At 38.6% G+C, this 144179-nt stretch overlaps 1 protein-coding gene across 1 annotated transcript; it reads left to right on the forward strand.

The window, feature by feature from the left end:
• The first annotated feature begins 35579 nt into the window (after positions 1 to 35579).
• Positions 35580 to 114757, forward strand: LOC145993746 (nose resistant to fluoxetine protein 6-like). The gene is made up of 13 exons (XM_083129498.1): positions 35580 to 35887; positions 42319 to 42587; positions 43547 to 43761; positions 46122 to 46219; positions 49603 to 49796; positions 51817 to 51977; positions 69456 to 69624; positions 88484 to 88677; positions 89949 to 90090; positions 92192 to 92381; positions 93377 to 93519; positions 96094 to 96202; positions 114545 to 114757. Exons 1-13 carry the CDS (start codon positions 35593 to 35595, stop codon positions 114685 to 114687), a joined length of 2322 nt encoding a protein of 773 aa, XP_082985624.1. The 5' UTR covers positions 35580 to 35592; the 3' UTR covers positions 114688 to 114757.
• The last annotated feature ends 29422 nt before the right edge of the window (positions 114758 to 144179 follow it).

The following is a 144179-nucleotide window of genomic DNA, read 5'->3' on the forward strand; positions in this document are numbered from 1 at the left end:
AGGATTAGATACCCGGTGGAGGCACATTGCACAGTGGTTGGGATCCCAATTTAAACTGTAGGTCCAGTCCTGATTAGCCTTACTGTGAAAAGACAACAGCATGGCAAGAATTTGGAAGAAAAAGCCATTATTATAATTTGACATTTCATTCCACTAAATTTTACCAAGTTTTAATTAACGTCGCAAGTTTGTACCATGAAGATAACCGCCAAAGGAAGATAACGAAAAGTGTTTGGTAGCGGGAGGATGATTCTGTGGCCTTCGATAAAGTTATCATATCAGATTTCACCAAGCTTTCGATGTTCCTCTATAGTAGACATAATAATAGAAAATATTGTACTTTACTATCTTCAAATGTAATTTCTTAGCGTTTTGAAACAATATGCACATTTGCTTCTACCTAGTTGTGCCATAAGTTCTGATGCACATGTCACGGAGTAGAAATAAAACACAGTATACGTAGGTTGACAACTTAAAGGTCAAAGAGCTTTATTGTGCTTCTCAGATGTACAGTAGTACAACATTCACTAGAAATGGCCACATTTTGCCTTGACACAAGCCCGAAGTCTGTCTCCATGGGAATTTCAGCGGCTGCTTTCGTCAAGGTCCGTTCCAGACTTTCCAAACCAGGGTGATGCTTTTGACAGACCTTGCCTTCCAACAGATCATAGTTTTTAGTCCAGGGGGTTCAAATCAGGACTGCTCGAGGGCCAATCATCAGCTGCTATGATGTGGGGTACATTGTTCCTGAGCCACCGCTGGGTGGTCTTCGCTTTGTGTGCTGGGGCCGAGTCTTGTTGAAACGTACACTCCTCTCCAGGAAACATGGTTTCGTTGAGGAGCTTCACCACAGGCTCTAAGATGGTATCTTGATACACTTTTGCAGCGGTTTGAACCCCATTCTCGCAAAAGTGCAGCTCTGTGACGCCTTCAAAGCTAACGCCCAACCACACCATGATGGATGCAGGATGATGGAAACGCTGCACACATTTCTTCTTCTGCTTAGCTTCTTGAGCACTCCGAGCGTACACACGATCATTCTGGCGGTTATAGGATTCCTCTACGTCAAAAATTTTCTCGTCCGTAAAAAGAATTCTTCTGTGACTGTTTCGACCATGCCTGCACAAGAGTGCCTTTGCATTCCGCTGTCGCTTACGCTGTAGGTCTGCTGTGAGGAAATGCCCAGTTGTCCGTCGATATCCTTTGAGTCTAAGGACTTCGTTAATGATGCGGCACATTGTTCTTGTCGACACATTCATCTGCCTTGCAAGGGGAGACTTCTTGTGACAGGGATTCCATCGAATTCGCTCCCTGACGGCTTTGACGAGAGCTGGTGTGCGGACTGACCACGGACGACCACTTCTAACACTTCTAGCAAACCTTTTGATCGTGAGATAAACAAATAATCTGTTAATGCCCAGATCTTTTAGGTCCTTGAAAATCTCAGCGGGCGTCGTCTTTGCCTTGTACACATGGGCGTCCGGAAGGAAGGGCAAGGGGGGCCGTGGTCCCCCCCATGGAAAACGAAAGTCAACCAAAAATTATGTATTTCACATACATAATTTCATTTTAGCCACAATAATATTTGTTAATTATTGCATGAACACCATAAATTCAAATTTAAGCATTGTTTTTTAGGGAACAACACTATTTTTAGGGAAAATGTGCCTTGTTTGGTCCCCCCTGGGAAAAAATACCTTCCTTGCCCCTCCCTGGAAAAAATCCTGCGGACGTCCATGCTTGTACAAGGCAACCACTGCTGCACGCTTCTGTTCGATGTCCATTTTTCACACTTTCGTAGCTCTTACTGACTACACCAAGCTTGAACAGGCAACACCTATGTTACTACCATCTTGCGACTAGATCGTGCTGGTTTTGCAGTGCCGGCAGACAGGCGATCACTTTGAAGATTTTCAGCGAAAATGCAGGATCGACCAGGACTCAAACCCGGGTCTGTGGCAATCCGTACCACTGCTCTACCACTGAGCTACCGAGCCGGCCAGGCTTCACTTTTGATCAAAACGTATGGCACGACTGGGTATTATAATGCAATAAAATGTCTACTCTAAGTTGACCTAGAGATGTATGTAGTTGGGCCTCCCCGATGGCGTAGTGGTAACGTCGTCCCCTTGTAAACAAGTGGTTCCGGGTTTGATACTCTTGGAGGAACATGGTGAATAGGATCCAACTTTAAACTGTGGGTCCAGTCCCCGTAACCCTATCTGTGTATAAAGTGGACTTAAAACTCAAACAAACAAAGATAAATGTGTAGGTATTGTATTCTCAGAAGTTTGTTATTGTATTCTAAGTAAAGTGCATTTGAAGTTAAAAACTAATTACTTATCTTTGTTGTGAAACAAAAACTCTCTCCACTCCGTGTCACGTGCCAGTTCAGACGACACAATGAAAAATGCAAAGAATAAATGTTTCCCGAAAGCGACGATAGATGGTAGCACGCCATATAAAGAAGAGCAGAGTTCAATGTAGAAACTAGGAGCGGAGAAGAGCGATTACATATATTATAGTAAATGCCAAATACATAAAGGAAGAGTATAAAAATTATAGAAGGAGTAAATAAAATGTTGTAAATAGCCAATTAAGATAATTAAGAATATGCTCGTATATGAAACAATTAGAAAAGTTAATAAGTGAGCAAATAAATTCAGAAATGTATCTCCTTTTTGATCCTAGTGATCAAATTTTGATTTAATACCTTTGACGAGGAAAACATCGTCAACTTTTGTATTTGTCCGTCCCTCGGTGGCGCTGTGTTCAAATTAGACGCCCCGAAGCACTTACGGTTGCGCTCCTTATTAGACGCACTGGGCCATAGGCAGCGCTTGCTGTTAGCGATCTTGGGCTATCCCCCTTTTGGTCGTTACATAGGAGGTGGAGCTACTGTCAGTTTAGTCGACCCTAATCTTTCTATAAGTATAGCTTGTGTCGTTTGTATAATGCCAAAGAAGCGAGGAAAACGAGCGCATGCATGAGACAATAAATTAGAAGAAAGAAAAGAAGAATAAGCCTTTTCCAAAAATAGAAAGAAAAGAAGAAGAAGCTTTTTCCCTAATCAAAGATAGAAAAGAAGAAGAAGCCTTTTACCAAAATAGAAGGAAGAAAAGAAGAAGAAGTCCTTTCACTAATCAACGATAGAAAAGAAGAAGAAGCATTTTCCCAAATCAAAGATAGGAAGGAAGAAGAAGCCTTTTCCCCAAAATTGTGAGAAGAGAAGAAGATTTCCTTTCAATTATACATATATTTATAAGAAGAATATAACCGACGTAAGTTTGGAATCAGGATATATATATATATATATATATATATATATATATATATATATATATTTCAATGTATATACAAACTTCGCTATATATTTTCTCTGTATTGTGTACAGTTTTCAGAATATAGATCCACATTTAACTATATCCTCTTGGCTATAAAACGCTTTTTTATTTGGAATTCTCCCCTGAGATTAAGATATTTCTATATCCGTCGTAAATAACATTTAAGTACGTCCCCAAGGGTAATAGCATAGTGGCGCCCATAACGTGGAGTCTTACCTTAACTTACCCCCGAATGAGATGTAGCATCCGGAAGTTTTTGGTAGGTGATTTTTTATGATAAGATTGTTGGTGGGTGTGAAATGCCCTCTGTGCCTCACCTCTTGGATTTCTCACCTTGGATTAGCCTATCTGAGCATAAAATGGAGATAAAAGAAATAGTTTTTGCAACAATGATCAGAGACGAAGAAGTGGTAGTTAACTTTTCTGACCTTGAATGCAACCTATGAACACACAAACGAGAGAAAATAAAAGGAAATAAGAAAATAAAATATATGCTCCGCTGGCAAAGCTTCTGCAAGAGAATATTGCCCAACTCTGTCAAGTGTTCGACAAGAATGTTGAAGAAAAAGTGCCCTGGTGACTGCAAAACGTTTACCAGTGCAAGCAATATTTTGCATGTTAAACAAATGCTTCGGGATATGACATTTTCAGTCGAGATTATTGTAGTCCTTGAATATTATGAATATAATTTTTGTTCTAATTGATACTTAATAACATGCCAGAAAGCGGTGCAGAGAACAGAGTTTGCATATTTTGTGAATTAACAGGTTATTATCTTTTTCTTGGGTTTCTTTCTTGTAGTGCAAGGTTAATCGTAACCGCAAAAAAGTTGTTGACTTGCCACAGGGACTGAACCTTGAATCTCATCATTAAGATGCAACAGTCAATATCGATGCAGGAAACCGTACAGCACAAATGTAGAAGGATATGCAAAGTTTCTTTCTTCCAAACTTTATTTCCATTCGTTTTGTGTACTGGCGCTCATTTCAAACTTACAGGCATGTACGGACAACGAAGTTAGTAACAAGATGTGTTTTATACAGCGTATTTGATACACTTGTAGGTTGAATTGTATCTTCTGCAAATGTGCTGTATAAAGAAATAAACTGCCGGAGAACTAAGTGAGGTGAGTGTACGGCAGAGCACACATTTTAAATTTTATGGACGACAACGCTCGATAGAATTGATCTAATCTGATCGACGCTGCCTGCAAAGTACTGGCCACAACGTTCCCCGGACCTCAATCCGAGTGAAGATACCTTTAATGACTTAGGACTATGGCTCGCCATGGCGAGAGCTGTAAAGTCAAGAGGCGTTGCTATTGAAACATCAAAACACATAAAATTATTGTAATTCATGTCTTTTTGGTTATGGTAATGCATGATGCGAGGTTGTTTTTAAGAATATGGTGTAAGATGTTCATCATCTATAATTTCAATAAACGTGTTTGATATGTACTTCCATGAGCCAGTTGTGAAGTGAAAAAATTGAATCCAACTTGCCTTTTCTTAAACTCTTAATAAAAATAATTAATTTCTCTCGCCACTGTATTTCTCGTGAATGATTAGTAATTATTACAAGGCAGATATGAAATTAGGGGCATATTGCACAGGATGTTCTCGTCGATTTGAAATACAGACCTTTCGCATGGTCGACCGCCGTACCACCAGGAGTCCACGGTTCGAATCCCGGCCTGGGTATTGATGTTTTTTGGGAGTGTCCCTTTATCAATTTCATCATATCATCTTCATCTTCGCGATTAGCTAAAAATGGCAGAATAACGAAGTAAAATATACCAAATCAATGAATCGAAGCGACACGAGAAGCTGGACATGTCGCTTGTCGCGTCTGTCAATAGCGTGCACCGCGTGACCTCGCTCTGTTGCTTGCACATGCGCATTGGATGCTCTTGTTTTACCGACTTCCGTGTCGTGTCACTTGTAATATGCTACAATCAAATTTTGTTTTAAGTCCACTTTATGCTAATCAGGGCTGGACCTACAGTTTGAAGGGGCGCGATGTGCCGTCGAGTATCGAATCCGGCATCCCTTCATTACAAGGCAACAGTTTCATCACTACACCATCGGTATTCCTCCAGTAAGCTCCCTAGGAGAAGCATCATATGCTTTTTTGTGTAATCTCGAAGACCATGCTGTCGGTTGCTGTTGGTGAATGCCTTCCCAGTGGCGGCGATTAGGGGGGGCGGTTGCCCACCCACCATTTTTTTGCCATTTTTGCCCCGGCACTATGCTAACCCTTATCTACCAAGTGAAAGTAAACTGTCCTTGCCCCTCACCGCCACTCTGCCCACTCGTACTCAAACATCTGCAACGCACCTGCTATCCACGCATAGTTAAGAATTATATGCTTCAAAAATACAAACTAATTGTGTTATAATTGGAAGATGTTATTACAATAATTACAACGTTGTGTAAAGGGGAAAAACTATTTTTTGCTCGTTAGTGTGCCTTATTGTGATGTAATCATTCTCAAGTAGATCTTACACTATGGCAAGCAACGGGTTAGCAGTATGGGAATGCCCGGCGACATTTGAAGAATATGTATGCGAGCTCCATTTTGCATGTTTTAAAACTTTTGTTTCCTATGTCCTTGGCACGTTCGCAAGGAATCTTTTTTCTTTAGCAAAAATTGTTCATTAGCTTACGACTTGTGTAAAAAGGGTGGAAATCCAGTAGTGATTGCTGTAAATAAAGGCCAAATCACACGGAACTGGATTTCCAGTAGGAATGTCCTAGTTGGTGCTGGACTGGCTACCTGGCTGGAAATTATGGCCGCCCAGGTGGCTTCTTGACTGGTCTTAACGACTAGATCGTGTTCTATTTGCCAGATTCTGTGGAACAGCCAATCAGGGCGAAAGTTTGGCCATGTGAAGATAATCTGTGAGTTTGGTAAAGGAAATTTTTTGTCTGTGGTTTCCGAGTGGTGTTTTTTTTTATTCGCTTCTCGATAAGAGAAAAAGTAACACAGATAATCTGCATTCGTGTTCAGTTCGTTAATATTTAGGAATTTATCCAAGGCGATGAGATTTGTACACATCAAATGTGATCATCTGATAATGAAAATCCTTATTACTAAAAGTGTTGACACATTTAGTTGAACAAAATATTTTTTTATGAATGAAACCTGCGAATGCATACCCGAGTTCATTAAAAACCTTGTCCAGTACGCATTGATTATCATTTTTTCTTCCGAGCCAATTTCTAGTCCATACTTTTATTTCAGTTATTTTAATTTTTAATAACAACAGTGGTTATTCTTCTGCGATGTTCTTCAAATCGCTCGTCCATTGTTTTATCTTGTCTGCTCTGCGCAATGCCTTGTGGGAACAAAAGTATACCGACAAGTACGATAACAAGTACCGCGTGAGGTGAAAACTAGCAGCTGAGCCAGTACCACAGAACTACAGTCCAAATCCAACTGGAAAATCTAGTCTCGTGTGATTCAGGGATTAGCCTCTCTTCATCGCATTGGTATCCGGAGAGTTGCGACCACGAACAATTTCGATCACGGATAATTGCCACCATGAACAATTATCCGCTGACAATTGCGATCAAATCAGTTGAAAGTAGAAGGTCGCACGAACAATTGCGATGAAATTGGTTGAAAGTAAAAGGTCGCACGAACAATTGCGATCAAATTTGTTGAAAGTGGAAGCTTGCATGGACAATTGAGATGGCATTGTGGAAGAGCCGAAGGGGATAAACCGGATAGGGTGTCGTCCTAATTGCGAACAGTCATAGTTGCGAACAGTCCTAGTTGCGAACACTTGCTGCCTGAACAGGAATATCCTCGAAGGGCTGTGTCCTAATTGCGAGCCTGATTCGAGCCTGAACACCATTAATGTTTCTTGTCCTCCCATGTTTGCAGCTCCTATAAAAGCTGAAACCCACCAAATTGTTCAGATTCAGGCCTAAGCAATCGCAAGTGTTCAAAATTGATTCACAGCTTTGCAGTCTTGTCATACACGTATATCAGCACGAAACAAAGGAAGTCTTCTCGAATACAGTTGGATCGTGAAACAATTAATGAACAGTGAAAACCCTTCCGTTCCCAACACATCTAATGTTTTGTCTCCCAATATGATCAAATGCTTACTCATTTATTTCTAGTGACGTGCCCAAGGGAGGATTGGTGGGGTCATAACCCCATTTGATCCAGTATTCCTTAAAAAAGGAACGCAAAGTCAGGAAAAGATGGCAAAATGATGACTGACTACCAAAAATACGTAGTATTCGTAACCCGTCCCCCACCCGATAATCCTGGGTACGCCACTCTTTATCTCGGATACATTTTTTAAAATCAACTCACCAGAAGTTTCTATCATTTCGTATGTATTGAAGACATAAGTAAGATGCATTCTTCCTGCAGGTTTGGATATTATTCTTTAGGGTGCTGTCGCCTGTCTTCGGACCTAACCTTATTAAAGTTCTAATTGTCCATCCTTGTGACTTGCATCTTCAAGACTTAGGAAGATTTCAGACCGAAGGAACACGCGATACATGTCGTATGGAACGAGCCAATCAACAGCAACGTTTCACACCGTAGCTACACAAAAGGCCGCACAAATCAACGTTCGACTTGTGAAATCCTCAGGCGACACGGTGTGAAATCTTCCTTAGTAGGCCACTGTCATCGTCACCTCGAAGCGGCAGCTCGTGTTGACTACAGAAGTAAAATGTCTCCTCAACCGGTGGGAATGCCCCTCAGTTTTCTTCTATCTTCTATATTTTTTGCGCTTGTTAATTAAACCGGTAACATCTTACGATTTGACATACACAGAACATGTACTATGTATACATTTTAGCGCAAAATCAGTCGAAGTCAAGGGTGGCTCTGTGGCTCAGTTGGTTGAGCAATAGCATGGTATGCCAGAGTCCTGATTCGGGTCCTGGTAGAACCTGCAATTTCCGCTAAAGTAACTATATGCAACATCTTCTTGCTTTCTCTTCTCGACATTCATAAAATTTTCGGATGTCCCTTGATGGTAGTTAAGTATTTGTGTGAGTGCGAACCCAGTAGGCTTAAACAAAAGTATTTTTTTATGCCATGAAATTCTCGGACTGCATACATGAAATTTTGTTCGGGCACAACTAAACCATCACTCAAAACTTTGATTTTCAGTTGATCTGTGAAGCTTATTAATTTTTAATAAAGCGCTGAAATATTCACCTTCGATCTCTTCGGCCTTCGACCTGAACTAGCACTACACTGAGGCTTCGGAAGTTCCGCTGTCGTCAATGTCTTCAGCTTTGGACCCGAACTAGTAGACATTGTTACTTTACGGTATTTAGTCCTTTTCATTTTCGAATCACTAGATCTTATAAACCAACCAATGGACACTGACTGATCACTAATCGACTGTATGAATTGTCATACTCTGAAGCCTCATTAACCGACTTTGTTGGACAGATCAACCGGTAAATTGAAGCCGCATATTTATATCCTTATTATATTCTAGAACGTTCCGCAGATAAAACGATTCGTTAATATTGCCAGTAGTTCAACTCCTTCTCGTATTCAAGAACGTTCCCTCTCGCGCTTTCCAGAGATTATATATTACAACGAATCGTCCTACTTGTGGCGCTACCTTTGTTGTGCAGCTTCCAAAAACATTTGCTGCGACAACACCGAAAGCGCAAGGAAAGTTTCTGTGCAATATTATCAACAAAAGGGTTATAGAACATTCTCCGTCTTGTCTTTATAATTATGTATCTCCTAAAATTATCGTCACATTATTCAAGAAGACAAAGACATAATTTTATGTAGTGTAAACTGAAAATTTCCTGTTTGTGTGTGTGGGGGGGAGATCAAGTCCCCTGATCCCCACCTTGGATACATGCTATTAACAATATCAAGGTTATAGAATATTCTCCGTCTTACCTCTATAATTATTGCTCTCAAATTATCATCATATTATTCAAGTACATTTAACCTAATTTTATCTAACGTAAACGGGAAAAAATCCTGAAGGAGGGGCCCGAGCTCCTTGATCCGCACCTTGCATACGTGCTATTAACAATAACAAGGTTATATAACATTCTACGTCTTGCCTCGATAATTATTTATCTCCTTAAAGTATCGTCACATTATTCAATAAGCCAATAGCCTAATTTTATCTAGTGTAAACTGAAACATTTCCTGGGAGGGGCTCGAGAACCTGATTCCCACCTTGGATACGCGCTCTTAACAATAACAGGGTTATAAAACATTCCCCGTCCTGCCTCGATAATTATTTCTCTCCTTAAATAATTGTCACATTATTCAAGAAGCCAAAAACCTAATTTTATCTAGTGTAAACTGACAAATTTCCTGAGAGAGGGGGCTCGAGCACCCTGATCCCCATCTTGGATATGTGCTATTATAATAACAGGGTTAGAGAACATTCTCCATCTTTCCTCGATAATTATTTCTCTCCTTAAATTATCCTCTCATTATTTTATTTCACACCACAAGAAATCAAAAACCTCATTTTATCTAGTGCAAACCGAAAACTTTCGGGGGGGCTCGAGCCCCCTAAGCCTCCTTGGATACGTGCCTGTGACGACAGGCCTATGATGATTCGAATGTGGACTATGGTGTTGATGTGTGCCGTGTCACCCGTGGTGCACACATTGAACATTTGTAGGTGTAAAAAAAACTGTTGGCGTTCCTATACTTTATTTGCAATAAAGTTTTGTAACCCCTCAAATATTTTTGAAACACCTGGTAGAATAACATTCCAAAACTAGCTAACAGATTGTACTGAAACCCAGCTAGTGATAGTAGTAATTTGGATTTGACTGTGCGATTAAGTTCGTGCAGTATTGTAACAAAACTGCTATTTTTCTGAAGACATGATTGTCATGAGAATATTAATTCTATTATGACCAGTGGCAATGTCCAGCAGGGTGTCCGATATAGGTGCATATTCTGCTTGTTCTGACCAGGTATTGAATGCCGAATTCCATATTGCGGAGACGTATTTTAAAAGTGAACGGTCCGTTATTCTATGGATGTAAAGGCAAAATACTTGGAATTCATAACTATTCATTATATATCTCTCTCGTATGTGTGTGCTTCAATCATAACTCCCCCCCCCCCGCAAAAATATAGAAATATTACATTAAGCCAGCACCGTTGTTTGTATTGGAGTCAATATATATACAGGGTGTCCGAATTGAAACGCCCTAATGTCATCTGTCTGTAACTCCAAATTAATTATGCATCAATGAATATACAGTACATAAAAGTTTGTGTGAGCAAAGTAGTAACAAGTACATTTATCGCATGTCTATATGCCCCCCCCCCCACGACTCTCACAGAGGATATAGTGTATTCAACCAAAGTGACAACTATGAAACAGCTTCGTGAAAAGGATTGATATTGAGACAGTCGCACCACCTGGCGGGGAAATCGAGTATCAGTTGGACATCCTCCGCTGCAGGACTGGAACTTTTTTTTCAGCACAATCCAAATTCGGTTCATGTTGCAAGGATCCAGAAATCCATAGATTCTAATGAGTTCTATTAGGATCCGTAAAAGGACGGAAACCTTTCTTTTCGCACAATTTAAATTCGATCCAAGTTGCGTTTTGTTCCATTGACAAATGGTTCCTGATCGTATTTAAATTGAGCCTGAAAAAATGTTCCTGGACCGAATTTAAATTCAGTCTGAAAAAGGTTCCTGGAACGTATTTAAATTCAGCCGGAAAAAAGGCTCCTGGACCGAATTTAAATTGATCTGGAAAAAAGGTTCGTGGACCGAATGAAATACTTTACAGTTAAAAAGGTTCTTTACGGTCCAGAACCCATTTACGCTTGGTGATTTACTCTCCTGGACCGGAATAGAATTTATTTAAAATTCTTGGACCTATAACAACTCTGGGCGCATGCAGAAATATACTAAATGTACTAAAATTGTACTAAATGTATTAATTATTACTTTACTCACAGAAACCTTATGACTACGTATATTCATTGATGTACAGGGTGTCCATAAAGTCTCTTTACAACTTCAAGCTTTTATTCCAAAGACATATGAAGAGATAATTAAATGAAATTTGTCACATAGTAGCAGTATATATTGAACTTTTTTTCATAACTTAATAAACCTCAATATGGGCACCATAGCTTGCACGGAGGACGTCAAGGTTAAAATCGATTTCGCGCCATGTCCTCTCTAGCATAGCCTCATCAATGGTGGCAATGGCATCAGTGATCCTTTGTTTGAGGTCAGTAATGTTCCGTACAAAATCCCCAATGTGGTGGTGCACCATCCTGTTGGTAAAGGACGGTTGGTTGAAAGTCAGAAAGTTGTGGTGTCACATATTCAGTCAAAAGGTCAAGGTAAACATTTGCAGTAATTGTTTGCTCCGCAAAGGAAAATGGACCAATGATTCGATTGAACATCAGTCCACACCACACATTCACCTGTAGACTGTCTCATTTGAGGTTCATTGTCGCGTGGGGGTTTTCTGAGTCCCATATTCTCGCATTGTACTTGTTCAGTTTACCGGAAACATGAAATGTTGCCTCACCAGTAAAACACACTCGGTTGAGGAACATTGCATCCTCCGATATTCGATGAAGAATGTCTACTGCAAATGGTTTGCGTTTCGGTTTATCATCGGGCTCGATGGCATGCAACAGTTGCACTTTATATGTAATCAATCGCAGGTTGTGGTGTAGGACCTTGTGCACTGTTGATCGTGGTAGCTGTAACTGTCTGGTAGCAGTGCGAATGGATTTCTTTGGAGAATTAACAAAGGCTTGTCTTACACGTTCGATGTCTTCCTCTGATACTCGTTTTCTTCCACTTCTTGCTTTATCCAAAATTGTACCGGTCTCCATGAATTTCCTGTGCCATTCACGAATTGATGGACATATGCTGGTGGTTGTTTCCCATACCTAGTCCTGAAGTTTCGCTGAGTCTGAGTGTCAGATTTGTTTCAATTAGCCACGCCACACATTGTGCCTTTTCTAGCGGAGTAGCCATTTTTCTTTCGAGGACCTCTCTTTCTTCATAATGTTACCGAAAATACACAAATTGACTATTAGTACAAAATTTAATAGTAAACGAGTACAATAAAAAAAAATTCACTCAAATATCTCATCATTTGCATTTGTAGTGAATTTTTGAAGTTGTATAGGGATTTTATGGACACCCGGTATAATTCATTCGGATACATCAAATACATGTGGAGTTAGAGACAGTTGCCATTAGAGCGTCTCAATTCGGACACTGGGCCTCCTCGATGGCGCAGTGGTAGCCTCGTCGCCTTGTAATCAAGGGGTCCCGGGTTCGATACACGATGGAGGCACGTAGTAGTTCGGATCGCACTTTAGGTCCAGTCCAGATTAGCCTTACTGTGCATAAAGTTGACTTAAAACAACAATTCAATCAATTTTGACACCCTGTATTTTGAGCGCTGTCCGTTACTGAAATTCTTCGACAAAAGTGTTTGTTTCTTCCGGCTGCACCTTAATATGTAAGGAACGCTCGTAAGCTATGGCTGGAATAAAAGCTTTTCTAAGTGGCAGAATAATGAAGGTTAGCAGTATACGAGGCGCAGTGTTCCACTCCTGCCACATGTGATTATACAGTTCGGTAGGAGGAAGTTGTCTGGCTCGTGGGAAGTGAATATTTCCCGTCATACTTTCCTCATGAGAACAAAAGGAAACAATCCACAAGTAAATCCTTCTCAAGGTCACGCACTGGATTATCCTCCCTTCCTTTTGACGAATTGTATGCTGGGAAAGATTATGATCGAGCATAAAATGGAAGCAATATATGCCACTTTTTTCATAATAGATTTTACCCAAATATCTTGTAAATAATCACTCTGTCAACAGATGTCACTGATTGTCCTAGCAGACTTGATGGAAGAAATGAATGCATGAACGAGTTTCGGTAAGACGAAACGGTGGAAAAACTCGAAATAATAAATTAACTCAAATGGTCAAATCCGGGTATAACTTAGAGCCACCTTCAACCGCAGCAAAGGGTCTCCCAGATGGCGCAGTGGTAGCGTCGTCGCCTTGTAATTAAGGGGTATCGGATGGAGGTACGTAGTGGTTTGGATCCCACTTTAAACTGTAGGTCCAGTCCCGATTAGCCTTACTGTGCACAAAGTTGACTTAAAACAACAAATCAATCAATCAATCCTAAACCATCCGTGGGAAATATCTGAGCATATTGCTTGGGGTAGTTTCGGTCACTGTTATCTCGAGAAGCACTCGGCAGAAAATGTTCAAATTTTACCTGCACACTGAAAAAGCATGTTTCTAGCGAACTACTGTTAGATAGTTTCATTCACTGAATCAATGTCTCTAAAATAAATGCATTAATTTTAGTCTTCAATATCGCTTTTTTTTTCTTCAGCAGGGAGAGAGCTCAGTAGGCTTCTAACGGAACTCGTTCACGACTAATGAGTAAGGAGGAGTGAAATTAATGAATTAATTCTCGTGACATTGATGCAGTAAATAAAAATATCTGAAAGTGGTTCTCTAGGAACGTCCTTTTCCAGTGCTCTGTTAAAATTTGAAAATTTTCTGTCGATTGATTCTCGAGATAATTGTGACCAAAGTTATCCCATAAGCCTACACAGGCTTGACAAGGAAAATACGTAACTTTTCGCCGGGGTTGGAGATGTCCTTAAACAAGATATATTTTCCTGGAGAAAATCTGAACTTGATTTTCCAACAACTGTAAACATAGATCGGGGCTAGATTTACACCGTCACTACATTTTTGTGCTTCAGCTGTCTCCTTGAACTCTTCTAAACCCACGTGACTGAAAATGGCACTTCTAATTCAATACAGCGCCGACCTCCGTGGCGTAGTGTTTATCGCAGCGAGCTACGACGTCAGGGTCCCGGCTTCGAATCCCGACCTTTGGGTGTGTGTTCTTTGCAAGTGCCCTTTCATCAATTTCATCACTCATCCTCATCTTCGCTATCAGTGAAAAGTGGCAGAAATGCGAAGTAAAATAAACCAAATCATAAATTCAGTAAAGCGTTTTAAACTTATTTTTAACGTAGTTTCCATCGTTTGCTGTGTAAACTACACTGTAATCTACACACAGATTACATATAGACAACGCATGTAAAGTGTAAATCACCAACCCTGAGACCTTCTGTAAACAAACCGTCTCACCGATTCTATCACTGAACACGGAGACCTTCCCGCCGGCGTAGAACTCGCCATGTTGAAAGTGGCACTACTTCCTTGCTGTTCACATAATTATTTTTAGAAAATAACCAATGTCATAAAATATCATTATGTACACAGATCTCTAATCTCATTGAAACTTACAATGCATATTCCTACAAAATGTTCACACTTATCTTGCCTTGCCATGTCACCAAGTTATTTTACGAAGTGCACTATATTTGGCGGAACAAAAATCGTTATTAGGATGCTTGTCAAAGTTTCCATCCGCAATAAATTTACGAACTTTCATTCTCTTATTTTGATCATCATCATCAATATATTTATTGGACTTACAGCATTGCATATGGTTGTTTATGCCTATTATATATTTTATTTACATAAGATACCATTTACATAAAATCTACAAACAAATTTCAAATACACTCCTATTTATATCAAACCTTAGAAATATACATTACCATGTTATATCATTTTGTCTAATAAAATGCAAGTAAAATATATTCAAGTCGCATGCAAGAAAGAAGCCAAATTTAGGGGAAATGATTACTGGTGCAAAGAATTAACCATAAAGGTGAAGCAATAAGTACAAAAGAAAGAGCATTGGGTTTAAAGTGAGATCTGATTTGAGGCAGCATATCCCATACTACAAATTGGCCGTTGTTTTACCTTACTTAATGAATCTTGTAACAACGCTGGATTTTCGTGTGGATTATTTTACTTCTATGAGTTTGCAATGCTTTCTGCATGCACGTGGTTTTGTTTACAAAAGGTCTCAGGGTTGGTGATTTGAACTTTAGATGTAGATTTATAGCACGGCACAGCACTGCCTCCTATCAATACCACCTTGAACTAGGAAGATAGTCGTGCTTTTTTTTCAACAATACTTCTTGTTTGTGGGGCTGTGGTAAAGGCAAGACATTGTTGAAAAACATCCACTTATCCATTTCACAAGAGAAAGTAAACTATGTTTTTCTTCTTTTCTCTTCTTTAAATTACTTCCCCATCTGAGTTATTAGCTGTTTCACGATATCTCAGTGTTTCTTTACGTAACTTTTATGTGAAAAATTTACTCCATTTTTCTTCTCCCTTTAAAGCAGTCAGAAGCGGTATTGCAATTCAAGTCGTTCGGTCACGAATGTGCAATTAAGTCTTAAATGTATACGTTTATACTTATACTGCAATTTTCAGTCGTCCCAGAAGCAATTATCGGATCTTTATTTTTTTTTTCATTAGCGGTGCTGGATTGCATCACTAAACTTGGATATTGTATTTTTGAAGTGTGTTCAAGGATAGTGTCAAAACATGATTTCATTGGCAGAATGACAACACCATTTCCTTTGTCTTTCGTAGAATCTCTATTGTCTGTCTGTCCACGCCCTTTGTTTTTTTGTGTTAGGAAAGCACCTGTTGTAGGCAGAGGAATGATAGGCATCAAAGCATAGAGGCGACTTGTTCCCGGAAATAAATTAGACTTGTTTTTATTCTAGTGTGTGTCGGGGAGTGATCCAATACTTGACGTGGAAGTTTGTTGGGCATGAAGCCTACAGGCAAGGGGGGATTGCCACTAGGCTATCATAAGCTATATCCTAGGGGCCGCACAAAAATGGACGCTGAAGGGGCAGAAGAGACAAAGATCATCTACTATAAAATTCCTTAATATTGTGATAATTGCAAACTGAAACAACTTTCTTATTTCCATGGTTGTTGAAGGACCGGAACCTTTTTTCTCGCACAATTTAAATTCGGTCCAAGTTACGTATTGTTTAACTACAAAACGGAACTTGGACCGGATTGAAATTGATCTGGAAAAAATGTTCCTGGAACGAATTTAAATTGATCCGGAAAAAGGTTCCTGGACCGAATGTAAATACATTAAACATAAAAAGGTTCTTTACGGTGCAGAATCTATTTACGCTTTTTCATTTTCTATACTGGATCGGAATTGAAGTTATCTAAAATTCCTGTTCATTTAACAACCCTGGTAATTTCTTGAAGGAAAGTAGAAGAATGGAGTTTATATCGTTTAAATAACTGCTTACGTCATAAATTTTCACAAGTCGCGTAACAGTGCTGGAATATAAATAATTGTTCCTGGAAGAAACGAATGTCAACAATTAAAAGTCAAGTGGAGGGATATTGACGGTTGAAATCAACATCCTTGTTTCTACCGTAATGTAGTGTTGGTTTCCTTTCCCTTGTGTCGTATTAGTGTTGTGTGGCAAAATGCATAGTGAAAGTGGCGCTTATTCATTGATTTGCTTTATTTTACTTCGCTGTTTGTGCCACTTTTAGCAAATTTGCGAAGCTTGAGGATGAGTGATGACATGATGAAATTGATGAATGGGCCCTCACAAACATCCATGCCCAGGCCGGGATTCGAACCCAGGCCCCCTGGCGTCGTAGCGCCATGTGCTAACCACTCCACCACGGGAGCTGGTAAGTGACGCTTATGAACGAAAACGAAGTTTAATGAATAATTTTCAATCAGATGTGTGTATATTTTAAAGTTTACAAGTGTTATTAACACAGAACATGCAATTAGTGAATGTGAAGTAATATGATAACAAAACTGTTAGTAATAATAATAATAATTAGGGAACGGATTTTAAGGTGCAGCACCTTTACAAAAAATTAGCTGTTTTCACACCGATCGTTTGTAATCTGTATTTTAGAACCTGAAATCAAGTAAAATAAACAAACTATTTTGCACATTTTCGTGAATTAGCACGTTTATCCCCTTTTTAATCCCTCCTTGATATTTTCAGAACTCTTTTCTTTCCTTTTCTTTCATGTTTTGTAAAAAAAAATTGACGTTAAATCCTATAGTCTTATTTTGTGTATATAAATCGAACTTGGGACTTAACTTTCGGGGGCAGAATCAAACTTGGGACTTAACTTTCAGGGACAGAATCAAACTTGGGACTTAATTTTCAGGGGCAGAATCAAACTTGGGACTTAACTTTCAGGGGCAGAATCAAACTTGGGACTTAAGTTTCAGAGACAGAAACAAACTTGGGACTTAACTTTCGGGGGCAAAATCAAACTTCGACTTAACTTTCAGGGACAGAATCAAACTTGGGACTTAACTTTCAGGGCAGAATCAAACTTGGGACTTAACTTTCAGGGACAGAATTAAACTTGGGACTTAACTTTCAGGGACAGAATCAAACTTGGGACTTAACTTTCAGAGACAGAATTAAACTTGGGACTTAACTTTCAGGGACAGAATTAAACTTGGGACTTAACTTTCAGGGACAGAATCAAACTTGGGACTTAACTTTCAGGGGCAGAATCAAATTTGAGGCTTAACTTTCAGGATCAGAATCAAACTTGGGACTTAATTTTCAGAGGCAGAATCAAACTTGGGACTTAACTATCGGGGGCAGAATTAAACTTGAGACTTTGGGAGACAGTATCGTAAAAAGTCCAGAACTTTTTTTCTAAATAATTTACATTTGCTTAATCATAAAATATACTCTTCAATACTTTTATACTCAGGTCCCAGGAGGTTAAGAAAAGTATCCTTAATTTTGAAATTTTGTAACCTGAAAATTTGGGGGGAAGGGGCACGCCTATGATACTAATTATACTATTTGCTACAATGTAATAAAGAATGTTAATGTAGCTGGTTTAGACCTGAATATAGACATTTTATCAGCACCTATTTTTGCACCTTTTTGAAAACATTTTCAGAACCTTTCTTTCGCTTTCCAGACCATAATTTTGCACCTTAAAATCCGTTCTCTAGCCTAATGATAATAATAGTAATATCGACAGGGCCAGAACAATGGATATACTGGAGGCTCAAATTTTATATATCTCTCCCTGTTTATAGGTTGCTCGAACTCACATGTGTTTGCATACAGGAGATTTCAAACCGAAGCGACAACTGCCACTTCATATTTCTTTCATAGCAAAAAAATAATTATGTTTACAAAGAGAAAAATATTGTATTCTCTTTCATGGTTCGACTGCTGGGAAAATATAACGATGTAAAGAAAAACGTGCAACAATCATGAGACCGAAGCTGCACCATCCATATGCTTCCGTCACGGGAATACGAGGGCTGCTGGAAAAGTTTCTGCAATAAATATTACAAAAGACATGTGAAATTCTGGGAACGGCTTTATTGTTTTTCAAAGTATTCACCCTTAAGATCAATACACTTTTGCATACGCACAAACCAATTTTGAAACCATTTTTCCACTCTGAAGCTGATACGTCAGAAACCATTGTTCGGAATGCGTCAACAGCTGCTTCAGGCGACACAATTGCTCACCACGCATCTTATGTTTCATGTGTGGGAACAAAAAGAAGTCATTAGGTGATAAATCAGGTGAGTACGGACAATGAGTCATTAATTCGACATTTTTACTGGACAAAAAATCAACATTTTGGTGTGTTGAGTGGGAACTGGCGTTGTCGTGGTGAAGATTAATGCGTCGATTTGGGTTTGTTTAACGCAATTTGTTGATGACCTCTGGCAAACAAGTTGTTGTATACCACCCAGCATTTACAGTCCTTCGAGCTTCTAAAGCTATTGTTGCCACATGTAAGGTATAATCGAAGAAGCAAACAATCATTTGCTTGGCAGCACTCCTCGAACGAACAACTTTTGTTGGTTTCGGCTCACTTTGAAACACCCAAACAGTGGATTGCTGTTTAGTTTCGGGTTCGTATGAATAGATCCAAGTTTCGTCCCCTGTAAAGATGTAGTACACCAAATTTGACTTGTCTCGGTTGAATTTTTTGAGCATTTCTTTACACCAATTTACACGAGCCCGTTTCTGAGCTTCGGTCAAGTTGTGTGGGATCCAACGACTTGAAAGTTTCCGTACGTCCAGATGACCATGCAAAATCGTATGTATTGCTTTCATGTCAATGTTCAAGGATGCCTGAATCTTACGGTATGTCACATGCCGATCTCTCTCAATCACTTCACGCACAGCATCAACATTACTGGCAACAACAGACGAGGATGGAAGACCTTCACGAAATTCATCACTGAGAAATGTTGGAACGCTGGAATTCGGAAAATCAATTGTACACAGTCCTATTGGGTGGTGCTTTATCCTCAAAAGCCAAATGAAGTCGCTCGATGCATTGTTTCGGTGTTGAACTACATTTGAAATCATAAAAAATCATTGCCCGAAAGTGTTCAAGAGAAATTTCCATTTCTTACACGAAAATACTTCTTCAAACGGCTGTGAAAAATAAATGAATAGGCTTAAACAATCAAAGATAATTTAAACATAAAAAAGGTCAATTCTTCCGATTTTTATAATAGCGGAACACTAACGCCACTATTGGTGGTAGTTTGCAGAAACTTTTCCAGCAGACCTTGTATATTGTTGTATTGTGATTGCTACTTGAATTTAATTGTTTGTAATTGTGTACAAGAATACAGGGTTTTCCTCGCAACTGCACATACTAGGTAATTCCAAGGTGCAAAGTAAAGGGGAGATACCAGGGGTCAACCCCCCTTCCGCCAACACACGCACGCACTAGAATTAAGTATCTTTAGAGTCAAAGGTAAGTTTTCAGGTCTGCCAACTATATTTTACCGTCCACAATGATCGCGTTTGTAACAGATAATTTTCAAATGAAAACTTCTTCACTTAACACGCACGTTTTCTTTTTTTAGACAACGTAACAAACCTAAAATATAGCTATTCCTTTTCCCTTCAATCGGGTTTGTGGAATTTCGAGTTTAGGGTTTCGGTTTTCTAGGGGTTTCCTGTTTTCTGAGTTTCAGGTTTCTTGTGGTTATGAGGTTTCGGGTTTCTGGGGTTTTCGTGTTTCGTGTTTTTCGAGTTTTGGGTTTCTCGTGGTTATGGGGTTTCGAGTTTCTGGGGTTTTCGTGTTTCTCGAGTTTCGGATTTCTTGTGGTTATGAGGTTTCGGGTTTCTGGGGTTTTTGTGTTTCGTGTTTTTCGAGTTTTGGATTTCTCGTGGTTATGGGGTTTCGAGTTTCTGGGGTTTTCGTGTTTCTCGAGTTTCCGGTTTCTCGTGGTTATGGGGTTTCGAGTTTCTGGGGTTTTCGTGTTTTTCGAGTTTTGGGTTTCTCGTGGTTATGGGGTTTCGAGTTTCTGGGGTTTTCGTGTTTTTCGAGTTTCGGATTTCTCGTGGTTATGGGGTTCCGGGTTTCTGGGGTTTTCGTGTTTCGGGTTTCTTGTGGTTATGAATTTTCGGGTTTCTGGGGTTTTCGTGTTTCGTGTTTTTCGAGTTTTGGGTTTCTCGTGGTTATGGGGTTTCGAGTTTCTGGGGTTTTCGTGTTTTTCGAGTTTCGGGTTTATCGGTTATGGGGTTCCGGGTTTCTGGGGATTTTGTGTTTTTCGAGTTTCGGGTTTCTTGTGGTTATGGGGTTTCGAGTTTCTGGGGTTTTCGTGTTTTTCGAGTTTTGGGTTTCTTGTGGTTATGGGGTTCCGGGTTTCTGGGGTTTCTGTGTTTCGTGTTTTTCGAATTTCGGGTTTCTTGTGGTTATGGGATTTCGAGTTTATGGGGTTTTCGTGTTTTTCGGGTTTCGGGTTTCTCGTGGTTATGGGGTTTCGGGTTTCTGGGGTTTTCGTGTTTCGTGTTTTTCGAGTTTCGGGTTTCTTGTGGTTATGGGGTTTCGGGTTTTGGATTTCTGGGTTTTTCGTGTTTCTGTGGTCTGCGGTTTCCAGCTTCTGAGGCTTCGTCTTCTTGGAGTTCCTGATTTATGGGGTTTCCTGGGGTTTTGTGTTTTCTAGGGTTCCAGGTTTATGGAGTTCGTATTTTATAAATTTCGAGTTCCTGTCCTTCTCCTTTCCCTCTTGCGAAATCTCAGAAACCTGAAACACCAGATAATAAGATTTTGAGTTTTATGGAGAACCCCATACACTAGAAAACACGAAATTCCATAAAACCGGAAACCCGAAACGCCAGGAAACGTTAATCCCACTTTTTTTAACTGGTGTAACCTGAAACCCTGTGGGGGTATATAGTGGTTCGGATCACACTTAAAAAGAGAGAGATGGATAAAGAAGGAAAGGAAATCGGAAACCCCAGTATATAGTTATATATTTAATAATATTAATAGAAATAGTAACCGAAATTCTACTGCTGCTGCTACTGTTATTGCTACAATCACCACTAATAATAACAATAATAATAATAATGTATTGTAACGTCCTCCATATTGACCACATTATATGTGTTTTATCTGCTACAAATGAGTGTGTCGATTCGATGGTGGAACATGTTGTGAGCTTTCAGACCGACACGACACGTGTCATTTGGAAACAAACCTTCAAAAATAAGCACAACCATTTCGTACTCAAGTACACTACACATGTCGCTCGGACGGGGAAGTTTTCTCAATACCGTGCATCGCGTCGCTACGGTCTGCTTGTTGCGGGTGGGCGGTGAATGCTTTTTTGCAGATTGGAGGTGCACGTGTCGATTGTCACCTGTCGCCTTGGTTTGAAAGCTTCCGAAGGGAGAATTCACACCGAAGCGAAAGGCGACATGTGTCGTTTTTGACGATTTCACCATTCGAACACAGGCTTGTGGAGCCTGTCATGCCGCTACGGTGTGAAACGTTGCTGCTGGTTTACTCGTTGCCAATTGGAATGTGTCGGAAAGCCTTAATGTCTGGACTCAAGACCTTGTCTGCGACAGTCCCAAACTCAAAGCATGACAGATCCTTTGTGTTCCTTCATCATTCATCCTCATCGTCCTAAAGCGTCAGGAAAGTGATGTAAATAATAAAATTACAAATAAAGTAAAACTTCTCCTAACGGACACCTCTGAATAGCGGACACCTCTAAATTACGGACATTTTTATATGGCAATATTGCTTCTCAATAACGGACGCGACACTGAAAACTACTTCCCCAATGCAAATAAAACTTCTTAATAACGGACAGCTTGAATGAAACGGACGCCAATTCCTGGAATTCGACACAACAATGGCCAGTATTTCGAACTAGCTCGCATTGTTTCATGTTACACCGAACGTATTTCTTTTTAAAAGTGCAGACAGTAGACAGTATTCTTTGTGGTTATCTTGAGAAGTGTGTAACTTCTGCTACGATGTCCCAGGAACGCAAACGACTGACTTTAAAGGAAAGAGTTGAAGAATATATAGAGTGTCTCAACCTTAAAAGTCAGTATGGAAGTAAATGGAGTACTTCCCTCTCTCTCTAATACATAAGTTTTGTCAATAGCTCTGTCCTTCTCTACCACCACTGCGCTGCGAGATGTTACAAAATTTACAAAATGTAAAAGTCAAAATTTTCAAAGTGAAATCATTATCCTGTAGAGTTTTTTATGCTCTATTTACTGACAGCATTATATAACCTGTCATAAATTCATGTGATCTGAACTTTTCATAATTATGCAATTTTGCAGAACGCTTAATTTTTTTCTAGTAAATACTTCAAAAGCCATAAATATCAAACGGCTTGAACAACTTCGCCAGTTTTTTTTTCTACGGGATCTATGATGTTTGTAGATATAATATTCTTCGCCTGAGTGAATTAATTTGCTTACGAGGAGAGTTATATATATATACATACATTGGATATTTTGTATAAATCATCAGACCGTAACACGAAAAAGTTGGTTAGCGAGAAACTTTTCGGTTTGTCGCGATACACGTGCACACCAAGCGAGAAAAGTGTTGGCCATTGTTTGAAGTTATTTTTAGAATGCATTGTTACTCCACAGCACCGTTATTTATTCCGCAATCGTAGTTTGTTTATGCGGGCTGTCTCGCGTATCAAATTCATTGCGCGCCACCAAGGTTACAATTCAGTTGCAGGCAGGTGCCCCGGTTCGTAGGAAGTGCAGTGTGCTTTATTTTCCGTAAAAATGTATCTTAATGTTTGTTTTTGCATTTATTTAATTCTGTTTCTGTAAAGGATACAACATTCGACGAAAGAAGTAACAATAGTTGCGTCGTGTATTACACATATAATGCAAATGTAAAATGGTAAATAGTTACGTCGAAATATACACATTTACATGCAAATCTTGAGGAAACTATCGTTTCTTTTTCCAAAATGCATCAAATACATAGTTTTTGATGATTTCGTATACGATATTAAGGAAGCAAATTTGTCGCGATCATTAGCGATTAACAGCGACTCGATGCGACTCTGTTTGTTGATCTGGCAACGCCGCGCTCCATTTAACCCATACTGACTTTTAAGGTTGAGACGCTCTTATTTTAGACAATCTGGGTCTCGCCAGAAATAGAGGTTAGAGCCTATTGAAAATGAAAGACATTTTGAATGCAGTAATTTAACAAAGGATTACACTACGTGTACCTGGATTTTCTTTTTTGAAATTTGTAATGTATGTAGGGATACTTTAGTAAGTTTAAATTCACTGTATGTAGAACAGTATTTTTTTGTTCCTTGAATGTAGGAAAGAAAACATTATGTTCGTAAAGTACGTACTGTAATATGCTTATCCTATTGTGTAACATCCTACACTTTTTTTCTGAATATCGGACACTTCTTAATAACGGAAATTTATTCCCCCCCACCCCCAGACCTGTACGTTATTGAGAAGTTTTATTGTATCATTTTTTATGGGTCCCCAGGCCACCCATGCGGTAGTCGCTTCTACACTGACGTCAGTCCAAGACCTTGATTTGGGTAAACAGAGCTGGCTGAACCTGTTTTTCCAGCCGGGTCCAAGAAAAATTGGACAACTGCAGGATCATCAGTAGAAAATGAAAGTCGAAAGTACATGCTTCACGTTATTACATGCTCTGCATTAGTTGCCTGCCCTGGCGTTAATAATACAGTATATGTCCTTCACTTCCTGTTCTTTTGTGCGCACTTAAGTGTGGTACTTACGTAGAGGTTGAGATGGAATAGGAGCGAAGGTGAACGTTAAATAGCGTGAGAAAAAGTTCTCAAACGTCTCGTTACAGATACAGTGATCTGTTCCATAACTATAATGGATTATTAATTAAATATGATCGAGATTTGACGGGTGTCACGAGATACAAGAATAAACCACTTACAAAAATTCCAATAGATGGCAGCACCGATTAAGTGTCGAATCTGAGATGTGTTACGTACCCAATAGGACCAAGTAATGTAAATAGTTTGCCAAAGAGGAATAGAGATGGCAGCACCAGGCGGGCAAGATTAAGAATTAACATAATATATGTGAATAACTTTATAAATAAGAACAAATCGGATTGGAAAGATGAAAAACAATAGAATCTACTATAAGAAGATAAAGAATAAATATAAAAGAAATAAATTAATGTATATACGCGATAAATCAAACCAGTGATCATATGTAAATTGATCAGAAAACTAAAGAAGTCAAAGTACTGGTACAAATTTTTATCTTTGAACAGATATTGCATCTGTCTGGTGCAATTAATTTACCATTCCCATAGCGGAAATTTTGTTTACATCAGCGGCGGCGCGTTCCAGTCGACGACCCACAGCACTTTTGGTTGCGCGTTTTAGCCGTAGCACCTACTTGGATGCGCGTGTCAGTCGTTTGGCACCAATTATACACTTTGTTGTACGCAGTTAGTGTTGGCGCGTTCCAATCGCAGCCGCAAGGGAGGAGATTAGTATATTTCCCTAAGCTTAAGGGGAAAAGCTGATAAAGGAATTTATATTACATCGTCAAAAACGTAAATAAATGGAAATCCAGACGGAAGTTCACAAAGAAGACAAGAAGGAAGTCCAGATCCAGAACAGCCATTAAGAAGGAAGTCCAGATCCAGAACGTCCATTGAGAAGGAAGTCCAGATCCAGAACGTCCATTGAGAAGGAAGTACAGATCCAGACCGTCCATTACAAAGGAAGTCCAGATAGAAGAATATACAAATTGAAGAAAAGAAATAATAAAAACATATTGAGATAAAACTTGACTGTAGATGAAAATTATAGAGAAAAGTAGCTCATCATGTATATATTCTATTTCCATGTATCCTTGTTTATATAATATATTCGTTAAAACGTCTCCATTGGAAGGCATCCTGTCTGATTTCGTTGTCTACAAAGAACCCTACCCTGTAGATATTCTAGCTAAGGTTTAAGATTAAGATTCATGTACCTTGCCCCAAATAGAGGTAGCAGATGATTGTGTTAATTAGTACACAGATTGAAATCAGCAACAAATTAAATATTTAATGCATTGTAATGCAAGACCAAGACACTTGAAAAAATATATAACAGAAACAATCAGAAGAGTATGAGGGAAATAATAGCAATGCAACTGGTAAGTTAACATATACGAAGGTGTACGATTAAGTAAGTTATCGTATTTGCGACGTGAAGCCGGAATGCTATTTGAATGAAGTTCCTCCTCTTTCTGTCCCTTTGTACACATTTAAGTGTGATTCTAAAGTAAACGTTACGACCAATAAGAATAGCAATTCAAGGGGACAATCAGGAAAACAATACAGTCTTCGGACTGGTTTATAAAGTCCAAAGATTGTATTGTTTTCCTGATTGTCCACATGAGTTAGTATTTCTATTCATCTTAACTTTTACTTTAGAGTCACATTTAAATATGTGCAAAGGAACAGAAAGAGGAGGATCTCCATTAAAACGGGATTCCGGCTTCACGTTATTTCTGCGTTTGTATTTTGCCTGATCTGCCCTTGTATGGACCACAGAATCGTAGAATATATCGTCTTCTGCAAGTAAAACATCAGCCAATACCGGTTGAAATCAGGGAAACATCAGGGCCTGATCCGAAAATGTGTAAAAAAGAGATGATCCGTTATACTGTAGGATTGACTAAATTAGGTTATTTTACCTCGCTTTTCTGCCACTTTCGGATAATCGCGGCGATGAAGATAAGTTATGATATACACCGCGTACAGCTTGGTACTTATTGTTCACATTCAATTCTCAGAAGTATTCGAATATTACTGTGTTCTTCAAGTTAATAATGTTATCAAATATCCTTTAAATCTCTTGTACAGTCAACGGCAAAGATAATGGTAGGCAAATTGTCCACCGCTATTTTAATTACTTTTTTATTCTACATCCTTTGGTGTTTTAAGGAATAAAACTTTGTCGATTCGAAGCAGGCATTGTTCTCTGCTTATTGACGTCATTATTTCAATTCATTGTCATCACAATGTGTAATACAGACCGAATTAAAATGATGGTGGACAATTTGCCCACTGTACCAGGACCATTAATCAGCCATGATAATTCTATGTTTGGATGATCGAATCAAACATGTTTAAATGTGAGTTAACCAAAAAAGTTTTCGCATCACGACTGTGGTTAGAAGAAAAATGGATTGAAATGAATGCATGACCCGACTAAATCTGGTTGTTATAAAAATAAAATTACTGAATAGCAAACTGCAGACTTTTGGGGCCTGCCTGTCTCCACAATAAACCCATTTATTTATGCAAGGACGAAATAGAAATTCTTGCAAAATATTATTATGATTATTATTGTAGGTTTTATAGGTTCACATAATATATTTCATGGTTCGAAGGGGGTAAGGCATGGTCCCCATGGGATTTAAGGACCAAGTAAGTAAGTACAGCGCAGGAAGCTACGCATATTGGAAGCAATCTTTTGGGATAAGATAATTCATAAGAAGAGAGCAGCAAGGACAGTGAATAAGTTGCTCTTATCTATCATATTATGCATGGGTGCAGATATACATATTAAGGCAGAATGACAATGCAAGCAAAAAAGGAAACGTTTTAAAAATTTATTTATATTTAGAAAGGCGCCATGGAGAGTCGACCATGTAACTCTAAAATGACAAGCAGGAGAATGACGGAGAAGCGGGTGGTATTTAATGTACCTTCCCTGCATTTGCCTGGCTTTGCTTTGGGAAGTGACCGAAAACTTTCTGTCATAATGATTTACTTTCGTAAAATGTTGAAAATGCCCATTCGCAAAGGGGCCTCCACAGTGGAAAATTACTTTGAAAAGGGTGCGAGGTATTTGAATGTCTTGGAAGAATTTATAAAAATTGTAACTATTTGACGTAATTTGACCTAAAAGCTATAACCGAACTTGTCAAAGTTTATTTTATGTCCACTTTGTGCAGGTAGGCTAACCGAGACCGGAGTGGGATCAGAACCACAATGTTTCTCGAGGTCGGGTTTCGAACCAGTGGACCCCTTGATAACAAAGGAACAGCGTTACCATTACACCATCTATAAGGGCCAACTAGAATTGTATATCCGGGCCTTAGCATGTTCTTAGCTTCGGCCCTGTTCACCACAAGCTTCCTTAAACTTTACAAGATGAAAGGCAACACTCACTACTAAGGAATCGAGTCTGATATCTGTCCAATGTCAATACTATGAATGTAACATTGACTAATGTTACAGAAGTTTTACAGTTTGGTACATAGGTGTCACTAGAGTGGGCGTTGGTGTTCGAAGAAATCTGACTTCATTTTGAGTTTACCGGTCTTGAAATTTCTCCACTAACATTTGTTTATATAAATGAACTGTATATAGGAACTAATCTACTTGTGTAGACAATCCTATATGGAAATGAACATAATTATAACTACACGCTGTCCCGGTAAACTGTGGAGCAAGGCCGTACATAACGGTAGAGAAGGGGAGAAAGCGAGTGGGTTGAGCGAAGCCGTGGTCGAGAAGTCACTACTTTCGCAGAGGACTTGTTTTCGCTCGCTTCCTCCAGAGGTTCCCGGAACAGAGTAACACTTAGGTATACAGTTTGGATGGTTGATCATTAACTTAAGTCTTTCTATTTTCTGCAATGTCCAAAGAGAAAATGGCCTGTTGTACATGCGTTTTCAAATCTCATATTTGATTGGTTTGGTTTATTTTACTTCTCTTCTATGTCACTTTTGGTTAATCGTGAAGATGAGGATAAATGATGATATGACGAAATAGATCATGGGACACTCACAAATAACACCCATGCACAGGCCGGGATTCGAACCCGGGATCGCTGGCGTTCTGTCTCCCTGTGCAATTCTCATATTTGTGAAAGTTTTTTATGCACAGATATGCCAATCGAGACTGAATCTACAGATTAAAGTGGAATCAGAAGCAATATGTGCTTCCACCGGAGATCGAAGCCGGCACTTCTTGATTACAATGCGATAGCAATACCACTACCCTGAGCGAGGGCCGTTGACTTTTTCTTTTCAATGTCTGTTATTGTGACCTTTTCTTTTAGTACATTTTTGTCTTATTGCTTTTAGGTCTGTTAATCCAGGTTCTGATCAAAACACATTTTCTTCTCCTCAATGTCATTTCAAAAACAATTACTTCTTATACATAATTTGCAGTAAAAAGAAAACATAATTTAGAAACAGCATTAGGATGCATGACTGAAAAAATTTCAACAACGGGTATGCAGTAGACATATTAGGGTACAAGTAAATTATATAATTATACAATACGTCTAAAACGGATGTCATTTTTGTTGCATTGTTTTACGATTGCTTTCGATAACACCTTACCTTTTCCGCGTACCCTTACTTATGACGTAAATACCGTGACCTTGAAGGCAAATGTGTAGCATGTTGCAGGTTGGGAACGGGTTTTAGCCAGCGGTGAGAATAAGTTGCAATCTCACCTAACCCATTGACCTTATAATTTTAGTATCCATGGGACGAAAACAAGACAGAAGAAAAATGATAATTGGTTAGGCTATTGTTGAAGGTCAAAACACACTTTTTTTTTCAAGTAGTTACTGTCTAGTTCGCACCGACAACCATCTGCCACAAAATTGTTACATCCCTTTTTGTACTTATTTGCTAATTGTTACTTCTTTTTATGGGATAACTGTCGATCTTACTTCCACTTAGAACGCCCAAGACTGCAATCTTGTATATTAACAAGGAAGATGAAGAAGAAAGAGAAGTACAAGACGAAAGAAAATAACAAAGAAAGAAAGTTATTGAAAGAGAAAAAGATAGAAAGATCGAGAAGCAACAAAGAAAGACAGATATAATAAGAAACAGGATATGAAAAAAGACAAGTAAGAAAGTGATAGATCGAGAAACAGAGAGAGAGGAGAAGTAGAAGATAAAACAGAATAAGAAAGAAAGAAAGTGCATGATCGGAAAACAGATATTACAAGGTGGAAGAAAATGACAAAGAAATAAAGTGATAGATCGAGAAACAGAGAACGAAAAAAGAAGAAGAGAAAAGAAGTAGGAGATGAAAGAAAATGACAAAGGAATTTATAGATCGAGAAACATATAATAGAAGGAAATAGAAGAGAGAGAGAGAGAGAGAGATGAAACAGGAGATGAAAGAAAATGGCCAAGAAAGAAAGTGAGAGATCGAGATACAGAGAAAGAAAAAGAAGAAGAGAGGGAAGAAACAGGAAATGAAAGAAAATGAGAAAGAGGGAAAATGATAGATCTAGAATCAAAAAGAAAAAGAAGAAGAGAGGTAGAAGGAACAGAAGGTGGAAGAAGATGACAAAGAAAGAAAGTGATAGATTTAGAAAGAGAAGAAGAAAATAGAACGAACGCCCACAGCCCAGAGCCGCCAAGATGAGCATAAGATCGGCATAAACAATACTTTACATATGTAAATATACATAAAATGTGTCCTTCTACGTGAATTTGGGGGGCATAAAGTGTCTTGCCCTCCCAAAGTCGGCGTCTATGCCACAGCCAGTAAAATCCTCTGCGGTGCACGTACGCGGTGTGTTCACAACACGCTTCTGATTTTCCGTTCATCACTTTCACCAATCACTTCATCGTTACGATGAGCCAAAAAAGACAGAAAAGCGACGTAAAATAACCAAATCAACCAATCATCCCTAGAGGCTACATCGTAAAAGAAATGTGTTTTTCATGTCTTACTTTACAGATTGTAGGATTATTATTGACTTGTCCTTGTACGTTTCTCAGGAGATTTTTCCTCCACTGTGTACGAGGGAGTTTTGTTAAGGGCAGCATGGGAATTTCTACTTTACCTTGTAATCTGATTTAAGCAGCTTTTTATATAAATAATATAGAGTTTCGTCAGTCTTCATCTGGTCCCAACACGCAATGCCCATCCACCTCCAATGTAACTAATGTAGATACGAGATCGAGAATGAGGCAACTGTTTAAAAAACGAGACTTACTGTCCAGGTGACAACTTGGACCAATGTAATCCTGTCCATTCTGATTGTACTCTGACACACGGTGATGTATACGCACACAGATTGAGAAATAGAAGGAATGGTGAGAGACGAATAGTGAAAGAAAGTGATAAAGAAGCAGAGGAGGAAATAGAGAGAGAAGAAACAAGAGCTGAAAGAAAATGACAAAGAAGGATAGTAACAGATCGAGAAATAGGAAGAGAAGAGAGAGGAGAAACATTTAAAAAATGACCAAAAAGAAACAGGGGAAGAGGGACAAAGAAAAAGAGTGAAAGAGAGAGAGAGAGGTGTTAATGTCAAAGATACAAAGTAATTGTTCGAGAAACAACAAGACAAAGAGTAGAAACAGAAGATTAAGAAATGACAAAAATAAATATAGAAACAGGGACGGAGAAGGGGGAGAAATAATATGAAGAAATGAAAAAGGAAATACAGAAACAAAGAAGAGAGAGGAGAAGAGAATTAACTAACTAACTCTCTAGCCTTCTTAAACCCGAAGGTTCATGGCTGCAGCAACACAGGCCTTCCATCTGTCCCTATCCTGAGCATGATCTCTATAATCTTTTCCATCCCTACCGATTTCCATCTTAACGTTATCCCTCCATCTTCGTCTTGGCCTTCCTACAGGTCTCTTACCATCAGGTATCCCAACAAGAATCCTGTAAACTCCTCTTTCCTCTCCCATTCGTGCCACATGGCCTGCCCACCTAAGTCTTCTTGATTTAATCATTCTAATAATATCTGGACATGAATACAAATTATGTAGTTCTAAATTATGTAACCTTCTCCACTCACCTGTCTCCTCATCCCTTTTAGGTCCAAATATTTTCTTAAGGATCTTATTTTCAAATACTCTCAATTTATGTTCCTGTTTCAATGTAAGGGACCAAGTTTCACATCCATATAATACTACAGGCAAAATTTCTGTTTTGAATATTTTAACTTTTAGTTTCTTAGATATTAAACGAGAAGACAAAAGTTTATGAATAGAAAAGTAGCATGCATTTCCTGAATTAAGCCTGCTTTTTATTTCCTCTTTAATATAATTTTCATTTGTTAGTATTATTCCTAAGGACTTGAATTTGGAAACTGCTTCAAACGAGTTGTTATCAATAATTAAATTTTGATTATTACCTAACACTTGGTTTCGGCCTGTAAGCATATATTTAGTTTTATCTTTGCTAACTTCCAAACCTATCTCTTTAGCTGCTTTGAAAAATACTTTAGCATTATTCTCAATTGTATTTATATCATCCCCTAATAAGTCTACATCATCTGCATATGCTAACAACTGAGTCACGCCGTTTAAGAGAATACGAAAGAAAACGAAAGGAAGATATATAGAAACAGGGAAGAGAATTGAAATCGGAAGACAAAGAAAAAGAATAGATCGAAAACAGGGGATGAAAAAGTCTGAGGAAAAACAGAATTTAAAAGAAAATTTGGCAAGGAAAGAAGTGTTTGATCTAGAAACAGAGTCAAAAAGAGAGTAAAGGAAGACAGAAAAGAAAACGAAAGAGAGTGGGAGATGGAAGAGATATAATAATCTTTGTACGAATAGAGAAGCAGAGCCCACGTTGAGCCTACCTGAACCTAAACTTCTGGAACCACCTTTGACGCCCACCGAGACGCGGAGAAACACAAGAGACTCATTTCCGGCGTCTAAGTGGGCGATAACCTTCAAGATAACGTCCAGACTACTGGCACGGACATTTTCGCTTCGGTTCCGAGCGTTTCTCTGCAGTGAGCTTTAGTGAGAATTCACACCGAAGAAACACGCGACACGATACACGTGTCGCTTGGAAGCCAACACTCAGTAATCAATGCAACCTTTCGAACCGAAGAGACACGGCAAGATGCACGTGTCGCGTGTCGCTTACCTGCCTCTCGGACTGTGCCGTTTTCTCAATACCGTGCATCGTGTTGCTTCAGTTTGTTGTTCGCGCATGCGCAGCGAATGCTTCATTCCAACGAGCTGTATTTAGACTCTAGAAGAGAGCCCAACCTACATTATGTTTGAACCTCTAATTTGTTGATATAATAAAGTATCTATATGAACAATGTTTTAACAATGTTTTAAGATTTAAACACAACGTTCATTTCGCTTTATCAAGGTTTTTGATGGAGTTATCTATCGGCTGTAATTTGCCTTCAACATCGTGAAAAGAGGCCGTGTTTTGGCCATTTACCTGACTGCTTTTATTTGAAAAAGTCAGCTTATGGAGGCACTTTAGTCCAAACTATATTAGTCAACATTGCAAAGTAGTACTCTAGTGCATTGTTTTTCAACCACCAGGCCGCGACCCGATACCGTGCCCTCGTATCAACTATACTGAGCACCGAAATGATCTGCTAAAACTGGTTGACAACTATCATAATCCCAATATCATATTTGAGTCGTGAGTTTTCGTTTTTAAGTCCATTTTATGCACAAATAGACTTACCAAAACTGGATCTGCCCGGTGCCTCCCCTGTTATCGAACCCGGGATCACTTAATTACAAGGAGACGACGTTACCATTCTGTCTTCCATATGCTTATATTTGTCAACAATCCTACACATGTAATCAAACTATTGTTACTCTTATGATTATGCTAGAATTTATTTATCAATATTTAATTTCATAGGTACATGTTAATCCATGCATACAATCTTGAATACTGTAAAGATTTACGAGGAAAATTCTTCGGCTAAGGGCATTGTCTTAAAAAAATACGGTGATATTGTTTTACGAAGGTTGAGAACCATTTCTCTAGTGTGTAGGTATTTGCTTTATTCAGGGTGAAAAGTCTAGCGTATACAGTTTGAGGTCAGTGCATATTATTATTTCTGTTTTCTCGTGCACAACATGCCTCTCCCAAGTTTCAATAACTCGCACAAATTTTAGAACGCAATTTACAAGTAACAATGTCTCTTGTTACGTTATTTTCGGGTGACTAATAAACTGATTAATGCAATTATATCGGTACCATCATGCAAAGTGAGCAAGGAAACCAGTGTCGCTTGCTGCGTGTCGCATGTTGCATGTTGCGTGTTTCTTAGGTGTAAATTCTCCCTTATACCATTTGATTTCAATAGAAGCAGACAACAGAAGTTCTGTTGCCGCGCCCCAGTGGTCGTTAAGCCTATTACATTGTTGACAATATCTAGACATCAGCGAAATCAAACCACACGAAGATTCACATGAATGTTCTTGAATGAATTCTAATTAGATGTAATTGTATAGAAATTGCGTTTTCTCGGAAAAGAAAAGAAAACTGTTTCGCTGACGTAGGCCAAATACCCAACCGAACCGAGCCGCCAAATAGTATAGAACGCTTTGAATAATTCATGCATGAGGAATTTTTGGCAAAGGTCAACCGGTTTCTAACACTTTTCCCACTCGAGGAAGCGTCAGAAAGCAAAAGTCGTTCGCATTGAACAGTACTGCTCTACACGTGTAGCTGGAATTGCGTGGTGCGGTGTTGTAATGCCGATGGTTTCATAACTCCCTCACTTCCTGGAGTTAATCTTGCTACATTTTGCAATATCGTGATGGTTTTGCTTATTTTTTGTTACTTAACGCTGCTTTCTGCTACATTTGGATAATCGCGGTGATATTTTTAGTCATCCACCTCTTTCTATGTGTTATTATATGGGCCTCACCTAGTGCCTTGTAATCAAAGGAGTTCGGATTCCACTTCAAACTGTAGGACCAGTTCCGATTATCCTATATGTGCATAGAGTGGACTTTTAAAGTTTCGCTCTTTTTTTCGATCTCTTTCGTATTTCATTTTTAGCTATCGTTTTCCCTTTCCAATTTTTATTTTCCATCTATCAATTTATTTTTTATATTTATCTCTCTAATATTTTGTTTTCTCACATTCCGTCCCCATTTATTCTCCTGTTTCTCTCTTTTCATTATCTGTCATTCTTTTCATATTTTCTATTTTCCTCTTTAGCCGGCTCCCTTGACGGAGTGGTTAGCACATCGCGCTACGACGCCAGGGGTCCCGGGTTCGAAACCTGGCCTGGGCATGCATATGTTTGAGTGTCCGTTCATCAATTTCATCATATCATCACCATCTTCGCAAATTAGTCAAAAGTGGCACAAAAACCGAAGTAAAATGAAGCAAATCAATCAATCTATTTTTCTCTTCGTTCTTTTCTCTATTTTCTCATTTCTATTGATCTCCCTATCCAATTTCCCTTTCTCCCATTCTGAGGGAAAGCGACTGTAGTTTCCAGCCTTCTCTGCAGCGTGAACTGCTTTGATCCGCCAACTCACTCTCTCAGCTTTTCTGCTGCTTTGCGCAGCCTTGCTCCAGAGATAAGAGGGAAAGAGTATAACCAAGGGGTGTCGGGTTTGATACCAGGTGGAAGCAAGTATTGGTTCAGACCAGGGTTGTTAAAGCTCGAGGAATTTTAAATAAATTCAATTCCGATCCAGGGGACAAAATCAGCAAGCATAAATGGGTTCTGGACCGTAAAGAACCTTTTTATCTATAAAGTATTTCAATTCGGTCCAGGAACCTTTTTTCCGGATCACTTAAAATTTGGTCCAGGAACTTTTTCAATGAGACTACGCAACTTGGACTGAATTTAAATTGTGCGAGAAAAAATATTCTGCTCCTGCAGCGGAACCCAATAGAATATATTAGAATTTATGGATTCCTGGACCTTTAACAACCCTGGTTCATGCCCCAACTTAAACTGTAGGTCCAGTCCACATTAGCATACGTGAGCATAAACAAATCGTAAACGTGCTACTCCTATAGCAAAACACGGAAGAAAAATTAATGATCGTTCGGTGAAGCAGGTTCCATAGCCCGAGCCGGTGTGGTCCCGTGCATTGTGTAACAACACATAAGTCTACGAAGGACAAGCGAGGAACGGCAAAGAAAGTGGAGGCAGATTGTACAGGTCGACCTTGCACCACTGACCTTCGACTGAAAATGCGAACATGCAACCCGAAAATCGCAAAAGACGAAATCAGATCGATCCCGGGAGTGGAGAAGTGAGTACGATGGCTGTCTCGATGCTGATGGGTCATCCGGTGTGGACGTTGGTCGCCGCCGCTGTGGTCTTCGGAGGACGAGGAGTGGAGTCTTCGGGTAACGGTTCGTCGTTCGATGCCGATGTCTACTGGACGCACAGCCACGCTGCCGTTGGACTGCTACGGGAGTTCGAAGACCTCTCCGTCTCTTTGCCCGTAGCGTCGTACGTTCCGTCATCTGCAAGCGTGGAGAATGAGCTGTGCAGGAACCACAGTCGAATAATGCTTCGGGAACTCAGGAATTTCACGTTGTGGGCTGTTCAGAGTAAGTTCATTGGCAAAGTTCGTTTGTGAACCAACCTTATGCTCAGATATGATTAATTTGATTTACTTTACTTCGCTCTTCTGCTACATTTGACTAATCACGAAGATGAGGATAATACGTAAAGGGACAATCTCAAACATATATGACATTTTGCAGACTAACGTGGCTCTGGCGGCTGGCCCTATGGCCAGTATAATTCTGTGTGTTGTCCTGTTTTTGTCCTTATGTGTGCTGAGTGCCCCTTTACAGCCTCAGCTGTTAACCGAAATCAGAATATTTTAATATTTTAGTTATACAGCATTACAGTTGTTATTTTAGTTACGTTAAGGGTCAAAAATAGCCTAAGTTCTGACGTACCCAAATTCAAATTCAAACATATTTGTAGTCACATTCGTGGTCAGTGCGCTAGACACCAGGAGCCCGGGGTTCGAATTCAGGCTTGGGCATGGGTGTTCTCTGCGAGTGTCCATTCATCAACTTCATCACTTATCTCCAAAGTTGGCAGAAAAGCGAAGTAGAACAAACCAAATCAGAAACACATACATATGTGGACGACTCATTGCCACACGGAAGATTGTACTGGCTGAAAGTCCAGACGCCACAATCTCGCTAGTCAGCAAAATGCAGTCAAGGGTGTACTATACCCTGTCCCAGCTAACTGTAGAGCAGGGCCGCGCATATCGGCAGAGGAGGAGGAGGAAAATCGAGTGGTGAATGCGCAGTGTTGCCAACCGTACGGTCCAGACCTTAGTCCGTACGCTAAATGCATCGCTTGTCAAAAGTTTGCTCTTGCAGTTTTATCCCTAATATTTCCCTAAGAAATTCTTAAACCAATCGTACGGACCTGGAGACAAAAATACGGTCCGTTTGCCATTTGCGTTCGGTATTATCCTTTTCAAAAGTTTGCAACGCTTACAGAGCGAAGGAAGAAATCGGGTAACTCCCGTCGCCCATTACGCAATCCCGTTTCTCTCACTGTTCATTGGTGGAGCCGTCTCGCGTCGCTACTTGCGCAGAAACTTGTTCTCGTTCGCCTGGTCTACAGTTAGCTGGTACGGAGTTTACGTGACATATGTGTGTCCTTAGGAAGGTTGATTAATTGCTTGATTTGGTTTTCTGCCACTTTTGGCTAATCGCGAAAGATAAGGATAAGTAAGTGGTGATATGATGAGATTGCTGGAGGGACATTCACAAATAACACCCATGCCCCGGCCGGGATTCGAACGTGGGATCTCTGGCGTCGTTCTCAGAAAGGGTCTCCCTCATTCTCAGATAGGCTAATAGTGACTGTGTCTATAGTTCCAGTTTGATTAGGTTCGTTTTTAAGTCCACTTTATACACAGAAAGACGTAGTGGACTTAAAGTGGACGGTTTAAAGTGAGATCCGAACCACCATGTGCCTCAACCGGGGATCGAACTTGGAACTCCTTGATTACAAGGCGATGACGTTACCACTACGTCATCAGGAAACCTAAAGTGTGATCTAAAGTAATGTACTTCCACCGAGGATCGAACCCGTGACTCCTTGGTCATAAGGCGACTGCAATACCGCCACGTGCACATAGTTTAGGATATAGTCCAAACGTTTTTAGAAATTCCACATGCAGGCCTCTGTGGCAGAATTGTCAGTGTAACGTTGCTATGAAACCAGAGGACCCAAGTTGGAATCCTGGTTAAGGCATGGATGCATAGTTCATCCTCATATTTGTGATTAACCCAAATGGTACAAAAGCGACGTAAAATAACCATAATAGAAACAAAGCTAAAAATAATTCCGTACCGCTTTTTTACATCTTGTGGTCAATCGTGGAAAGACGCTAAATTAATGAAATAGCATAGATTAAATGGCAACGAGGCAGTGGTCAATGTTGCCACCTTGTATGAGTGTTCGATTCCCAGTGAGGGCACATATCACACAAACAATCCATGTACAGGCTGTCTATCAGTCAAGAAAAAGTCAAGAAATTATTCTTGTGGTCAAGAACGTTTGCTATTTTTTTTTTTACAGTATAGTGAATTTACATTGTTATATACCTGTACTGAGATTTGATAAAATTGAATATTTGGAAATCTAAAATTGTATCTCTTTGTTTGTTAAGAATTACATTCTTATATGCATGAAGTTTTGTAAAAAAAAATTAAAGCAGTATGGCCATTCCCCATCCAGGATGAAGTCAGAAGCATTAATTTTTACATGCATCAATATTTAAAGCAAGGCTAATTCTCTTGTTAAAGTACAGCTTCAGTTTTCATATTAACCAGCCTTGTGGTACGAGTTTTTCACTGAATAGAAATATATATTTTCTTACTTTCTAACTGTATCTAATTAGGGGGCTATTAAATAAATGTTAAGAAAAAGGGGGAAAAATGTTAAGTAATAGTCATGAAATAGTCAAGAATTTTGGATTTGTTAAATTGATAAACACCCTGTTATAGAAAAGTAAAAGAAGCATGAGACATGGCGGGAAAATATCCCCAACTGCTTGTGTGGGGGTGTTTTTAGGTCCGTTGCCACAAAGTGCAGGGTAACTTGCTTTACCCTCAACAGAACGCGAATCTTTACAATTTTTGGGCCAGGTTAGCGGGTGGGTGGGTGACTATTTTTTTCAGGGTGAGAAATTGTGTCAGGTGTACACTTGTGTGCAAAATTTTTTAATTGGAAGCTTGGCAAGCTTTTGAGTGGTGCCGCTCAGCACCAATATGTAGAGCAGACCTCACTAATATTGTGGGTCAAGGCACCAGGTCCTCGTTAGTCTGTAATTGTATTATTTTGTACTCTTTTTCTTCTTTTACCTCGCCTTTGTGTTTATGCTAATGGTGACGGTGAGACTAAATGACACGTAGCTTGATTGATTTGTTATATCTTTACTTTGATTTCCTGCCCCTTTTTGCCAAACGCAAAGATGAGTACGAATTAATAATTGGATCAAATGGATGAAGTGACACAAACACACACATGGGCAGCTTTCAGCACAAATCCTACTAGGGATTATGCTGGCTGTGAAGGCTCAGTGTGTAGTCAAATTCAAAGATAAGTGTACTCATATAGTCCAGTTGACAGCCTTGGACACAGTTATATTTTTACAGTGAAGCTTTTCGTTATTACATCATTGCCGATTGCAGTGAGATGCTGGCATCGAGAATTCAAAAAATTCAGAACTCATGTGTAAGATGCATATTTAACCTTAAGAGGTATGGTTATTATTTAACGGAATATTATAATAGAAGAACATAAATTAAGAGTATTTGAAAATAAAATTCCTAGGAAAATATTCGGACCTAAGAGGGATTAGAAGGCGGGTGAGTGGAGACGGTTACATAATTCAGAACTGCACAATTCGTATTCAGGTCCAGATATTATTAGAATGATTAAATGAAGAAGATCTAGGTGGACAGCAGGGCCGGCGGAAGGGGGGGGGGGGCGAACCGTGCCACCGCCCAGAGTGGCAAATTTTCAGGGCGGCAAAATTTGAAGAGAAGAAGAAAATAAGCCTATTGAAAACTTGAATGTTATAACTAACTAACTCTCTAGCCTTCTTAAACCCGAAGGTTCATGGCTGCAGCAACACAGGCTTTCCATCTGTCCCTATCTTGAGCAAGATCTATATACTCGTTTCCATCCCTACCGATTTCCTTTAGGTCCATCTCAACGTTGTCCCTTCATCTTCGTCTTGGCCTTCCTACAGGTCTCTTACCATCAGGTTTCCCAACAAGAATCCTGTAAACTCCTTTTTCCTCTCCCATTCGTGCCACATGGCCTGCCCACCTAAGTCTTCTTGATTTAATTATTCTAATAATGTAGTTCTAAATTATGTAACCTTCTCCACTCACCTGTCTCCTCATCCCTTTTAGGTCCAAATATTTTCCTAAGGATCTTATTTTCAAATACTCTCAATTTATGTTCCTCTTTCAATGTAAGGGATCAAGTTTCTCATCCATATAATAATACAGGCAAAATTACTGTTTTGTATATTTTAACTTTTAGTTTCTTATAACTTGAAAGTTATAAATATTATATTATATAACTTCGAAGTTAATATATGCCAACCCACTCTTTTGAAGGAGCATATCAGTAGTCTCTCACTTGACAACCACTGAGTGCCAGAAGGTGGGAAAGCAGATTCGATGCCTTAACTCCGTTGAGATATCAAGTGGGAGAGGTCTATGATGCGATCCTTCAAATAAGTGTCGACAATAAAACTGTCCAAATGGTTGCACACGAGGTTCAGTGTATTGCAAACCAGTTGTGTGGCTTTACATTCCTTTGCTCACTAGTTATCTGGTATGACTTTTTACTCCACGTAATGTAATAGCAAATGTCTTCAAAACATTAATCTACTATGTGTTAGATGCTGTTAGATGATTTCTTGCAAACAAATCAGCACTCTGGAAAAAGGAGGATTGATGAAAAATGTCAAAATATCTTAGACGCCACTTGGCAGCCTGGCAGGGCCTGCCTCCCTCCACTCGTGGAGGCGTCGGGGGGCGGCGATCTGTGAGTCCCGGTTGATGAGAAAGAATTGGCATCGAATTTAGATATAGACGATCCAAAGATAGGCAACACTGTACAGGGTCGAAATCGAAAGAAGAAGCAGTTTCAGTATGATGAAACTGTTGTAGATCCACTAAAGCGGTACAAAGTTGATTTTCATTACCAGGCCGTAGACGATTATTTTAGCTCTAAGAGAAAGATTTGAGCAGCTTAAACATCATAGTGAATCTTCAATTTATTTTATGTTACAGTATTAGTAAGCATAAAGACATGCCCTAATCTTTTGTTTGAAAAGTGTAGAAAACTCCCGGAATATTAACACATGAAGGCTACTGAATTAAATGATGAACTAAAAGTGCTTTCTGCTATAATAAAACAATTACACGAAAGAAGACCTTAAACTGATAAAGGTTAAGTGTAGATCTTCGAATTTATTAACTTTTTTTTAAAAAAAAATAATAAGACTAACAAAAATACTATCTTCGGTCAATCATGTCTGAGACACGCTTGTTTCCATTTTATGCAAGATAGCATTATACGAAGAATAATATAACATGCAAAGGTAAAGGTGAAGTTCCCTGTGCATATAGCATCATGTCATGAAGACACATTTAGGGGATGTGGGGGTAGGGCCACACACATTCTCGATCTCGGCAATTTTGGAGGTGCCCAAGGTGCCCAATAATTTGAGGCTGGATGAACCCCAGAGCCGCTTTATGCGAGGACAACGGAGGAAAGAATTCAGACCTTAAATCACGCACACGGGAGATCCTGGAATATTACATGTAATTCTTGTAAAAATCCAATCATATATCACAGACTTACAACGGTAAACATATGAAGTCAATCCTTCATTTCTTTCCGAATTCTTGTTACATTAAAAAGAGAGAGAGAGAGTTCTCATAAAATATAATAATAATATAAAATCAGTGTAACATTTCTTAAAGTTTAACTGTGGTCAAGCGAGATATCCTTTTGTGCTTAATAGTATTGAAATAGCGTAACAAGTCTCATTATTTATTTTATAGTTTCATGTGTTACTTAGAAAAATATTGATTTTCAATTTCCCGTTACTGCGTAAGGACGGGGAAGGGAGGGGCTCGAAATGGAGCGCGGCATATGCCGACAACGTCCAGGGCAGCAAAAGGACTAGCGCCGACCCTGGTGGACAGGCCATGTGGCACGAATGGGAGAGGAAAGAAGAGTTTACAGTATTTTTCTTGAGAAACCTGATGGTAAGAGACCTGTAGGAAGGCCAAGACGAAGATGGAGGGACAACGTTGAGATGGACCTAAAGGATATCGGTAGGGATGGAAAAGAGTATATAGATCTTGCTCAAGATAGGGACAGATGGAAGGCTTGTGTTGCTGCAGCCATAAACTTTCGGGTTTAAGAAGGCTAGAGAGTTAGTTAGTTAGGATTAAAACGAACAATAGACGTAAGTATAGAAAACTAGTGTTACTACGTATGTTACTTCATACAGGAAGTCCTGTGTAACTCACCGACAGATTGCTTCCATTAGGAAACCCAGAGTTATCGTACACAAGACGCCAAACTTTTAATCTTTTAACAATTAAAGCTGATAAAACTGAAATATTCAGTAACTCTTTTACTGTCCGTGGTAAGAGACTAGAATGTACTCTCGCACGAAATTTAAAGAATTAGGTTCAGTAAGTATCTTGAAGAGAAGATTAAGAAGTTTTATGAAATGATCTTCACACTTTTATTCGGTTTGCTGTCGAATAATTAATACATGTTTAACAAGAAATATATATTTGTTTTGTGTATGTCTATGGATTGCTTAATGTGGTTTGTCTGTTATGAAAGGTAAATGTGTGATCATTGCTTTCTGTAAGACATGGCCAGAGCCTCAATATCTGCAATATTAAATAAGAGATAAATAAATAAAATTATTCCATTTTTTGCATTTTATTTTCAGTGTTGGACGCCTCAGCCAAGTTCCCGGATGGCATGCTGTACGGAAATACATACCATTTGGGAAATTTCGACGAATGTTTCGAACTGGACGTTCGGTTGGACGAGACGAGGTATGGATGGGTGTCGGACAGGCGTATACAGGGCCAGTACTGCATGGCTCAGGTCAAGTTCTCGCCCCTGCCCGAGACATACTCAGATTTCTTCAAGAATGAAAGCAAGATTCTCCAAATGGAGTACGATCCCCAAGAATCTGCGTGGAATAAGATTAAGGTAGGTGTGCATTCAACAGCTTTTACCCTTGGTTTGAAAACCCAAGTAATCGTGTTTTCAGCGACATACCTTCAACATTATAAGGAAATTCGACATGATTGTTTTCGTAAACTCACTTTGGAAATGGCTGAGTAACAAATATTCATAAGTATATAGAACTGACGGTTCAGACCTTGTGCCGTGTGATATAACAATATTGAACATTAATACGGCATCTCTTACGTTTATTGTGAAAGAAAATCACACATTTCTACCAATTTCAAAAAAATATATAAAATGTGAAGTTCTTTGAACACAAAATATTTCTTGAAACAATCGAATGGAAAATTTCCCAAAGCAAAGAGAAAAGTTTCGGCCTGCACAAGAACGATAGCGATTGAAAGGTTGACCGTGAATTTCACATCGCTGGTGTATGTGTGTTTGGTTTTAAGGTTGATATGGGTGTAGCTTGGGGGGAAGGGGGGTCAAAATTGAACTTGGAACTTAACTTTGGGCCCAGAATCAAACTTCGGACTTAAATTCAGGGCGGAATCGACAAGTTTTCCATCCAATAGAAGTAGCATTTTTATAAGTAACTGTTACATTGGAAAATCAATAAAAGATACTCTTCTTAATTTGCTCCTCAGGCTCCACAAGGTTAACAAAAGTATTCTTAACTTCTAAATTTAATAACCTGAAAATTTAGAGGTGGGGCAAGTGCCTCCTTGCCTCCGCTGAGTTACTCCTATATCGATAACAGTACCTTCAATACGCCACACTCTGTCTGTAACATCTATCTATATGGTAGTGCATACATACGTATAAAATATTGGCATTAATTTTATCTCTCTCTCTCTCTCTTAGTATGTGTGTGTGTATCCTTACAACATGAAATGTAATGTGTACAGTTAATTACGGACACCCTATATATCCCAGATCACTTAAAACATGAAAGTCATCTTTCATGTCTTCTATTCCAGTACAGAGGCGAGAGGACGCGGTTGAGACGAAACATCCTGCACTGGGCTCTGTGTATCCCTTCCTCCTGCACAGCCAGAGACCTTGAGGTGTCCCTCACAGAGGGGCTGGAGTCAGTGAGCAAAGTCTACGGGTTGAAGACAGAGGTCCAAGTGGAGGACAGCATGTGTCAGACAAATACCTCCACCCCATTTTCCGCTGGGGAAATTATATTCCTGTAAGTATGACTCTCACTTATATTCCAACTTGAGATAAAGTGGGAATATAATCATAATGTCCATCAGCTATTCATTTATTTTAATATGGCATATGATTCGTTTAAAAGAGATAAATTATATAATTTATTACTCCGTCTGTCCCATAATTATTGTCCAGTACACTTTTGTTTGTTGTTTCATAATAATTGCCCGATATTCAAACTGTGACATTGGTGTATACAGAAGATGAACATGTAACAAGGGAATGAGTCATACAACTTTACTACTCAAGGATCAATACAAATTGTGCTTTCCATCTGCCTCTTCGTCTGTCATTTCTGTACTACCATTTTGGCATACCAGACTATAATTATGGGACAGAGGGAGTAGTTGAGTTTGGAATATCTAAGAAGCTTGTTAATATGATAACAGTATGCAACAGTGAAACACAAAGTAAGATTCGTGTAAGTATTAATGTGTCTAACAAATTTACAATTCATGATGGGTTAAAACAAGGAGATGCATTATCTCCATTGCTCTTTAATTTTGCTTTAGAATATGCTGTTAGGAAGGTAAAAGAAACTAACGAAGGACTAAAATTAAACGGTGTGACTCAGTTGTTAGCATATGCAGATGATGTAGACTTATTAGGGGATGATATAGTTAAATACAATTAAGAATAATGCTAAAATATTTTTAAAAGCAGCTAGAGAGATAGGTTTGGAAGTTAGCAAAGAGAAAACTAAATATATGCTTACAGGCCGAAACCAAGTGTTAGGTAATAATCAAAATTTAATTATTGATAGCAACTCATTTGAACCAGTTTCCAAATTCAAGTACCTAGGAGTAATACTAACAAATGAAAATTATATTAAGGAAATAAAAGCATGCTTAATTAAGGGAATGCGTGTTATTTTTCTCTTCATAAACTTTTATCTTCTCGTTTAATATCTAAGAAACTAAAAGATAAAATATTCAAAACAGAAATTTTGCCTGTAGTATTATATGGATGCGAAACTTGGTCCCTTGCATTGAAAGTGGAACATAAATTGAGAGTATTTGAAAATAAGATCCTTAGAAAAATCTTTGGACCTAAAAGGGATGGGGAGACAGGTGAGTGGAGAAGGTTACTTAGCTGGACAGCCATGTGGCACGAATGGAAAAGAAGAGTTTACAAGATTCTTGTTGGGAAACCTGATGGTAAGAGACCAGTAGGAAGGCCAAGACGAAGATGGACCTAAAGGAAGTCCGTAAGGATGGAAAAGAGTGGATTAATTTTAGGATAGGGACAGGTGGAAGGGCTGTGTTGCTGTTGCCATAAACCTTTGGTTTCAGAAGGCTAGAGAGTTAGTTACTTAGTTAGTAAGTATGACTCTTTTTCTTTTATGACATTTGTTAATGTATTAGCCCTGTGCAGTTCAGTGAGATATCTGATTATGGATACAGATTTGAGATTTTATTACTACATATTTGTATGTTCAGTACAGTTCCTTCATTACAAGACAAACAATATAATTAATTTTAAAAATATATAATATACGATCTAAGTATTCGTTTACACTCTAATATTCATAACTTATTATTCCATAGTTTATAAATTTATTTTTGATTTGAGTTGGTGTTGTAAGTCCACTTTATGGACAGTAAGGCTAAACGGGACTGGACCTACAGTGTAAAGTGGGATCCGAACCACCATGTGCCTCCACCGGGTATCGAACCCGGGACCCCTTGATTACAAGGCGACGACGCAACCACTGCGACATCGGGGAGGCCCTAATTTTATTTTTGAACCTTCCTATGCACTTTTCTGCTTGTATATCATTTGGTAGATGGTTCAATACTTTAGCTGCCATCTGTTGGTGAAGTATGGTTTTAGAGGTTATTTTCGATGGTTATGTGTCTGTGTTCTAATAAGCTTCTTATGTTCATCTACTTTTCTCATATAATGCCGTTACGTGTATGTATAATGAAGGCAAAGTTAATGTTGTGTGTTTTCTAAACAAAGGTTGCACGCACGCTGAACTACTTTTACACCTGCTAAAATCCTAATTACTTACTTTTGTTTCCTAAATTCTTCCAGACGAGTTCCCCGAAAATAAGTCCATAATTCATTAGCGGATCATTAGAACGTTGCATAATGTGTACTTGAGTTAGTGAATTATATCAAATTCAAGAATTTGATTTTCATATGCAGTATTAGACAATTTGGATTCAGGACTTCAGGCTCGTAAATCGGATATCGAATCCAGGGTTGGAATTCCGATTCGAATACCCAATCCTAGTATAGTGTTACTGTATACGGAATGAGCGTGTGTGTTTCTGTATAAAATATATGTTAAATTATTAGCTGTTGCTACTAGTGCAAATATTCTCATTATAGCGTGGTACTGGCAATCTTCGCGACGCTAGTAATAGTCGGAAGTATCTATGATCTAGCCACGCTCAAGAAAGACACTGATGTGGACCACATCCGTAGGGGTAAGTATAATTTACTACACCTGTAGGTTTAAGGCAATTTATACAGGGTGTATCATTATAGAGTGAACAACTTTAAGCATTTATTTCGACTAAACTATATGGATTTGATTGATTGATTTGCTTTATTTTACTTCGCTTTTTGTGCCACTTTTGGCTAATTTGCGAAGCTGGGGATGAGTCATGATATGATGAAATTGATGAATGGACACTCACAAACATCCATGTCCAGGCCAGGATTCGAAGCCGGAACCCCTGGCGTCGTAGCGCGATGTGCTAACCACTCCGCCACGGGGGGCGGCTAAACTATATTGAATACAACAATGGTAATTGCTATGTATCAGTCAGTAACACTTTCAAGTTACTATGAATTGCTACAAATTTTCAAATTTTCATCACTTATGTGAGACATCCCATGGAAATTCGATTTCTTGCCACACTTTTCTCAAGAACTCCTCGTCCACCAAAGCAACGGCGTTTCTTATTCTCTAGCTGTTGCACATTCTGTTTCATAGGTGCCACATAGACTTTTTCTTTCACAAAGCCCCAAATGCAGAAATCTAGGGGTGTACAAGGTTGCCATTTTCTTTAGCACTACACCAGCGTAACATTGACTGTGTTTACAAAAAAGTATTGCGAATGAAAACGAAATTTTAAGATTTTCTCATTGTTATACAACAAAACTTATTGTTGTATTTCTTATCTAGAAATTCGTTACCTACTGTAATATTGAAGCGACTATTGCGAATATTGCTTAAAAACCAAGAACGAAAATAAAAATTGAAGCACGAATCTGCTAAACTGTCCAATATGCCCTATATTGAAACATTTATTACTTACATTTTGTCCGAGTGTACCCGTGTAATCATATTCATAACTTACCCTTTCCCCTTGCTTCCTTGTCAAAATTAAACACTAAGTATCTTGCATGTTCGGGAAAAGACACATAAGTTACAAACTGCTATTATCTGTTGCTTTAAGACACACTGAATCAATTAAAGAAAATATAGGGTAATTCAAAATGAATGTTGCAACTTTACACAGCTATTATGACGTAACTATTTGCGATAGAAAATCAAACAAGGCCTCAATATAAAGAAAAGCTCTGGACGTTTTGTTCTCACTAAGTGGGCTTATGCAGCTTTGCCGCTGTTCCACCAGGATCGCCAGTGTTGCAAAATGGCTAGTGACCAGTAGAAGGTGTATTCCGTGTTAGAGCTATCAAGAACTGATTCGCTCACTCACAATGGTGGAAAGACATTTCCACATGCGTTTTGGTAGTAATGCACATGTTTCACCCTTCCGAAAGATTTGCCAAAGTTACAACTGTGAATTGTTAGGGTCTTAGAAACCATAGACAATGACTTGCTGTCTCGTGCATAGCATGTACTTGATTATCGTTTGGACGTTTACCACAATACACGTGGTTCCCATGTTGTGGAAAGTTGTGCCATTCATTTCTAATTACCCTGTATTATGAGAAAAAAATTGTATTGGGCATGTGTAAAGAATCTGCACAGTAATGATACTACATGTACTCGTATATCATGCCTGTAATGCTTGCTCTCAAAAGAATTAATATTAAAATATGTCTGCTGAAAAATTGCATTTTTTTACTTAAGTACTTTTTTCGCGAACAGAGTAGATATTACGTCTAATTTCACTGTGTGCACTTTTCCCTCTTCACTATGATAAAAACATTTGGCATTGAATAAATCTCACAATTTGTTGGGGAACGTTGCACTTTTTGGCAACGCAGAGGCAGGATTATATGGCAAGCAGCTGATTGCATCGACCACTCTATCTCTCTTTACTTAGGGTTAAAAATTCGACGATAGCTACAGAGGTTTTTTCTCTTATTGGCCGAGCTGTATACTAGTAACATGTCTATGTCGACTGTCCCTATTTTACCAACTGTTCTGGCTGCTAAGAATGAAACATCTTTGGCAGGACGAGTTAATAAATATTAGTTTATGCAGTGTCTTCATTTAATTATTATTGTGCCACAAGAGCGTGTGCTCGTGTAGCGGATGGAAACACGCAGCTTGCCGGCTAAATCTGATGTGCATATCCCCTCGACCCAAGAGCACTTGGTAGCTTTCCAAGCCGTGCTTTCGTCAAGCTTTCTCTTCGGCAAGCACACTGAGGAACACTGCAATTAAGCAAACTCTGATCGACAACGTGTTATACAGAACAGATACATGTTGGAACGTTGAAACTCTCTGTCTACCGTGAATGTTAGTATTTGCTTTCATACGGACGGACGTGTCGTGTTGAAGAAAAAGTTACATATATTCGCTTCTCTTTAGTTTGCTAAGGTCGTAAGTAGTGCTTGGAAATTGATGGCCTAAAAAATGTCAAAAAATGATCTAAAAATAATTTTTGATCTTAAAATGAAAGTGTTTTTTTTTCATAAAGTACAGTCACGAACACTTCTGAGTTGTAGCCATCTCATTGAAAATATTTGGAGTTGTTCATTCACCTCCTTTCGTTGCACGATACAGTAGTCTCTCAGCATCTGAAAATACAGTTGTGTGCAACTTATTACTTTTTAATGTTGTGAATAATTTTACTTTAAAACCACAGATTAAACCTCAAAGTATTTTAATTTTGCTGGAAAGGAAGTAAATTTACCACAATTAATTAATTATTTAATTAATTGCCAAATTACCAAAGATCAGTTACATTGACCATATTTTTTTATTAATGCCTTACTTGCTAAAAAGACCAAGCTAGGAAATTTAAATAAGCAAATTATGTGGTACACATATATTTAAAATTCACGAAACAACACGAAAGGAGGAAAAACTAAAAAACAATTAAAATGCGACAAAAACGATAAAAAAAATACTGAAAAATTACTTAAAATCCAAAATAGTGCACAAAATACAAAATTAAAACAATGTTTTCTGAAGGGAAATTTCATAAATGCTATTAGTGTTGTTATAATGTCTCAACATAAGTACACATTAGAACAAATAATTGTACGGTTCTTATGTGAAAACAATTACGTGCAGAAGTGTGAGAAAAATATTTATAGGAGAACTTCCTCAAAAGATGTGGGAAAGAAAATATGTAGCAGTACCCTACAAGGAAAACATTTCCAACATCTTCTGTAACAAAAGCACGTCCTTACTGTACTTAGTTAAAACATATCTATGCCCTTGAGTTGAGGGTTACGCGCATCCGATTTCGCCGGCAAGCAAAGTGGAACCAGCCGCTACAGGGGTACACGTTCTAACGGCACACGAACTAAATAAAGTCAGTGTATTACACTACATATTGTCCTGTTTCTTATAAGTGGAATAAAATTCATAATAAAAAATATAAAATGTAGAAATATCAGTTAAACGAGAATTGTGAATAATGTTGCTTTTCTTCTGCAGGGACGCTACAGAAAGTCCTGCTATCGTACTCAGCTTACACAAACCTTAAAAAGCTAGGAACTAGGGACTCTCCATCTAGTCCGTTAGATATAATATATGGAGCAAGAGTCATATCCATGTTCCTCATCATTCTTGGCCATAGAGTAATGTTTCTTTGCGGAGGTCCCTTGGTAAATTCCCAAACTGCTGAATGGGTGAGTACATTGATACTTTAATTAAATTAGGTGTCTTAGTTTCATTGTGAATTCATTTATTGTATAATTCACTTGTAAAAACTGCTTACGTATTATGCATAGATAACGTATGATTTGTTCATTAAAGGGCAATTTAGTAATGCTACATTGATGTTACGATAATTTAATCGAACTTTAACAATTGCTGGAGATTACGTCTGGGAAGTAAGAACGAAAGTGCTGAAAGAGTATAACAATGTAAATTATTGTTGCTTTGTCGTATGTAATTAATCGATAAATGTTCAGTGCAGATCTGGTTAAATTTAAAATTAAAATTAGTACAAATCGTAATAATCCACTAATAATGGATATACATTAATACCAAAGAACTTCGAAATCCCAGAGCTGTCATTTTCCAGACAGGAACTCGACAGTCAGGAATGCAGAGTCATACAATACCTAAGCTCGTCCTGGTCACCAACGGCGTAAACATGTAAACAGGTGAAATCCAGGAAGAGGCGACAAGTGAATGACTCTGCATTGCTTAGTAAAATCCATGACAATAAACATCTGGGAGATTGGAGGTCATTGATCAGTTTTAAGCTATCAGTCAGAGGGTGCAGAAGTACGAGCGAAAAGTCTAGAAGCAGAGTGAAGGCTGAGCGCTCAGACTTGCACTACAAACGGACACCTCGTTTATTAACCAGTCCGTGGTTCGACACCTCGAGGGAGCACTTCCATTCACCATGCTGATCCGGTCTTTGACGATGTAAAACTCAAGTGTTATGTTTTGCCATTCATATGTGTGTAGTTATCACCTCTCGCACGTTACCAGCAAGCTATCCATGAGCAGCGAGTTGGCCATTAGTTGAGGATGAATGAGCTACTCTACCCAGATTCGATCCCACATACCGTAGGGTATGTTACGAAATATCCACGAATCGCTTTTATTTCAACAACGATAATTGATTAACAGTGAATTAGAAAATAATTTAATTAGTTGTGTAGTGTCAGAATAATAACAGTACATTTATTTCAGCAAACCTATGTACAATATGTATTTTGCAATGGACTATTCGAGTTATCTAGAAATTCTTCTACTAGAAGTTCCATCTTGTGAGAGTTTTAGAAACTGCTTGACATATACATGAACAGAATTAGTTCTTCAACCATGCAAGATGTATTTAGTTGCATTGTTTCCAGTGTAGCACTTAAAACTGCATATAATGGATGCTATTACTATTACTATTAGTTTCACACTAGACATTACTAGTTTCTCTTCACTTGTAGGCCAGGAAGATTGAATCTAAAAAAGATTGGCGAGGCAAACACAATAAGTTATTTCGTATATTCAGAACTTTCACTCTCTAAAATTACAATCGGTGGTCATTTTAAGCTTTAAGGAGGGGAAATTACATTTACACTCTGGTTTTACCTGATCTCTTCACTGCTTTTATTTGAAAATGTCTATTTTCTAAAAATTTTGAAGGGGTATGTAGCCCCATCAGCCCCCCTTTACGTATGCCAGTGCCATAAACGTGTGGCGTCTTGTTCTGTGGTGACAGACCAGTGATCTAAAGGCTCTGGGGTTCATCCAACCCAAGGTTTTTATCCCGATGTTTTCTTCTGTAGGAGTGTAAGTTCGTATTTATAGGGGTGTATGTGTAAAAACTATAGGGGCGTGTTGAGGAGGTTTGCTAGGGGTGGTGTGGATGAATCAGTGACTCAACCCCTAATAAATGGGAGAGTTTGATGTTGATCACATCACCTCCACATCATGGTACGGTGCAGTGAGCATGAGGTTACTACTCTACCTTTATATTTACACCTTGTATATGTTCATATACCTAAACGACCTCCGTTGTGCAGTAGATCGAAAACAAAGTGCTACAAAACTAGTGGTTCTGGGTTCGAATCGCATGCAAGGATGTGCTATCATCATTTTCGACATCATTCAAGGTTAATCCAGTCGCATGGAAAAGCAACGTAACACAATTGAAGTACAGATGTAGACATATTTCTAATACCTGTTTCTTTTCAGGGATATCTGAACATTGTCAACCAGACTCTATTGAACGGGCCCGTGGTCGTTGACACTTTCTTCCATATCAGTGGATTCCTCGTTGCGTACTTTGCTCTCAAAGAACTGGAGAAAACTAAGAAGATAAACCTCCTATTGTTTATCCTTCATCGACTTGTGAGGTAGATATTTTATTATTTAATACTCTCTATTTACGGATGGTACAGTGGGATCCATGAGTGTTATCGTGCAAATTGTCCATGACTATTTTCATTATTTTTTCTCTTACATCTTGTGTGTTTTTAAGCGATGGATTTTTATGTACGCTGGTGCAGAAGTTGGCAACAGCTTGTTTTGAGTTTTCTTTTAATTCTTGAAGCTCTTATTGGGTCAAATAAAGTGCACGAACATGGTGATGGACAATTTGCACGGTAATACTCATGGATCCCACTGTACACAAGATCGAAACGGTATTTTAAAAAATCAAGACTAGAACGAAACCAGATTCTTGGAGATTGGCGCGACTAAGGATGGCCAAATCAGGATATTTTATTTTCCTGATTTCAAATATCTGGATATCGGATATTTTGATATCAGGATTATCTGGATATCCGAAATACACGAATGGCTGCATTATCCGAACAGTATTATCGTTTATCCGTTTTACTGGCTCTCCGTATATGGTTATGTTCGTCATGTGGCTACAAGCCACATTTCACGTTTACCACATTATAAAGCATGGCACATTTCACAGTTTAACGTGGAAAACGATGTTTGAATTATTTTGGCACTTACAGCGTTTACCAATTTTAGTCTTCAATTATTTACTTTCTTTCAGGCACCATTCTTGCCAGGATAACTTCCTGAAATTGGAAATATAAATAGCGTTCTGAATACACAGATTATCTGAATACTCGGATATTACTAATAACCGTATGTCTGATATCCGTATTATCCGTACTGGGCGGATATTTGAATTATCCGTTGCATCTGAAACTAATATCGGATAATTTGAAATTCGGATATTCGTTATCCCTAGTCTGGACAAGACCGAGCTTCGATTTCAATAACCAAAAGTTTCACATACTAGATAAAACAACGCTGGATCAGAATAGACAAAATGTTATTGGACTTACAGCTTTACATGTGGCTCTTTACGTCCAGCATACATTTCAAATACATAAGATACATTATACACACCAAGTTCAAATATGCTCTTAATTTTTTTATATAGCTACATTCACCCATTCATTAACAAAAATAAATAATTTTATATCAGCTTGTCTCAAAAAAGCAAGTATAACATATCTCATTCGAATATCTGGAGCATACAACATTGAAGTCAACTCAACTCAACAAGGTTTATTGGACTTACAAACAAATTGAAGTCAAATGAATAGACACATATCTTCTACTAACCTTAAATCTACAGGTTAGTCAATAACCACTTCGTGAAATTACAAAACTGCGTCATCTTCCAGAACTGACGTCATAACTCAGTACTACTCAATTGTGCGAAGGAGTAACAAGGTATTGAATAATTCCTTTACTACAGTATTCTACATTCAATGACATTAGAGAAAGAAATTACCTAACACGATATCCACTTTTATATATCTGATAATCTTACGTTTTCCTGTATGCCTAGGTACACAGGGCATTACGAAATCAGTGTTAATTGTTCTGTGTGAACTGTTTGTTGTTATCTGACTTCCTTGGTATTCCCAAGTTATTATAACTCTTACGTTTAACGAGAAATTTCCTCCTAATATGACGCTCCTTTGTTTTAAATTCGAGCCTTGTGGGAACTCCTCACACTCAAGTAAGAAAGGACAAACAATAGATTTTTGAAAACAACGTCCGTGTAACACCAATGTACTCTTGGTCAAGTTTCTTCTGGACAATTAGCCTGACCAATATTGCCAGATTCTGACATGAGTAGTTGTATTTGTGGTGGGGACAGTGCCCGAAAGGAAGAGCACCTCTCCAGCAGTTTTGGCTATACTTAAAACAGGCTCAACATGGCCATATGAGCTTTTTGCTCTAGTGTGGAAACCCCGTCTAATCCAAGATTTTTGTAAAAATGCCCTCGGGAATTTTTCAGAAAGGAAGAGCTCTTCTCAGATTGATTTGTTTATACTTAAAACTTGCTCAACATGGCCATATGAGCTTTTTGTTCAAGTGTAGCACCTGCCTAACCCAAGAGTTTTGTAAAAATGCTCTTCGGAAAGTATCAACCCCCCTCAAGCAGATTTTTGTCTATAAACTTGTATCCATACATACATACACATATTTACTTCTGGTTTAAGTTTAATTGGATACCATTCAATTTGTTTATCTAATATTAAAACAATGCAATATGCAGAGCTCCTCTAGAATTGCTCCGTGTTTGCATGTTTCCCCTCTGTGTTAGTGTGTGTAATTCCCGAGACGGTAGTATTGATTTTTGCTTTGCACGTTTCTCCCCAGCGCCAATACTTACAGAAATTCCCGAGTATTGCATCAGCCAGTATTGTGAGCGTGGCTGAGGAGAGCAGATGTGTTTTTACAGTACTTCTCATACTTACTGGTTTAAATATTCATATTGAACAATATAAAATCTGATATTTGTTGTAATCCACTCATATTTAGAGTCAAGCTTATATTTGTTCTGTGTGAATGAATATTTATTCTTTTTTTCCACTTGTGGGCTATTGGCTTTACAACCTGTTATAAGATAGGCATAGATATTAGATTTGAATCCCAGGAAATTTTATATAAATACCAAAGCCAAAAATATTAAGTGTATACACACATACACACATACACACACATACAAATCACACAGCTGAACCCAACTGATATTTTTTATTCAGTATAAAGTTTTGAATTGAAACCCAGGAAATTGTATATAATAAACAACAGCAAAAATGCCAAATCAAAAATATTGTAATCAATGCAATAAAAATATATTTAGCTCTAATTGGGCCAGACACCAAAAAATTTGTAACCCGGACAAATACAGAACTCCCACAAAAATTTGCCCCAAATGCATAGAAAATACAGCATGCAATACTTCACATATACACATAAAGATACTTGCTCTGCACAATCATCAACACAACCATCTACATTTGGTCTGAAAAGAAAGCACGAAGCACCTGTTAATGCCAGAGCAGCAAAACAGCCACGCTATGAACCCATCCGTAGCAGTTTTAACGGCCAATTAAGGGATCACCGTTTTGTATCAGAGCCAAGATGTGACATTAAGAATTTCTTGAACAGTATAAATTCTGATCTCCAGGCAATTCTTAATGCACAAAATGGCTCTTATAAGCTCTCCCTCAAATTGTTTGTACAATATAAGAAGCCAAACGGCACAAAATTTACACAGCCCCACATAACAGAAACTGTACCGGTATATTCAAATACAAATTCGGACAGAATAATAAGCAGGTTGATAGATCAATTGAATAATAAACACTCTGAATTTGCTGCAAAAGAGTCCGGATGGAGCCTATGCGGCTCTCCGCACAAGCTCTATGTTAATATTTCTGAATTCAGCCCATTACAAGGTTCCACTTATGTGCCATTACCTGCTAATATCAAAAACAAAAGAGCCGTGGTCAATATAAAAAATAATGACGCGAAATGCTTTTTGTGGTGTATATTAGCTGCTTTGTTTCCAGTTTCAAGGAATCCTGAGAGAATAACTTATTATAAACAACATGAACATGATTTTGACGAGGCAATGGAGGGTTTGGAATATCCAATGTCTGTACAGAATATTGATAAATTTGAAAAAAGGGCCAGGCATATCAATGGCAAACAATTATCTATTAATGTATTTATTTGTTCTACTGGCAATTGCCCGATAGCACCTCTCAGAATCAGTACACTTGATGATGAATCTGCTATTCCGATTGATCTGCTCTTAATTGAAGGGGATGTCACATATCATTACACTCTGATACATAATCTTGAAGCTTTAGTGAGAACACAACTAGACAAATATAAAAAATATTTAAGTTGTGCAGAAGATGCTTAACTGTATTTGATGGTAGAAAAATGGTGAATGGTGTTTGTGAAGAGAATGCAGAAATTGCAAAAAATAAGTTAATTGAGCATCTGAAATACTGTGGGAACCATAAACCTGTTCATATGGTGATGCCTAATCCAAGTGAAAATTGCAAATTCAAAAAGTTTGAAGCCTTGTTGGAACACCCAGTATATATTGCCTGTGATTTTGAATCGAACCTCAAACCTCTTGCATTCTGTAGCCCAGATCCAGAAGAATCTTCAATTACACCATACCAGCAACATGAACCTTCCAGCTTTTGTTTTATGGTTATACGGGATGGTGTTGTTATTAAAGAATATTCATACATGGGAGAAGATGCCATCAAAATATTTGCACATAGAATAGAAAATGTGTGCCGTGACATAGCATCTAACATCTTATTAATATCAAAGCCTATGTTGCCTTTAACAGAGGATCAGATTGAAGATTTCAACAAAGCAGAAAAATGCCCGGTATGTGATTGTGAATTTTCAGATACAAATATCAAGGTTCATCACCATTCACATACAGATGGTAAATTCTTAATGGCCCTGTGTAATAGCTGCAATATTCAGATCAAGAGACCAAGATTTATCCCCATATTTTGCCATGGAGCATCTAATTATGATTTCCATCATATGATCAGATACGAGGGGTTTGAGAAACAGAATTTAAATATTTTAGCTGAAAATGATGAGAAATATATATCTATTAGCAAGATAATTAAAGTTAATGGTGTTCCTATTCATATTAGATTTCTTGATTCTTACAGATTTTTATCAGCTAGCCTGCCTACACTGGCCACTCAATTACCTGATGATCAATTCAAAATCACACGTGCTTCGTTTCCAAATCTGGACCTGAAATTAATTAGGCGGAAGGGGGTATATCCATATGACTATGTTACAGATTTTTCTAAATTTGATGAGTGTTCTCTGCCACCACAAGAAGAGTTTTACAGCAGAATCAGAGGATCTGGAATCACTGATGAAGATTATCACCATGCCCACTTGGTGTGGAACAATTTAAAATGCAAGACATTTGGTGATTATCACATGGCATATTTGAAACTTGATGTCACCCTCTCAGCTGATATAATGCAGGCATTCAGAAAATCTTCTATGCAAAATTATAAACTGGATCCAATATATTTTTTCAGTGCCCCGGGCCTAGCATGGTCTGCAATGTTTTTAAACACTAAAATGCAATTGGATCTGATCCAGGATCAAGACATGTACTTGTTTATGGAACAATGTATAAGAGGAGGCATGGTGCAATGTTCCCAGAGATATGCCAGAGCAAATAACAAATATATGCCTGATTATGATCCAGCACGGCCATCAAATTATATATTGTATGTAGATGCCAACAGCCTCTATGGTTATGCCATGATGGATAAACTGCCATATGCAGAGCTTGAATGGGTTGAAGATTTCAATATTGAGGATCTTCAGGACTTTGATGACAGTGATTATGGCCTCTTCCTAGAGGTTGATCTGACAATTCCTGATCATTTACACAATAAATTTTCTGATCTGCCCCCAATTTCCGAGGTTCAGTGTTCACCTGGCTCTAAACAGAAGAAGCTCATGATGACTCTAGAGCCGAAACAAGGCTATGTCATATATTACAAAAACCTCCAGTTCCTGATGAAACATGGTGTTCAAGTGACCAAAATTGGAAAAGTTTTGAGGTTCAGGCACTGAGAATGGTTGAAACCATACATTGATACAAACACGGAGCTTCGAACATCTGCAAAGAGCCAATTTGATAAGGCCTTGTTTAAATTGATGGTCAATTCTGTGTATGGCAAAACAATTGAAAATGTCAGAAAACATACCGATGTTAAAATAATTACTGACCCCAGCCTGAGCAAAAAATTGGTTGCAAAGCCTAATTTCAATTACAGAAGAATTTATGATGAGCACATGGCACTTTTCAACATGAAGAAAACAAAGATTAAGTTTGATAAACCTATTTATGAAGGGGCTGCAATATTGGAATTGTCCAAATTACATATGTTAACATTGTATTATGATGTGTTGAAACCTTTTTATGGTGATCGTGTAAAATTGATGTACATGGATACGGATAGTTTTATTCTTGATATTCAAACAGAAGATGTTTATCAAGATATGTCACAGCCTGAATTGTTTCAATACTTTGATACCAGTGAACATACAATAATTAAACACCACAACAAAAAGGTGCCTGGCAAGTTAAAAGATGAGACACTTGGTGATGTTATTGTGAAATTTGCTGGGTTAAGTGCCAAGATGTACACTTTTGAAACATGTAGTGGCGCTGCTGCCAAAAAGGCCAAGGGTATTGGCAAAGTGACTGTTGAAAAAGATCTCCAATTTGAAGATTATGAAAATTGCCTCAAATCCCAGAATTCAATCAAAACATCAGAATCCAGAATTCAGAGTGTGGATCACTTGCTGACTTCAAATATTGTAAGAAAAGTGGCTCTGGACCCAAATGATGATAAGAGATGCATTTTATCATGTGGCATACATACTTTACCTTGGGGGCATTGTGATTTGAAAAGTGGCAAACAATGCCCAATTACAGAGCATGATTTGAAATAAACAAACATGCCTATGAACTTATTTGGGTTCAAAAAACAGGCTATTATGGATCTGCCAACACCACAACCCTCTCCTGATATGCTGTCTAAACTGAGTGGCTTGTTAATTATTCATCTGAACAGCATACTTACAGATGTTGATGATGAAACAGGCAAAACATTGTACATATTTAACAATAATTTAAATCATTACCAATTACCTGTAGGTGGTCAATTGCAATTTATTACAACCCCTGAGGGTGATGTCAAGATTTCAGTAGGGAGAAATATTTATAGAATCAAGCACACAAACATGATTTCTGGTACTGTATATACTGTTTCTGCTGGTGACTGCTTATATATTGAGGTCCCTGGATCTTATGACAAGCTTATACCCTTTTTTATAGAATTAAGAATCATATACTCTATAATAAATAACCATTAAAACAAAAATGCCTAATGATATATTTGGCCATACAAGGCACGAAGATCACAGTGATGAGATTCTGATGCTTGATGTCAGAGTCAAGAAATTAAGAAGTGATTTACAAGCTTTACAAACTACACTCAATGCCAGTCTTCAATTAGAAATTACAAATTTACAATCACAATGCATGGACCCTCTTCTTAAAATTGATTCTGAACTCAAAGTGCTGCTTCAGAAATATACTGATCTGGCAACATTGGATAATTTTCAAAGTTTAGAAGAAGCTGTAGCAGCTCTTCAAGCCAAATTTAAGACCCAGGCTACCAACTCCGAGCAATTGAAACAACAATTGGAAGAGCAAATAAATAATGTCCAGGCACAGCTCCAAACAATTGTCAAAAGCATAAAATCACAAGAAGATTTTGATCTAGTGATTTCCACTCTAAAAGAACAGATTCAGTCACTCCAGATACCTAATCTGGATCCCCTGAACAATGCCATATCCGAGGTTAAAGAAAAAATTGAGACACTTGAAAATTTTATGAACAATTTGCCATCTTCTGATGCTTTGAATGCAATAACTCGGAGTGTTGCAAATATTAAGCTGCAACTTGAAACATATGAAGATTTTGGAAAAATTCAAAGTTCCATAACCCATCTTGAAGGTACAATAGCAGCAGTGCAAAGTGATTTGGCAAATGTACTAGAATCCCGCTTGCCTGGTATTGTAGACACCCTTGCCAGTGTCCAGCAACAGATCACAAAGCTTGAAAACCTCAACACTGAATCTGAGCTATCTCATTTTCATCACTTGATCGATGATATCCAAACAAAGCTTGAAATTTTACAACAATCCACACCCTCTCAGGCAGATATAGCCCTGCTCCAAAATGCTATGCAAAATGTGGCTGATGCTTCTGAATTAAACAATGTAAAATTGGCACTTGAATTTTTGCAAAATACAGTATCAAATCTGCCCACATCACAGGAACTTAAAAATATTAAGAGAGCAGTGAATAGGATATTGAAATCAGAAGATATCAAGAATATCCAGGCAGAGATCAAACATCTCACTCAGACAGTGGCCACTCTACCAACCAATCAACATATTAATGAACTGCATGCTCTGTTTGAGGATATCAGAAGACAGGTCCATGATCTTACTGCTCAAAATTCAAAATTGGCAGTTATTGAAAATTTGCAACAAATTGTAGCTAATATCAAGCAACAGCTAGGGACCATGGAATCCAATCAAGCAAATGCTCTGTCTGTTTTTGCCACCCAGCTTCAAGAGATTGTGCAACAATACAAGAAACTTGTTGTGGACATAAAGATCAAGCCAGGCCATGATGATGTTGTTAGGACCATCAATGAGCACCTTGAATCTGTAACAAGCAGATTGCTCACAGCAGAAAAAGAAATAACAGGCATAATCGAGAATCCAAAACATACAGTAATTCTCGAATTGTACAGCATCCCCAACAAAGAATATGATTCACCATTTACACCAGGTGGCAAAATATATATGCTGTCCCCTGCACAATTTTATTACCAGTTTTTTGTTGGGGGCACATTGAGACCAATCAAGATCAAATATTGGCATCAACCACAGGCACACCACTACCCTACCTTATCAATAACAAATGCTTGTAACAAACCAAAAATCACCAGTGTGGAGTTAGAGGATTTTACAGATCCCAATACATTAGAAACAGCCTATACTGAAGATGATGGCTCTTTGGAATTTAAAATACATATTGGAGACAAATTATATTTAGAAAATCCTGTAGTATCAGCTGCTGAACACCCCATAGTTGCAATATTCTTGTTTTCATATTATGTCTAGACAAATTATTGTTGATGAATTACACAGACAAGCCCGACATAATTATAAGAGACTCCCAGTAGTCACAAAGGGCATAGATGATTTATGGCAGAGCGACTTGATTGAGTTGTCAAGTGGACAGTTGAAAAACTTAGACAAAATCAACAAGGGCTACAAGTATCTACTCACTGTGATAGACACATTTTCAAAATTTGCCTGGGCTGTGCCACTCAAATCCAAGACTGGAAAATGTGTTACAGAAGCCATCAGGACAATCATCAATCAGAGTGGAAGATCACCGCGCTATTTGCAAACAGATAATGGCAAAGAATTTTATAATTCAGTGTTCCAACAATTTATTAAAAGCCAGGCAATAAAACATTACTCGAGTTACAGTGACCTCAAAGCCTCAATTGTAGAGAGATTCAACAGAACCTTAAAAAATCTTATGTATAAACAATTTACCCTCCAAGGTAATTATAAATGGATTAATATTCTTCCAGAACTTCTACATAAATATAACAACTCGGTCCATTCCACAATCAACATGAAACCCTCTGAAGTAACTTCATCTGATGAGCAAAAATTGATCAGGACTGTTTATTATCCTAGATACCAGCCAACAACAAGAAGGGCCAAATACAGGGTGGGCGATCAAGTAAGAATCAGCAAATATAAGCACTTATTCAAAAGAGGCTTTACGAGAAACTGGAGCACTGAATTATTTACAGTGGTTCAAGTTAAACCTGGGACCCTTAACACATATATAATAAAAGACCACCGAGGAGAAATTCTCAAAGGCAGATTCTATGAACAAGAGCTCAGCAAAACTAAACAGCCTGACACATATCTCATAGAAAAAATAATCCGCAGAAAAGGCAACAAGTTACTTGTCAAATGGCTGGGTCATCCGGAAAACAGCTGGATCGATGCAGACAAAGTGATAATATGAACACCTGGGATGTTATAAAAAGGCTGCCAGAACCCGAACAGCAGATTAAGAGAAATGGCAACTTGCTGCCTGATAATATTAGATGTCTTATTGTTGGGCCATCTGCTTGTGGTAAAACTACACTAATGGTTGATAATTTTTTATTGGCACCCAACTGGTTAGACTGGAAAAACAGGCACTTGTATGTCTTCTCTAAGAGCTTGGAACAATTAAAATATCAGCAGCTGATGAAGCTATATGATGGATTGTATATTTCCACTTTTGAACCAGATGTTAAGCCACTCCATGAATGTCTCGATAACTCTGTTGTTGTGTTTGATGACATTATACTGGATAATCAAAACAAGGTTAGAAATTTCTTTACACAGGGCCGACACAAAAACATAGATTGCTTCTACCTTGCACAGACTTTTTCTAAAATTCCGAAGCAGCTGATCCGAGACAATAGCAATTTTATATGTGTGTTTCATCAAGACCATACCAACCTCAAACACATACATGATGAATATGTAGGTGGGGACTTGAGCTACAATGATTTTTCTAAATTTTGCAGCAAGTGCTGGAGCCAGGACAGTTATGGGTTTGTCACAATTGATATGACAAGAACACCCAATAGTGGCAAATACAGAAATAAAATAAACGATTTTCTAGACGTTGAGACATAAATAAATAACCATGAAAAGGCCAATCATTGATGATCTTAAATTAAGAGATTATCTTGTAAAAAGATTTAAGGGATGGAAATCAGAGAACCGTGGAATTTATGAAAAACACAAACAAACAGAACAGCCTGTCATTGATGCTATTAATAATTTAGGTAAGAATATCAAAACTGTTACAGAGCAGAATCAAAATTTGATCACAGAGCTTGTACCTGTAGCTGCAAGGAACATATTAGATTATCCATTCACCCCACTTTCCAGCATTCATACACCTAGTCCTGTTGCTCCTAGAAGAATTGAAGCTACACAGGATCCTATTGAATTGGGTCTTCTTGCACAAAAATATTTAACCACACCTAAAGACAACAAAGATGAGGTGTTTGGCTTATATGCTGACACAGAGCTTGACGGCAGCATCATACATAGAATTGGCAATTTCAGAGTAACTTTTATGGGGGATGATCTGATTGTTTATTCAGAATCTCGTCTCGGAGAAAAAGGTGCTTTTGTTAAGTACCCCGGAACACCTGGATTGTGGGAACTGATGACTCGGAAAAGGCCTGGCAGCTATACAGATCAAGATTATGATTATTACAAAGAAATATTAATAAAATCAGATGCTCTGTACCAGAACAATGATCCCACACAAAAAAGAGTCAAGTCTAGCAGTGGAGCAAAATACAATAATTTAATCAAGCCCATATGGTCACAGATCAAGACTGGCAGTGGAATCAAACAATACAACACACTGCCCAAAGAATTTGTGTGGGTTGATGATGTCAGGAAACTTGTAGATAGGTTATTGGTGATAGCTGGGGAGGAAAATGCTGGGAACCACAATTTTTACAATGAAAAGGTTGGAATTATGGACATGATAAGCACAAAATTATCTAATTTTATAGTGAATGACCCTAAGGGGATTGGATATCTTATAAAAATTATTAATACTCTACCACCTAAATTTTGGAATATTTCTGAGGGTCGGGGGCTGGTTAATGACATTATAAACAAGCTGCCATTTGAACTACATATTCCAGGCTATCAGTATTGTGGTCCAGGCACAAAACTGGACCATAGATTAAACAGAGGGGACCCTGGTGTTAATCCCCTAGATGCTGCTTGTAGAGACCATGACATAGCATACAACACACATACTGATCTTGACAAGAGACATGTTGCAGACAAAAAATTAGAAGAGGCTGCATTTGGTAGATTTGTAAGCAAAGATGCTTCTTTAAGTGAAAAAATAGCAGCATTGGGAACCACCATAGCTATGAGCACCAAACAAAAACTGGGGTGGGGGTTGTGAATATGTATATAATAAACCTACAATGAAGGCCAAGGGTGTTATGTATCAAATACCTTATGCAGGTCTCAAATCTCTTAAAACTATTGACAGTCTTTTAACCAAAAAGCAGCGCAAGAAAAAAAGCTCTTGTCTTGCAAAAGGCCATGGTATGAAATTGTTGCTTAGTACCCCCCAATTAAAAAAATTACAGCAATCTAGAAAAAAATCACATGTGGGGGATTCATATTTACCATCCCGGCCATCTTAGCTGCTCTCGGGGCTGTTGGGAGCTTGGCTGGGGGATCAGCCGCCATAGCAAAAACAGTAATAGATGCCAAGAAAAATAGGGCAGAATTAGATGAGCAGAAGCGACATAACCTGGCCATGGAGAAACAAGGCAAAGGTGTTAAGAGAGCCATGAATAAGTTTAAAAAAAACCAGAACCGCTTACAAACCAAGATATTGAAGCTTTAATCAAGCCACTGGGCATCAAACATTTTAGAGGTGTGTACATGTCTGATTCTTTGCCGGAACAACCACTCAACAAAGAGTGTGGCATTGTTAATTTGGATGAGTACAAAAATCAGGGCACTCACTGGATTTGTTATCTTAAATATTTAAACAATAAGGCATTTGTGTTTGATTCATTTGGAGGTGTTCCACCTGAAAATTTAGTAAAATATCTAAAATCAGCTAATCTTTATTACAATAATGCCCGTGTTCAAAACTTCAAAGATGTTAATTGTGGACATTTGTGTTTATCTGTTCTCAGATATCTGTCTCAAATAAATAAACCATCAATTGAAAATTTTCAAAAAGCCTTGTGCTATCTGAAACATCATGGGGGTATTCCATCTCACCAGCCAAAATTCAATATTGAAACTCAAATTGCATGATGATATAGTGTATCCCAAAACAATAGCTCTCAGAGCATTTTATGGCATGTACCTGATACCTAATATTACACACCACAACAACAAAATTGCAGTAGGGGATCAAAAAATTGTCATCACTCCAGGGCAGTATAATCTGTCCACTCTAAATGCTCAATTACCCAGAGGTATAGTGTTAACTCAAAATTCTGTCACTCACAGAGTAGAGATTGTATCTGCTACAGAAACAGTGGATCTGGGTACTATAGGAGAGCTGCTAGGATTTGAGAACAACACAAAACTTGAAGCAGGCATCAAACACACTGCTATGAATATACCCAGATTCTTAGCCATAGAGACTCTGAATATTCACTGTAATGTGGCCGAGGGTATGATCACCAAATCAAATGGCATAGGCACTCACAAACAAACCGGCATCATTGCGACATTCAAACCTAATTCCGAATTCATGGAGCCCATCATCTACAATCCATCCCCAACATTATATTTTCCTGTGTGCCATAATAGAATAGATTATATTGAATTGATGGTCACTAATGAAAAAGAAGAATTAGTTGATTTTTCTGGAGCCACAACAACTGCTATCATAGAGATTAACATTTAAATAAAAATACATACAATGGAAAATATTGAGAGTTATGAGCTACAATCATTCCCCCCAAACAGGAGGACATTTGCAAATTTAAATCAACCCAACACAGAAATCGAGGTTGATCTTGATGTAGGGGACGGCTTTATACACCCCCACAGAGCAGATCTATACATCAAATTTGATGTTGTAAAGCTCGATGGAACAGATTATCCGGCAAATTCAAATATAATATTGGTAGACAATTTTGTGCCGCATCTATTCTCTGAAATTGAGATCAGAAAGCATGGCGTTGTTATAAACAGAGTGGATTATCCCGGCATTACCTCCACAGCTTTGGCCACACTAAAATTATCCAAAACCGAGGCTTCTTACTACAGAATCGGTGGATTTGAAGCTGGTGATAAGATATTAACCAAGAACCACACAGTGCTGTTCCCTATGCGTCTGTTGCCAGGATTCTTCTCGGATTACAAAGAAATTATGTGGAAGGGTGGGTTAAGAATTACATTTAGAAGAGCTGCCAATGATAATAATGCTTTGATGAGGTACAGTGCAATAAACCCTACAGGGGAAGCTCTGCCTAATACCCTACCTGATGAGGGCAAGTGCATTATTCAGACTATGGAGCTAAGAATCCCGGTTGTTGAATATGAGGCCAGCTATGCTCTTAAATACAAAGCTGATATAATAAAAAATCCACAGGTTCCTCTTCAATTTTATACATATCAATCTGTACAGAAGCCTGCATCTGGTACCTATTATGAGTTTGATGCTACAAATTCATTCTCCAGCATACAATATGACATGCCTGATTTTGTGGTAGTATTGTTTCAGACTGGAAGACACAATAATCAGGAAAAAAATTCAAGTAAATTTGATAACTGCAACATCAAGAACATATATCTTAAAAATGGCAGAAATGAGGTCTTTCCTAGAGAAAATTACAATTTAGACATGTCCAAGGGTGATTTTCTCAAATTATATGAGGCATTTTCGGCTTTCAAAAGAGTCACTACAGGCAATACTGACATGTATTACACACCAGATGAATTCAAAACACGGAGACCCATGTTTGTCATCAATGCCTCAAAAAGGAAACAAGTTGTGGTGAATGACAGGACAAACATTAAAATTATCTGTGAATTCCATGAGGCTTTACCTGATGACACCATTTGTAGTGTTATTCTCATAGGGGAAAAATCATATGTTTATGATGTAAGAAATGAGAGAGTCACGGAGCAATTCTAAAAACCCGATTCAAATACAGAGGCCCTTTAGATATAAAACAATACTTTACCGTCAGAAAATATATTACCTACCCATTTTATAGCACCTCTGCTCATAGCAGAAAAGCTTTTATACCTACCCAAATAACACTGCACATCTGCCAAAAAGCCTAAAGCAATTATTCTGTTGCGACAAGACCAAACAATATCCGAGAAGGCAATTCCTCAATATGATAGATGGTAAGTAATTTTCCTGAAAAGAGCATAGTGTAGATAAGAATTTCTCTTTGAGTTCCATGACAAATGACATGTAATTTCCCTCGGAAAAGGCACAGTGTAGGTAATGTCAACAGATATAATCTCCCAGGCATTTACTAATGACGATGAATAATATGTTATTTCTCTCTGAAAAGACACAATATAGATTATATCTGTTGACATACAACTCCCAGGCATTTACTAATGGGACTGATCAAAAGATTATAAAAACATGGAAGCATGTTTGTTCGCTCTTTCCCATTTATGCACAACTCGGGAAGCAAAAATCAATACATAACAAGGTTATGGCTAGACTAGAGGGGCGCTCTGCATATTGCATTGTTTTAATATTAGATAAACAAATTGAATGGTATCCAATTAAACTTAAACCAGAAGTAAATATGTGTATGTATGTATGGATACAAGTTTATAGACAAAAATCTGCTTGAGGGGGGTTGATACTTTCCGAAGAGCATTTTTACAAAACTCTTGGGTTAGGCAGGTGCTACACTTGAACAAAAAGCTCATATGGCCATGTTGAGCAAGTTTTAAGTATAAACAAATCAATCTGAGAAGAGCTCTTCCTTTCTGAAAAATTCCCGAGGGCATTTTTACAAAAATCTTGGATTAGACGGGGTTTCCACACTAGAGCAAAAAGCTCATATGGCCATGTTGAGCCTGTTTTAAGTATAGCCAAAACTGCTGGAGAGGTGCTCTTCCTTTCGGGCACTGTCCCCACCACAAATACAACTACTGACATGAAGAAAGTAAACAGCTATCTCAGACAAAAAAAGGAAGGATATTGTTCCGTCAATCGCTAAACGAATGTGTAAAAACCCAACCAGTGCCATCTCTTGGCGTTGAGTATTACTAAAAGCAATAGAACAACGTCGAGCGTACAACAGAGACAGACAGATCCGCGTTGCATAAGTTCGTTGTTCATAACGCTCTGTATTGTCATATGTAGTTTACAGTTCACTAATGTTTTTATATAATAAATTCTTGTGTAATCATTACGTGAGTGTCTTTTTCGTATCATAATCTCAGCGGTACGGATGCACAACAGTCCGGAGACGCAACAGATATTGTTCTAGTAGCATCACGATATTATAAGAAGGAACATAAGATATTAGGAAGGAAAGATTAATAATAATAACCCGTGCCGCAACAGCCCCTGAGGGCCAAGGTCTACTACCGACTGCTTGCTGAGTTGTGGTCAGCACGACGAACCCCTAGTCGTTTTTTTAGGTTGTTATGACCGGGTTACGCTACTCACTCGTAGCTACTCAATTCCCTTACGGCGTGAGTGGCCACCGGTCCCATACACAGGCCGAAATCTTAAAATAAAAGATGTTACGCTTTCCCTAGGAGACTCGAACCTGCGCACCTCCCATAGCCGGAGACAAAAGCATGTGCCTTGGAGCGTACGGCTAGGGTGCGGAACCCACCATATATTACCAATAATAATAGCCTTAAGCTGAGGACACCGATTTTGGTAAATTTTCCGTATCCGGAAAACGCCTGAAACTCGCTATTTATGTCACTTTCCATATTCCTACTTACGTATTCTGCATTGAGAAACATTACTGAAGGTGGCATTTCGCTTTTTTCGCGGAAATAATCTATATTTTCGACGTATGAGGTAAGTTTTGTTCGTTTCTTTTTCCCTTCGGTAACGCGCTAAATGGCGGTTACAGTTTCACTACCGTAGTCGGCGTGCAGTATTTCCACCCCACTCCACCCAAAAATACCAACGTAGCCCCACAAACCATTGACGCATAGCCCCACGAACCATTTCCGGTAAGGTTAGGTTAGGTTGGGTCACGTTTAGGTTAAAATAGTTAAAAATTGGTAGCCCCACACACCATTCTCGCATAGCCCCACAAACCATTGACACAGCCCCACGAACCATTGACACATAGCCCCACGAACCATTTGCGGAAACGTACCTTCTTCAGTTACAAAAACACGTGTTTGGAAACACTGGCCGGGATTGACCGGGATTACACACAGGCAACATCCGGCTGGAAGGAAATGGATGCAACAGCTTTCGTGCATCGGTCACACACTTATATCGAAAAATACATGATTTACCGGCAAAATTCAATGAACGATGCCAGAAAACACTTTTCCGAACTTCCACAAGTCTAAAGAAACTGCATTCGGTAAGTAATTTCTCCTGTAAATTTTAAGAAATCCGTTTTTCGGATACGGAAAGTTTACCCAGATTTTCATTACTTTAAGAATAATAAGAGGGGCTCCTGGTTAAAGCTCTCGCCTTAGGTGCGAGTGGTCCCGAGTTCGATTCCAGATAGAAGCCTCCAAAATTTCGACGCTTACCCAACGTCGTGAGGGCAATTGGGAAGCTACTTGAAAAAAGAAGTAACTCCGGTTTCGAAAACCAGAAAACAGCGGGGATGAAACTCGATGCGTCACCCAGTGAAAAAAGCTGCTCTCGGAGACCTCTGCCACTTGGAGGACTGTTGCGCCATAGAGCTTAGATTTTCCAAAGACTACTAATCTAATTTGAATGTTTTGTAATTTACATGCTCATGTTTTCAACTCGAAAATTAAAATAGTTGAAAACGAATTATTTTGACTTACCACTTATGATATTCTTTCTCTTTCGCTGTATGCTCACCATTTCTTTTTCAGTCTGTCGCCCAACTTTAAATTACCTTCTGAAACTAAATTTTCTCTTTTTCTTCATTTCGTGTAAGAACTTTGATAGATAAGAAACTATACTCACTTGAAATCGGACGAATTATTTTGAATTACTCTGTATTAAAAGGTTAAATTTAGTCATTATGTTCAAACCTTCCTCAATCCTCAATAACGTTAGCTAGAATCTGTAATGCGCATTGTGCAATAGCTTCAAAATTATATATTTCTGAATGAATTTTCCAATTTTTGTTCATCACTATTTCAGGCTTTCCCCTGCCTATCTAATCGTCATCGCATTCTACGCTACGATATTTCCTCGCCTGGACTCTGGACCTCTGTGGGAGTCTGTGGTAGGCAAGCAGAGCGAGAGATGCGCCCAGAATTGGTGGACAAATATCCTGTACATAAACAACTACGTCAACACAGAAGATATGGTAAGAACTGTTCTCGTCTGTGAGCGTTCACCTATGCTTCATCCTATATCATGTCATAGTTTTGTTTACCTGTCAATAACCAGATACTGAGGTACACTTTAAAATGTACTAGCACTCCTGGTTTTTGGGATGAAGGCCTGAAGCGGCAACTTTGCCGAAAAATCTTCACATATATTTTTCTATGTGCGACATGTTCAAATTAATATATATATATTAAAATATTAACTTACCAATACCCGCGCTGAATTTATATATAATAATTAGACGTCAGATTTTAGGTTTTTAACCTATTTTTTCACAGGTATGTAAGAAATAATAAGTTATGTCAGCGTTTAGTTAAAAAACGCAACGACTGATGAAGTTTTATAGTTCCTAAAAAAACTATTTTGCTTGTTAGAACCTATTTTATGTTTATGCGTCTAAATCAAGCCTTTTTTTAGGTTTTTATATATTTTTAAACGTTTTACAGGATTTTTATGTCACACACAGGCATTTGCTTTGTTTGGTTACGAAAAAATTCAATGACGAACGTGTTTGAAACGTACTCTCTGTCGATTTCCCTTCCTCGAAGTCCATGGTGATTTTTCAAAGCTCTAAACAAAGCAAAATGTCTGGTGCCACTGTTACTTGTACAATCCAAAGTGGTCTGATCTGTGTGGTCTTGCTCACTTTCGCTTCACTTCCGTGCTTTGTGGCATTCACGCCTTGCAAACTAACATTTCAGGTTTGAAGTTTGTACCACTGACTATGTTTTTGTTGAAAGATTATTTTCAGCATATAAGATGATCGATCCTCACCAACAAAATTGCGGAGTTTGACTGTAGATAACATGAAAAAAGAATTGTTGCCTAACTATACGGCGTAAAGTGGATTTTAATAGTATATTTCCAATGGCGTATTTCAGGATATAGGTGTCCCATTTTTATTGCCGGGGACTATCTAATCAGGAAAAATTTTGAATAATTTTAAAGTTGTTTTTTACCTACTTCAGGATTTTTTGAGCCTAACTCAATATTTTTAGGACCTATTTTAGGATTTTTCGAACATATTTTAGGGTTTTTAAAACCTATTTTAGGATTTTTAGAGCCTATTTTAGGATTTTAGAGCCTATTTTAGGATTTTAGAGCCTATTTTAGGATATTACAACCTATTTTAGGATTTTTAGAACCTATTTTAGGAATTTTAGAGCATATTTTAGGATTTTTAGAACCTATATTAGGATTTGTTGAACCTATTTTAGGATTTTTAGAACCTATTTTAGGATTTTTTGAACCTATTTTAGGATTTTTAGAACCTATTTTAGGATTTTTAGAACCTATTTTAGGATTTTCAGAGCCTATTTTAGGATTTTTAGAACCTATTTTAGGATTTGTTGAACCTATTTTAGGATTTTTAGAACCTATTTTAGGATTTTTTGAACCTATTTTAGGTTTTTTAACCTATTTTAGGATTTTTAGAGCCTATTTTAGGATTTTTAGAACCTATTTTAGGATTTTTAGAGCCTATTTTAGGATTTTTAGAACCTATTTTAGGATTTGTTGAACCTATTTTAGGATTTTTAGAACCTATTTTAGGATTTTTAGAACCTATTTTAGGATTTTTAACCTATTTTAGGTTTTTTAACCTATTTTAGGATTTTCAGAGCCTATTTTAGGATTTTTAGAACCTATTTTAGGATTTGTTGAACCTATTTTAGGATTTTTCGAACATATTTTAGGGTTTTTAAAACCTATTTTAGGATTTTTAGAGCCTATTTTAGGATTTTAGAGCCTATTTTAGGATTTTAGAGCCTATTTTAGGATATTACAACCTATTTTAGGATTTTTAGAACCTATTTTAGGAATTTTAGAGCATATTTTAGGATTTTTAGAACCTATATTAGGATTTGTTGAACCTATTTTAGGATTTTTAGAACCTATTTTAGGATTTGTTGAACCTATTTTAGGATTTTTAGAACCTATTTTAGGAATTTTAGAGCATATTTTAGGATTTTTAGAACCTATATTAGGATTTTTTTAACCTATTTTAGGATTTTTAGAACCTATTTTAGGATTTTTAGAACCTATTTTAGGATTTTCAGAGCCTATTTTAGGATTTTTAGAACCTATTTTAGGATTTGTTGAACCTATTTTAGGATTTTTAGAACCTATTTTAGGATTTTTTGAACCTATTTTAGGTTTTTTAACCTATTTTAGGATTTTTAGAGCCTATTTTAGGATTTTTAGAACCTATTTTAGGATTTTTAGAACCTATTTTAGGATTTTTAGAGCCTATTTTAGGATTTTTAGAACCTATTTTAGGATTTGTTGAACCTATTTTAGGATTTTTAGAACCTATTTTAGGATTTTTAGAACCTCTTTTAGGATTTTTAACCTATTTTAGGTTTTTTAACCTATTTTAGGATTTTCAGAGCCTATTTTAGGATTTTTAGAACCTATTTTAGGATTTGTTGAACCTATTTTAGGATTTTTCGAACATATTTTAGGGTTTTTAAAACCTATTTTAGGATTTTTAGAGCCTATTTTAGGATTTTAGAGCCTATTTTAGGATTTTAGAGCCTATTTTAGGATATTACAACCTATTTTAGGATTTTTAGAACCTATTTTAGGAATTTTAGAGCATATTTTAGGATTTTTAGAACCTATATTAGGATTTGTTGAACCTATTTTAGGATTTTTAGAACCTATTTTAGGATTTTTTGAACCTATTTTAGGATTTTTAGAACCTATTTTAGGATTTTTAGAACCTATTTTAGGATTTTCAGAGCCTATTTTAGGATTTTTAGAACCTATTTTAGGATTTGTTGAACCTATTTTAGGATTTTTAGAACCTATTTTAGGATTTTTTGAACCTATTTTAGGTTTTTTAACCTATTTTAGGATTTTTAGAGCCTATTTTAGGATTTTTAGAACCTATTTTAGGATTTTTAGAACCTATTTTAGGATTTTTAGAGCCTATTTTAGGATTTTTAGAACCTATTTTAGGATTTGTTGAACCTATTTTAGGATTTTTAGAACCTATTTTAGGATTTTTAGAACCTATTTTAGGATTTTTAACCTATTTTAGGTTTTTTAACCTATTTTAGGATTTTTAGAGCCTATTTTAGGATTTTTAGAACCTATTTTAGGATTTTTAGAACCTATTTTAGGATTTTTTAACCTATTTTAGGATTTTTGAACCTATTTTAGGTTTTTTAACCTATTTTAGGATTTGTTGAACCTATTTAAGGATTTTTAGAGCCTATTTTAGGAACCTAAAAGATAATTTTTAGAACCTAAAAATCCGAGGTCTAGTAATAATATTGTAGACAGTGATTTTTCCACACACCAACACACCTCTAACATCCCCTGATTTTTTTTTCCACTAAGGCCCAATTTATGGTCATTTATGCCCTAAATTTACCCTTACACCCCAATGGTTAATTTTTTGTGGGGGGGGGCTGATTACGGGACCCCTGCTGCATGGCGTAGTGTTTACGATCACATTTTGTAATCAAGGGGTCACGGGTTCGATTCTAAGTGAAGGCATATAGTGGTTCGGATCACACTTTAAACTGTATGTCCAGTTCCGATTTGCCCATCTGTGCTCAAGGTAGATTTACAATAAACTTGATAATATCGTACATATTACGTTCAAGTGCTTTGTCGTCCCGCCAAGAGATGGCAGCAAAACTCAAAGGACAACAGAGGCATCTAGGGGCGGCAGTGAAAACTAAAACCTAGCACATGCGTGCGAAAAGGATGTAAAAACTGCAAACTAGAAGGCCTTTTGCATTTATTTATTTCTCTTCTTGGCCTCTTTATTTCTCCATTTCTCAGAGTTTCTTGCTTCCTCTTCTTCGCTACTAATTTCTTCCTTTTCCCCCATCACTCACTATTCCAGCGACGTTACCAGAAAATATTTTCTGTGGTTATTCCTGCTAAGATATTCTACTTTTTCTTTTTTAATTTCTATTCTTTCTACCTTTTATCATTCTCTCTTTCTTTCTTCCCCTGTTTTTTTTATTTTTCTTTCTTATTTATCTTCATCATTTTGTCGATTTCTTTCTCTCGCTTCCTCTGCTTGTCAGTTTCTCTATCTTTTTCTCAATATCAGTTCCTTTCCCTCTTTCTCTACCTTCCTCAATGTGTTTCCCTCTTCCTTCGTTTCTCAATTTTTTACCCCTGTCTCTCTCTCCCTCTCCCCTCCCTCCGTTTCTCGATTTCTTCCCCCACTATCTCTTCCTCCGTTAGTTTCTTTTCTTATTTATTTCCCTACACCATCCATCAATTTCTATCTCTCTCTCTCTCTCTCTCTTTCCTCCGTTTCTCAATTTCTTTCCCTCTCTTTCTTCCATCATACCTCAGTTTCCTTCCAATTCTCTATCTCCCATCATTTATCATGTTCTTTCACTCTCTCTCCGTTCGGGAACGAGTCTTAATTCCCATCAGTCACGAATCAACAAGCGAGCCGCTGACGTCATCTCAACCCAGCGCCAATCGCTAAACCTCTAGCTCACACCATAAACTGCTGGTAGGCTCACTAACTAGTTTCGCCCAATGAGCTGGATATGTTCAGTAGATAAGGTGCCTGTAACCTTACACCTGAATCCAGCAATAACTAACGAACTAGCTCTCTAGCCTTCTTAAACCCGAAGGTTTATGGCTGAAGCAACACAAGCCTTCTAACTGTCCAAACCCTGGACAAGATCAATCCAATCTTTTCCATCCTTACCAATTTCCTGTAGGTCCATCTCAACGTTATCCCTCCATCTTCATCTTGGCCTTCCTACAGGTCTCTTACCATCAGGTTTCCCAACAACAATCCTGTAAACTCTTCTCTCCTCTCCCATTCGTGCCACATGGCGTTCCCACCTGTCTTCTTGATTAAATCATTTTAATAATATCTGGACCTGAATACAAATTATGCAGTTTTAAATTATGTAACCTTCTCCACTCACCTGTCTCCTCATCCGTTTTAGGTCCAAATATTTTTTCTAAGCAATTTATTGTCAAATACTTTTAATTTATGTTCCTCTTTCAATGTAAGGGACCAAGTTTCACATCCATATAATACTACACGAAAAATTACTGTTTTGTATATTTTAACTTTTAGTTTCTCAGATATTATACGAGAAGATAAAAGTTTATGAAAAGTATCACGCATTTCCTGAATTACGTCTGCTTTTTATTTCCTTTTTAGTATCATTTTCATTTGTTAGTATAGGCTAACTCCTAAGTGAATTTGGAAACTGATTCAATCGAGTTGTAGTAGTATGAAAGTATATAATATAAGCACAAAAATTGTACAAAAGTAGAGGTTATTTGATTAAACAGCCCGATTTGCCTACACTTAGAACTATGCCAAGATGCCCTTATTCCCCATTTCTTCAAGTGTAATATGCTCTTAATTCTAAGAATTCTGAATTCTAGTGTAGAAAAGAAGAACCCTCAATAGACAGATTTGCCTACACTTAAAACTATGTCAAAAAGGGCATATAGCCCAATCGGCCATGTGTGTACATATTTAAATCTAAAGAATTTTGAATTCTAGTGTAGAAATGAAGAACTCCCCTCAGACAGATTTGCCCATGTGTGTAAAAGCTACATCTCTCAGTTTGTTGTCCATAAACTTGTCAAAAATATGCCCCCCTTGATATTGTTTTGACTACACTTAAAACTAGTGCAAAAATGCTTATATTCTCATCCTCTACAACTTACAGATCAATACAATAGGACAAGGGCAGGCAAGCAAATTGGTTTCATGTTTTTTCTAATCTTTGATCAGTTACATGTCCTGGCCAGCAATAAATTATGCACGCCTGGGAGATTTTATATGCTTGCATTCATGAGATAAAATCTACACTGTGCCCTTTCAGGGAAAATTCCCCATACATGCCATCATGTTATTGACTCCAAGGGAAATTCCTAGTAAAAAGAACATTGGCCTCTTGCATGTTGTCATATATGCCTGAATTGGATTCAGGTTTTGCCTTGTTCTGATAATATATACCCGAGTGAGACTTACAGAAATATTCATTGCACATTTCAAAGTCCAACTTTGAATTGTATTTAGCTGATATATAGCTCATAACTCCTGAGTTCTGATGCTCAATGGAATATGGACATAGTCCCATGCCTTATATGCTTTATAATCAAAGGCTTCTGGGTTTAAGACCTCTCTATGGAGAAGTGCTAGTCTTGTTGCCTTGTAATCAAGAGGCCCCCAGGTCTGAAACCTGGTAGAGTGTGTGGGCCTCCCCTGATGGCAAAGTGTTTGTATTATTGTCTTGTAATCAAGAGGCTCCGGGTTTGAGGCTCTGGTAAAATGTGTAAGATTAAAATACATGTGGCAGAATAATATCCCCACATGTGATATTTTGAGAATATTTATTGCTAGCTGATATACAGCTGAGGTTTGAAACCTGGTAAAGTGTGTTGTACAACAGCATAATAGAGCAAAACTACTCTATATTGGGGATCACCAGAGCCTAGTTACTGCTGTTGTTTGGGTATAAAAGCACCAGCTCAGCCACTAACTGCTGTTATAATTGTTTTGGCATATTGTCCATAGTTCTGTTTTTTTGGACCAGGAAATTTTATATAAACAAACAACAAAAAATGCCAAATCAAAAATATTGCAATCAATGCAATAAAAATATATCTAGTTCTAATTGGTCTAGGCATCGCCTTATTTGTAACCCTAAGAAATGCAGAAAGGCCACAAAAATGTGTCCAAGATGCCATAAAATATTAAGCAAGGCATATTACAAAAGGCATAAGTGTAATTCTTATGTACAGTCATCAATATTGCCCCCACAACCATCTACATCTGGTCTGAAAAGGAAGCATGAAACACCCGGCAAAGCAGCCATGCTATGCACCACCTATCCATAGCAGTTTTGCTGGCCAATTAAGGGATCACTGTTTTGTATCAGAGCCAAGATGTGACATTAAGAATTTTTTGAACAGTATAAATCCTGATGTGCAGGCAATTCTAAATGCACAAAATGGCTCTTATAAGCTGTCTCTCAAATTGTTTACACAATATAAGAAACCAAATGGCACAAAATTTACACAACCCCACATAACAGAAACTGTACCTGTATACTCAAATACAAATTCAGACAAAATAATAAGCAGTTTGATAGATCAATTGAATATTAAACACTCTGAATTTGCTGGAAAAGAGTCAGGATGGAGCCTATGCGGATCTCCACACAAGCTCTATGTTAATATTTCTGAATTCAGCCCATTACAAGGATCTACATATCTGCCATTACCTGCCAATATTAAAAACAAAAGAGCCGTGGTTAATATAGAAAATAATGATGAGAAATGCTTTTTGTGGTGTATTTTAGCTGTTTTGTTTCCAGTTTCAAGGAATCCTCAGAGAATAAGTTATTATAAACAATATGAACACAATTTTGATGAAGCAATGGAGGGTTTAGAATATCCAATGCCTGTTCAGAATATTGATAAATTTGAAAAAAAGGCCCGGGATATCAATGGTAAACAATTATCTATTAATGTATTTATTTGTTCTACTGGCCGTGGCAATTGCTTGATAGCACCTCTCAGAATCAGTACATTTGATGATGATTCTGCTGTTCCGATTGATCTGCTCTTAATTGAAGGGGATGACACATATCATTACACTCTGATACATAATCTTGAAGCTTTAGTCAGAAAACAATTAGACAAATCTAAGACAATATTCAAGTTGTGCAGAAGATGTTTGACTGTATTTGATGGTAAAAAAATAATAAATGGGCTTCGGGAAGTGAATACAGAAATTGCTAAAAACAAGTTAATTGAGCATCTGAAATACTGTGGCAATCATAAACCTGTTCATATGGTGATGCCTAATCCAAGTGAAAAAGCCAATTTTAAAAAATTTGAAGCCTTGTTGGAACACCCAGCATATATAGTCTGTGATTTTGAATCAAACCTCAAACCCCTTGCATTCTGCAGCCCAGATCCTGATGAACCTTCAATTACACCATACCAGTTACATGAACCTTCTAGTTTTTATTATGTGGTTGTACAGGATGGGGTTGTTAGTAAAGAATATTTATACATGGGAGCAGATGCCATCAAAGAATTTGCACATAGAATAGAAAATGAGTGCCATGACATAGCATCTAATGTCTTATTAAAATCAAAACCCATGTTGCCTTTAACAGAGAAACAGAATGAAGATTTCAACAATGCAGAAAAATGCCCGGTATGTGATTCTGAATTTTCAGATATAAATATCAAGGTACATCACCATTCACATACAGATGGTAAATTCTTAATGGCCCTGTGTAATAGCTGTAATATTAAGATCCAGAGACCAAAATTTGTCCCCATATTTTGCCATGGTGCATCCAATTATGATTTCCATCATCTGATCAGGTACGAGGGGTTTAACAAGCAGAATTTAAATATTTTAGCACAAAATAATGAAAAATATATTGCTATTAGCAAAATAATTAAAGTTAATGGTGTTTCTATTCACTTAAGATTTCTTGATTCCAACAGAATTCTGTCTGCTAGCCTGGCTACACTGGCCACTCAATTATCTGATGATCAATTCAAAATCACATGTGCTTTGTTTCCAAATCAGGACCTGAAATTAATTAGGCGGAAGGGTGTATATCCATATGATTATGTTACAGATTTTTCTAAATTTGATGAGTGTTCTCTGCCACCACAACAAGAGTTTTACAGCAAAATCAGAGCATCTGGAATCACTGATGATGATTATCACCATGCCCAGTTGATGTGGAACAATTTAAAATGCCAGATATTTGGTGATTATCACAAGGCATATTTAAAACTTGATGTCACTCTCTTAGCTGATATACTGCAGGCATTCAGAAAATCTTCCATGCAAAATTATAAACTGGATCCAATGTATTTTTACAGTGTTCCGGGCCTAGCATGGTCTGCAATGTTTTTGAACACTAAAATGCAATTGGATCTGATCCAAGATCAAGATATGTACTTGTTTATGGAGCAATGTATAAGAGGGGGCATGGTGCAATGCTCTCAGAGATATGCCAGAGCAAATAACAAATATATTCCTGATTATGATCCAGCACTGCCATCAAATTATGTACTGTATGTAGATGCCAACAGCCTCTATGGTTATGATGGATAAACTGCCATATGCAGGGCTTGAGTGGGTTGAAGATTTCAATATTGAAGATCTTAAGGATTTTGATGACAGTAACTATGGCCTGTTCTTAGAGGTTGTTCTGACAATTCCTGATAATTTACACAACACATTTTCTGATCTGCCCCCAATTCCCGAGGTTAAGTGTTCACCTGGCTCTAAACAGAAGAAATTGATGATGACTCTAGAGCCAAAACAGGGTTATGTCATATATTACAAAAACCTCCAGTTCCTTATGAAACATGGTGTTCAAGTGAGCAAAGTTGGCAAAGTTTTGAGGTTCAGGCACTCAAGATGGTTGAAGCCATATATTGATACAAACACAGAGCTTCGAACATCTGCAATGAGCCAATTTGATAAAACTTTGTTTAAATTGATGGTCAATTCTGTGTATGGCAAAACAATAGAAAATGTCAGAAAACATATTGATGTTAAAATAATTACTGACCCCAGCCGGAGCAAAAAATTGATTGCAAAGCCTAATTTCAACTACAGGAGAACTTATGATGAAAATATGGCACTTTTCAACATGAAAAAAACAAAGATTAAGTTTGATAAGCCTATTTATGTAGGGGCTGTAATATTGGAATTGGCCAAATTACACGTGCTGGAGCTCTATTATAATGTGCTGAAACCTTTTTATGGTGATTGTGTAAAATTGATGTACATGGACACAGATAGTTTTGTTCTTGATATTCAAACAGAAGATGTTTATCAAGATATAGCACAGCCTGAATTGTTTAAATACTTTGATACCAGTGAACATTCAAAAATTCAACACCACAACCAAAAGGTGCCTGGCAAGTTAAAAGATGAGACACTTGGTGATGTTATTGTGGCATTTGCTGGGTTAAGGGCCAAGATGTACAGTTTTGAAACATGTAGTGGTGCTCTTGCAAAAAAAGCCAAGGGCATTGGCAGAGTGACTGTAGACAAAGAGCTTGAATTTGAAGATTACAAAAATTGCCTCAAATCATGTAGCACAATCAGAACATCAGAAAATAGAATTCAGAGTGTGGATCACTTGTTGACTAGCAATATTGTAAGAAAAGTGGCTCTGGACCCACATGATGATAAGAGATGTATTTTGTCATGTGGCATACATACTCTACCATGGGGTCATTGTGATTTGAAAAGTGGGAATCAATGCCCAATTACAGAGCATGATTTGAAATAAATAAACATGCCTATGAACTTATTTGGGTTCAAAAAACAGGCTATTATGGACCTGCCAACACCACAAGCCTCTTCTGATATGTTATCTAAACTAAGTGCTTTGTTAATTATTCATCTGAACAGCATACTTACAGATGTTGATGATGAAACAGGTAAAACATTGTACATATTTAACAATAATTTAAATCATTACCAATTACCTGTAGGTGGTCAATTGCAATTTATTACAACCCCTGAGGGTAATGTCAAGATTTCAGTAGGGAGAAATATTTATAGAATTAAGCACTCAAACATGATTTCTGGCACTGTATATACTATTTCTGCTGGTGACTGCTTATATATTGAGGTCCCGGGATCCTATGACAAGCTTATACCCTTTTTTATAGAATTAAGAATTAGATATTCAATAATAAATAACCACTAAAACAAAATGCCTAATGATATATTTGGCCATACAAGGCATGAAGATCACAGTGATGAGATTCTTATGCTTGATGTCAGAGTCAAGAAATTAAGAAGTGATTTACAAGCTTTACAAACCACACTCAATGCCAGTCTTCAACTAGAAATTACAAATTTACAATCACATTGCATGGACCCTCTTCTTAAAATTGATTCTGAACTCAAATTGCTGCTTCAGAAATATACTGACCTGGCCACATTGGATAATTTTCAAAGTTTAGAAGAAGCTGTAGCAGCTCTTCAAGCCAAATTTAAGACCCAGGCCACCAACTCTGAGCAATTGAAACAACAATTGGAAGAGCAAATAAATAATGTCCAGGCACAGCTCCAAACAATTGTCAAAAGAATAAAATCACAAGAAGATTTTGATCTAGTGATTTCCACTCTAAAAGAACAGATTCAATCATTACAGATACCTAATCTGGACCCCTTGAACAATGCCATAGCCGAGGTTAAAGACAAAATTGACACACTTGAAAATTTTATGAAGAACTTGCCATCTTCTGATGCTTTGAGTGCAATAACTCGGAGTGTAGCCAACATTAAGCTGCAACTTGAAACATATGAAGATTTTGGAAAAATTCAAAGTACCATAACCCATCTTGAGGGTACAATAGCAGCAGTGCAAAGTGATTTGACAAATGTACAAGAATCTCTAGAATCCCGCCTTCCTGGGATTGTAGAGATTCTTGTAAGTGTCCAGCAACAGATCACAAAACTTGAAAACCTCAACACTGAATCTGAGCTATCTCATTTTCATCACTTGATCGATGATATCCAAACAAAGCTTGAAATGTTACAACAATCAACACCCACTCAGGCAGATATAGCCCTGCTCCAAAATGCTATGCGTGGTTTGGCTGATGCTTCTGAATTAAATAATGTGAAATTGGCACTTGAATCTTTGCAAAATACTGTATCAAATCTGCCTACATCACAGGAACTTAAAAATATTAAGAGAGCTGTGAATCGCATATTGAAATCAGAAGATATCAAGAATATCCAGACAGAGATCAAAAAACTTACTCAGACAGTGGCCACTCTACCAACTAATCAACATATTAATGAACTGCATGCCCTGTTTGAGGATATCAGAAGACAGGTCCATGATCTTACTGCTCAAAATTCAAAATTGGCAGTTGTTGAAAATTTACAGCAAATTGTAGCCAATATCAAGCAACAGCTAGGGACCATGGAATCTAATCAAGCAAATGCTCTGTCTGTTTTTGCCACCCAGCTACAAGAAATTGTGCAACAATACAAGAAACTTGTTGTGGACATAAAGATCAAGCCAGGCCATGATGATGTTGTTAGGACCATCAATGAGCACCTTGAATCTGTAACAAGTAGATTGCTTACAGCAGAAAAAGAAATAACAGGCATAATCGAGAATCCAAAACATACAGTAATTCTTGAATTGTACAGTATCCCCAACAAAGAATATGATTCACCATTTACACCAGGAGGCAAAATATATATGCTGTCCCCTGCACAATTTTATTACCAGTTTTTTGTTGGGGGCACACTTAGACCAATCAAAATCAAATATTGGCTACAACCACAGGCACACCACTACCCTACCTTATCAATAACAAATGCTGAAAACAAAGCAAAAATCACCAGTGTAGAATTAGAGGATTTTACAGACCCCAATACATTAGAAACATCTTATGTTGAAGATGATGGCGCTCTGGAATTTAATATACAAATAGGAGACAAATTATATTTAGAAAATCCTGTAGTATCAGCTGCTGAACACCCTATAGTTGCAATATTCTTGTTTACATATTATGTCTAGACAAATTATTGTTGATGAATTACACAGACAAGCCAGACATAATTATAAGAGACTGCCAGTAGTTACAAAAGGCATAGATGATTTATGGCAGAGCGACTTGATTGAGATGGCAAGTGGACAGCTGAAAAACTTAGACAAAATCAACAAGGGCTACAAGTATCTACTCACTGTAATAGACACATTTTCAAAATTTGCCTGGGCTGTGCCACTCAAATCCAAGACTGGAAAATGTGTTACAGAAGACTTCAGGACAATCATCAATCAGAGTGGAAGATCACCGCGCTATTTGCAAACAGATAATGGCAAAGAATTTTATAATTCTGTGTTCCAACAATTTATTAAAAGCCAGTCAATACAACATTACTCGAGTTACAGTGATCTCAAGGCCTCAATTGTAGAGAGATTCAACAAAACCCTAAAAAATCATATGTATAAACAATTTACACTTCAAGGTAATTATAAATGGCTTAATATTCTTCCAGAACTTCTACATAAATATAACAACTCTGTCCATTCCACAATCAACATGAAACCCTCTGAAGTAACTTCATCTGATGAGCAAAAATTGATCAGCACTGTTTATTATCCTAAATATCAGCCAACAACAAGAAAAGCCAAATACAAGGTGGGTGATCAAGTAAGAATCAGCAAATATAAGCACTTATTCAAAAGAGGCTTTACAAGAAACTGGAGCACTGAATTATTTACAGTGGTTCAAGTTAAACCTGGGACTCTTAACACATATATAATAAAAGATCACCGAGGAGAAATTCTCAAAGGCAGGTTCTATGAAGAAGAACTCACCAAAACTAAACAGCCTGACACATATCTCATAGAAAAAATCATCCGCAAAAAAGGCAACAAGTTACTTGTCAAATGGCTAGGACTTCCAGAACACAGCTGGATCGAGGCAAACAAAGTGATAATATGAACACCTGGGATGTTATAAAAAGGCTGCCAGAACCTGAACAGCAGATTAAGAGAAATGGCAAGTTGCTGCCTGATAATATTAGATGTCTTATTGTTGGGCCATCGGCTTGTGGTAAAACTACACTAATGATTGATAATTTTTTATTGGCACCCAACTGGTTAGACTGGAAAAACAGGCACTTGTATGTCTTCTCTAAGAGCTTGGAACAATTAAAATATCAGCAGCTGATGAAGCTATATGATGGACTGGATATAGCCACTTTTGAACCAGATGTTAAGCCACTCCATGAATGTCTCGATAATTCTGTTGTTGTGTTTGATGACATTATACTGGATAATCAAAACAAGGTTAGAAATTTCTTTACACAGGGCCGACACAAAAACATTGATTACTTCTACCTTGCACAGACTTTTTCAAAAATACCCAAACAGCTGATCCGAGACAACAGCAATTTTATATGTGTGTTTCATCAAGATCATACCAACCTCAAACATATACATGATGAATATGTAGGTGGGGACTTGAGCTACAATGATTTTTCCAAGTTTTGCAGTAGGTGCTGGAACCAGGACAGTTATGGGTTTGTCACAATTGATATGACAAGAAAACCCAATAGTGGCAAATACAGAAATAAAATTAACAATTTTCTAGACATTGAAACATATATAAATAAACATGAAAAGGCCAATCATTGATGATCTTAAATTAAGAGATTATCTTGTAAAAAGATTTAAGGGATGGAAATCAGAGAACCGAGGTTTTTATGAGCAACACAAGCGCACAGAACAGCCTATTATTGATGCTATTGGTGAATTAGGTAAAAATATCAAAACTGTTACAGAGCAAAATCAAAATTTGATCAAAGAGCTTGTACCTGTAGCTGTAAGGAACATATTAGATTATCCAATCACCCCACTTTCTAGTATTCATACACCTAGTCCTGTTGCTCCTCGAAGAATTGAAGCTACTCAGGATCCTATTGAATTGGGTCTTCTTGCTCAAAAATATTTAAGCACACCTAAAGACAACAAAGATGAGGTCTTTGGCTTATATGCTGACACAGAGCGTGATGGTAGCATCATACATAGAATTGGCAATTTCAGAGTAACATTTATGGGAGATGATCTGATTGTATATTCAGAATCTCATCTTGGAGAAAAAGGTGCTTTTGTTAAATATCCCGGCACACCTGGATTGTGGGAACTGATGACTAGGAAAAGGCCTGGCAGCTATACAGATCAAGATTATGAGCATTACAAAGAAATATTAATAAAATCAGATGCTCTATACCAGAACAATGATCCCACACAAAAAAGAGTCCAGTCTAGCAGTGGAGCAAAATATAACAACTTAATCAAGCCCATATGGTCACAGATCAAGACTGGCAGTGGAATCAAACATTACAACACCCTGCCCAAAGAATTTGTGTGGGTTGATGATGTCAGAAAACTTGTAGATAGGTTATTGGTGATAGCTGGGGAGGAAAATGCTGGCAACCACAATTTTTACAATGAAAAGGTTGGAAATATGGACATGATAAGCACAAAATTGTCTAATTTTATAGTAAATGACACTAAGGGGATTGGATATCTTATAAAAATTATTAATACTCTACCACCTAAATTTTGGAATATTTCTGAGGGTCGGGGGCTGGTTAATGACATTATAAACAAGCTGTCATTTGAACTACATATTCCAGGGTATCAGTATTGTGGTCCCGGTACAAAATTGGACCATAGATTAAACAGAGGGGACCCTGGTGTTAATCCCCTAGATGCTGCTTGTAGAAACCATGACATAGCATACAACACACATTCTGATCTTGACAAGAGACATGTTGCAGACAAGAAATTAGAAGAGGCTGCATTTTGTAGATTTGTAAGCAAAGATGCTTCTTTAAGTGAAAGAATAGCAGCATTGGGGACCACCATAGCTATGAACACCAAACAAAAACTGGGGTGGGGGTTGTGAATATATATATAATAAACCTAGGATGAAGGCCAAGGGTGTTATGTATCAGATACCTTATGCAGGTCTTAAATCTCTTAAAACTATTGATAGTCTTTTAACCAAAAAGCAGCGCAAGAAAAAAAATTCTTGTATTGCCAAGGGCCATGGTATGAAATTGTTACTTAGTACCCCCCAATTAAAAAAATTACAGCAATCTAGAAAAAATCACATGTGGATGGATTTATATTTACTATCCCGGCCATCTTAGCAGCACTTGGGGCTGTGGGGAGCTTGGCTGGGGGATCAGCTGCCATAGCAAAAACAGTAATAGATGCCAAGAAGAATAGGGCAGAATTAGATGAATTGAAGCGCCATAACCTGGCCATGGAGAAACAAGGCAAAGGTGTTAAGAGAGCCATGAATAAGTTTAAAAAAAACAAGAGCCGCTTACAAACCAAGATATTGAAGCTTTAATCAAGCCACTGGGCATCAAACATTTTAGAGGTGTGTACATGTCTGATTCTTTACCAGAACAACCACTCAACAAAGAGTGTGGCATTGTTAATTTGGATAAGTACAAAAATCAGAGCACTCACTGGATTTGTTATCTTAAATATTTAAAAAATGAGGCATTTGTGTTTGATTCATTTGGAGGTGTTCCACCTGAAAATTTAGTAAAATATCTAAAATCAGCTAATCTTTATTACAATAATGCCCGTGTTCAAAACTTCAAAGATGTTAATTGTGGACATTTGTGTTTATCTGTTCTTAGATATATGTCTCAAATAAATAAACCATCAATTGAAAATTTTCAAAAAGCCCTGTGGTATCTGAAACATCATGGGGGTATTCCATCTCACCAGCCAAAATTCAATATTGAAACTCAGATTACATGATGATATAGTGTATCCCAAAACAATAGCTCTCAGAGCATTTTATGGCATGTACTTGATCCCTAATATTACACACCACAACAACACAATTGCAGTAGGGGATCAAAAAATTGTCATCACTTCAGGGCAGTATAATCTATCTACTTTAAATGCTCAATTACCCAGAGGTATAGTATTAACTCAAAATTCTGTCACTCACAGAGTAGAGATTGTATCTGCTACAGAGACAGTGGATCTGGGTACTATAGGAGAGCTGTTAGGATTTGAGAACAACACAAAACTTGAAGCAGCCATCAAACACACTGCTATTAATATACCCAAATTCTTAGCCATAGAGACTCTGAATATTCACTGTAATGTGGCCGAGGGTATGATCACCAAATCAAATGGCATAGGCACTCAAAAACAAACTGACATCATTGCAACATTCAAACCTAACTCTGAATTCATGGAACCGATCATCTATACTCCATCCCCAACATTATATTTTCCTGTGTGCCATAATAGAATAGATTACATTGAGTTGATGGTCACTAATGAAAAAGAAGAATTAGTTGATTTTGCTGGAGCCACAACAACTGCTATCATAGAGATTAATATTTAAATAAAAATACATACAAAAAAATGGAAAATATTGAGAGTTATGAGCTACAATCATTCCCTCCAAACAGGAGGACCTTTGCAAATTTAAATCAACCCAACACAGAAATTGAGGTTGATCTTGATGTAGGGGATGGCTTTATACACCCCCACAGAGCAGATCTATACATCAAATTTGATGTTGTAAAGCTCGATGGTACAGATTATCCGGCAAATTCAAATATAAGATTGGTGGACAATTTTGTGCCACATCTGTTCTCTGAAATTGAGATCAGAAAGCATGGTGTTGTTATAAACAGAGTAGATTATCCCGGCATTACCTCCACAGCTTTGGCCACACTAAAATTATCCAAAACCGAGGCTTCTTACTACAAAATAGGTGGATTTGAGGCTGGTGATAAAATATTATCCAAGAGCCACACAGTGCTGTTCCCCATGCGCCTGTTGCCAGGATTCTTCTCAGATTACAAAGACATTATGTGGAAGGGTGGTTTAAGAATTACATTTAGAAGAGCTGCCAATGATAATAATGCTTTGATGAGGTACAGTGCAATAAACTCTACAGGGGAAGCTCTGCCTAATACCCTACCTGATGAAGGCAAGTGCCTTATTCAGACTATGGAGCTAAGAATCCAGGTTGTTGAGTATGAGGCCAGTTATGTTCTTAAATACAAAGCAGATATAATAAAAAATCCACAGGTTCCTTTACAATTTTATACATATTTATGTGTACAGAAGCCTGCCACTGGTACCTATTATGAGTTTGATGCTACAAATTCATTCTCCAGTATACAATATGACATGTCAGATTTTGTGGTGGTACTGTTTCAGACTGGAAGACACAATAATCAGGAAAAAAATTCAAGTAAATTTGATAGCTGCAACATCAAGAACATATATCTTAAAAATGGCAGAAATGAGGTATTTCCTAGAGAAAATTATAATTTAGACATGTCCAAGGATGATTTCCTTAAATTATATGAAGCATTTACAGCATACAAAAGGATCACTACTGGCAATACTGACATGTATTACACACCAGATGAATTCAAAGCACAGAGACCCATGTTTGTCATCAACACTTCAAAAAGAAAACAAGTTGTGGTTAATGATAGGACAAACATTAAAATTAACTGTGAATTCCACGATACACTCCCTGATGACACCATATGTAGTGTTATTCTCATAGGTGAAAAATCATATGTTTATGATATAAGAAATGAGAGAGTCACAGAGCAATTCTAGAAAGTCTCTGCATATTACATTGTTTTAGTACTAGATATATGAGTTGAGGCTGGTGTCCAATTAAAATATTGAGCATATTCCAGGTAGTAAGTATTTAAGCATATATTACATTATATTATTGTGTAAGCAAAAGCTCTTATGAGTATTTTTGGCTTAGTTTTAAGTGTAGTCAAAACAATATCAAGGGGGGCATATTTTTGACAAGTTTATGGACAACAAACTGAGAGATGTAGCTTTTACACACATGGGCAAATCTGTCTGAGGGGAGTTCTTCATTTCTACACTAGAATTCAAAATTCTTTAGATTTAAATATGTACACACATGGCCGATTGGGCTATATGCCCTTTTTGACATAGTTTTAAGTGTAGGCAAATCTGTCTATTGAGGGTTCTTCTTTTCTACACTAGAATTCAGAATTCTTAGAATTAAGAGCATATCACACTTGAAGAAATGGGGAATAAGGGCATCTTGGCATAGTTTTAAGTGTAGGCAAATCGGGCTGTTTAATCAAATAACCTCTACTTTTGTACAATTTTTGTGCTTATATTATATACTTTCATACTACTAGTTGTTATCAGTAAATTAATCAATCTATCCAACAATAAAGTAAGGCATTTAAGTCAGACAAAGATAGTACTGAAGAATTTCGTTTTCCTTTGCAGTGTATGTTCCAGTCGTGGTACATAACGTGTGATTTCCACTTCTACCTCCTGGCGCCTCTGGTGGTGTATCCTCTGTGGAGATGGCCGACGAAAGGGAAACTTATTGCAGGCGCCTTGCTCTTCGTAACGATACTTATTCCCTTTGTAATAACTTATGCTTGGCGGTTGGACGCTGTTCTCCTCTTGTTCATGGAGTAAGTATGGCTATTACTTAAATAATACTATTACTAGGATCAAAAATAGCATCTTTTGTTTCAAACTTATTTTTAGATTTGTTTTAAACCATGATTTTTCTTTAATGCTGACTTTTTTTGTTGTATTTCATTTAATTGTATTAATTTGATGTGATTTGTTTGAATAAATTGATTTGGTTGAGGTTTCCAGCAAAAAGAATGAAGGATATTTCCTACTAAATTTGGTTATTTTGACTCAAGGTACAATTTGTTCAGAATTACTGAAAAATTGTGTTAGTAAATTATCATGTGCTTAACAATGTGTGTACAGTCACTGGCAACAAAGATGGGATATCTACATCCTGAAATACTGGTTTCTCTGCAAGGCGTGTTGTCTAACTCTTCAGGAACTTCAATATCAACTTTTCAATAGGAAATTCTGCTATCGGAGAAGACCGAGGCAACATTGCAGGAATGGTAGTACTTCAGAATCTAAGTGTTCCATTTCTATTGCCGGTGATTGTACATTGTTTTTCCAATAACTAGGGCCTGGATTTTCATGATTTAGCATATTTTCTTTGGTAAGGGTGATGTGTTCCCTAATAGAACATAATATATAGACGTTCATATTATGAAGAAACTAATTGAATTAAGGAGCTATTGAAGGGCATAGTTTGGCATATTTGGCCTTTTCTACATGATAGAGCATACTTTGTTGAATTTTCGGTCATATTCAGCATATTTTCGATTTTTCAAGAAATATACAGTCATTTTCGAAGTGGATTCGTTCTTACTCCCATGCTCACTCGAGGTTTGTTTTTTGTACTGCAGCAAAATCTTTTCATTTTTATTGAAAATTTACAGAAAATATTCATTGTGCACTCCCAACTCATGGCGCATAAAGTGAACTAAAAATAGTACGTATGTGAAAATATTTCAGCATATATTAGATATTTATGTTTGAAAACAGTCCAGTTATAAGGGCATATTTTGTAAAATTTTAGGTTATGAGAGCATATTTTATTTGGCATATTTTGGTGATTTTTAGGTAATAAAAATCCTAGTCCTACCAATAACATATTATTCCAATCATGCACAGAAAAATATATTGTTTTTTAATTTACAAAACATGCTTGATTAAGTGTTTTGCTAACCATAAACGAAAATTTTCGTAGCTAGACTCGCTCTCTTATCTGTAGGCTCGATGAAACTAATCCGACTCTAGAGTTCCATTATGTCCACATATACTGGAAATACATGTTTCACAAGGCTTACTTTGTCTTACATTTCAGCACCTTGAAAGATCCGAGGTTGGACAGAACCTTCAGGTCGGTTTACATCACTACACATACGAGGGCGGCAACGTACCTCATGGGAATCATATCTGCGTATGTCGTTCACAGCACCAACTTGCAAAAAGTCAAAATGTCAAAGGTGAGTCTAAGCATGTACTGCATAGTAATTCTTTAACTGACGATGCATGTATTATACCAGGGCTGAGAAATGTTCTCGCGATCTATTTAAGGAAAATTCAAATTTCCGATCGTTAAAGCCGTTGGGCAAGTTCCGTCTTGTCGTTAACCGTGCTTCTTGCATAAAGCTGACGTTACGTTATTTCAACAGATTTCCGGTGGATTCCAGTGTCAGCGGAGTTTGAAGATCCGCTGAAGGCCGCCGGTGTAATATGCTTTTAAGAAATGATTCCAGCGCTTCAGCGAAGTGTTTAGTCTATTGTGTTATGACGCCAGGGGTTCCGGGTTCGAGTCCTGATACGGAATAATGTGTACTTCTTACTTTAATTTCACATTACAATTTTTTCTGCTGTGAACATACTGTACACTGTATTATTTATTTCAATTATTATTCTTAAGCACTTTTTCTTCTTATCTTATTCTATATTGTTGGCTTATATTCTGGCTTATATTCTGGCAACACTGCTGAAATTTTCTGTTTTCCAAAGTAGTAGTAATAGTACATTTTCATATATGCTCTTCAGATACTAAGACATAACTGAAATATTCTGGAATATGCTAAACATTTTTTAAAAAATCAGAAATGCCAAACTACGAATCTTTAAATATAACCTACATTATTTTTTATGAGTTTTTATTTTTTTCCCCCTTTTCAAAATTTGTACGATATAGATATCGTCTGGACCCAGAGCCGCTATAATCCTCTGTACGGTTGTGTGTTGTCCTGTGTTCTGTCCATATATATTCTGAGTGCCCCTTTACTGCCTCAGCTTTTAACAAGGGTAAAGAGATTTTATGTCTAGGAGACACGTTTTGATTTAATTATGGTAAGGGGCTCGCACCATACAACGTGACGGGTGCACCCAAAATTTTCATTTTGTTCAATCATTCAATGCTTTTATCGCCCATATGTTAGTACAGTGCGTACATTTTAAAACCGGCCCTGAGCACAAATATGAGAAATGTTGCAATATAGGGATCTGCGCATTTAGTACCTTACAACAAATGTTGGAAATGACGTCCTTCTTGCCGTATACACATGTCCAGACGGTTTGCCATATTCCTAGCAACTTTATGGAGCACTTGTACGGTGATGTGATGCTTCAGCTCTTGTAAGGTGTGTGGATTATGTCTGTAAACAGTTTGTTTTATAAAAAAAAAACATAGGAAGTAGTCCGGACTTGAGAGATCAGGAGATCTGGCGGGCCATAGTCCTTGTGAAATAACCCATCACCAAAATTTCCCTCAGACAAACACGCAATGCAGTAGGGAAAGGGAAGGGGTGCAAGAATTGAACAACAAGATACAAAAATATACACAAACAAACATTTGTTGTAAGGTAGTAATTGCGCAGATCACTGTATTGTAAGATTTCTCATATTTATGCTCGGGACCGGTTTTAAAATGTACGCACTGTATTAGGATGTGATTTTGGAGCCAAGGTGGTCCATTATGTATGGTGTCTGACTGGCTTGCCTGAGACCCGGGTTCGTTTCCCAGGGTGGTTGATTTCAGGCAGACAATTTTGCAAGCAGTGTCCCTTTGTAGAGTAGTTCTGGGGTTCACCAAGCCTCTAAGAAATGGGTACCTGCGGGCAAGCCTGAACTTGGTGCTTATTATATCATCTGCACAAAATGGCCGGTATCGTGAATGTGTGAAGCCACGCATCCACATCCTCCAATATGCCCTCATGGCATGTTGGATTGTGCAGGCTGTGGCGTGCTCAAGAGGGAGTTGATGGGGTCTACTTCCCCCTTTGGCCTGGTTTTCCTAAAGAAGAATGCCAAGGGCAGGAGAAGATAACAAAAAGAAAACTGAGAAATAATACAAAAGTACAAGTACACCACCCCCTTTCGAAAATCCTGAGCACGCCGCTGTGTCCAATTAGGATATAATTTTACTGCAGGACTGTTCTACAAACGCACATCGATAACAAAGTTTTGGATCCAGAATAGTCTCCCTCTTAAATTCTTTTATGGAAATTGTATCAAAAATCAATACTTTATTTGCTAATTTCGTGCGTATTTAAGAAAAAAAACATTAAAACAAGAATATCGTTTCAGTTGAAAGTGATTGCAATGTGGGGCATGGCTTATTCTCTAGCCATCGGCTGCATGGTTAGCGCTTTCTTCTTCTACCAAGAGAATGAACCATCCAGTCCTTTGGAGTCAGCACTCTACGCCGCCTTGCATCGTGTCGGATGGGCCCTAGCGCTCGGCGTTGGATTGGTCACAGGATTCATATACCAGGACCGTAAGTAAACTTCTGTTGCTTTGGGGGAGGGGAGATTCAGACAATGTCCCTGCACATAGCAGCTCTAGGGTTCACGCAGCCTCTTCTAAATCTGCCCTTGAGAGCACTCTGGAGGGAGCGTGGTGCTGATCAATTCACTTCCAACCATAGCCGAGGTCCCTTATCCTCGTCCAATCAGGGAACGGATTTATACAGGGTTGATAAAGGTCCAGGGACCCATAATTTCTAATGGGTTCTAATTGGGTTCCGTTGCAGGACCGGAAGCCTCTTTTCTTGCACAATTTAAATTCGGTCCAAGTTGTATTAACTTGTTTCGTTAAAAAAAGGGTCCTGGTTGGTATTTAAATTGAGCCGGAATAAAGTTTCCTGGACCGAATTGAAATACTTTACTGATAGAAAGATTGTTTACGGTCCACAACCCATTTACGCTTGCTGATTTTCTCTCCTGGACCGGAATTGAATTTATTTAAAATTCCTGGACCTTTAACAACCTTAGATTTTTATATGTAAATAGGCTACATGAAGATGCTAAAAATCAATGTTTTTTTTGTATTATCTTCAAGAATCATGGTATATAAGCTAGAAGAATGCTAATTTTATTTTCCATATTTTTTTGCATATATTAGCTTTTAGTACATATTGAAGTTATTTTTACAAACAATTTACATGTTTTCAACATTTTCCGACATATGTGCAATATTCATGCTTTTACTACATTTTTTCTTCTTGTATTCAATACGTAAGGTTTTCTGTTCATCTGTATTCTGGTCGATTTGTACTCTATTTTAGATCTTGACAATATACATTGCATGTGTCATTCTAAAATGCTTGTCAACATTAATCTCATTCTTGCAGTGGATGGAGAATAATGCGTTATGTGTGTTTTGGCTTAATATAAACTGCTGTAGTTAGGAAAAACTTTGTACATAGAGTATAAGTATTCTCAATAAATATTCATCATACATTGTGATCAAAATATTGCTTTTTTTTTACAGCAATCATTCACGGTATCCTAAAGTGGAAACCATTTATTCCTCTGAGTCGGTTAACATACTGTGCGTTCCTGGTTCATGGCGCTGTGCAGTTACAGACTGTTGGTATATTGAGAAGCCCATATTACTACACTCGATACAAGCTGGTAAGTAGCTACACTGAAATTTTAATGAAGGTAATTATCATTAGAGCTCTGAAGTTCATAACCTAAAATACAGGGTGTCCCAATAAAATGTACTCACTTTGAATGAGTATAACGTCAGTGCTGATCAAGATACAGTTCATTTTCAAAATTTAAAATAACCTACAGACATCAGTAATTTTCTTTTTCAAACGCCTATTTTCAAACTGATGACCGTCCTTGTCCAGGCACTTTTGGAAAACCGAAGAAATGGAATCGCAAACATCAATAATTATTTCGTTCGGTGTTTGGGAGCATTCTCGTTCAATGGGTGCTTCGATTCGTCGACTCTTGCTGATTTTGTACCGTAAACTTTATCTTTCATGCATCCCTACACAAAATGTCTAGTGGTGTGAGGTCTGGTGAACGCGGAGGCTATTCTTCCCAACCTCTCCATCCAATCTGTCTCTTCGGCGCATTTCTCCAAGTACCACTCATAAATCTGCATGGATTCTTCTTTAAATGTTACTCTTCCGATGCCAGAGCTTCAAAACTAAATGTACACGTGATTGTGATATTTCTGTTAACGTGTGTATACATTTTTTACGGGACACCCTGTATCTAAAATCGTAACCTGTGAAATTATTAAAAATGACCTAAAAATTTATAGAAATAACCAAAAAATAATTTTCGCTCTTGAAATTAAAGTGATTTTTCATAATTTCAAGACAGTAGTTGAATATTTTGATAGAAACCCGTTGTTTGGTGGTTTAAACTACCTCTTTATTTTCACTTCAAGGTTACATAAAATACACCACAAGGTTTTTGTGTATGCTATTTACCTCCTTTCAGAGCCTTGCATGATACATTAGTCGTTCACCATCTGAGAATGCAGTTATATTTTTGGCATGCATATTTTTTTTTTCAAGTTGTAACTAATTTTACTTTAAAACCACAGATTAAAGCGATAATAGTGCAAGCAAGGGAAACATAAAGTATTTAAGTTTGCTGGAGGAAAAATAAATTTACCACAAATAATTATGTAATCCATTGCCAAAGATTTCAGTTAAAATAATATTGTGTTTTGCATGGCGTAACTTGCTAAAAACACCACATTAGGAAATTGATGTATGTAAACTATGCTAGCAATTTAATTAATTTAAAATTCGCGAAACAACAGGGGAGGAGCAAGAAGAAAGCTGAAAAATGATTTGAAAATGCAAAAAAACTGGCAAAAATGCTGAAAAATGAAAAAAAAATTCTGGTTCTAACTGCAGGGAAACATACTGCAGTCATGTTTAGCATGGTCTTCCGAGGCCCAGAAAAAAATATGAGTTTTCATCAGTTTCCTAGCCCTAGAGATTAAGCTCTGTTCCCTGCTAGGTGCATCCGCTTTGCCCTCTACATGCAATTCCTCTCACGTGTTCATTCGTCTCGTCTCTCTGCTACATAGATCCCTGGGACAGAGTATGCACAAAACCCAATAAAATCGAAAAACATTATTGTCCAGCATTGCTGTGCATGAAATGACATGTTAATCACATTTTGTGTTCATACTAAGTCTTGGAATAATGTAAATGTAGTATTTTAAGTGCATTTTTTAACGTTTTTCACTGATTTCACGACATTTTATGCATATTCAGTTTAAATAAATACCACGAGAATCGTTTTTTTTGCTCCATGAATTAAATGTATTCGTTACCTTTCTGGTAAATGTTGATTTTTTTTATATAGCTAGTAATTACAAATTGTGTACATAGTGACAGGTACTACACAAATTGTTATATCAGAACCAAGGTGAATAAAAATCATGATTTTTTTTTTAGAAAATCATTTTAGATTATTTTTTTAATTTAAATCGATTTTTTTAATGACACACTTAAAAATTGCTTGTATGGTTTTTGGCAACCATACATTTTAATAGAAAGGCTTTTTTCTGAAAATGGCCTTGTAAAATATTTGAACAATTTGATTAAAGCAAATGAAAAGTTATATGCAAATATACATTTTTCTGTTTCTGATATTATATATGTTTTAACCTACTATGGAAATGTTTGTTGAGTGTGCTAATGAAACTTTAATAATTTCAGTAACTTTTATTCCAGTGGAAATAAAACATTCTGTATGTACTCTATAATTGTAACTTATAATATTTTTTTTATACTCTTTGTAGCTGACTTTTGGCATTTCTTAATAATAGTTTGCAAAATATCAGCTGGCATATTTTTTTTTTACAGTTTAATAATAATTACACTATTTACGGTTTAATATGATTAGTGTTTTGTATAATATTCCACACAAAATGTTTGCTACTTTTGGTAAATGATGAGAAATTTAAGTGTGTTAGCAGTTTACATATTACATTTTCTTTCGCATGAGCCTCACCCCACCAGTACATATATTTTGTTTGCTTTCTTTTCCTTTCGTAGCGCCTCATTAACACCATTCAAAGATTACGAGATTCATGTACTTGCACCAAAAGTAATTCTGATATGAACAAAATCCTTATGTATATTACTCTACGAATTAATTCCCTAATGTGATTTTAATCGCGATTTAATGTACTTGTTATAATTCATTGTTTTCTTTTCATTTCAGTTTGCGCAAACTTTTGGTGATATTGGAGTCACATTCGTTATAGCTCTCCTGTTATGCCTGATGTTCGAGTCTCCAGTACGAGGATTGGAAAACATATTTCTCAGAAAACGTAAGTTATTAATATATAGTATTCATTTCTTTATATTCTGACTTTACATCGAAATATAAGTGATAGTGGTTGATTTTACACACACATATTTTGCTCTTAGGGAGCTTTCAGACCGAAGCGACGTGCGACACATGTCGCTTCGTTTGGGAACATGCAAATAAACAGCAACGTTTCACAACGTAGCGGCGTGACAGACCACACAAGCCTGCGTTCGATTGGTGACAGGTGAAAAACGACACGTGACAAGAGACGTGACGATTTCACACAGAGGCGACACGTGCCACGTTCACCGCGCATACGCGAACAACAGACCGAGGCGACACGGTGCACAGTAGTGATAAATTATAAGTTTTATGCTATTATGTGACGTTGAGCCAGCGACACCAATAAAATTTCAAATTATTGCTCTATCTTTGCTCCATAGATGGCAGGGTAAGCGTCTTCCTGTTGCTCTTATGTTTTGAAGATCAGCCGTCAGTTAGCTGTGAAAATTAATCTTATGAATTGTGAGAAAATAACAGATGGCCTAAAATTTTTGTTAGTAACTGCATATACGGGACGTTCCCATAAATTACGGAAAGATGTTCACAGTTTGACATAGATTCACTGTTACTACTCATATTTATTATTATTTCAATTACAAGGAACAAATATATTTAGGCTAATTATTTCGGGGGATGTGAATCATATCCGTGCGTTCTATAGTATAAGTAGAGGAAGTGCCCGGGTTGAACGTCCTCTTGTGGTGAGCTGAAGTGGTGAGCAGTGTTGCCAACTCCTCACTCGAAAAAATCACCAAGGTTTTTTTGTTTTTGGGTCTAACCTAACCTAAAGCAAGGAGCTGGCAACCTTGCTTGAGGTATTTTTTGCAGTGTTGCCAACTCCTCACTCGAAAAAATCACCAAGGTTTTTTTTTTGGGTCTAACCTAGCCTAAAAGCAAGGAGCTGTCAACCTTGCTTGAGGCTTGCCTTACAGTGCATAAAGCAAGGTTGCCAACCTACTGGTATTTTTGCCATAGCCTTTTACAAGAAAAAAAAAAGAGAAAGGGAAGAGTTAAACAACCGACAGCTTACCCACAGCCTTTTTTGCTCTAACCTAACCTAAAGCAAGGAGCTGGCAACTTTGATTGTGCAATCAACCCGGTTGACCGCCCTCAAGTGGAGATCAGTGTTGCCAACTCCTCACTCGAAAAAAAAATCACCAAGGTTTTTTTGCTCTAACCTAACCTAAAGCAAGGAGCTGACAATTTTGCTTGTGCAATCAACCCGGTTGACCGCCCTCAAGTAAAAATCAGCGTTGCCAACTCCTCACTCGAAAAAAAAATCACCATGGTTTTTTTTTTTGGTCTAACCTAGCCTAAAGCAAGGAGCTGACAACTTTGCTTGAGGCTTGCCTTACAGCGCATAAAGCAATTTTTGCCAACCTGCACACACTAAACAAGGAGAGCCGACAACAAATATGTACTGCCGTAAAAGAAAGAGAGATGGGTGGATGGTAATATAGTATGTGTGTGCGTGTGCGCGTATAATATGTAGCATTATTAACTAGAGTGTGTTGGCAATTTACTTACAACTAAAAAAAAAAATAGAGATGTCAACTTTGCTGTAAGATGAAAAAAGAGAGAGAGATTTATGGCTGGCAAGAGTAATGAGCGAATGCGCCATATCGTAATTTTCCAACTCCGTATATCGTGACCTTTGTAAACCTCTCTCGGGGGGAATATTGTAACACAAACAAACAAACAAAATAATAATGGTTGTTTTTTAGAATGCCTGGCCCCTATAACCTCGCCAGGGTGCGTGGTGCCCAACCAAAAATGTAAAAGTTTTCTAACGGCTGCGGTTATAGATTACCGCACCTCTGTAGAGTTTCACGTGTTTTTTTTTTCCCCCAAACTTCCATGAAACCCTACAGAGGACCTCCGTAATGCATGCAACGTGTACTAACGACTCTAGTGTTATTTGATGTTGTGATATTTTTGGATATAGAGTTTTATTGTGAGATATAGATAAAAATAATTATGTTTATTATAATATTTTCTTGATGAAGATGGAGAATATGTGTGTGTTACAAATAAAGTTGCATGCTTTTTTCTAGTGTGTGTGTATGTGTTTTTGATGTTTCGACAGCATCTGAAACGATAAAAAAAAATTTATTGTTAATTTTCACGTGTAAAAAAACAACAACAAATTTTTTTGTGCAAATTTTCTGATTGTCTCGTGCTATAGTGCAAAAAAGATATTGTAGCTGATAGCTAATGAAATTGATATTTGTAACTGATCTGAACTAGTGAAATTCGTATTGTGCCATTGCAACTGATTGTGCTAGTGCAGAAAATTTCTTATTTTGCAAGAAAATAGATGATAAAAAACTTGTTAAAACTGCTCTGTGACCCTCTCGTTCTTCACGTCGTAGGCGAAGGACTTCTCTGCAATCAGGATGACACTGCATAGGGTATCCTCGGGCAAGGCATCGTGGAACTCGCAGACGACCTTGATGTTGGTTCGATCGTTGACCACAACCTTCTTTCTCTTAGATGTGTTGATGACGGTCATGGGTCTCCGTGCTTTGAACTCGCTGGGCGTGTAGTACATGTCCACGTTTCCCTCGGTCACGCGTTTGTAAGCCGAAAATGCTTCGTAAAGTTTGAGGTAATCGTTTTTGGTCACGTCGAGGTTGTAATTCTCGCGCGGGAACACTTCGTTCCTACCGTTCTTCAGATAAACGTTCTTGATCTTGCAGTCGTCGAACTTGCTGGAATCTTTTTCCTGATTCTTGTCCCTCCCGGTCTGAAAGAGCACTACGACGAAATCTGGCATGTCGAACTGTATGTTGTTGAACTGCGTCGTCACGTCGAATTCCATGTGACTTCCCGACGCCATCTTCTGCACGCACTGGTAAGCGTGAAAGTGAATGAACACCTGCGGACTTTTCAAGATCTCCGCTTTGTACTTGAGGGCGTAGTTCGTTTCGTATTCCACCACCGGCATTCTCAATTCCATGCTCCGGATGACGCATTTCGCTGCTTCGGGTAAAGTGTTGGGCAGCGACGTGGTGCCGTCCGGACCTAAAGTAGCGTATCGCATCAGTGCGTCGTTGTCGTTGGCCGCTCTTCGAAACGTGATCCTCAGTCCTCCCTTCCACATGATCTCCTTGTAGTCCGAGAAGAAACCAGGCAGCAGACGCATGGGAAAGAGCACCGTGTGACTTTTCGTCGATATTTTGGTTCCTGCTTCGAATCCTCCCGCCTGATAGTATGCTGCATCCGTTTTGGATAATTTCAACGTTCCCACTGCCGTCGACGTGATGCCTGGATAATCTATTCTGTCGATGACGGTGTTGTGTTTCCTCACCTCCACCTGCGAGAACAGGTGAGGCACGAAGTTGTCTACGAGTATCAAGTTTGCTGCTGCGGGAAACGTGTCTCCGCTTTCTTTCTTCACCACGTCGAATTGAAGGTAGAGGTCCGCTCTGTGAGGATGAACGAACCCATCCCCTACGTCCACATCGTATTCGATCTCCCTGTTCGCCTCGTTAAGATTGGCGAACGTGCGACGGTTGGGAGGGAAAGATTGCAATTCGTAACTTTCGATTTGCTCCATTTTACATGTATGGTTATTTATTATACGTTGATCTCCACGATGGCAGTAGTTGTTGCACCTGCGAAATCCACCACGTCTCCTTTCTCGTTCGTCACCACCAACTCTATGTCGTCTATGCGGTTGCGACATACTGGAAAATAGATCGGCGAAGAGGGCGTGTAGATGATCGGTTCCATGAACTCGGAACTGGGTTTGAACGTGGCGATGATTCCCGTCTGCTTGTGACTTCCCAGTAATCCGTCCGAGGATTTCGTGATCATGCCTTCCGCCACGTTGCAGTGTACGTTCAGAGTCTCTATGGCCAAGAATTTAGGAATGTTGGTTGCTACGTGCTTGATGCCAGCTTCGAGTTTGGTGTCGTTCTCGAAACCTAAAAGTTCTCCCATGGTGCCCAGGTCCACGGTCTCCGTCGCGGATAGGATTTCCACTCTGTGCGTGACCGAATTTTGAGAAAGATACGTGCCTTTGGGTAATTGAGCTTGCAAAGTAGAAAGATTGTATTGTCCTGGCGTGACGACGATGTGTTCGCTTCCGACGCTAATTTTGTTGTTGTGCTGGGTGACGTTAGGTATGAGGTACATGCTGTAGAATGCACGCAGAGCCACGGATTTAGGATAGACGATGCCGTCGTGCAGCGTGAGTTTCAAGATTGAAGATTCGCTCGTGAGATGGAACACGCCCATCCTAGTGATGCTGTTTGAGGTTCCACAATGCTTTCTGGAAATCCTCGATCGTAGGGTTATTTATTTTAGAGAGAAACGCGAGCACGGAGAGGCAGAGATGACCGCAGTTCACGTCTCCGAAATCTTGAATGCGTTCGTCGTTGTAGTATATGGAGGTTTTGTTCGTCTTCAGATAATGAATTAAATTTGTAGGTGGAACACCTCCGAAAGAATCGAAAACGAATGCTTTATCATCATTTTTGTGGTAACATATCCAATGCGTGCCTGGATTTTCTTGACCGTCCAAGTTGACTACTCCGCATTCTCTTCTTTTGACGCTTGAAGGTAGCGAGTCGGACATGAAAACTCCTCTGAAGTGTTTGATTTGTAACGGTTCGATCAGAGATTCAATGTCTCGGTTGGTGAGTGCTTCTGTTTCTTTTTTTTAAACTTCTTCATCACGCCCTTCCCTTTCTTCTCCATGGCCAGGTTGTGACGTTTCTGTTCTTCCAACTCGGCCTTGTTCTTCTTCGAGTCGATGACGGTTTTCGCGATGGCGGCGCTTCCGCCGGCCAAACTTCCAACGGCCCCCAATGCTGCCAGGATGGCCGGGATGCTGAATATGAAGCCTCCGATCTTTTGCTGTTTCCGCGAACGCTGCAATCTTTTCAATTGAGGTGTGCTGAGCAGCAATTTCATTCCGTGTCCTTTCGACAAGCAAGAACGTTTCTTCTCGCGTTGTTTCTTGGTGAGTAACCCATCGAGGGCACCTAGATTTTTTAGATTGGAGTATGGTATCTGGTACACGACACCCTTGGGCTTCATGTTGATGCTCTATGTGTTATTTTCACGGTATGTTATTTATATATATATTCTGAGATTTTTTCTTGTGTAGTTTTTTTACGGTATGTTATTTATATATTTTCAAGGCCTCGCAGTCGTTACACAAATTCTATTACGTGCTTCGTTTTCTTGCCAAGAAGTTCCTTTGTCCCCTTGTACACGATTTGAGTTTTGTTCTCGATTAAAATAGATAGCTTCTCGTCGGATAACATGTTAGCGTATCGATCTGGTAAAAATAGACTGTATTGTGCGTTGAGCAACAGGCGTACCTTGGGACCATACTGGGTAGAAACGATTGAACCGGAAGTTATCGTGTAAGGTTTGTCGACTTCCAATTCCTGAATTTTTACATACTCGACTGACAAATTTAGCATTTGTTTTAATGCTTGGAGATCACTTATTTTTTCGGTCGTCATATCAAAAAAAATTTCAGAGTGTTAGAGAGAAATTTAATTGCTTTTTTTTCACGATGTGTGTTATTTATATATACCGAAGATTATTTTTTTTTCACGATGTGTGTTATTTATATATCAAGTTTTTTTTTTTTTTGGCACGTATATATATTATTATTTTTTTAACAGAGGAAGAAAGTTCGTGCTTCGGAAAACGCGAGGATGTGCGTAGTGATATCATCCTTCTCCTGCATAGACTTGTACCAATCATCAGTATACTGTCTTCTTCCCTGCATCGCCTCGTACAGTTCGTCCGACCTATCGTTTAATTTTTCCCCTGCAGCCGAAAGCAGAATGTTGAGATCATCGCACCTCAGGCCGCTGATCTCCCGAAGAAGGTCCTTGAGAACCATTTCACAAGGGATGCGAAATTCCGGCATCGTTTTTGCCATGCTTACAAGTTTATTAACATCTCCGTTAACTACTTTCTTGAATATTTTAGATAGTAGCTCGTGCGGCAAATCGGTTATGCAAGCCATGTTGTTTTTTTTACTGTATGTTATTTATATACCCCAACCCAATTTTTGTTTCGTGTTCATGGCGATGGTGGTGCCTAGTGCGGCGACCCGTTCACCCAGCGATGCGTCTCTGCTCACGAACCTTTCGAAAGCTGCATGCTCTAACTTTCTGTCTGCTTCGTGACGTGCGTCCAGATCCGTCTGCGTGGTGTTGTAGGCGATGTCGTGATCTTTGCATGCGGCGTCCAACGGATTCACACCCTTGTCTCCTCTCTCCAATCTTTTCTCGAGTTTGGTGCCCGGTCCGCAGTACTGGTAGCCAGGTAGATGCATCTCGAAAGGTAACTTGTTGATGATGTCGTTTACGAGTCCCTTTCCTTCGGCCACGTTCCAGAATTTCGGAGGCAGCGTGTTGATGATTTTGATGAGGTAACCTATGCCCTTGTCGTCGTTCACGATGAAGTTGGAAAGTTTCGTGCTGATCATGTCCACGATGCCAACCTTCTCGTTGTAGAAATTGCGGTTGCCTGCATTCTCTTCGCCGGCTATCACCAACAATCGGTCCACGAGCTTCCTCACGTCGTCCACCCAAACGAATTCTTTGGGTAACGTGTTGTAGCGTTTGACGCCGCTGCCTGTTTTGACCTGGTTCCAAATCGGTTTGATGAGATTCCTGTACTTCTCGCCGCTGCTCGATTTCACCCTATTCTGCGAGGCGTCGTTGTTCTGGTACAAGGCATCCGTCATGATCAGAATTTCCTTGTAACTTTGGTAATCTTCGTCGGTGTAATCTTTCGGCTGCTTTTTGGCGACGAGTTCCCACAGTCCCACCGTACCCGGATACCTGTTCCAACTATCCTTGTCGCCTAAATTGACTTTCATGTCGTTGCCTTCGAAGGTCACCTTCGATTTCCCAATCTTCCACACCACACCGCCGCCTTCGCTGGTTTCCATGCTGGGATACAATCCGAACACTTCATCCTTGTCGAATTTCCCCGTGCTCAGGTAGTCTCGTGCCAAAGGTCCCAACTCGATTTTATCCGAAGACGACGACGTGCTAACTATGGCTCGACGTCGTGCCGGTGCATCCTTCAGTTCGAACGGCGTCGAAGGAATGCTCGAAATGGGCGTGGGTACGGCGTAACTTTTAGCTGCGAGCGGTACGAGTTCATTAATCAAATTTTTATTTTGTTCCGTGACACTTTTAATTTCTTTACCTAGACTGCTGATGGCATCGATCACGGGTTGATCCTGACGTTTCTTCTCTTCGTAGAATCCGCGATTCTCGGATTTCCAACCTTTGAAGCGTTTCGCGAGGTAATCGCGAAGCTTGAGATTTTCGTCCTCGATTTTTCGTTTCGTCATGACGTTATTTATATACGTCGTTTCTCACAACGTTGCAACGTTTAGAAAGTCGTTGATTTTGTTTCTGTATTTTCCGTCGTTGGGTTTCCTCGTCATGTCGATCGTCACAAATCCGAAATCGTCACCGTTCCAGCAAGTAGAGCAGCCTTCCGAAAATTGATTGTAGTTCATGTCTCCGCCTACGTAGTCATCGTGCGCGTGCTTGAGGTTGGTGTGATCTTGACGAAACAAACATATGAAATTGGCGTTGTCGCGCACTAACTGTTTTGGAATTTTGGAAAACGTTTGAGCTAGGTAAAAACAATCCATTCCTTTGTGACGACCTTGCGTGAAAAAGTTGCGAATTTCATTTTGATTTTCCAGGATGGCGTCGTCCAACACGACGACTGAATTTTCACGACAATCGTCGAGTGGTTTTATTTCCGAGGCGAATGTTGCAATGTCCAGACCATCGTACAGTTTCATCAGTTGCTGGTATTTGGATTGCTCCAAACTTTTCGAGAACACGTACAGGTGTCTGTTCTTCCAATTTAACCAATTCGGTGCGAGGAGAAAATTGTCCACGAGCAGTGTCGTTTTCCCACACCCCGAAGGACCTACGATCAGACAGCGGATGCTGTCGGGAAGCAACTCGCCGTTCTTTTTCTTCGTTTGACTTTCCGGATCCGGTAGACGCTTCACCACGTTCCACGTACTCACAAGATCACTTCGTCCGCGTCGATCCAACTCTTTTCCGGAAGTCCCAGCCATTTGACAAACAGTTTGTCACCTTTCCTACGCAATACTTTCTCGATGAGGTACGTGTCGGGGTGTTTTGTTTTAGAGAGTTCCTTTTCGTAAAATCTTCCTTTCAAAATCTCGCCGCTACTATCTTTTATTATATACGTGTGTTGGTTTCCGGGTAGAACTCGAACCACCGTAAAAAGTTCCGTGCTCCAATTTTTTGTGAATCCCTTCTCGAAGGTGCGTTTGAATTTGCTGATCCTCACCTGGTCTCCAATTTTGTATTTAGCTTTTTTTGTCGTGGGAGTGTACTTTGGACAGTAAACGGTAGAAATTAAACGCTGCTCGTCGGATTTGGTAACGTCAGCTGGCTTCATGCCTATTGTTCTGTGTACTGTATCATTATAGGTGTCGACGAGTTCCGGCAGGATGTCGACCCATTTGTAATTTCCCCGAAGCGTGAATCGTTTCCACATGTGTGTTTTCAAGGTTCGATTGAATCTTTCCACGATGCTGGCTTTGATGTGACTGAAGCTCGAATAATGTCGAATGCCATGTTTTTGAATAAATTTTTGGAATACGGCGTTGTAAAATTCTTTACCGTTGTCCGTTTGCAGAAACCGTGGTCGTCTGCCACAGCTTTTGCGAAAAATTAATTTGAATGCTTCCGTGACGCATGTTCCTGTTTTCACCTTCAAAGGTAGAGCCCATGCGAATTTCGAAAACGTGTCTATGACGGTGAGAAGGTACTTGTTGCCCTTGTTCAATTTATGTACGTTTTTCAAATTGCCGCTACTCATCTCCACGAGGTCGCTTTGCCAGAGGTCGTCGATGCCCTTGGTTACCACAGCCAAACGTTCGTAGTTGCGGCGTGCAGGTTTATGCAATTCTTCGACGATGGCCTGCCTAGACATTTTTTTGTTTAGAGATTACGTTTTAAGAGAAGCACCAGCGTGATGGGATTCAAAGAGGGTGGTACTTCGCTCGTGTTTTGAATGATCAGCTTATCGCCGGCACTCACGTCGAAAACGGTGAGATCTTCGTCTTCGTGTATTTCATATATGTTGCGCGTTTCGTTCCAACGTGCCAGAGGAATGTTTCCTGCTTTCTGGACACCACGATTCGATATCAAAGTCATGGTGGGAACGCTAGCTTTTCTGCCGTGAGACCAGTACGAAAATTCGTTTATCTGAATCGTGCCATCGAGGAGAAACTTGTAGTACGGATGATAAGGATGCAACATGTACAGTTTGTTACCTTCGACGAACGTGGAGATTCTCTGTTGATTGGGTACGCTGTTGATTTCGATGGCTTGCAGAGAATGCAGTTTAGCGAATTTAGTGTCGACGCCGAGCAGATTACTGTGAACTTGTCCGAGTTTATTTTCGATGGGCAGCAGATGCTCGACTATGGTATCCGTTACGGCAGAAAACGACGGTTTGATTTTCACTTCCACGTTCAACTGCTTGTAGTTTTCGTTGAGTTCTTGCAACTTGGCACCGAAAGAGGTCAGCGTCGATTCCTGCGTGGATTCCAGCACTCCAACTTGATCTCTGATGTTGACGACGATGTTCTGAAGGTTCTCGACTTGATTCAATTTCGAGCTCTTCTCGGTAAGATCGTTCACGATGCTTCGCATCTCTGTAAACTGCATGTGAAGGTCGGCGACGCTCTGCGAAGTGGGCAGCGTCGACACCAGCGAACTGATTTCGTCTCGAATCTGTTCCACGTTCGCCGTTTCCGTTTCTAGTCGTTTCAGCATTCGAGATATGTTTCTTTTCAAAACGTGCAATTCTTTGGAGGTGGGGAGATTGGCCACTTTACTCTCGAGATCGCTCAATGAACTTTTGATGTCGCTCGAATCGGATAGTGCCGTCACCGCCGTTTTCAATTTTTCCAAATCTTCGCTCGAAGGTACGCTCGTCCGTAACGATTCCAAGTCACCCTGTATGTTGTCGAGTACGTGATGAAAATGAGCGAGATTCGTTTCGACGTTCAAATTTTCTAAATATTCGATCTTCTGCTGAACCGTGCTTAACGTGTCTTGAATGCTCGTCAACGCTCTCGCTTCAGCGTGAATATTTTTAATTTCTTCGTTGATCAATTCCAAGGACGCCTGAAGCGTGGCGATGGTGGTTTGAATGTGTTCGAAATCTTGATAGGCCTCCAATTGAATTTTTATGTTCGCGACGCTTTTACCGATGACCTGCAGTTCGTCCGACGATGGTAGGTTCGTCATGGTATCTTCCAAAGTCTGCAACTTGGATTTAATTTCTTCCAACGTGGCGGTGAATTCTTCTTGTAATTTGGAAACGACGACATGCAAGCGTTCTGCGTCTATATCGTTCACGACGGTTTGAAGTTCAGAGAAATTCTTTTCTATTGCGGAAGTTCGTTCTTCGATTTCGAGTTTCAATTTTTCCAAATCTTCATTTTTCGATTGAAATTGCTGTAATTTGGCCAAATCATTTTGAAGCGAATCCACGCTCAACTGTATATTTTGAACGCTGTCGTAAGAAGGTACGTCTACATAATTTTTTATGAGCGTTTTCAGTTCGGAATCGATTTTCAGAATGGGGTCGAGACATTGCGTTTGGAGCGTAGCGATTTCCGACTCTAAACTTTTGTTTAAGGTTTCCTGCAAAGCGATCAAATCGGTCCTCAACTTCTTAACTCGAATGTCCAACATGAGAATCTCTTCTGCATGGTCTACACGCTTGGTGTTGCCGAAAATGTCGTTAGGCATTTTTGGTTAACGGTTATTTATAATAGGATAGACGATTCGTAATTCTACGAAGAGAGGAATAAGTTTGTCGTAATCTCCGAGGAGTTCCATGTAAAGATAATCTCCTGCGGAAACATCGTACGTAATGTTAGAAAGCATCTTGTCGTGCTTAATTCGAAAAATGTTCTTGCCGGTAGAAATTTTGATTTCGCCTGCGTTCTCCGGATTCACGGTGATTTGAAGTTTCCCGTCGATCGGAATTTCGTAGAAATCTAAATTGTTATTAAAAACATAAAACATCTTGCCCACATCGTCATTCAGTTTCGTCCAAATGCTGTTGAGGTGAATGATCAACAGACCGTTGAGTTTAGGTAACACGGAAGGTAAGACTTCATGATCTGGTATGGTTTCCATAATGATCTGTTTTTTGAAACCGAACAAATTCATAGGCATGCTGGTTATTTAAGAATACGGTCATAGTTTTTTTTTTTTTGTAATGACAGTCAAAGTGTTTTTTTTTTTTTGTTTTGTTTTGTTTTTATGAATCTTCTGTTGAAGATGGACATATGTTGCAGGTTTTGCTTTCTGCTAAGCGATAGTGCCCCCACGGCAATGTGTGAATACCACACTCGAGGACGCACCTCTTATCGTCGTTGGGATCCAGGGCAATTTTTCTAACTTTGTTTGTGGTGATGATATGGTCGACGCTCTGGATGCGCTGTTCTTCTCTTAGAACCGACGACCTGGTCTTGAGGCAATCGACAAAGTCCTCGAATGCGAGATGCTCCCGAACCACCTGTCTGCCGACACCCTTGGCCTTCTTGGTAACGCTGCCCTCGGCTTTGATGGCATAGGCCTTGGCGCGAAGACCTGCAAACTCGAGAATTACATCACCGTCCTTCTCGTCTTTGAGTTTGCCAGGCACTTTTTTGTTTCGGGGCAGGATGCCGTACTGGTTCGGCTGGGTATAGCCCGAGGTGTCGAAGAGGTTAACCAAAGATGGGGCTGTGGCTATATCCCCGTACGCATCGTCCGTGCGAACGTGGTACACCAAGCTGTCCGTGTCCGTGTAGAGTAGGCTAATATTGTCGTTATAGTGCTGGCGTAGTACCCCATAATATGTTTGAAACATGTGCAGCTTGCTCAGGTCTAATACTGAGGCACCAACATAAATTGGCTTGTCGAGCCTCACCTCACTCTTCCTCATATGCACCAGAGCAAGCTGTTCGTTATAAATGGTCCTCGATTTGAATAACGGGTTTGCTACGAGCCTGCGACATTGTGCTTTCCTCGTTACCAATTTTATGTCCATGCGATTCCGTACATTCTCCATAGTTTTGCCAAACACCGCATTGTTCATAAGCTTGAAGAAATCCTTATCGAGCTCGGACGTGGCTGCGGTGCGGTGTTTGGTGTTGACTTCAATATATGGACGCAACCACAGAGAATGCTCGAACTTGAGGATGCGGTGAACTGCGCGGACTGCGACCCCTCGCTGCATCAACCACCGGAGATTCTGGTAGTGTAGGACGTAATTCTTCTTGGGCTCGAAATCCATGACGAGCTTCTTCTGGTTGGAATCGGGTGGACACTTGAACTCGGGTGCAGGGGGGAGATCGCTGAACAAATCCTGCAGCTTCTCGGAGAACGCAAGGTCCACCTCGGCGAAGAACCCATGTTCCGAATCGTCGAAGCTTTCGACGTCGAAGTTGGAAGGGTCAGCCCACTCGAAGCCTCTAAAGGGGAGTGACTGCATCATGGAGTGCCCGTAGAGGTTATTGACGTCCGTGTACATAATATAGCTGGACGGCTGTGAGGGCTCGTAACCGGTGGCCATGTGGTGATTGTTGGCGCGCGAGTGTCGCTGCGACACCTGGACCATTCCACCCCGCACGGCACGTTCCACAAACAGCATCATGTCCACGTCCGAAAGAAGCTCCAGCTCGATCTTCGTCACCAGAAACATGGCTGACCACGCCAGTCCGGGGAGACTATAGAAGTAGGCAGGGTCCAGCTGGTAGATCTTCATGGCGGTCGCACGGAACGTCTGGAACACGTCGGCGAGGAGCGTCACATCAAGTCTGAGGTAGGCGTCGTGGTAGTCCCCGAGAGTTCGACAGCCCAGCTTGTGCCACATGGACTGGGCATGGTGATAGTCATCCTCGGTGATGTTCGAGCCTCGCAGCTGACTGTAGAACTTCGCCTGGGGGGGGGGGTAGCGACGTCTCTGCGAACTTGGAAGGGTCTGTAATATATTCGTAGGGATAGACCCCCTTACGCTTGAAGAGGCCGGCGTCCAAGTGCGGAAAGTTTCCGGAGGTGATGAGCATTTGCTCGTCGCTAAGCTTCCCTGCGAGAGCATCGAGGCTGGCCGGGAGGAACCTCAGGGAGTCGAGGAAGCGAAGTTCGACGGTAGAGTGTGATCCTGGGATCGACACTCGTTTGCTCACACTGATGTAACGCTCCTCGTTCTGGGCAAGAACGTTGATTCCCTTGTTGTCGTATCCAAGATGCCTGATCAGGTAGTGGAAGTCGTACCCCGAGCCATTGTGGAAGAAGATCGGGATAAATCGAGGGTCCCGGGCCATGAGGTTGCATCCGTTGCACCATGGACCAACATATCTACCGGTAAAGTGATCGTGGTGTTGGACTTTACGGTTGTTGGCGATGTACTCCTTGACGCAGACAGGGCAAGTGATGGCCTCGTCGTGTCTACGCTGATCGTCGGGGGACAGTGGGGGCATAGACTTGGGGGCCAACAGTACCTTCCCTATCTCGATGGCCTCGACAACCATCCTCTCGAGGAAGTGTTTGGCTGCGTCGGGACCACGGTACACGTAGGGCTCGGGGGCGATGTGCTGGTCTCGTCGCACCACAACGTAGGCATAACTCGAGGCCTCGTGGAGTTGGTAAGGGGTGGTGGAAGAAACTTCGGGGTCAGGATCGCAAGTGGACAGGGGTTTGAGGAAGGCTTCGAAATCCGCGATGATGATAGCGGGATGCTCTACCATGGCACCGTGCATGTGGAAACGCTCCACAGTGCCAGGTTTGGGCAAGACTGCCACACCCGGCTCGTTGGCATTGCAGTAGATCTTGTGGCTGGCAAGCTTCTCTGCAGCGATGTTGGGGCCTCTGATGCGCTGATAATCCTGCTGTTCTCGATTATGAAATATTGACAAGCACCTGCAACACACCTCGACGTGGGTTTTGTCTTTGCTCTGTTGGCTCGACACCAACCGGGAGAGGTAACGGATAAGAGTGTAGTGGTGATGGGTCTCGTCCTTGATGAGCAGAAGGTGAATTTCCTTCGCACCATCAACGTTTACGTCGCTCACCCGGATGGGGTACACCACATTTTCGTCAGTGAGACCGTAAACGTTGATAGCCAACCGCGTACGAGCCTCGAACTTTCGAATGTCCGGGACCTCTACCGGGTAGTCGATCCCAGCCATGGCAACTTCCAGCTCTGCCTCATAGGGTAGGTAGTGGCCAACACGTTTTGGATTATTTTTTGGCTCAACTGGGTGCAACGCTGCCAGAACACACCATACAAAGCACTTGGCGTCACTGTTCTGAATGTTCAGGACGGCCTTTTTTGCCGCAATGGTAGGTGGTAAGGGGACGTAGCTGGAGGCGGAGAGAGGTATGAACTTACAAAGTTTGACGCACAGTTCGTGAGGCTCGCCACACAGCGAACCCCCCGAGCCTTTAGCTTGGTGTTCCTCCTGTTTTGCCACCAGCTCATCGGCAAACTGGTTGTAGATGACCTCGAGGTTGTCGACATCCGCCAGATGCAGCGTCTTCGCCTTGGTGTTGTGGCAGAAGCTGTAAATTTCATCGGACGGCTTCTTGTACTGGCAACGTAGCGATGCGTAGAATTTGGTGGAGTGCGTTGCAAGCGTATCACCGAGGATGGAAATAATCTCTGCTCGCTTCTCCTCCAAAAAGCTACGCACGTCGCATGAGCCCTCCGAAGTGATGACAAAATCTTCTAACAACCGCTGGAAAGCAGACTGGTTCGCTTTCGCCACAGACTTGACGCGTTTGGCGGATGGTGGCGAGTCGGCTTCCGCTTTCCTCTTGGTCGAGCTGGTCGACGGTTGGGGAACAGGTGCTCCGACGACAACTTTGCATGATGTTATATGCCTCTTCAAATTATTAATGGTAATAGGTATACCGCACCTGGGACATGGTTTTTTAGCGGTTATACGCTTACCAGGTGTGCAGGTACGACAATGTCTTGCAAAATGTGCGCTTGATATGGTTATCTTGCACACAGGGCAACTTTTCTCAGATTGCATTTTTTTGGGGGGTATGTTTATTTATATGTGATCTGTTGGTAGTAGAGTGTTTACAAAAAAATATCTTACGAGAAAAATTTTGCAGGCTAATTCTAATTAGTGTTAGTTTGAGGGGTTTATTTATATATGGGTGGCGTTGTTTTCCTCAAATATGTATTTTAATAAACCCTGTAAAAAAAATTAAAAAAATATATAAGAAGTTTGAGAAAAAAAACACGTGAAACTCTACAGAGGTGCGGTAATCTATAACCGCAGCCGTTAGAAAACTTTTACATTTTTGGTTGGGCACCACGCACCCTGGCGAGGTTATAGGGGCCAGGCATCCTAAAAACAACCATTATTATTTTGTTTGTTTGTTTGTGTTACAATATTCCCCCCGAGAGAGGTTTACAAAGGTCACGATATACGGAGTTGGAAAATTACGATATGGCGCATTCGCTCATTACTCTTGCCAGCCATAAATCTCTCTCTCTTTTTTCATCTTACAGCAAAGTTGGCATCTCTATTTTTTTTTTTAGTTGTAAGTAAATTGCCAACACACTCTAGTTAATAATGCTACATATTATACGCGCACACGCACACACATACTATATTACCATCCACCCATCTCTCTTTCTTTTACGGCAGTACATATTTGTTGTCGGCTCTCCTTGTTTAGTGTGTGCAGGTTGGCAAAAATTGCTTTATGCGCTGTAAGGCAAGCCTCAAGCAAAGTTGTCAGCTCCTTGCTTTAGGCTAGGTTAGACCAAAAAAAAAAACCATGGTGATTTTTTTTTCGAGTGAGGAGTTGGCAACGCTGATTTTTACTTGAGGGCGGTCAACCGGGTTGATTGCACAAGCAAAATTGTCAGCTCCTTGCTTTAGGTTAGGTTAGAGCAAAAAAACCTTGGTGATTTTTTTTTCGAGTGAGGAGTTGGCAACACTGATCTCCACTTGAGGGGCGGTCAACCGGGTTGATTGCACAAGCAAAGTTGCCAGCTCCTTGCTTTAGGTTAGGTTAGAGCAAAAAAGGCTGTGGGTAAGCTGTCGGTTGTTTAACTCTTCCCTTTCTCTTTTTTTTTTCTTGTAAAAGGCTATGGCAAAAATACCAGTAGGTTGGCAACCTTGCTTTATGCACTGTAAGGCAAGCCTCAAGCAAGGTTGACAGCTCCTTGCTTTTAGGCTAGGTTAGACCCAAAAAAAAAACCTTGGTGATTTTTTCGAGTGAGGAGTTGGCAACACTGCAAAAAAATACCTCAAGCAAGGTTGCCAGCTCCTTGCTTTAGGTTAGGTTAGACCCAAAAACAAAAACCTTGGTGATTTTTTCGAGTGAGGAGTTGGCAACACTGCTCACCACTTCAGCTCACCACAAGAGGACGTTCAACCCGGGCACTTCCTCTACTAGTATATTTGCGTTTTAGTAATTTATATTGCTTATATATATTATATGTATGCCCTAAAAACTAGCAAAAGGTGCATTACTTAAATATATGCACCATAAATATATAATGTAAACAGCAATTCCAAGAAACAAATGTAAGGTTGTCCTTATTAGGAATACATTTTCCAGGATAGATGTAAGTAACACTGCTGCACAAACATGACACAATATGTAAACTAAAATTATCCATTTTTACTGTATTATGTCTGTCTCCTACAATAAGTTGAGAAAGATCTTTAATATTAAAACCAGCAAATTTCACGTTGTGAGAAAATTCTATAAATGTTTCCTTCATTTTAGTTTGAACGGTTCTGACAACTATTACAAAATACGACTGATAACATTTTCGTTTTACGATGGAGAAAATTAGGTTAATGTGGCTAATTTAACAAGAGAAATAATTATCATTCATTGGTTTTTCTGATTTTGTGAGCTGCCGTTTTGATGATGGACGACGACTGACTATAAGATCCAAAGTTTTGTTCAGATTAAGGTTCTGTGCGAAGATAGCCGATAACCTCCCTCCCCCCTCAAGGCTCATACCTAGAGTTGCAAGAAGGGCGAATCTTAGTTGTGTCTAAGTGATGAAATCTTTGGGGAGCCGATACAAAATTGTTTCCGAAATAAATGTCCCGAGTGTTTTACCATATTGGGAGACGAAACTTTATTATTTATATTATACGTACTATTACTAATCGAATTTCAGTATTTCAGAAAATAATATGTTACTAACATTTTGTGTAACAACATCTTTATTAGTGGTCTCGCTACGTACAATTGTCGTCCAGTAACTAAACAAATATATCGCAATCCCATGTGATCTAATTTTCATATGCAAGATCATGTATGGTCAGTCATATCACAGATAAACGTATTGTAAGCAGATATGGTACTCAAGCAGCAAACCTTTTGCGCTTTAAATTACAGTCTGCAAGAAGTTCCAGCATCGACCGCTGAGAGGAGCCACTCGCACTTTTTGCTCAGGCTAGACATTACGCACAGGTCAACGAATGATGTATATCTGTATATATTTATCTGTGGTAATATTTAAACACATTTACTGTAAAATTTATATTTGGACATTCCAGAGTTACGTGTGTGACATTCAGACACAAATGTAAGGTTCTAGACATGTGATTTTATTAAAATATTAATAAGCAAGTGATTTCATATAATTATGAAGTACCGGGCCTCCCCGATTGCGCAGTGGTAGCGTTGTTGCCTTGTAATGAAGGGGTACCGGGTTCGATACCCGGTGGAGGCACATGGCACAGTGGTTCGGATTCCACTTTAAACTGTAGGTCCAGTCCCGATTAGCCTCTCTGTGCATAAAGTGGACTTAAAACAACAATTCAAAAACAATTATGAAGTACTTTGTGGTGTCTGATAACAAATGAAAAAAACTTCGAGTATGATGGCATAGTCTGAATGCATGAAAAGTGTTAACGAAATGTGTTACATGTGTGAAGCTTTAAAAATGTAGCAAAGTTTGACTTCATTTGTCTGTAAAAATATATGCTACAGATGCTAATAATTTTTGTTGGCTGAAATATGCAAATTATGTGCATTGACAAACATTTAAACCTTAATGCAAATATAAACAATAATAATTTCCAGATTGATTAATTTCCACCTTTTCGTGGAAAAGTATTAAATAATTTTTAATATAACCACTCATTTTCTATGCTTCTCTTTCGTTCTAATCCATCTACGCATGCGCAATGCCATGATCTAACATTACAAATTAATTATAATTCTAAACTTACGTAATAAATACTGTATTTTTTCAGCCAGAAAACCATCCAAAGAGAACAGTTTATCGGCCATTGTGGATAAAGACAAGCGAAACGTCAACATTTACCACAACAACTTGTGTGACGAGTCTAACACGAATTTCGACTTAAAGTCTCATACGAACACTATTAGCGCGTGATATTTTCGTAATAAGTCTTGTATGCTTTGTTATAATTTTAATATATTTGTACATAGTGTAATAAATACATACAAACACAAAGTAGTGTTTATTTGAACAGCTTGTATAGCCATTTTGTGTTGTTCCCACGTATAATATTTATTTTGTACGTTTATTTTTAATGTAAGGATTATTTTTCAATCTAAACCAAAGCGCTGTCCTGCCCGATGGCGTAGTGGTAATAACGTCGGCTTATAACCAAGATGTTCCTGGTTCGATACCCGGTGGAGGCACACAGTGGTTCGGATTCCACTCTAAATTGTAGGTACAGCCTCGAAGTACCCTTACTGTGAGTAAAGTGGAGTTAAAATCGGAACTGGACATGCATTTTAAAGTGGGGCCCGAACCACTATGTGCCTCCGCCGGTTATCAAATACGGGACCTCTTCATTACAAGGCGACGACGCAAAGATCTGATTTTGCATTTAGGGTTTGCGGAATGAAATTCTATTTTATTTTACCCACTCTACCATGTGAGCGGCAATATATTCCTTTTAGATTAAAATATCAAATTATACCAAGCATTTGGCCCTAGTTATGTACACTATGTGTCCAAGTCATGTAAATAATAGTTTAGAAAAACACCAAAGGCTTTTTTCTTGCCACTTTATTATGGCATTGTTCACTTCGAAAACAGCATCAACTCTTGCGGCAGACTATACCTGCCGCAAAATTAGTTTGGTATTGAGAGCTGAAGGAACACGCGTCACGGTGTTGCCATATCATGTACACACATAAATGTCTTCACTTGTTTTCTTCTTCCCTTCAGTGTTACCGCCGGTAAACCCTCTTTTTTCAAATATTTTTATGCATTTATCTTTAATATACGAGTAATTGCTCATTATATATTATGCAAACTATTAAAACAAGCTTCTATGCCAGAGTTTAAGTAAATTATTTGAAGAACTTAGAGACTGGTTTACGTACGCCACTGATCGCTCTCCATCACACCTTTGTGATGACCGGGTTTCCTCTTTTTCCAGTCAACTTGTGAATGTGGGTTCATTTCTTGCTCTCCGATTGGCTGTTGGAAAGTTACGGAGCTCTGATTGTGAGAATATCTTATTTGTGCTGTACGTTAGGTTAGGTTAGATTAGATTAGAAAGCAGCAAATTTGCGCTGAAAATAGGGAATAAGATATTCTCACAATCAGAGCACCGTAACTTTCCAACAGCCAATCAGAGAAGAAGAAATGAACCCGCATTCACAAGTTGACTAGAAAAAAAATTCGCTGGCGGGAGAACACTGCTTGTTCCTGCTTCCTGTGCCGCGCTTGGCAGAGGCAGTGTTGCTACATGAAGGAAAATTTTCCTTGCTGCAGGGAAATCTAGGTCCATTTTTATCCAAAAAGGGAGATTTTATGAAAAACATAGACATCGCCAGAAAATTTAAAGTTGTCGGACTTCTAGTTTTGTTTTACTTCGATGTTTTATTTCTATTACATATAATTACTATAGATGGGCTGTATAAGAATTGTTGCGGTAAGCCAGGTCAAATTTTTAGAATATGCCGTTGATTCCCTTGCAAAATCTTTTCAATTGTTCGAACTACATCCTCGACTTGCAACTTCATATTTCAAGGATGTCGCAGTCATGTGGGTCAAAATGTGGAGAAAGGAGTCTAAATCGCAGTTAATTATGACATAGGTAGCACATACATGAATTTCACAGAAAATCTGTAGAATAATATAACGATAATTCCCCAATGTAAGGACTAGACAATCAAGGAATTTGAAAATAATGTAGTAACTTTGCAAACGGCGCATTTTGTAAAGAGAAGGAATGTAATCAAAATTAATGAAATGGATTTTGTACGTAACTAACCTCCACTTCTTATTCAATAAGGTGAACTCTAGGTCAAATTCAATACGCATTTTTTTAGCCTCATCTAAGCTTGAAAACAATATTACCTTTTAAGTCTCCCCTTACATTTTAGTTGGCGAAATAAGTTTCCTGTAGCTTGTAGTGCCATCTACAGAGTGCTTCAGGAAGGTGGCTTCCACGATTGATCGCATGGGTATAGTGTTCTGGCATTAGCTGGTTTATCGGGAAAGGAGCAGTAGGATTTGAAGGAGCACCTTTCCAAGATCACGTGTTGGAATTACGTCAACAGTACTTACGTCATTATCCAAGATGGCGCTCCGCACAGAACAGCAAATTTCTGTTAATAAAGTAATAAGTAAATAAAATGAAAATAGTTTTTGTTTTTAGAATGAGTGTCGGATTTAGTTCACTGCTGCTTTAAACTGTATGTCCAGTATTAATTAACCTGCCACGGTGTGGTTAACACAGCGCACTACGACGCCAGGCTTCCCGGGTTAGAATCTCGGCCTGGACGTTTGTGAGTGTCCATTCATCAGTTTTATCATACGAGGGGTTCAGAACAGAAGTTACGCAATTCCAGTTTTCGTGGAAATACAGTTCCATGTATAATTTAGAACTGTGAAGTATCAACATTTCAGTGCTAGAAGGGAGTCCTAAGTTTCAAATTCTTACTCATAGAGACACCACTATCTTTGTGCTCCAACAGCTAAGCAGAGTACTAAGTTCTTTAAATGTGCCTCTTTCTCAAAACAGTCTTGAATGGAGATACACCACTTGTGCTCTGAATCCCTCATATCACCGCTTATCCTCATCTACGCGATTAGTCAAAAGTGGCAGAAAAGCGAAGTAAAATAGACCAAATCAATCAATCGATGTAGTAGTGGCGCGAACTAACCGCGTTGGTGAGGATTATAAACTTTAATCCCCATGACCAAACGTTCTTAGCAGAGGAGTCTCGTGGACGCATGCGGTGAATGCTACGCATGCGTCAATTTTGGGGAAAAAAGACAGCTTGCTCTGTGACGACATTCATGAGCATTTCTACATTCTAATTTCTTCATATAGGAGAAATATTTATTTTACACGAGAGCGCTCAACTAAGCTTATATTACATTTCTTGGATCTGAAGTAAAATAAAGTAATAATTCTTTTCCCACAATTGACGCATGCGTCACTTCAGATCCAAGAAATGTAATATAAGCTTAGTTCAGCGCTCTCGTGTAAAATAAATACTTCTCCTATATGAAGACATTAAAATGTAGAAACGCTCATGAATGTCGTCGCAGAGCAAGCTGTCCTTTTTCCCACAATTCGCGATTAAAATTATCCGATATGCCATCTGGTGAGATTTTCAGGAACCACTCCACGTAGGACACCGCGCTGCACTTCGCCGTGTTGAAGCCGTTAAAAGCATGGGGAACATGCGAGAAAGTAGCGTCTACTGTTCAGTTTTTTGCTCTAAATCGTTTTGTGGTTCAGGACAAGTGAAAAGCTTACATGTGTTTTCCACCCCGTGGAATAAACTAAATGAAATGTTTAAATAAATCAGAGAAAACAACTGATTGACAAGATTGGCATAACTGAAATGCGGCAAGGAAATTACGAAGAATGTACGAGTCTGTTCACTCTATTTTCCGAAAATATTATTTTATTGCCATGAAAGTAAGTTTTAAATTGTTCTTTATGAATATAACATTTTTTTCGAAAACAATGTATTCTGTATGTAATTTGGAACAGGTACAAGTCGATTAAATGCAAAGATGAAAATAGTTTGAGAATTAATTAATGTCCGTAATCATAAAGGTAAGTCAGAAAAACATAATTGACATGCTAATGTTGCTGTTTCATTCAGTATGTTAATTTCAGTGAAGACTGAAATAGCCTCAATGAAATTATTGTTATTATTATTATCATTATCCGGTGTTGATATTAATCCAGCCTGCCTCTTTGGGGAAAAAAACTGCAACCGCATGTTTTCATTTATTTCCTCCCAAGCTTTGCAATACAGATGAATTGCTTTATTTTCAAATCATTTCTGAGAGCCCCAGTTAGGCAGTTACAACCGAGGTGCAGTGCAGATGAATCAGCACCGCTTTGAAAAACCAGTGCGTATACATTAGTTTCGTGCGTTTTCCCTGTTATTTTTATTATCATAATTAAATGCTTCGCTCTCATCACAGCTTCACCTTCGTTATAGTTCCTGGAATTCACATCGCATTCGCAATACTTAAATATAACGCGTAATTTAAACGTTTCTTCCATATCAGCAATTACAACACGCTGCTATTACGTACTACTACTGAATGTAAACAAAGATCTATCCTACGTAGAGCGGCCATATTGGAAGCGACACTAGCGCTCAGGTGGTAATTTTAATCGCGAATTGACGCATGCGCAGCATTCACCGCTTGCGTTCACGAGACGCCTCTGTTTCTCGTTCAGAAACAGCAACAGATAGCGTTACTGTTCAGCGACACGATGCGCTGCGCAATGCGATGCGAGAAAGTGCAGCGATGGAGCAAACACGGCTCTCATTTGAGGCGCGAAAACATTCTGAAGTGGTATTGGAAGTTCGAGAATGTCTGTGAAGTGCAACGACAATGGAATCAGCAATATGCACGTCACACGGCCACAAGTGAAGCGTCGTCTGCTCAGATGTTAGATGCATTCACACGCTCACCACAGAAATCAACACAACTACGCAGAAACTGTGTCTATGTTGTAACGTTTATCTTTGTATGGTTGTAATACTCACAATAATATAGCAGCTATTCCATTTTAAGGTGTGCATACATTTTTTTGACCACCCCGCGGTACATAACAAGAACAATAATAACTAGGATAAAAACAACATTATTTAGTCTTCAGCTGCTTGATGCACGACGTTCTGTAAGTCCGTTTCGACAGATGGAAGCCTAGATCCTATTTTAGTGAGATCTTTGTTCTAATGATAGTCTTGAAATTTAAATATAAAAGAAGTTGCATTTGCTGTTGGTACGTGGGATTCTGATATTAAGAAGTGGCAAGACTTCGCTGGTAAAAAGTTGTCCATTCATGATTCTTAAGTGAAATGTACGTACATCTGAAAGTTGACGGCAAAGAGAAAGATCATTAATTTGTGGAGTGGATAGAATTTCGTGTTTGAAAAAGTTTGCAAGGGCCCGACATCTATGTTTGACTATTGTGACGAAGAAGTTTACTGCTTTGTTTTATTTATATTGCTTTCACATGCCATTGATCACATACAGGAACCAAATTCAAGAATAGCGACAACGAGGGCAAAAACGTGTGTTATATCTAGGGAACGGATTTTAAGGTGCCACCTTTCCAAAAATATAGCTGTTTTCATACCGGTCGTTTGAGATATGTCCTTCAGGACATGAAATCAAGTAAAATGAACACACTTTGTTGCACCTTTTTGCACTTTTTCGTGAGATTAGCAGATTTATCCCCTATTTACCCCTTCTTCGATGCTTTTCCCTTCCTTTTTTCTCATGTTTTAAAAAAGAATGGCAGAAAAATAAATGATTTTCACTCTTCTTGAGCAGCTACATAACCTCCTATAGTTTCATTTTGTAGAGCAGAACGAGAGCTATAAAATGGTATAATATAATCATTGCACCCCCAATAGTTCCCAAGATAATGTAGCAAAACCCGCGAGAGAAAACACAAATTACAAGAAAAGCTATTCGGCAGAACGACAGTTCTCCATGCGGTCCGCGAGCAATATATAAAGAAGACGCAGAAGAAGAGAGCATTGAATAAAGGCATTTTCTTGCACCTTTATAAAAACATTTTCAGAACTTTATTTTCTTTCATTTACCGACCACAATTTTGCATCTTAAAATCCTTTCCCTAATCATATCTGCAAATTAATCCAAGAGTTTTAAGCTTTCGAAGTTATGTAATCTATGTGGTGGCTGAAGGTTAGTTTGCTATCGAAAATGACACTAAGATAGTTGGGCTGTTGGCATATGCGTCATGTGAGAGTACGTGTGTGTCCGAGGCTAAATCATTGTCATGAATGACTCCCAACAGGCTGAAGTGGGCGAAATGGCCTTCACAGATTCATAATTAACATCGTGCAGTGAGCGTAAGTTCCTTCTCTGCATATTTATCTCATGTGTTTACAAGGAGATAATCTGTAAGATATAATTCTACTTACCTCGCGGTGTGGCGTTATGTGTCGTTCCTGAACACTGCCAGCATTGTCAGGCTCTCACAGGAATTCCGATGAACGAATGCTCAACTAGGAGGTGGGTGTTGCTTTAGAATTTGGGCATTAGCATAGATAAAAATCCGGAATATTTCATCTTCCTTGTGCACCTTAGGGCTAGTGTGCCACGGCACGTGTATTCCACGTGATGTTCTATTGTTACATAACTTATTGCATCTTTGGCTATTCTATATGTGGGTAATACATTCAGGCCAAAATTATTCTTTGGCAGCCTTTAAACAAGATTTGGAAGCTATATATGTATGTATGTGTGTATGGGGGGAGCGTAGTGGTTAGCACAGCGCGCTACGACACCAGGGGTCCCGGGTTCGAATCCCGGCATGGGTGTTCTTTGTCAGTGTCCCTTATCAATGTTCACAATTTTACCACTCATCCTTATCGTCGCGATTAGCAAAAATTGGAAGAAAAACGACGCTAAATAACAAAAATCAAATCAAATCAAATGAGAGAGAGATTGGAGTTCGAATCCCGACCTGGGCATGCATGTTCCTTGTGAATGTCCTCTCATCAATTTCATCATATAATCACTCATCCTCATCTTCGCGATTTACCAAAAGTGGCATAAAAGTGAAGTAAAATAAACCAAATCAGTCAATCAATATGAGAGAGAGAGAAAGGGGGAATATTATTAAGATTTCAATCAAAATTTTATGAAGTGAAAAACTGAAGAAAGTTATGAGTAAATTTTCTTCGAATTAGCACTTTAGATAAAAAGAGTTACAGACTGTTAAAAATTTCGGGTTAGGTGCTCCTCGATAGTGCAATCGCTAACGTTGTCGCTTTGTAATCAAGTGGTTCCGGGTTCGATTTCCAGCGGAAGCTCAATGGTTCACATTGAACTTCAAGCTGCGAGTCTATACTTCATGAGGCCTTAGAAAGATCGCTTCGCGGGCTTGCAGCAGACGACAATATGGGGGTGTGTCTGCGAGAACCAATCAGGTCCGCGAATGAGCGAGCCCGGTTGCCACAGGTAGCTGCACCCTTCTGGAAGGGTGAGTGACCTCTGCCTCTTTCTACCTCGGCCTGTTTGTTCGGCTGAGGAGCAGACGACACGAGAGTATCGGCAATAGTGTGCGAGCGACGTCTGCTGTTAGCCCGCGAAACGCTCTTTCTAAGGCCTCCTGCACTATAGTCCCGATAAATCTATCTGAGCAAAAAAAGGAAGATTTTCTTTTCCTTTTTTGCTAAAAGAAAAATAAGATGTGGTGGCGTCAACACATCTTCTACTTCCTTTGTATCAGAAAAAAAGTATTGAAAAGTGTTATATAGCTATATTAGATAGTTTTAGCATGCAACCTTAGGCTGAATCGGCTGTAATTTCAAATTTTATATTTTTATAGTCATGGTAGCTTCTTGTTGATTATATTGTATGTTAAAGGAAGTTAAAGAACAATGTACGAATACATATTTTGGATTTAATATATAAAACGTGTGCGACGCTTTGCTTTTTTATTATTTGTAAGGATTCGGTGCTTAAAATAAACAGAGAATATCGATAAATTGTTTGCCAGATTATCTAAGACGCTTCGATACAGAGGGAAGCGGCCATTTTTTGCAGTTATTCAGATGTTCATAGTTCTTGGACCTGCCACTATGAGCGTTGTTGGTCGTTGTCTTTTATAGAGGAAAAATTGAGGGTTGGAAACCTTGTCGCAGACTGCACAAAGGTGAGCAGAGTGTGGGTGAACTGTGGGGGTGACTTGAATGATGGGTTGGTCGAGAATAATGGTGAGTGTTTCACCCTGACGCTTCGCATACGTACGTTCTCGTACACAGGCGGAACAAGAACTATCCATCGAGTGTGGGTTAGGAGAACGCAGATGTTTACAAGTTGTAGGCTGGCTTCCTACTACAGTGCGTGGATGGGCATGGGACGTTCTCCGTAACAAAACATGGGCAGTTGGTCAGCGCTGAAGCGGCAGACTCGAAACTACGGCTTTTAACACGTTAACTGCGGGATGAAATTTTCAATATTCACTGACAGCTCCGTTAATGCCATTGGGTAGTGTTTCTGTTGTAAAATAATTTCATGTTATCAAATTTCGAATTTGGTTTTTATTATATCGATAAATCGAAATTATAGTGCGTCGCTCCCATGGGACCAACGCGGTGCCAACAGGAAAACATTCATTCAGTGCTCCACCGGCGATTAAAAAGCAACAGTCAATTTCGCGAAAATTCATTCTTTACTTTGAGCTTTATATTTGACCTGCTTAGTTAGAAGTATTCTAAACAAATTGGTCTCTGAAAAAGAAGGCCGAAAAACAGCAGCGAATAAAGTGAAAAAGGTTGTTACTTGTTGTGTGTGAAGGTAAACCACATATGTGTATTCTTGTATTCCTTGCTTCAATAAAGTTCACGTGGAGTGATCACAGTTTTCAAGTGTTGACTGAAACTTTTCAAAAGTTTTGTGAAAACATTTGCAATTCAGTAGTATAACTCATTTCGTTTACAAAAATATGAATATTATGTACTGTATGTGCTGTATTATATTTTTTCTTATGTTCCCAAAATATATGCCATTGTATGAATACATATTTAAAATGTATGCTAAAGATTATCTCGTAAGTTGGTGCATATTATAAAAAATATAAAGTAATATAAAAATATTAATAAAATATTAAAAAATAAAATGAAACATACATTTCACATAATTGGTGAAATAGCGTAAAGGCAACAAATGCAAATATTGTCCCCATTCTTATAGGGACATAGAGTTACATAGGTGCAAATAGCCCCAGTGTTGATGGACAAATACCACTGTCTAATTATATATACAAATACCACAAATAAATTAAAAATAAATAAATATATTAAAATGCTGTGTTTAGGTAAATAATGAGCGAAATAAGGTTACTTACTCATAAGACGTTCTAAGGAATATACATGCTTCATATCAACAATAATAATAAATATAAAAAAAATGGCTTTGCTGCTTATGAGTTGACAAAAATGCATGTGCCGTTGCATTCTAGGGCGCCGTTCCGGGCCTTTCCCATGTGAAATATGCTTCCGCGAAGGACCGTTGGCCTGCCAGAGTGATTCAAATTAGACGTTACAACGTCGTCCCTTGGGACCAACGCGGCCTCATAAGAAATCTTGATGTCGGGCCCATGGGACCCGTACTTAACGAAACCGGGCTTTTGATAATCTCGTCTCTTCTCGTGAATGAGTGTAACAGCCGTTTGTTCGGGCGTCTCTCGCGTTTTTTAAATCCCGTGTCGTTCTTATACGTGGTATCAAAGATTGATTGAGTGATTGATTTGCTTTATTTTACTTCGAATTCTGCCAACTTTTGGCGAAGATGAGGATGAGTAATGTTTGTTTGTTTGTTTGATTTGTTAAGCCCACTTTATGCACGGATAGGCTAATCGGGACTTCACCTACAGTTTAAAGCAGGGTTGTCAAAGTTCCAAGAACCCATACATTCTAATCGGTTCTATTGGGTTCCCTAACAGGACCGGAACCTCTTTCCTCGCACAATTTTAATTCGGTCCAAGTTGCGTGTTGTTGCATTGAAAAAAAGTTCCTGGACCGTATTGAAATTGATGCGAAGAAAAAGGTTCCTGGACCGAATTAAAATACCTTACAGATAAAAAGGTTCCTTACGGTCCAGAACCTAATTAAGCTGGCTGTTTTTTTTCTCCTGTACCGGAATTGAATATATTTAAAAATCGTGGATCTTTAAAAACAACCCTGGTTTAAAGTGGGATACAAACCATTGTGCAATATGCTTCCATCGGATATCGAACCTGGGGGTCCTTCATTAAAATACGACGACGTCACCACTAAGCCATGCCGGGAGGCCCAGCATGAGTAATGATATAATGAAATTGATGAAAAGATACTAACAAAGAACACCCATGTCTAGGCCAAGATTCGAACCCGGGACCCCTGCCAGGTACCGAGAAGAGAACGAGATTTCGTATAGCCTTGTTCTCGATCTCGTATCGCCGGCCTCCGTGGTGGAGTGGTTAGCGTAACGCCAGAGGTCCCGCGCTCTTGCTAGACCTGATTCGAGCATCTAGAGGGAGACTGAATGCTACAGTAAACACCCATTCGAACAATGATACCATGGTGCTTTGCATATGACAGACTGAATTATGCACGCTACCTCCCATACTACTATGCACGGATGTGTCACCTAGCCACTACACACCTAGATGTGAACTCTGAATTCATTCGAGGAGGTGTTTCAGTTCAACGTTGCTCACCAACACTTTTAGCCGAATCCCTGTTGACCAAACAATTGAAGAAACTGTGAACAGACACACCCAGACACCAGAAGCAACATAATGGTTCAGTTTGAAGGAAGGTACAGTGGTCAAGTAATACCTTACAGCTGAATGCAAGAGCGTGTATATGAAGTAGCTGAGAGACATGGCAGGTCAAAGCAAGTTAAAATCGTCCCATTCACATCTGCAAATTCCAAGCATCAGCGAAGGTGAAGATCACTCATTGATCTCGTGGAGAACAGCAGTCTGAATCCTGTGTCTCCTGATGAATCTGACTTGTCTAGTCTGTCCACTGGCAGCATGTGGATCCACCAGATGCAGCCAAAGTTCCTCTGAGGGCTCTTTAAGTCGGAGAGGAAGCCTACCAGACATTCAAGAGAACGTGGTTAGATGAATATCCACCTTCAGTTAAATTTTATGATAAGTGGCGAAGCAAAAACTGAAACCCTTTTCCCATGTCTGCACAAAACAGCCCATAGATGAAAAGCAGAAGAAGTAATTCTGAAGGCAGACCGAAAGCTCTTTAGTCATATGATCCTCGTAGCTGAAAGTAGGAACCTCAACGTGAAATATGTCCTGATTCACACACTGGGCTCATTACCATGGGCTCTGGCAGAAGCTGGTGGTTCTCTTGGAAAGACAAAGACACTGCATTGGCCAGAGAGCTCTAAAATAACGTTGCCTTTGCTGACACCATTCCAGCACCTTCAAGCAATGTTGGCTTTGACCAGGGTCCTCCATGAGGGAGCACAGATTGATATTGTACATGTTGTATTTGATGTCTACCGCCAGTGTTCAATCAAAGGTGCTCAATGATTGAACAAAAGTTCATCCACAACGCTCCAGTAGCATTGCAGGAGGACATCACATCCAGCATTGGAGAAAATTCTTGTGTAGTTGTCTCAATAAGATCAGTCTAAATTCCTAGTGGAAAAGTGAAAATCCCCGCAATGCAGAAAGATGCTGAATACCCAGGTCTTGTACGAGATCTGCAAGGAAACTTGTTACATCACAACGGAGAGTGAGTGGAAAGAAGAAACTAACGCACAAGAGGAAATTAACGCTCGTCCGTTCCCACATGCCGTGCATGGTGTGAATGCTGTGTGTGTCAAAGGCAGTCGTGATTGAAGCTGAAGATACCGATGTCATGGTTCTTTGTGTTGGGTTCCTGATGAAGATCCCCGGTCCCATTCACCAAAAGTGTGGGACTTAGAATCGGACACACTTTGTCGACATCAGCAAGCTAGCAAGTTCAATCGGACAAACCATATGAACATTCTCACTGGCTTCACAGGTTGTGACATTGTCAGTGCCTTTGCCAGTCGAGGGAAGCTCACAACTCTGAAGATGGTCAATAGGAACTCCATCTACCAGGAAATCTTCGGTAAGTTAGGCAAGTGATTCGAGGTAAGTGATGAAGTCTTTCAGAAGATCGAGCAGTTTACCTGCTGCATGTATGTTTCCGCTGCCAACACTAGCGAGGTAAATGAACTGCCCTATTAGGTATTCTGCACCAAGAGGTTGGATCCACGCCTGCCACTATGCAGAGACTACCTCTTCATGCACGTTCTACGAGCCAACTACCAGTCAGCAATATGGAAGTGTGGCCTTCAGGCAAATCCTACGGTGCCAAGCCCTATAGAATATGGATGGACCAATGGTGAAGATGACAACCTTGTCATTCAGTCGATGCGTTCCACACCTGCACCTGATATGGTTTTGGAATTATTAGCATGCAATTGTGTACGTTCCTGCAAACAACTAAACTGCACTTGCGTGTCCAATAGACTCAATTCTACATACATGTGCAAGTTGCAAACCTACAGTAACCAGATACAGCAGGAATATGAAGGATCTGATTTTCAACTCGAGGGCACAGACAATGATATATGTGAGCAGTATGATGATAGATTGCTATGACATTTTACTGCAGTGCTGGTCCTAATTTGATTTGTAATAATAAAAATACTAATAATTATAATTATGTTGATGTGAACTTACAATACTGTCTTGGTTAACCAAAAACAGTAAAATGTTCTGTACCTTTCATGTTAATCGTTATTTGCTTACCGAACCGCAACCTGTTTAAATTAGGCTATTAGACGTAAAACTAATAACTAAGAGTTTAGTTGCTATACAGTACTACAGAGCATTCCCTGACATTCTCTACGAGACTCGGCGGCAAGCGGCCTGGCATCAGCGCTAGTCTTTCCCGGTGAACGGGTCCGCGACAGTCGGTAGAGTCGGCTATTAAAATTACAATTTTCATATTGTGTACTAACCTTGACTACAGAAGTTGTTGAAAATGATGTCCCTCTGCTGTAACACATTCCTGGCATCTCCGAAGGAAATTGTCATTTACACGTGCAAGTTCGTCTACTGTAATTCTCCCGACAATACTCTCTTTTAACTCACGGATGGTGTGCGGATTGTCTTTGTATACTTTATTTTTTAGATTTCCGCATTTTTGTTTCCCCTTTTATTCGGAACTGACCCTGTCACTCTAAACCTTTTTACGAGGTTTAATATAGTGGTCCTATGTGGAACGTCGTCGCACTTCTCCACAATTCCTCTTTCCGAAGTAACACTCGACAAGATAAATCCTTTGTTGTAATGTAAACTTTTGTGGTGCCATATTAAGCCACAATCTTCAACACACGGACACGACACAACGCAACTTCCGAGGGAGGATTATACTGGCGTCAGTCTGCAACGTCAACTGAAAGGGAAAGAGCGCGAAGGCAGGGAGAGCGAAAAACACAGACTGTAGCGTGCGACTGTCGCGGACCCGTTCACTGGGAAAGGCAAGCGCTGACGCCGGGCCGCTTGCCGCCGAGTCTCGTAGCGAATGTCAGGGAATGCTCTGTACATATTACAATGTTTGAATGGTTGTCGTAAGTACATTTTATGCACAGATAGCCTAATCAGGACTGGACCTACAGTTGAAAGTGGGATGCGAACCACTGTGCAATGTGTCTCCACCGGGTATCGAACCTAGAACCCCTTGATTACACGGTGGCGACGATACCACTACGCCATTACTGAGGGCATATTACAATTGCAATCAACATTTGCTAAAATAAGTTAATACAGAATAATTTTGAAAGTTGCTTTGAATTAAGTACTTCCTAAAATAGTTATTTTTATGTCCCAAAACCTTTTACCGGATCCACAGACAAAAGTGGTTATAACTCATATTAAGCTACCACTCTGCTGAGGTTATCACATCAGAAAATTCCCTCCACACATGGAGCATTACAAAAAGCATTACTAGAACTTATCACTCCAGGTGGTTCCAATAAGTGAAATTTTGAACCCAAGCTCATGTTGCTAAGATTTGTTAAGGATGGGTTGAATTTAAACTGCACTTCACTGCATGAATTTGCAATTGGGAAGTTGAGTATCGGACTGTTTGAACCCGTAACTCTATGAAAATTGAAAATAGTCAAGAACTTAGGGTCAAAAATAAATTATTATCATTGTTTAAACTGCTCGAAGGAAAATTTTTGGGCCAAATTATCAATAGAAAGGTGTAGCGAGTTAATTATTTTTGCCTGTTTTCCTGAGTTAAGTGAAGTTCAAAATGGGGCACTGACCTCGTAACGCCCGTTTTGTTTTTTGAATGTTTTTGTTAGTATGAATGTGGTGATGAGTGCCTTGTAGAAATAAAGTGTGTTTCATTATGCTCAAACAAATACCGCAGTGCCATCTGTTTTAAATCTTTAAAAATATATTTTGCAGTTAAAGTCTTCCTCTCTGCCTAAAAGTTTCCATGATTTTCGCGTCTTGAAGTCAAAATATTCGTTCCTTTAATTCGCTGTCTCAAATGTGTTGCGTTTTTTGGCCAAGACTATTTCCCCATATTAATAGCAGGAGGCAAATAAAGAACACACTATAATATTCAATAGCCAATCAATAAATGGTTTGTTAATTTGTAGTAAAACGAGTAAATGTAATTTTCAAATTTTAGCATTTTATTACAAGTTTCCCGCTGGCCGATATCGCCATCGAAGTTCCCGGGTTCGAGTCCCGACCTGTGGGAATTGGTGTTATTTGAAATTTTCTCTTCGTCAATGCGATTTTTTCATCACTCATACCCATCGTCGCGGTAAGCCAAAAGCAGCAGACAAGCAACGCTAAATAATTATTTTCCGAACAACATAAGGAAGGCTCATAATAACGAAACAAACAAAAGGGTGTTAATCATGTTTATCAATTATTACACATGTTTTGTTATTAATTTATTGGTAATTCCGTCAATGGTAATATCTTTACCTTTTAATTGTTTTAACTTCTTATGAAATTCGAAAGTCATGTTCGAAACGCTACATGAATTGAAACGCTCTCTGATATTTATTGCGAGTGGCGTAGCAAGGGGGGGCGAAGTGGGCGACCGCCCGTGGCCTCGCGCCTAAAGGGGCCTCGCGTCCCATGGGGTTGATAAGAATAATATAAGAAACGGAAATGTGAAATTGAAAAGGTTAATTTCTCTTGGCAAAAAATTAAAACATTCTGTTTATATTTGGTTCAGAATTCTATTTGAACGTTATAATTTTAATGAATACGTCAAAGCAGGGACGTAACATAGAGGCAGGCCTAAGGTGGCCCGAAAAAGTAAAAATTATCGTCGTATTTCTCATGTGAATCATGTACGCAAAAATTAAAGATAACTTGCTTCGACATTTTTACACATTTAATATTTTCTTGAATAAAAAGTTCTTTGTCGTGTAATTTTTTTCCTTGTCTTGACCTTGCACTCCGATTTTAATAAGTTAACAAAAAAGCACCTCCAACTGCCACGAGGCAAGTGTGAGGCATTTACTGCTTATGTTGTTTCCTTCCTACAGCAGGCTCGTACCCAGGATTTTTTAGGGGGACAGATCTGAAAATGTGCAACAAAGGAAAGAGGCCCTGTTAGTTTTCATCGATTTTCGAAAATTTTTGGCTAATCGCGACGATCCGGTTGATTATTTGTTGAAATTGATAATGGAACACTCATGCCCAACCCGGGATTCGAGCTTGGTGTGCTAACCATTCCGTCACGGTGGTCGGTGAAATGCTGTTGGGAGTATTACATGTGACCACCACGGTAATATTGCAGCTAGTGCTAAGTGTACACCTAACGGCAAAAGTAATATGTCCATTACTATTTTCATTCAGTCTGTTTTCCACAGTGTGATGATCAGAGCTTGGAAGTTGAGGAAAAATCCTTTTTCTTCCTAGTGTCCGAAGACGAGGCCCAACATAATATACTGTATGTTCATATTTGGTCATTGTAGGCCAGAAAAAGGTGGGTTTTATTTGTCCCTTATTGCCTTTTTCGCCGTTTTTTGGCTTATTGGTCCTTTTTTAGCCTTTTTGTAGGTCTTAACAGCTTTTTTTTGCAACTTCACCTTCTTTCGACTACGTTTTTACTGCCCATTCTCAATTCGAATCATCATCTGTTCATCACCTCTTAAACATCCTTTCTGTAATAAAGAAATATATAAAAAAAGAAAGAAATATATTTGAACCATCTCTGAAACGAGAGAAAAACATTTTTGGACGACTGAAGCAGGTACGGTACAGTGTCTCTCAAAAGTTTTAGGACAACGACATTTTAAACTAGGCAACCCAATTTACACAAGCCGTTGGTGGGTTGCGTGCAGATTTAGGCTCAATTTCAGGGTTGCCACATGCACAATAGATATTTATAAAACACGCGAAAGAAATATAAACAAGTATTATTGTATAAAATTATTAAAAATATCACTATTATATCGCAAATGACAAAATTCTTTCTGAAAGAAAAAAATAGGTTTTCTAGTATTTCATCGCTGATGAGTCTACAGTAAGGAAAAGAGGTGAGAGGAAACGAAAGGTCACAAAGGAGAGGAGAAAGAGAAAGCGGAAGGAGAAGAGGAAAAGTAGAGGAGAAAAGAAAGATAGGATAGACGAGGAGAGGAGATGTAGTGAGGAGAATGGAAAAAGATTCGAGGAGAGACGAGGAAAAAAGAACAAAGAAGATAAAAGAGGAGGAAAACGAGAGGAGAGGATAGGAGGAGACGAGAAGAGGGAAGTGGAGAGTAGAGTAAAGGAAAGAAAAAGAGAAGAACGAAAAAGAGAGAATAGTGCAGTGGAGTCGGAAATCTAAGACAGGAAAGGAGATAAGAGGAGTGAAGAAGAGTGGGATGGAGTTAAGATGCGAGAAAAGTAGGGAAGGCGATATGAGATAAAAGCAGAACGGAAAGAGGGGAGAGAAGAAGGAGAAGGAACTGGAGAGAAGAGGTAGCTGCAGAAAATATCGTCTGAGCGTCAAGAATGGACGCATTGGTCAAATTATCGACATGAAACATTCAATAACATTTTGAAATGTATTGGATAATATATTAGATCGGTGCGAAATGCCTTTTGGCTGAGTTCAGAGCAAATGAAAATCTTCCATGCAAGATCTTTGATTTTACCTGCGATTACACCACTAAAAAAATGAACGTAATTTTTAATATTTATAAGAATTATTCAATTTTTCTCCACTTCTCGGTTCGTTGAAATGGAGATTTTGTAATTCAATATTTCCCCTCCCCCCATCGTTAATTCCAAACTGAATCATTCCGTTTCACACGGCGTGGACAATGAACACAATGGGATATGTCTAAAACTTACGAAAATTTTCTGCCAGCGGAAGGGTTTGAACCTACGACCATCAGATTGACAATCCTAAACGGTAACCACTACCCTACAGCCTTTAGCTCCTTACACCAGGTAGAAGAACCACTACACTACGCCTTTACCTTCGAATGAAACAATATTTTTTTTTTTTTAAGTATTCTGTCCCTCCAATATTGTAAATGTCGTTTGGTATACGTGTAGTTGAACTTTTACTTTAATTTTGATTTGCTTTCTTGTAGTATAACCGATATCTTCGAGAAATAATTTTCGAAGTAATTAAAAACGAGAATATTGGTAGTTGTGAAAATGCGAGTTATTTCTTCTAACTTATTATTGTGATTAGACATTACTAATGGAAAATATCTAGAGGCTTGAATATTACAGGACGATGTTCTTTTCCTGTGATACTGTAACAGACAAAATGCTTGTTTACTGATGCAAGTCTTGTGTCCAGAACAGTCTTATGAAATGTATTTGCTGTTGCGTAAGATAACACGAAATAATTACACCGTTTGCGAACTACCAAATCTGTGCAACGTTATACGTAATCAGGTGGAAAATTTTATTCATAAAATCACTTCACATTTGACAGTGTTAGTCAAGAGAGACTCGTGGGACACTGTGTTAAGGTGCTGGACTAAATCCTTCTAATTTTTCTTCCTCGAAGAACAACAATTTCTAAGGAAGAGCAACAGTGATGATCTTTCTTATTTCTTTTAAATGCTTACACTTTCCTGTAATTGGGTTAAAAATAAATAAGAATATTGCTTGCATTTCTGTCATTGACGTAAACCAGAGAGAGAGACAGACAGACAGACAGACAGATATTACAAAATAGTTCAAATAGTGCGAACGCCATTAAAAAGTCATGATAATTCTATGTTGCGTACTTAGAATTATTCATACAATAATGAACATGTCTAATTGTGAGTTAACAAAAAAACAATAATAAAAAGACATTTTCGCATCACGATTGCAGTTCGAAAAAGTCGGGACAATGATTGAAAGTGACGCACTGTCCTGACTAAATCGGTGAATCGGACGTCTTGTAGCCTTGCATCAATGATTTTAATACTAAAACCTCCCAATATTGCAGCTTGAAGACTTTTGCGCAAGAAACTGATTCATTTATACAAGAGCAAAAGTGAAATTTTTACACATTTCAAAAATCGACGATGTTATTTTCGTATTTATTTATTTATAGGTTCACAGTTAAATATTTTAGGGTTCGAGGGGGAAGCATGGCCCACATGGCCCCTCCCCTGGGTACTGACCTTACGTAGACAGTGGAAGAGAAATTTTGGAGAACCTTTCTATTAAATTTAGTATTTACATTCACCTTATGCTCAGATAGGTTAAACCGTTTATTGACAATCGTGAACTTTTCGTTTAATAAATAATATTTGGTTTTAAGCGACGGGAAAAGATTGGTCGAATTTCCTTTCTTGCTCTTTTGAGAGAATATATACTTCTACAATAGCAATCGCGTTCGGAAACCGTGAAAAAAAATGACTTGGTTTTCAAAGGCAGACAAGCTTGGTAGTCTAGCTTGCTCGCGATCAAAGTGACTCACTCACGCTATTCAAGGCCGCTTCTTATCGCAAAACACTGCTTCGATGCACAGTGTCTAACTCTGCACCCAGCACGTTACAAGTGACCAGAGTCGAATTTTAAAGAGAATCTGAAGAATGGTAGATTTCATCAGAGGCGGCTAGGTAGGCACCAGCTCAACATGCAATAGTTTAAGTGATAATTCCTGACAAACAAAAAACCGTATTGAATAATTATTGGGATAGTAATACGTGTATCCGCTCCTTTTTAACAATGTAAGCTCGAAGACAATCTGTATTCCATTTATTTAGATTGGCAACTTGGTCAACCGGAGGTTATTTTATCGCCTTCGATAATCGAATTGTCTGATCGATTATTTTTTGTTTACCCAGGAACATGCGCCATAGGAGATTTCCGAGACCGGGTTACGCTACTCACTCGTAGCTCCCCAATTTCTTCACGATGGTGGGTTTCTACCGGTCCCATACACAGGCCGAGAACCTAGAGAGTGAGCATAGGCGGACTCGAATCCATGCCGTCCTGCAGTCGGAGGCCACGGAGGAGGACTTTTCTTATTTTACCTTTGGCTAATCGCGACGATGAGGATTAATAATGAATAGAAAAATAAAGAAGGCCACGCACAAAGTAGAGGACGATCTTCAACCTCTTAGGTGACGAGTTCAAGCCTTAAATATGAGGATTTCAACCTTAGACGACCTCAATTTCAAAATTATAAACAAAATGCCTACTTAAACTAAACTTCTCATCAAGGCCAAAATAGTTTGTATTTGTGAAACTACCCCTGAATACAAATTGACATTTTTTTTCCATGTGAGTAAGAATTAAATGTGTGGCATACAGAGATAGATGATACCTTTTGAGAAACAATTAACTGTACCCTGTCCCAGCATCTCTGGAGCAAACCCGCGCATAGCGGAAGAGAAGTGGAGAGAGGGGAGAGGAGATCGAGTGGACAGAGCGAATCAGTGCACGCTGCTGGGAAGGCTGGTAACTGCAGTGGCTTTCCTCCCTCCACGCAATCCCATTCCTCTCACGTGTTCATCGCTGCTCAGATACTTGTCTTCGTTCACCTGCTCCAGAGAAAAGTGGGACAGAGTGTAGTTCGCATACATGTAGCAAGTAACGTATCCCAGAATGAAAATTCCACATAGTTTTAAAACGTTTGTTTAAGCAATGAATAACTGGAAACGGATCACACATAATTCCCTTGCCAAAATCTAGTGGTCGAAAATTAATTTCAAGACATTTCATATCTATTCACCATATTCCAAGTTATAAGGAACTACTTCGTAGATGTTCGTGAAACCGTTATAAAATTACAAATAAAATATATTCACAAGCTTAGATATACTAATACGAAGAAAGAAATTCAGAGTTAAATTTCAAATGCATGTGTATCAAGTAATTCTAGAAGTACAGAGCTATATCTGAGTATTTAACTTCTTTTTTGCAGATAACGTTTACAATATTGAGGCGACAGAATAGTTAGGAACAGTAGCTCCAAGAAAACAAAGGGCGTAATGTATTGGTTAGAGTTCTTGAAAGCATTGTGGTCCCACGTTCGATTCTCCATACTAGATGTTCCTTAAAAAAGAATCCCTTCCATTAAACAAGAGCATGGTAACATTATTTGTAATAGCAGTATATAGCCTAGTGGCTACATTGTTCTGCATATGGAATTTATAAAAAAAAATAAACAAATAAATGAATTGACACACGTTCAACGGGATATTTTTATATATAAGATCATGAATTATGATACTCTGACGATAATTGTGTACTGCTTCAAAGACATTGACAAATATTAATGAAATAACTATTTATATGTGTGGCAATTCAGGACATGCTAATTTTACCCCTTTTCCCACTTGAGTTCAAGGATGTGTAAAAATTTCAATTTTGCCTGACCTTCTTGATTTTTCTATTCATTATTCATCCTCATCGTCGCGATTAGCCAAAGGTAAAATAAGAAAAGTCCTCCTCCGTGACCTCCGACAGCAGGACGGCATGGATTCGAGTCCGCCTATGCTCGCTCTCTAGGTTCTCGGCCTGTGTATGGGACCGGTGGCAACCCACCATCGTGAAGAAATTGGGGAGCTACGAGTGAGTAGCGTAACCCGGTCTCGGAAATCTCATATGGGGCATGTTCCTGGGTAAACAAAAAATAATCGATCAGACAATTCGATTATCGAAGGCGATAAAATAACCTCCGGTTGACCAAGTGACTGTTAGGTGACTGTAATGCACAGATTGGCAAAGAAGAGACATTTAAACCCACGATTGGTAAAGAACGTCTTCATGAATTAAGTAATGATAATGGTATAAGATTGATGACTTTTGCAACCTCAAAGAATTTAATTGTGAAAAGTACCACTTTTAAACATAAAGATATCCATAAATATACCTGGTCTTCTCCAGATGGTAAAACTCATAATCAGATAGATCATATTCTCATTGATAAGAGAAGGCATACTAGTATAATTGACGTTCGTACACATAGAGGTGCTGACTGTGCCAGTGACCATTATTTAGTAATTGCTAAATTAAGAGAAAGACTCTCAGTGATAAATCATAAGCAACAAAATCTAAAAGTTCTAAAATTTGATACAGGAAAGTTTACTGATGAAAGAATTAAGAAAGATTACCAAATTAAACTGTCAAATAGATTTATGTTTTGCAGGATTTAAATGATGATGAAAATATAAATGAAACAGACGTAAATAAGAATTGGGAGCACATACGTAATGCAATAGAATCAGCAGCTAAAGAAAGTATAGGATACCATAAACCGAGAAAAAGTAAGCCATGGTTTGATAATGAATGTCATAATCTAATAGAAATAAGAAATCAGGCTAGACTTAGGTGGTTAAATAACTCTGATGATACAAATCTAAACAATTATAATAGAATGAAGCGAGAAGTTAACCGCACGTTTAGAAGTAAAAAAAGAGATTACTTGAAAAGCAAAATTAACGAAATTGAAACAAACAGCAAAAATAAAAATATCAGAGATTTATATAAAGGTGTAAATGAGTTTAGAAAGGGGTGGCAACCTAAAGTAAACTTGATAAAAGATAAACACGGTGATTTACTAGCTGACCCAAGCGATATTCTAAATAGATGGAAGAACTACTTTAATGACCTTTTAAATGTCCATGTAGGAGATAAATCAGAAGTGAATGAAGTACACACAGCAGAACCTTTAGTTCCAGAACCTAACTTGAATGAAGTTAAAAATGCTATTAAAAGGCTAAAGAATAACAAAGCACCTGCGATTGATTTAATACCAGCTGAGTTAATTAAATATGGTGGGAATTCATTAATATGTCAAATTCATAAATTAATTTGTTTAATATGGAATAAAGAAGAAATCCCTCAACAGTGGAAAGAATCCATAATTGTTCCTGTGTTTAAAAAAGGTGATAAAATGAACTGCAATAATTACCGTGGAATTTCTCTACTCTCAACAACATATAAAATATTATCTAATATTCTTTTAACAAGACTAACCCCATATGCTAATGAAATTATAGGTGATTATCAATGTGGATTTAAACGCAACAGATCAACTACAGATCAAATTTTTCACATCAGACAGACACTTGAAAAAAAATGGGAATATAATCAAAATGTCCATCAGCTATTCATTGATTTCAAAAAAGCATATGATTCGGTCAAAAGAGATAAATTATATAATATATTAGTAGAGTTTGGAATACCTAAGAAGCTTGTTAGTATGATAAAAATATGCACCAGTGAAACAGAAAGTAAAAATCGTGTGGGTATTAATATGTCTGACAAATTTACAATTCATGATGGGTTAAAACAAGGAGATGCATTATCTCCATTGCTCTTTAATTTTGCCTTAGAATATGCTGTTAGGAATGTAAAAGAAACTAAAGAAGGACTAAAATTAAATGGTGTGACTCAGTTGTTAGCATATGCAGATGATGTAGACTTACTGGGGATGATGTGAATACAATTAAGAATAATGCTAAGATATTTTTCAAAACTGCTAAAGAGATAGGTTTGGAAGTTAACAAAGAGAAAACTAAATATATGCTTACAGGCCGAAACCAAGTGTTAGGTAATAATCAAAATCTAATTATTGATAACAACTTGTTTGAACCAGTTTCCAAATTCAAATACTTAGGAGTAATATTAACAAATGAAAATTATATTAAAGAGGAAATAAAAAGTAGGCTTAATTCAGGAAATGCATGTTACTTCTCTCTTCACAAACTTTTGTCTTCTCGTTTAATATCTAAGAAACTAAAAGTTAAAATATACAAAACAGTAATTTTGCCTGTAGTATTATATGGGTGTGAAACTTGGTCCCTTACATTGAAAGAGGACCGTAAATTGAGAGTATTTGAAAATAGGATCCTTAGGAAAATCTTTGGACCTAAAAGGGATGAGAAGACAGGTGAGTGGAGAAGGTTACATAATTTAGAACTACATAATTTGTATTCATGTCCAGATATTATTAGAATAATTAAATCAAGAAGACTTAGGTGGGCAGGCCATGTGGCACGAATGGGAGAGGAAAGAGGAGTTTACAGGATTCTTGTTGGGAAACCTGATGGTAAGAGACCTGTAGGAAGTCCAAGACGAAGATGGAGGGACAACGTTGAGATGGACCTAAAGGTAATCGGTAGGGATGGAAAAGAGTATATAGATCTTGCTCAAGATAGGGACAGATGGAAGGCCTGTGTGGCTGCAGTCATGAACCTTCGGGTTTAAGAAGGCTAGGGAGTTAGTTAGTTAGTTAGTTGACCAAGTTGCCAATATAAATAAATGGAATATAGATTGTCTTCGAGCTTACATTGTTAAAAAAGAGCGGATACACGTATTACTATCCCAATAATTATTCAATACGGTTTTTTGTTTGTCAGGAATTATCACTTAAACTATTGCATGTTGAGCTGGTGCCTACCTAGCCGCCTCTGATGAAATCTACCATTCTTCAGATTCTCTTTAAAATTCGACTCTGGTCACTTGTAACATGCTGGTTGCAGAGTTAGACACTGTGCATCGAAGCAGTGTTTTGCGATAAGAAGCGGCCTTGAATAGCGTGAGTGAGTCACTTTGATCGCGAGCAAGCTAGACTACCAAGCTTGTCTGCCTTTGAAAACCAAGTCATTTTTTTTCACGGTTTCCGAACGCGATTGCTATTGTAGAAGTATATATTCTCTCAAAAGAGCAAGAAAGGAAATTCGACCAATCTTTTCCCGTCGCTTAAAACCAAATATTATTTATTAAACGAAAAGTTCACGATTGTCAATAAACGGTTTAACCTATCTGAGCATAAGGTGAATGTAAATACTAAATTTAATAGAAAGGTTCTCCAAAATTTCTCTTCCACTGTCTACGTAAGGTCAGTACCCAGGGGAGGGGCCATGTGGGCCATGCTTCCCCCTCGAACCCTAAAATATTTAACTGTGAACCTATAAATAAATAAATACGAAAATAACATCGTCGATTTTTGAAATGTGTAAAAATTTCACTTTTGCTCTTGTATAAATGAATCAGTTTCTTGCGCAAAAGTCTTCAAGCTGCAATATTGGGAGGTTTTAGTATTAAAATCATTGATGCAAGGCTACAAGACGTCCGATTCACCGATTTAGTCAGGACAGTGCGTCACTTTCAATCATTGTCCCGACTTTTTCGAACTGCAATCGTGATGCGAAAATGTCTTTTTATTATTGTTTTTTTTGTTAACTCACAATTAGACATGTTCATTATTGTATGAATAATTCTAAGTACGCAACATAGAATTATCATGACTTTTTAATGGCGTTCGCACTATTTGAACTATTTTGTAATATCTGTCTGTCTGTCTGTCTGTCTCTCTCTCTGGTTTACGTCAATGACAGAAATGCAAGCAATATTCTTATTTATTTTTAACCCAATTACAGGAAAGTGTAAGCATTTAAAAGAAATAAGAAAGATCATCACTGTTGCTCTTCCTTAGAAATTGTTGTTCTTCGAGGAAGAAAAATTAGAAGGATTTAGTCCAGCACCTTAACACAGTGTCCCACGAGTCTCTCTTGACTAACACTGTCAAATGTGAAGTGATTTTATGAATAAAATTTTCCACCTGATTACGTATAACGTTGCACAGATTTGGTAGTTCGCAAACGGTGTAATTATTTCGTGTTATCTTTCGCAACAGCAAATACATTTCATAAGACTGTTCTGGACACAAGACTTGCATCAGTAAACAAGCATTTTGTCTGTTACAGTATCACAGGAAAAGAACATCGTCCTGTAATATTCAAGCCTCTAGATATTTTCCATTAGTAATGTCTAATCACAATAATAAGTTAGAAGAAATAACTCGCATTTTCACAACTACCAATATTCTCGTTTTTAATTACTTCGAAAATTATTTCTCGAAGATATCGGTTATACTACAAGAAAGCAAATCAAAATTAAAGTAAAAGTTCAACTACACGTATACCAAACGACATTTACAATATTGGAGGGACAGAATACTTAAAAAAAAAAAAAATATTGTTTCATTCGAAGGTAAAGGCGTAGTGTAGTGGTTCTTCTACCTGGTGTAAGGAGCTAAAGGCTGTAGGGTAGTGGTTACCGTTTAGGATTGTCAATCTGATGGTCGTAGGTTCAAACCCTTCCGCTGGCAGAAAATTTTCGTAAGTTTTAGACATATCCCATTGTGTTCATTGTCCACGCCGTGTGAAACGGAATGATTCAGTTTGGAATTAACGATGGGGGGAGGGGAAATATTGAATTACAAAATCTCCATTTCAACGAACCGAGAAGTGGAGAAAAATTGAATAATTCTTATAAATATTAAAAATTACGTTCATTTTTTTAGTGGTGTAATCGCAGGTAAAATCAAAGATCTTGCATGGAAGATTTTCATTTGCTCTGAACTCAGCCAAAAGGCATTTCGCACCGATCTAATATATTATCCAATACATTTCAAAATGTTATTGAATGTTTCATGTCGATAATTTGACCAATGCGTCCATTCTTGACGCTCAGACGATATTTTCTGCAGCTACCTCTTCTCTCCAGTTCCTTCTCCTTCTTCTCTCCCCTCTTTCCGTTCTGCTTTTATCTCATATCGCCTTCCCTACTTTTCTCGCATCTTAACTCCATCCCACTCTTCTTCACTCCTCTTATCTCCTTTCCTGTCTTAGATTTCCGACTCCACTGCACTATTCTCTCTTTTTCGTTCTTCTCTTTTTCTTTCCTTTACTCTACTCTCCACTTCCCTCTTCTCGTCTCCTCCTATCCTCTCCTCTCGTTTTCCTCCTCTTTTATCTTCTTTGTTCTTTTTTCCTCGTCTCTCCTCGAATCTTTTTCCATTCTCCTCACTACATCTCCTCTCCTCGTCTATCCTATCTTTCTTTTCTCCTCTACTTTTCCTCTTCTCCTTCCGCTTTCTCTTTCTCCTCTCCTTTGTGACCTTTCGTTTCCTCTCACCTCTTTTCCTTACTGTAGACTCATCAGCGATGAAATACTAGAAAACCTATTTTTTTCTTTCAGAAAGAATTTTGTCATTTGCGATATAATAGTGATATTTTTAATAATTTTATACAATAATACTTGTTTATATTTCTTTCGCGTGTTTTATAAATATCTATTGTGCATGTGGCAACCCTGAAATTGAGTCTAAATCTGCACGCAACCCACCAACGGCTTGTGTAAATTGGGTTGCCTAGTTTAAAATGTCGTTGTCCTAAAACTTTTGAGAGACACTGTACAAGGTCCTTTAACCGTAACTTGTCTGGAAGGTCGCGCTGTAAGTGGTAACTTCTCTTGTTTTGAAGCTTTCAGCACGGTGTATACGACCAGACAGCACGCGCCTGCAAAGATCTCAAAGTCAGATAAGGAGGTGCCGCTCATGTTCATTAAATATGTAATCAAAACTGAAGTTATTAATTACTTTGGATCACATTTGTACGTCCTTTTTTCCGTCTTTAGGTCCTTTTTTGACACTTTTAAGTCTTTTTATAGGACTCTTTTTTGGCAATTTATAGGTCTTCAACTTCCGAAACCGGTGATGATAATGGGTTGAAATAGAAAGGCGACTAAGCAGATGTCAACATCAGTTTCGCATCAACAGAATTCATCCCTTCGAACAACACAAGATGTAGTGTAAAAACAGAGTGAAAATTGTCATGAACAATTTGCCTACTGTTATCTTCGCTATTGTCTGCACGATTGTAGAGTTGCAATGTTATGGTCAAAGTAATGGGAAAAATTCAACTCACCGATTTACCCCCGATCCGACAATCAGCAACAAAGTCGCTTTGTCACATGGCGTACAGCTTATTGTTTACATTCAATTCTCAGAAGTATTCGAAATGCACTGTGTTTTGCAAATTAACATGGTTTTAGTTTTTTTAATTTTCTTTTTCCAACTATTAAACACATGATAATTTTACGGTTAGAAAATTCTATATTTATAAATTAAATGATCCGTACGTATTAGCAATGATTATTATTTAATGAAGAACATGTCTAAAAGTGAGTTAACAAAAGAAGAAACGAAACATTATCTCAACAACGAAATCGAAATTCTCGCACAATCTGAAAAATCATCAATGTTGTTTTCGTAGGTTTCTATACCTTCGCATTATAATATTTCATAGTTCGAGGGGGGTCATGACCCCCATGGCCCCTGCCGTGGGTACGGGCCAATCCTACAGCTTCACATTTTAACTCCCGGAAAACGGATTAAGACATGTTTTAGGGCGAGTGAAATTATTAAATACCATTTTCGTCAGTAATTTATTATTATTATTTAAATATGATAAATTGCTGACGTATCCCTGAAGATTTTGTATCGATTCACATTGAGATTTCATTCCAATGTCGCCCAGAGTCTCGCAATATGTTGCCACGCCACTGGTTATTACTACGTGGCAGTGGCGGAGATTAGGGGGCTTGGAAGGCAGTTGCCCACGAATTTTGGCCATTGTTTACCACTTTTCCCCCCGCACTATGTTCTGTTAATGTTAAGCCTTGTCTACCAAGCGAAAGTAAACTGTCCTCCCCTCTCCCCCTTCAGTTTTGGTACCTAATTCCCTCTACTGCTACGTGGTATTTTATTTATTTGGTGATAGATGCACATTTTAAGGAAAAGGTAACCAAGTTTATAGTCTGTGTGGGTTGTACTTCATGTTCCTAACTTCCTACTATCCATATAACAAAATCGTGTAGCCATTGTAACCCACACAGACTATAAACTTGGTTACCTTGTCTTTATAATGTTCATCTACCAGTGAGGAAATGGAAAGCCTTTATGTATGTTCAATTGAAATTTAACGTTCGAATATAATGCGATCATACGTAGCGACATCTGTATGCACGTATTGTAAACGTTACTTTTTTTCCTTCAGTTAAAGTTTTAAGTATAATTGGTAGATATTGTACATGTAAACAGCACAAGGCCTTTTAAAAAGTTGTATTTTGGCAGGTACCAACGATAATTCTTACATTTTTTCATCTTGTGCTAAATTATTTCCTTTAATTTAGTGTAGTACAGTATTTGGCAGTAATTGGCGGCAGATAGAAATGTTCTGAACTTGATAGTTCTCTTCAGAGGTGCCATCTTGTGATGCTTTTTCGTACGAAGGTCATTTCAAGGACATTTCGGAGACAAGAGAATATTGATTGTAACGAAGAGACGTGGGCTTGGAGAAGAAAGAAATGCTAAAATGTTGCCATAAAAGGAAACACAAATAATCTGCTTACTCTGAAGTTATAACACCGTACTTAGAACAATCCGTGTAGCAATAAATTACCAGTGACATTAAACTATATTCGAAATGGCGGGAAAAACTGGACGACAGCATGACGAATATCACATCAGAAATACCGCTGTAATGTTAAGACAATTCTGAAGTGATACGTATGATAATTTTGGGATGCGTCTGGTCTGCCCGTGCAGAGGATGTTTTTTGTCACCCACCTGTTGTTTGGTTTCGCGTAATGCGAGTGTGTGTGTGTGTGTGTGAAAGGAAGATGTGAATATTTATGTGTGTGTGTGTTTTACTCCGCCCTGATCCATTAACGGACAGTGAAGCCTTGTTCCAGATAGGTTAGACAAACAGATCGCGATGTAGAAATATGCTACAAAGGTTTATTCCGACAGGGTAGGAATCCAGCAAGTGACGGCGCCAGAGAGAAATGAGTGAGGTGGCAAAAGGGGTGAGAATATTTTTCTGTGGAGGAATTACATTTAACATGCTCCTAAACGACGCGCAAAAATGCATATCTGAGCTACAAGAGTATTTATCAAGAAGGCATTCTTATTTGCTGGCGAAGATGGCATGTGCCCTGCACCTCCTGTGGCGTCGACGTTGTGCCACACCCAAGTTAAAAATTCGGAAGTCATCATCTTCAACAATGGTTGTAGTTTGTAGTAGCAGCAGCAATGAAATTAGAAAGATTTGCTCCATTTCTGGTCATTAACAGTCTTCAAATGTATTTAGTGGAACTGTATTTAGTTATTGTTGAGTTCTATCTTATGTATTGCGTTATTTTGGAAAACCATTGGTTCTTTCAGGCATGTAGTGCAAGGAAATAAACATATACTTTCAGGCAGATGGGTGCCCAACCCCCCAAGGTGTATGACGCACTCCTCCCAAAGGTAGAACATATCCCCCGCTCCCCTTTATTCTGAATTTTATATACTTCAATTATTTTGGTCAGACAAAATTTGCGGAACGATATAATACATACATATTTAAACCAAACATATTGTTAATTTCGTCATTTTGCACCACTTTTAAAACATCGTACTCAAGATTAATAATGTTTCCGCAGTAAGTCCCCCCCCTTTCCAAAGCGATTCTATGGGCATAAGAGGCGGTGTCTCATTTCAACCCCATCGCCCCAATCACCCACAGGTAGGTAGAAAAACTGTACATAATAATAATAATAATAATAACTAAAA

This window comes from Lepisma saccharinum, chromosome 10 (genome assembly GCF_977018435.1).
Source record: "Lepisma saccharinum chromosome 10, izLepSacc3.1, whole genome shotgun sequence".
In the NCBI taxonomy this organism is placed as follows: domain Eukaryota; kingdom Metazoa; phylum Arthropoda; class Insecta; order Zygentoma; family Lepismatidae; genus Lepisma; species Lepisma saccharinum.

What these genes read in the sequence shown, in the direction of transcription:
- LOC145993746 (XM_083129498.1), top strand. Translation starts at nt 35,593, where the DNA reads ATGGCTGTCTCGATGCTGATGGGTCATCCGGTGTGGACGTTGGTCGCC. An exon ending in ATCCTTCATCGACTTGTGAG is followed by an intron (nt 51,978 to 69,455) that starts GTAGATATTTTA and finishes TCACTATTTCAG; the next exon opens with GCTTTCCCCTGCCTATCTAA. An exon ending in ACGTCAACACAGAAGATATG is followed by an intron (nt 69,625 to 88,483) that starts GTAAGAACTGTT and finishes TTTCCTTTGCAG; the next exon opens with TGTATGTTCCAGTCGTGGTA.